We start from the raw sequence: 144179 nt of genomic DNA, 5'->3' as shown, positions 1-144179 counted from the left end.
GACTAGCATATCGATTAGTTTGGCGACAAATTGTGGACGATGTCTTCATGAACACACATATTAAACCTTGCAACATGGAAGTGTGGAGACTCCAAAATCTCATTTATAGCTCCCAACCAATGAGCCCATGCCTTGCAAAGCAAGCTTAGCGCTTCCCGCGCTTTCACTTCCACCTTGTTGGAATTGATCCTAAGTGTCACCACCCGTTATCTTTTTCCTCACTTGTCATAGCAATACAACCCCAACATACAAATAGCACATGCTTGTGCAAGTTTCAAAGAGCAACATCCCCTCCCATTTGTTAAGATGCGGTAGTGTCCTCCACTCTTTCTTGATTGCATACCTTGCCTTCCCTCCTCAGCGCTTTCTTGTCAGAGAAACAATGGGAAGCCATCAATGATGCAACCAAAGGATCAAGGGTCGATTAATTTTTTATGAGCACCCTTGCTTTCAAATTTGGATATTTTACATATTTTGGGGTAATTTATTCCTTTTATAAGGCAACTCACATTTTTACACTTTCAAACCAATGTATTCCAGATACACAATGCTTTAGTGTAGCACAACAATTTCTCCCAAGACCCCCCCCATAATGATATCATCATGAGTCTATTTACCAGTGTCAACTTTCTCTCTCGCCATAATGATATCATCACAAATGGTATCATCAATGAGTCTATTTATCTATGTTACCCTTCTCTCTCACACACACATACACCTAAGTCTCCCACTCCCCTTCAACAACGGCAGCTTGTAGACAACAATGATAGCATTACAAAATATCTTTTTTATGTGTGTGTGTGTGTGTGGTCCTCCTTCCCCCACCCATTTGGAGCTTAAAGAAGACCTCAAAAGAGAAGAGATCTTAGTTGCCAAGGCTTTTCTAATGTGGGACCAGGGATTTTTGGGCAAGAAAATAGACTCCCTTGATAAAAATATGTTCAAGATTTTCAAGAGAACAAACATCTAAGATTTCATCCCCTTTGTGCAGAACCAAAATGGGAGATTTTCAAATCTCACAAGGAAAATATAGAGGTTTCCAAGGCTTACCATGCTAACATATTCTCTTGTCCCCTTAAAAGAGGGGTTGGTTCAGTTACTGCAAGAGCTACTATAGCCAAAATTGGTAAAAAGATGGTTCAACCATCCATGGCTAAACAAATGGACCAACCTCCAGAGGGGGAGAACCATGGATGCTTTGAAGCCTGGTAAATCTCCTAGATTGGATGGTTTGCCAAGTGAATTCTAACAGCAATACAAAGGCTTCCTCATCCCCTTACCTTCTGCTAGTATGGCAAGAAGCCTTGGCAGTATGAGCTCTACCCTCCCGTGTTAATACAGGAGTTATCAAACTAATTCACAAAAGGCAGTCAACGAGGACCTAGATAACTGGAGACCAATCACTTGTTTGACTTTTGTGTATAAGACGGACCTATCTAAAAGAATCAATCCCATCATGCAAACCATCATCTTGCCCAAGCAAAAAGGATTTATGAAGGGTAGATACATACCATTATTACTCTGTGGGAGGCCTTTGAGCATGCAGAGGAGTCTGAGCAGAGCTTTATTTTCTTTAAATTGAATTTGACAAGTCTTATGATAGAATTGAGTGGGACTTTGTCGTTCAATCTCTGTTTGATATTGGTTTTGGTAAAAGATTTATAAAGTTCATCCATATTTGGGAATGCTTTTGCCAAAATTGCCGTTAATGGAGAGCTCACTGAATCTACTCCTTTATTGAGATCAATCAGACAGGGATGCCTAATTGCTCCATTGCTTTATGAAGTATGTTTACTTGCCTTGGGATGGTTAGTTAAAGAGGCATTTTCTACAGGCAAAATTCAAGGAATAACAATTCTTGGGGCTAGTAAACAGTTATGCTTGCAACAATTTGCTAATGATACAAATGCTCTCATGCACAATTATTTGAAGTCAATTGAAACCTTTTGGTCATGCCTTAAAACCTTCTATGGTTCCATTGGGTCAGTAATTAATCCTAGTAGAATAGGTTTCAAAGCCTCTTCTGGTAATGTCCCCACTATAGTCCCTGGTTCAGGATATACTCAGATTGAGGATGGACATATCTTTAGATTGTTAGGGGGGGATACCAATGGGCTTCAAAGTAACTCTCAAATAGAGATGGGAGTGGGTCCTCAACAAGTTCATACAAAGGATGTTCAAATGGAAAAACTACCACTCTTCCTTGTCCAATAGAGCTATTGTCTTAAATCATTACTTAATGCCCTCTCTAATATATTTTTTGTCTTGTTGGTATCCAACCAAATACCAAATTCAAAAAGCATATGCTTTGTCTAGATCCTTCTTGTGGCGGGGTAACTTCGAACACCACAAGACCCCAAAAGTTTCTTGGGGTATATGGTGTCTCCCTAAAGACAAGCGAGGATTGGGCCTTCTCAATCTCCAAAACATTTCCACTAAGCTCGCAAGAAAGTGGATTCTCAAATCCTTGGACTCTGAGAATTTTGGGCACTTCTTCTAAAAAGACACCTGAGTAGATTTTAATTCAAGCAATATAAAGCTTGGGCTAATTGTGTCCTCAGAGACATTGTGTTGTCTCCCATCAAATTTTTACCTTATGGCTCCAGGCTTGTGTGAAGCTTTTGGAACTCTTGGCAAGAGATAAAGGAGATGTGGAAACTTGACTGCTCTTTTTTTTTTCTAACTTGAACTGCTTTATGCAAGATTCACCTTGGTTTGGAAATTTTGCAAGTAGGAAAAATCTCCCTCTGTGTAGAAAAGCTCACAAGTGTTATAAAACTAGAATCACTCGTGGGGGGGGAGGGGAGGGGAGGGGGGGGGGGAGCAGTTAATGGTTTCTTTATTAAAGAGGAGACTCTTGTTCAGGCTCAATTAATCTATCTAAGAAAGAAGCAGCTTGGTGTGTTGTTAGGCTAGAAGATGTCCTAGCTCATTTTTACCCCCTCCACGAGGGGATTTGCACAAAGCACAGGCTAACAAGATTTTTCCATAATGATATCATCGGGAGTCTATTTACCTATGTCAACTTTCTCTCTCCCCATAATAATATCATCATGAGTCCATTTACCTATGTCATCCTTCTCTCTCGCACACACATACACCTAAGTCTCCCACTCCCCTTTGACAATGAAAACTTGTAGGCAACAATGATAATATTACAAAATATTTTTCTATGTGTGTGTATGTGTGTGTGTGTGTGGTCCTCCTTTCCCTACCCTTTTGGAGCTTAAACAAGATCTCAGAAGAGAAGAGTTCTTGGTTGCCAAGGCTTCTCTAAACTAAGACCAGGGATTTTTGAGCAGGAAAAATAGACTCCCCTGATAAAAATATGTATTAAATTCTCAAGAGAACAAAAATTAATTTTCATCCCCTTTATGAAGAACCAAAATGGGGAGATTGTCAAATATCAAACGGAAAATATGGAGGTTGCCAAGTCTTAATATGCTGACATATTCTCTTGTCTCCCTAAAAGAGGGGTTGCTTCAGTTACCGCAAGAGCTACTATAGCCAAAATTAGGAAAAAAATGGTTCAACCATCTATGGCTAAAAAAATGAACCAACCTCTCATAGAGGGGGAACTGGGAAGAACCATTGATGCTTTGAAGCCTGACAAATCTCTTGGATTGGATGGTCTGCCAAATGAATTCTACCAGCAATACAAATACTTCCTCATCCCCTCACCTTCTGCTAGTATGGCAGGAAGCCTTGGCAGTATGAGCTCTACCATCCTCTGTTAATACATGAGTTATAATACTAATTCACAAAATGGGGGTCAAGGATGACTTAGGTAACTAAGGACCAATCACTTTCTTGACTTTTGTGTATAAGGTGGCCCTAGCTAAAAGAATCAATCCCATCATGCACAACATCATCTTGCTCAAGCAAAAAGGATTCATAAAGGAAAGATACATATTGGATGCCATTCTTACTCTGCGGGAGGCCTTTGAGCATGCATAGGAGTTTGAGAATAGCTATATTTTCTTTAAATTGAGATAAAATTGAGTGGGACTTTGTCTTTCAATCTCTTCTTGATATTGGTTTTGGTAAAAGGTTTATAAAGTTCATCGAAATACTATTTGGTAATGCTTTTGCCAAGATTGAAGTTAATGGAGATCTCGCTGAATCTATCCTTTATTGAGATCAATTAGACAAGGATACCCAATTGCTCCATTTCTTTATGAAGTATGTTACGATGCCTTAGGATGGTTACTTAAAGAGGCATTGTCTACAGGCAGAATTCAAGGAATAACAATTCTTGGGGATAGTAAACAACTATGCTTGCAACAATTTGTTGATGATACAAATGCTCTCATGCACAATGATCTACAGTCAATTAAAACCTTTTGGTCATGCCTTAACACCTTTTGTGATGCCAACGGGTCAATAATTAATCATAGTAAAACATGTCCTCTTCTGGTAATATCCCCACTATAGTCCCTGGTTTAGGATATACTCAGATTGAGGATGGACATATCTTTAGATTGTAGGGGAGGATACCAATGGACTTCAAAGTGATTCTCAAATAGAGATGGGAGTGGGTCCTCAACAAGCTCACACAAAGGATGTCCACATGGAAAAACTACCACTCTTTCTTGTCCAGTAGAGCTATTGTGTTAAATCATTACTTAATGCCCTCTCTAATATATTTTCTGTCTTTTTGGTATCCAACCAATTACCAAATGCAAAGAGCATATGCTTTGTTCAGATCCTTCTTGTGGGGGGGTAACTTGGAACACCACAAGACCCAAAAATTTTCTTGGGGTATATGATGTCTCCCTTAAGACAAGGGGGGATTGGGCCTTCTCAATCTCCAAAATATATCCACTAAGCTGGCAAGAAATTGGATTCTCAAATCCTTGGACTCTAAATAATTTTGGGCACTTCTTCTGAAAGGACACCTGTGCTGATTTAGATTCAAGCAATACAGAGCTTGGGCTAATTGTATCCTCAGAGATATTGTGTTGTCTCCCATCAGATTCTTACCTTATGGCTCTACGCTTGTGTGCAACTCTTTTGGAACTGTTGGCAAGAGATAAAGGAGATGTGGAAACTTGACTGTTCTTTTTTTTTTTCTAACCTAAACTGCTTTATGCAAGATTCACCTTGGTTTGGACATTATGCAAGTAGGAAAAATCTCCCTTTGTCTAGAGAAGCTCCCGATTGTTATAAAGTTGGAATCTACTCTTGTGTTGTTTTTTTCTTTTTTCTTTTTTTTTTTTCTTTTTTTTTTTGGGGGGGGGGGGGGGGGGGGGGGGATGGTTTCTTTATTCAAGAGGAGACTCTTGTTCATGCTCAATTTAAGATATCTAAGAAAGAAGCAGCTTGGTGCCTTGTTGGGCTACAATATGTCCTAGCTCATTTTCACCCCATCCACGAGGGGATCTGCACAAAGCAGGCATATAGGATTTTTAGATAGATATATCATCAATTTAAAGCCTAAGGTTGGAGTTGAGGATAGTAATAAGAAAAGTCTCGACAATAAATGGAAACAATAGTGAAGTTGCAAGCGTTGGACTTATAGATTTTTATATATTTGGGCATATCTCATAGCAATCAAACACAACACACTTCTTCGGTACTGCATCGGGGGGTCCTGTGTGCCAGCAATGTAAGGTCTCGGCCACTCTTCGAAAGGGGATTCCCATGTAATGGAATACATATCATGCCATTTTGGTCATAAACAAGTTACTATTTTTGGCATTTTTTCCAGCTTTGATAAGCCAATGTTAAATATATTATTGTAAGATTTTCAAAAATAAAATCTTTACTTGTTTATCATTTTGTCCAAAAATAGAAAGTTTTGAGGTGCTTACACCCACCTAGACGCGACCGTCTCATCTAAATCTATCCCGTCCTGAATTTCCATAAAAATAGTTGTTTGTCTCGAAAACTACTAAATATAGCAGGTGTGTGCATCGACACCTTAGTATGTCATCCTCAAGCTCGTCTTTTAATAGCAAGTTTCAGAATTGAATTCTGACAAGCTAAGCTCACTTTAGACAATTAAATTTCATCCTAATGTCAATAAATTAAATCCTAAGCCTAAGGTATGCATATGTATGCATGTGCATGAGCATGTATGTGCATGTGTATGTGTATGTATGACCATAAATGACCCATGGCCATAGCCCATCTCTTATGGTATGTTGACCCTAAGCATGGGTAAGTACATGAGGTGTATCACTCAATTGGGTAAAAGGGGACACCTCCAGTGTTAAGTGAGAGGCTTGTGACACCTCTAATCCTTCATTTGGCAAGAGGGGGCAAGCAAGGGAGGTATGGGCATGCCTTGGACCTCAAGCAACCTCCAAACCCTTATATAAAGGCCACTCACACTCAATTTTAGACACACTTGAACACACTTGGGAGAAGGGAGCTCTGCTACTGTGGCAATTAACTTGGTGGCTTCTACATTAAAGCTTTGAGAGATCAATACCTCCAAAGCACATTGGGTAATGTAAATCTATTGTTTAATCAAGCTATTATCAATCTCTTCTCTCAATTGGAATCCTTTCCAATTGCTTCCATACATTATCATTCAATTGGAATCCTTTCCAATTGCTATCATATTGCCATTCAATTGGAATCCTTTCCAATTGTTACTCTACTATCAAATGCTATACTCTTATTTAACTATCCTCAATTGGGATTCAACAATCATTATATCTATTTTATGGTAATTTCTCTACATTACAAAGTAATGAAGGTCTCACCGCTCGATTACATAATTGATTGTGTTGACTGCATGCACAATTCTTCATCAATGTAACCTAAATATTTGCATGAATTAGCTAAGCATATTCAAGAATTGTCCAACTAAAATGACGGATTGTTCTTGCAAGTATATATAAGTGATTCATCATGAGATTAGTGCATAAATGGATGGTGTGAATGAGTATTGTCTATTAGACCTTACATCAAATTTCTTGCCTACTATAAGCATAAATCATTGGAATAGAAGTGTAAGAATAGATGAAATTAACATTCTATCAACCTTATTATCAAATTGGTTTTTGCACAATTATTTCTTACACATTTTCAAGTTAGTTAGAGACAAGATGGCCCCAAAAAGGACCCGTGTTAGCGAGACTCACAATGATGAGGCTGGCACTAGCCCAAAAGCTGATAAAGGAAAAAGAATTGCCTTGGAGAATGTGCCACTAAACTCGCCAGGCAATGGTCCTACATTAGACAAGTTTGGAATTAATTTTGTTAAGTATTTGCATTCATTGCATAGACGATAGAGTAGAAAAAAGGAAAACAATCTCTATGGATCATAAAACCATCACAAATTACGGCATATGTTTTATATAATTTTCTTTGAAGAGTGAAAGATTGTTTGGAAAGTAATCTATTTGCTCATAGGACAGAAATGTTTGCCTAGTAGAAGAACTTCTTCATTCAAAATCCTATACCGATATAGTCAAAACTCCCTTTGATATCCAGGGAGGAGAGCTTAGCGGAGTGAATGCTAAAGCAGTGCATATGGTTGCACACATCTTGTGGGTTGGTGCCCTGAATGCAAGATAGTACTTGCGGGTTGTTGCCCAGATTACAAGTTAGTCACTGCGGGTTGGTGCCCAGATTGTAGGACAATTTAGTTGTATGGGAAACTAAAGACACCGGGAGCAATAAACTCTCGCCCAGAGGAGTGAACTCTTGGGGTTGGGATATTTTAATGAAGAAGGATCGTGTAAGGTCTCTGACCCGATCACAAGAGCACCCTTGTACCACGAAATGAATACAATAGAATAAGTTACTATTTTTAGCAGTTTTCCAGATTCTGTCAGTACCATGATGTTTAGAATGTTATAAAGCTTCAAAATGTGAATTAAAATAATTTTTGTGAAGAATTTCTAAAAATAGTAAGTTTTTGGTCACCCGAACCGCCCAGTCTCGACCGTCTCGAAAATCTGCACCCGTACCCCGAATTTGAAAAAAAATGCATTTTCAGACCCCGGGGGGGCTGCTAAATATGGCAGGTACTCAGACCCGTACGTCTTAGTTAGAGTTTAGTATAGCAATTTACGGCATCAAAATCCGACTCGTATAGCCCGTTTTAGCCTAAAACCAATTTTTCACAAAATTGTCCGGGAAGCATCGGGGGCCCGAGGCTGTGTGGGAACAGGTCCCAGCCCACTCCAGACCTGCTTTAGCAGCTAGGGGGCGCCCTCTTGCTTTGTGGGAGTCTTGGGGAACCTGTCAAGCCTGCAACTCAGTGTGAGAGTCAGTTTACTGAGCCAACTGGACACTTGGTGGGTAGGCAACTGGACTTGCCATGCAAGGACTGAGTGCTCATCCAAATGCATTTAGCAACACAAATCGATTTTCAGCCTGTAGGAGCCTATTTAAAGGCCTACACACACACACACACACACACACACACATATATGCTCACACACACACATTGCATACTCACACACCTACACACTGGGAAGGTGCTGCCGGCACACACACAGCTTTTGAAGGAGAAGCAAGGAGGGAGGTGCTGCCGAATTTCCCATTTCGAGGATTCATTGCATCAGAAATTTAAGAGGATTCTCAGCCCCTAATCACGATAATTATGGTTTAATTACTGCTCTTCTTAATCTCATCATTACCCACTCATAATTCTTGTCTACTATGCCTACTTTTAGCTATAATTCTCCATAGCTGCTCTCTAAGTTTTCATAGCTATACTTCATTACATAATTATCATTCATTTAGTTAATTTATTCAGTCATTCATCATCCTTAATCAAGGATTAATGCATGATTAGGAAAGATTCTCTCTCTAGGCGGTATAGTCAATAAATTGTCAGCTAGTAATAGTGTAGATTTGTCAGAATTCAATCTTTCACTACTCAATAGATTTGTAATTAAATTATACTTAATCTTCTCCCTCATTTAGATGCGATTAAGGCTGAAAATTAATCCGTCATTAGTCCAATAAGAAGAAGGTTTTTCCATCACACATGCCTGCGGTCACTCTGCACCTTCATATTGCTCTAGGAAAATGAATGAGCTTGCTTACTTCATATCTTTCGTGAATCAATTAGAAAAACTCTGAATTTCTTAATCTTCTAAGCCAAGTAATTAACCTTAGAGTCGTTTCCCATAGGGTGGATACAAAATTACCCTTAAAAATTGCTAGGGCAAAAAGGGAAAAATCTAACATCGTGCATAAGGAGGAGTCTTTAATAAATCTAATCTGCCGATTGGTTTGTCATGTTACTCTCGGACCTTAGCTCTTTTTTTTTCAAGTCTATCATTTAAGTAGTGAGAAAAATGGCCCCGGTTAAGAGAACTCGCTTCGGTGGAGCCCACGACTGCGAGGCGGGAACAAGCAATGTCAACGGAAAAGGAAAGGCTCCCATGGACGAGCAAATACCGGCCATCTCATGGGCTATTGACGAAGAAATGGATGAGGTAGGTCCCAATTTCTATTCAAGTTGTTTAATTAACATTGCATACGATTAGTTAGGAATGAACATATCCCCGAACATGTTGGAGAAATCCGACAGAAACCTCGGCATTGAATGCATAGTACATTTAAGTATAAAGTAGGAAAGAAATGATTGATGGGTATGCTGTTTGCAAGAGGAAAGAATGTTTGCTAGGGAAAATTTAGCTCGACATGTTCATTTTATTTCCAATGTTGAATCAGTCCTGACCCCCTACTGATCACAGGGGGCAGAGTTCCTCGTTAGGACTCTTGAATCCACGACTTTCTTTTTATGCGGTGGATACCCATGACTTGCTTTCTATGCGGTGGGAACCCACGTCTTGCTTTCTATGCTGTGAGAGTGTCCATGACGTGCTTTTTATGCGGTGGACATACCTAGTTGTATGGGCAGCTAGGCGACAACGGGAGGAGTGAACTCTCGCTGGGGAGGGGATGTTGTACCTCCAGAACATTGGAACTTTTATGAATAAGTTTGAGTAGAATTTTTACTAGAATTCTGTCTTGGTGTTGTTTGCAATACTGGTTGAAGGGCTGTTTTAACGAACCATGTGATTCGGAATTAAACAAGGAATATCTATGTTGAACAACCTTTGTGGTAGCAATTAGGTCACACGAGGAAGTGTGAGTGTGGGGGTGGAAAGTGGGGGCTTGGCTCGGGTTGCCAATGCCTACGAGATGGGTGGTCCCGATTGGTCGGGAACTCTCTGTCCTCATAGTGCTTACTCGATATTAGTATTACTCATTGCCCCTAGAGCGGCGAATCCTCGAGAGTACGTGCCTCTGAAACATGGGGAAAAAGGCACTCGGGGTTTCTCTCCTCTCGGAAGGTGGGTCTTAGGATCGCTAGATAGTTAAGTACGCTTCCCCTGCAAGGTGGAGCTAGATCTCGTTGCTAGTAGGCTCGAACTCGACTCACTTTGTGATGAGAGATCGTCCGCTAGTTGAACCCTGAACCATTTTGTTTGCTCCGCTATAGATCTAGTGGCCACCAGGTTTACCATCAGATCCGTTGTTTGATACGACGGGGTGGGGACCTCACACCTGGTATCAGAGCCTAGGTTAGGCTGAGAAAATAAAGTCGTATTGTTTGAGCATTTAAAAGGAACTGAAAGTATATAGGTAGTTGATCCGAATTCCTTGCATTGGTGTTGCAGGAAGACCCCGTGCTCGAATATCGGAAGTTCCAAGTGTTTGAGCTTATTTATGAGCAAGCTCGAAGATCCCCTGTTTACCAGTTCAGGCAAGATGTCATGGAGATAGTGTTGAAGGCTTATACGCCACACTCCACTCGCATTGACAAAGGATGGGAACTTGATTGGACATTTCCAGGAGGGGTTTACTACATCAATGCTCGGAAGCTAGGGTGCCTGGCTACCGACTTGAAGAATATACGTTGGGGAGAAGAGTTGAGAGTGATAGAGATATTCTACTTGGTGCCCACACGATTGGACCAGACTATTTCGGGCAACTCCAACCAAACCATCAACGACTGGCTCTTGGAGAAGGTCACCAACGTGATTCCAGCAAACCGAGTCAAAACCTTTGGATTACTGAAAGCGGAACTCCGGCCCGATATCTTAGTTTATTATCCCCTCAAGAATGTGTATAAGAACTATTACACGAATGAAGTAGTGCATCATGTCAGTACCATTTCCTAGACGTATGTTATACGCAATCCATAAAGCCATGTAATAAGAGGTCATCAGTCATTCTAAACCTTGAGGAGTTTCGATTGTAATAAATTTCCACCAATAAAGTGCTTTTTGTCTCTGAATCTCTGTCTCTTGATAAAGTGGAATTTTGAATTTTATTAAAGTCTCGTGTCTATCTTGAAATTCAAGTAATGGTATCAAGAATTTCGTATAACCCATGTAGGTACCGCCTGTTGCTCTGTACTCGGCAGCGCAAGAGAAGAAGCTTCTCCTCAAACAAGCCCAACCTCCGATCTTTAAGGGCGAGGGGGCAAATGTGGAGAGAGATGCGGAAGTATGGATGGAAGCCATGGATGATTACTTTGAAGCTGCGGGAACCCAACCCGTAAATCAGACCATGCTTGCGATGTTCCGCTTGACTGGCGATGCCAAGATATGGTGGAAGCAACATTGCAGAGACCTGGACATTAAAGGATCTTCCCAATCTTGGGAAGACATCAAAGCTACGATAATGGGACGTTATTTACCACATGCCTATAAGACCTTGAGAATGAATGAATTCTTTTCACTTCGGCAGCTGAATTCAACTGTCAAAGAATACTATGCAAAGTTTGTCACTCTTCGGAGATATGCTCCTAAGATGACCTTGGAACAACAGGTGGCAAGGTTCTGTCAAGGACTAATCGATCCCTTGAACACTCGGCTGGAGGCTCTCAGGCCGTCAACACTACAGGATGCCTTGTTGAGGGCTAAACCTCTAGCTCTCGAAGTACAAAAGGCTAATCAGAATAGGAGGAATCATTGGGCAAAGAGGGCAAGGAACACTGCTTGGGACAACAGACCAGCCAACCAAACCTATAACTAGCGCCCTATTGTGGCAAGGATGGGTGGTCTCGATTAGTCGAGAATTCTCCTCTCCCTCTTGTAAAAGAGAAAATTAGAGACTCATTGTGCCAAGAATTCCAATTGTACGTGCCTCTGAAAGTTATGGGAAAAAAGGCAATTGGGGTTTCTCTCTCCCGGAAGGTGAGAATTAGGAACGTCATAGTATTGTAACAATTCATGCTTTCCCTGCGAGACAGGGCTAGGAATCCTTTTTAATGGTTCGGACTCAAGTTACTCGGTGACGAGAGCCTGTCCATTAGAATCTTGTGTATATTGACTATGTTTTCTCAATCGAATAGGGCCTAGCGACTTGTCAAGTGCCCTCATGTTGCCAAGAGGTTATGGTATCTGGGAGGGGACCTCACAAGCAAAGACCTCAAGCTAAATATTTTTTATGGGATATCAAGATGTAGGAAGGATGCTGAAGACATCCCCCACCGCTTCTTCTCATGCAAAGACAAAAAAATAATTCTTTCTAAAGTGCAAAAGTGTGGTTTTCTATACAACTTGAAGCCTATCGAGGCCAAAGATCTACTGTGGGGAAATTGTAAAGGGTTTGATGTCTCTCGTTGGAACATATGGAGGGGAATAATCTTATGGTTCACTTGGCTCTCCAAGAACATTTTGTTTACAGTCATTATTCAGTTCTTCTTATGGAGTTAATGTGGTCCTCAGAAGCACTTTGTCGGAAAATCCAATACCCAGCTGATTCAACCATGTATATCATCCCTATAGTGCAAAAAAGTCTCAAATGGTCTCAATGGAAGAAAAAGATCCCCTTGTACTACTCAGCAGAATAAGAGATATGTTGTATTTGCTATAACTTCTTTTGTTGGGGAGACCTTCCCCCTACCTGTGGGTTCATGTAACTTTTTTTTTCTTACCTTCACTAATTCAAATTTTTACCTTCTTCACAAGGAAAAAAACTCATGGGAAACACTTGAAATCTATAATAAACAATATCAAGGCGTAAAATTTTGTCACACCTGCAAAAGATTGCAATATCCTTATCTACGTAGCAACAGATATCCACCTTGTGAACCACAAACAAATCGAAAAGTAAATCCCAAAAAATGTGTCCCCAATACCCATTGAGGGGTCAAGGCAAAAAAGTTAAGGAAGTATAAAAGTGATCTACTTTCACCAGCATTTTCTTTTACAATCCCATTGAAATATTATAAACAAACGAAGTTTCAGGCTTCCTCTACTTGCTTTACTTTTACTACTAATTCCATTACTTTTACTACTCGCTCTACTCCAATTCCATCTACTCTCCATTTCAATTCCCCTACTTGCTTTACTTTTACTACTCCCACTACTCCAATTCCATTACTTTTACTACTCGCTCTACTCCAATTCCATCTACTCTCCATTTCAAAGATCACTTTCCATTACTCACATTTGAACCAGTCACTTTAAATGTGCAAGGATCAAGCTAAACGACTAGGCTATAAGCCTCGAATGGTGTGTAGGGTGGCCTTATTCATATAAAGAAAACACCAACCCCCCCACCCCCAAACCCAACCCAACCCAACCCAAAAGGAAAAAAAAACTTTTCATTCAAAGTTACCCCACCAACTTTTTGTTTTGTTTTGATTTGGGTAAACTCATAATTTGTGAGTGAATTGTCTAAAGTACAACATGTAATTACAAAACAACCTCAAGATCGGGCCAAGCCTTGAGGTGCTGAAGATTACAAGTCGGATTTCTAACGCCTCTCATCGAGGCTTATCTTCATCGGCTTAACAAGGTAGGTGAATTGTAATCCTAGACCAGTCTTCCGAGTCTTGCTTATGTCCAAGCGTATAGATCACCACTCTGCTTTCTTGTATAATCTTTGAGAAGCTTTGCCACATTCACACAGTGATTCCTTGCCTGCAATATATGATGGAAGAAGAAGTACCTGACAGCTTGAGTGCAGAAGAGAAGAACAAGACTTCCCACCTTCTTGCGACCAAGGACTCTTACTTGCTCTACCTCGTTTGATCATGCCCAATCTCCCCACATGTTGCCGGCCCGCCAAGAAACTGTTTGGTTTCGAGCTTAGGACCGGGCGTGAGAAGTGAATTGCCCGACGTAAGCCAACCCACCTCGCGGAGATCGGTGTCACTCTTGCAAGAGCATACATTTCAAAAAGAGGTGCCATGCCCTTCACGCTCAACTGGCACGTGACGGACCTGCTCTGACTTTGTCCCTGACACTGGCTCTCCTCCTGTTTTGCCTCTTGTCTAGTACACGTCATCGTCCCACCCTTGCGCCTCGCCATGCTTACCTTTGAAACCCACACCCCCCCCCCCCCCCCCCCCCACACAACTTAACTTCTCAAATCAATAAAGGAAAAGTTTTCCTTTTCCTTTTCTCTTTCTCTTAGCCCAAGGGATCTTTCAAGATTCCTATTAAAAAGACATGGGTACACCCCTAGTTGCTACGTGTTCCATCCATTGACCTTGGATCAATTTCTTGAGAGAAAGTGCATAATTATTTTGGATTTTCCTATCAAGCATTTAATATGCAACTTTTTGACAGTGTATGCCAATCGTCAACTTCTCCTTGACAATGCATGCAAATAGTCAACTTGTACGCCCAAATCAGGAGAGAGAGAGAGAGAGAGAGAGAGAGAGAGAGAGAGAGACTTCTTGCCTTATCCAAAAGCATTCACCATGCAGTTGCACACACGATGCACTCTGAGAATGAAGTAAATGAGTGGAGAAATATGTGTGTATGCGCGCGCATGTTGTTGAGAGATGTTCCTAGATTCCTAGAGCCACTAGTAAGTAAAATGAGCCTATGCTTCCCCCCCCCCTCTCTCTCTCTCTCTCTCTCTCGTAGAGCTTCTAGCAATGATGTTGAGTTGTGCGATGTGTGAGGGCCTGCCTATACTTTGAGCTTGTCTACTATTGTACATATCTTTAAGTCAAGAGGCCCTATGGAGATTGGGAATTACCGCACTATCATGATTGGGCATGGTTGTACGCATCCATTCTTGAGCAGAAAGCTCAGTAGATGGGTAGAAAAGGAGGGTATAGACACAGCCAAGCAAGCAGAATTCAAGAGAGGTTTTTCTACTCTTGACCACATCCTGACACTCAGAGCCATTATTGAGGAGGGCAGATCACATGGGATACATATCTACTAGAGATTTGTGGACTTTGGCAAATCATTTGACACAGTACCTAGAGCTAGATTGATACGCAAACTATAAGAGGTGGGAGTAGCCACATAGCTGATTTGGGAGATCATGGCATTATACAAGTTGTCACAAATGGGTGACGTGGCATGGCCTTGGACACAACATACCCAAATCCGCAGGCTGACATGGCTAATGATACAAATTTCTGAAAATCATGCCGCGAATTGGGCCGACATGTGGTAGTTGTACGAATTCACTTTTTATGACACTGGCTGTACGGAATTCCCTGAAAAAGCGCTGGTTGAATTTACATGGGCTGATTTTGGCAGCTTTTGAGCCCATTGCTTTATTTTTAGAAGCCTAAGGGCTTTTGATTTTTGGGGCTCTGCTTTTGGGCATCCCTTGTAACTTATAAATAAGTGGGAAGGGCCCTCACTCCTCAAAGCATCTGGACGCAAAGTCTGATAGTGAGAACCCTCCCACTCTCTTGTACTTTGAACACAGATTGATCCAAAAAGAAATACCCAAAGGGGCACCAGTCTTTGGGGCCAATATCCCTAGGCACTGTCGGGCCGTGTCAAATCAATTATGAATTGTGAACTGTTTTGAGTGAATCTCTGTTGTGTCGCGGTAGAATCTTGACTTGGAGTGTCCAAGTTTGGAATTCCCGATAATATGATACTGATTTGTACTTGACTTGTTTAAGTGTAGGAACTAATAAAATGATTGCAGAATTTTGGTCTAACAAATCTCTATAGACATGATTGCAATAAGGATTAGTTAATCGGCCATTTGAGAGGTCCCGATTGGATCTAGATGCGATTGCTAAATACGTTTTTGATTAATCATGCTCTGAGATTGGAATGATTTTTTAATGTGATTTGTCATGTGATGTCCTGTGATGTGGCTGTCAATTGGTACATGTGCTAGTAGATGTGTTGTTCCTAGTGCGTCGGTACTAACAATCAGTGTCTACTAAGACAGTTTATGGCCTCTGTCTGTTTTCAAAGCGTAATTGAGGGCGATTACAATGCTTTAAAGAAGGGGGTATGTCACAAATGAGTGACATCGCATGGCCCTGGACACAACAGACCCGGACCTACTTTGACATGGCTAATGGTACGGATTTCCAAAAATCACACCGCAAATTGCATTGACACGTGGCAGCTATACGGATCCGCTTTTTACGGCGCTGGCTATACGGAATTCCTTGAAAAAGTGCTGGCTGAATTTGCATGGGCTGATTTTGGCAAATTTTGAGCCCATTACTTTATTTCTAGAAGCCTAAGGGCTTTTGATTTTTGGGGGTTTGCTTTTGGGCATCCCGTATAAGTTATAAATAAGTGGGCAGGGCCCTCACTCCTTAGAGCATCTGGACGTAGATTCTGAGAGTGAGAACCCTCCCACTCTCTTGTACATTGAACACATATTAATACAGAAAAGAAATATCAAAAGGGGCACCAGTCTTTGGGGCCCTTATCTCTAGGCACGAAATTCCACCGCGCCGTGTCGAATCAATTGTGAATTGTGAACTGTTTTGAGTGAATCTATGTTGTGTCGCGGTAGAATCTTGACTTGGAGTGTCCAAGTTACAAGTTGATGTTGGGACATGTACGCACTTTAGAGCGGCTATCTACATCAGTTCACTCCACTATTCGGGTGAAGCAGGGTTGCCTGCTCTCTCCTACTCTATTTGGTATCTATGTGGATGAGGTTTCTTACTATATTGACAGAGATGGTGATATAGGTGCACAATTGGCAGGGACATGGATTCCACTACTGCTATATGTTGATGATATTGTGGTGATCTTCGTCTCTTTGGAGGGGATGCATCGTCACTTGGATGCTTTGCATAGGTTTTACCATGAAAGTGGTTTGTCTGTCAACCTCGATAAAAACAAGGTTATGGTGTTTAACACCACCCCATAGTGGATCAGAAGATCACTACTCGCATTTACATACATCCATGAGAAAATGGAGTATACAGATTCTTACACTTACCTAGGGGTGGTGTTTAGTGGACCCATATTTTCACTGAGGAGAGCAGCAGAGACTAGACTGACCAAAGCCTATGCAGCATTGGGTGGATTGGAGAGGATGTGTTCACACGTTCAGTTTCAAGAGCCTCAGTTGAAGCTCTAGCTCTTTGACACTTTGGTGGATTCCACATTGCTCTATGGAGCTCATATATGGGGCCATCATTGGACCATCATGGGAGGTTGGGTCGCACTGATGGATGGAGAGACTTGGAGAAGCCTCTGGTCTCTATGATCTTGTTGTGGCTTATGAGAGCCAAGGCTTCAATAGCACATGACATTATGCGAGCAGAGCTAGCTGCCCCCTCACTAGTGGTTGAGGCGCTCACCAGATCAGTATCCTTTATACACCACCTATGGACCTTCCCATAGACAAATATGCCCGCCTAACACTTGAGTCCTCTTGACGGTTAGTTATGTAGGGAGATACATCATGATGCTACGGAGAGATGACTTCATGGTTTCAGGCACATGGTTCATCATGGATACTCACTAGATGCACCCTCTCTGACTCTGACACGGTCCAAGATCACCATGCTCATTTTCCAGGACCTGACTCAATTAAACACCAGGAGAACTTGGATATAGCTTGCACATGAGCTAGGCACGAAGATGGATTTCTACAGAGAGCATCTTCTCCAACTTATGGAGGATGGCTTTGTGACGAGACCCAAATACATGGAAACCCACTTGACTCCTGGGATATGATGTACTATCATCCAGATACGCACATCTTCACACCAGCTTTGGGTCAAGATTGGGAGATACAACGGAGTGCCAGCAAAGGCAAGGACATGCCCCTTATGCCACATGGAGCTTGAGACAGAGTTGCACTACACATGCCACTACCCAGTCTACTATGAGATACGAGGTCCCTTCCACTACCTGTTCAGAGAGGGATTTGGACCACTCTCTAGAGTCATGGGGTACGAAGACCAAAGATGCGTGGGATTATTTTTGCTCCAGCTTCAAAGACATAGAGAGAGCCTCATGAGAGGAGAGGCTAGCTAGTCCCAGAGATGCTCACAAACATCTTTAGAGCAGACATTGAACAGCTGCAAGAGCTACTACCATAGCACATCCCACGTTCTCCTCACACTAGAGGCACATTGATTGATCGAGCAACCGAGCATGGGAGATCCAAACACCCACGACTGCGAGGACTACACAACATCGATGGAGGTTGCATCAGGATTTGGATCACTTTGGCCCGACATGCATGATGCCCAATCAGACTACTGACCATGGAGGAGATTGGTGAGATGTATCAATGACCAATAATGGATCTCTTGTGATTTAGCCCTTTTTGAGGATACAGCCACATTGTTTTTTCCTGACAGGATTCTATAGTAGTACCCCCCCTTTTTTTTTCAGCACCCTTTTTATTTTTGTTATTTAGACCTTGTATTAGATTCACCACATTGTAACTTTCTGGTATCATAGGTTAGTTTGGCCTTTTGAAGTGTTAATATAACATTTCATTTCTCTCTCTCTCTCTCTCTCTCTCTCTCTCTCTCTCTCTCTCTCTCTCTCTCTCTCTCTCTCTCTCTCTCTCTCTCAAAACATGTGCTTGTATGGCCAATTTTTGATGCCTCCTCGTTGGCAAAATGCAGTAGCTCCTAGTTGCAATATTCAAATCATTTCTATCACACACACAATGCCTCTTATCCGGTTCAGGGAGTTGGAAAGATTGTGCTTACTGCTGCAAATGGTAGTTCTTTCATAGTTGTTGTTTTCTCTTTAGAGAATTAGATATTAACTTCATTATATTACTAAAAATCTTATACTCATACTTTATAGAGAGAGAAGAAAAAAGACTCTATTTCTTCGTGTAACTTGAATGCATAATCAAGGAAAAAGATGTGAGCATTTCATGAGAGCATTTCTTTTGGAGAAATTATATTGTCTCTTTTGGAGAATAAGGTTAGTTCCAAAAATTCCAATACTTAATTGCCTTTGATTTATAGTATTCATCTCTATTAAGTAATTTAGGTAAGAGAGTAAGAGTAACGTGAAAGCCAATATTTTTTTTTGGACGGGGTTTAAGGTTTAAGTATGGGTATTAGTCACCATTCATCATGCATACTATTTAGATAAATACGATCTCCAATCACCCATGGAAAAAGTGACTGCTTTCTACTCTCTCTAAGCCATATCAACTTGGTACTCTAAAGAACTTGAAATAACGGGTGGTTAGTAACATCATTAGTTAGCAACAAATAATATTTTTTTATTCTTTTAAGTAAAATGAAAGCTTATTTATGGAAACATGAGAGCTTAAGAATGAATTAACTTAGAATGAAAAGTAACCCAATTTTTAAGATGTGCAATAGCATGAAGAGGAAAAAAAAACTTTACCTTGGTGTATGTATAGTAGAGTCTTCTCCTTGCTTTGGGGATTATTGAAGAAGCTTGGTGACATAGTCCCCTCCTTTCTTCTTCACCTTCACTTGAAGATCACAAATTGTGTTACTTGGAATGAAAGAATGGAATGAGACAAGGGAGATTCAAGCTATGGAAAGCTTGAGGGTTAAGAGAAAGGAGAGCTAGACTTGTAAGGCAAAAAAAAAAAAATCCAAAGCATTTTTTTTTGTTAAACATTGGTAAAGCAAGCACCATCTCCAACTCTTTATTAAACCGACTTATCGGTGGCATGCATAGAGAACTCTCCTATGTAAACTATGCTCTTGTCATGGTCACAACCAAATGGCAACACAGATTCCTTCTATCCATTGTTCTTCAATTTAGATGTCAATTTCTCTATACCAAAGCAGATACATGATATCAATTAATAGAGCATTTTCATAGCATTAGGTATCAATTACATGACAAAATGGCTGAATTATCAAAGTTTTTCTCCTTTTTCAAATCGGTGGATATCGGTCCAAGCATCAACTTAGCCCTTCCAAATAGATCTTGATTGCAGTCCTCTACCATACATGCGCCATACATTTTGCACGTCTACAAATCACATCATGTGGTAAACATATGGTAAAAGAATCAAGGGTCCATGCATCAAATGGAGACCCACATCCAATACAACTTCTACACATTTGAACTTGCATTAGAGTGCCATGCTCTACATGGACACCTAAGACTCCACACATTAAACTTGCATTGGAGTGCCACTAGAGCATACTTGACAAGGGTTAAAAATTATTGATAGTATGATTCCATATCTCTAGTGCCTTGAGTACAATCAAGAAACTCATTCATGTGGTCTGAATGATATATGGTGTTTTGATGGTTCTTCTTTAGCTATGTTTCAAGATAATCCTAAGTTGTTGTATCTGGGTTGATGTTGTTCTCATTACAATGGTCTTTCCACCAATGCTTGGCATCTTTTTTTACTTGAATTTGAAAATAGTGGCTTTGTTCTTTGCAAATGAATGAGCCAAATCAAAGTAATCATCCATACACTCAATCCAATTCTCAAGAACTTTTTCGACATCTTTGCCTTTTTTCCTAAAGTTCTCAAGTTTGAGACTTTTGAAGCATAGCATTAATTTCCACAATTAATGATCGTTGATTGAGGTGCAATTAGGACATTGGCATTTGCAACCACTCCATTTCCTCTAGAAGGCATGATTACTACTGCACCATATCAAGTCAAGATCACTCTTAGTCCAAAACATCCTAGTCCATCTTAAAATTTCAAATAAATCTATCAATTTAAAGTGTGAGATGAAAGGAAGAAAGAGAATAACAATAATAAATCAATTCCTATATTACAATTTTTTTGTGTTGAAAAATCCTTTATGACATTGCCTTCCAAAGGCCATCAATATTCTTTAATAGTCTTAAGGTAATACACTCGATAATAGCCACTATGGCATCCTTCAAGCACTAGATCATAGTTACCTACTCTAGACGTATTTTCTTTGGATTATTCCATTTGTCTCTTCAAAATGAAGGTGCAAACATATCCTCTGCTACATGCAAATCATATCATTCTTGTGTGAGTGAGCGGTTAGTCACAGGCATTTGCAAGTTGCTGTGGATTGTAGCATTCCGAAAGTTGAAATAATCAATAAAATAAGGATAATTCTTTGAAATTCATCCAATGTTTATCACCCATCTGTGGTGTATACTTACAAGGTCGGATAAGCATTAGGGTCTATTATATCCATTGAATAGAATCTTCACATTGTGTGGGTTGTGCATAGTAGACCTTTCAAATAGGTCAAAGAATAATTTCCAAGGCACTAGACTAAAGGAATGTATGACATTATCTATACATTCCATCTCCACTCATTAAACATAATAATGTGAAAACACCCTGATGCCATCACTAAAGCAAGTACAACTATCGATAAGTTTGTGGGCGTCAATGTACAATAACCAATTGGTTTTCCCATTTTGGATTGTACCTATTCAATACTCCCCACAAGTGTAGCTATGTGCTCAGGTGGTGTGAACTCTAGGTTCCCTACAACATAATGGTACCATGCTTTGAAAGCATTCAGAACTGTACAATATGTGGACACTAGCTTGTTCCTCTCTGCTCCGTTCAGTATGGTTGTAATGAGACATTGCACCTTGACTCCCATCTGTAGACTTTCTTCAACTATCAATCGTGAGAGTATGGTAAGTATTGTCCGTTGTTTCAAGTGGCCTTGCAACATCGTGTGTGTGGTCTGTTGTCATGTGTCCACACTCCTCACTACTAGGTTTTTGCACATTCTTGATGGAGAACAATGAGCACCAATATTTGATTCTAGAGCCGATGAGGTTTTTGTAGATGGGGATGGTTTTAACTCTAATGATGGCATGCTTAAAGAGAGCCATTGTTGTGTGAGCCTTGGACAATTTACAATAGAGGAGTACCATTTTGGTCTTTGTGTCAAGAGGATAAATTCTTTATAGGTATGACATGGTTGAGGTTCTCTGATTCTATGAAATGTCTCATGGCCTATTTGATTTGAGACCGTTCATCTTGGTGTGGTGTCACATTGAAAGACTACCTCCTTGTTTTGCAGGTCACTGCTTGGAATATTCATGCAAGAGAGTCACACAATCATGGATTGCTTTGCTAGTTGTGGTGCTTTGCATCCATGTGCATGCCATTGTGAAGATACTACATCAACCTTTACATGGAAGCATCAAATTTTTTGGGAGCATATTGTGCCTTAACAATGCCTTCTTGAGGGGCTTGAGATGACACTCTTCTTTGGTAAGGTGTCATAGTCCATGTGGATAACAAGTTGATGGAACCATTAATCACATCCTTTTCAACCATTGGTGTGCCATTGATGTTAGGATTTGTGCCTAAGCCCACACCATGGATCTCTCCCCTTACTCTACCTTGTCTAGATTCAATGTATTTGCCTACTAGACTTGCCTACTACTTTAAGTTGATGCTTGCATTGACTCCACATGCTACACACACCCTCTCTCTCACACACAAACACACACACACACACACACACACACACACATACACATGGAGAGGTATGCATGACCAAGAGGATATTTGGGCTGATCTTGATGCCTACTATCACTTATGATGTCATCCAAAGCTTTCCCTAGAAGCCTATATAATGGCTCACTATGTACTAGCACTCTAGTTCAATAATTAATCCAATTTGTGTCTATTCTCCTTGTGATTTGAGTCTCCTTATTGTGCTTAGTGTGGCTTCACATGATACCCTCACCATCATCATGAATGCAAGCCTAACTTATCCACCCTAGTTTATGTACTCATCATGTGGTATTAGAGCTTAAAAGCTAGTTGCATTTCAATTTAGCACTAGATTCTATTAATTTTGCATTTGCATTAATCTCCCTAAGCTAGGCCATTCCATGTTTCTCTCTTGCTTGGATGGTCTCCATTCATAATTGCTTGCATTTAGGTCTTCATAGTAAAAGATTGGATTGTTTATGTGGTGTACGTGAACATTGTTGTAATGAAATATGGTTATAACATTGGCTGTAGCGGAACTTGAAATAACAATAGTGAGCATTTCCTTCAAGAGAATTCTTGAAGAGCATTTGAAGAGTAAATGATTAAAGGTAGCAAGATGAATATTACACCTAATTATCATGGCATGAGCAATACTTGTAGCAGAGAGAGAGAGAAAGGATTAGAGAAATTGACAACACTTGAGGACCGGATTTATGTGGAGACAGTCCCCCCTCCAAAAGGCTTTTGTATTATAGATTCTCCCATAAAGAGAGACTTGGTACAATACAAGCTTGTGTTCCTTGAGACCCCGTTGGTGCAATGAAGATGCTAGACTTCATAAACCAAAATTATGCCCTTACTTAACTTGCAAAAGCATTAACATATCTCCGGCCTCAATCCCAAGACCTCAAACACCTTCAAAGGTGAAGAGATCTTGGAGGGATTGAGGGAAGGGAGGAGGAAGAAGAAGTAACATACGAGAAAGAAATAGTCTCTTCACTTGTATTATTCTTGTAGCTTAGCATAGCATAGTAGCATAGTAATGGAGATGAAGAAGATGGCAAGCTTTTGCTTTGGAGCTTGGAACTTGGTTGGATTTGCATTCCATAGCCAAGAGGCGTTGTTGTAGGCTCTCAACTTCTCAACAAGCTTGGAGAAAGAGATGAAATTCTTACTTCACACAATGAAAGTGAGTGTTAGTGTGTGTGAGGGTGTATATCTTGCAAAAACACCCCCTCCTTGCTTTGGTCAACCCCTCCTTGCGGATGACTAGTCCATTTGGCGCTTGAGAGCCTAAGCTGTCGCAAGCATGTCTGCACATTAGTCCTATCAATCTTCCATAGTAGAGTGACAAGCTCTACTTGGTGTTTGGGAGACATCGTCTCCACAAACTTGATCTAAGCATGCATACTGCTTCATTTTTTTTGTGCACAATAAAGAAAAAGAGAGTCTTATAAGACAAAAAAAAAACTTTGTTCATTTTTAACGTTTGTACATTTGCTTACTCTAGGGAAGCTTTGTAAGCATTGACAAGGTTTAGATTATCCTTTAATTGTATGCCTTGCATCCATCTAGCTTCTTCAAAAGGATAATTCTTAAACTTAATAAGATATCGTCGGCAGATAGTCTTACCGCCTCTTAGTACCTTGTCTTCATGTCGGAGAATGGACTCGGGTTGTCATAAAATCTAATATCTAACTAACCCAAATGATTTTCTCATATTAAATTGATCACTTAATGTGGGAGAATAAACGGGAACAAGTGTTAAGATATAGGTATGTGCTTATAGATCTATCTCAACACGGGGCCAATGGTAAAGGGGCCCAAAAGGGAGATGGTCTATCAAAGAGCAAGGCTAACCAATGGAGCATAAGACCTTAGGGTTAGCTTCATTGAAGACCTCCAATAAATGTGTGTAAAAGTCCTTTGACCTTAAGTAAGCTAGGGCTAAGCTTGAGGTGGGAACCCGGCCCAAGCTCGAGGTGCTTGTCATGCTTGAGGTGTTTTTCATACTTGAGGTGCTTGATTAAGATGCTTGAGGTACTTGACTAGCTCCATGCTTGAGGTGCTTGACTTGCTGCATGATTAAAGTACTTGAGGTGCCTTGAGAAGCTTGCCTGAGATGCTTGTGGGAACACCCCCTAGTTCAAGTGCTTTGTCATGCTTGATGAGTAAGGTGCTTGATCACCTAAAGTCAAAATCATTCCTACAAGAGGGGGGGCGAGCCCTTTTCCTAGGAGCTAGAGAGAGAACACCCACTCACACACACAAGGGAAGCCCCAACTTGAAGAGGCAGCAAGGACACATGTCAGGCCCCTACCCATGTTACCTTCATGTGTTGCTTGAAGCCTATTGGCTAAGCTTCAAAGGGGTCCAATGATAAATTACTCGAATTATCTAATTGATTTTTCATTTATCAAGTCCTCTCTCTCAAAGGGGAAAGGGGGACACTTGTCCCAAGGCTACCCATGTTGCTTGTAATGGCTCTTGCTTGTGATTGGCTAGGCCTGGAAGGGTCCAATGAGCTTCAGGCATGAGCTACAAGGGGGGGTCGACCCAAGCAAGCTAGGGGGGTGCCTAGGGGGTATACTCACCCACACACACTCACAATCACTCTCATTGTGTGCTATGCAAAGTGCAAGAGCTCCCTCTCCAAGCAAGTAGAGGTTGAGAGCCTACACCAACACTCTTGGCGATGGAGTGCAAATCCAACCAAGAGCCATGCTTCAATGCTTAAGCTTGCCATCTCCTTCTTCTTCATTACTATGCTATTATGTATGCTAGCAACAAGAGTATGATAAGTGAGGAACTAATTCTTTCTCCTACGAAATGTTTCTTCTTCCTCTTCCCTACCCTCATTCCCTGCTAGCTCTCTCCACCTTCGAAGGTGTTTGAGGTCTTGGGACTGAGGCTTGGGATAGTTAAAGCTTTCTTCAAGTTTATGTTATGTTTGTGGTGCATGAAGCCTTCCATCTTCATGGCATCACCTAGGTCACAAGGAACACAAAGACTGTATTGTAACAAGTCTCTCTTTATGGGAGAAATCATAATACAAATGCCTATTGGAGGGGGGACCGGCTCCACATAAATCCGGTCCTCAATTGTTGTCATGTTCTCTAAACTCTCTCTCTTGCAAAAGTATTGTCTATGCCAAGTTAACTAATTGCTATGATTATGTTGCTATCTTCAATTATGTCTACCGCTATGCTCACAAAATCATTTCTTGAAAGTACTCTCATTAAATTCCGCTATTCTCAAATTGAATAGGCAAATTCCATTACATTGGTATCAGAGCATTTGGTTTCTCTTTTCTTGCTTAAGAAGAGAGGTCCTTAAGTAGCCTATAAATGGTTGATGTTGTTAATTATAATAGAGTAAGTGGAACTGGGATCTAATACCGGTTTTGTTAAGCCCACTATGTGGGGGATGGTGCACACCTCGGGAGCTTTGGACTTAATAATGGAGTCTTTTTAGACTTGCCTACGGCTTTACCATTATTGAGCCATAAGAAGTCCGAAAGGAGCTAGCCCTTGGCAACTCTGCTATGTTAGACCTACTCCTCTACTCTCTATAATTAACCACTTTGAGCCGTGGGTGTAGATACTTAAGAGCCGATTTTCAAAGGCTAAGAGGAGTGGCAACTAAGGTTTTGAATTGCCAAAGCATACACTAAGTACATACATAAAATTTTGTTAACATGGCTGACAATAATCAAGAGAGTGGAATGAACATTGATAGCTTTGACTTTGCACATGAAGGTGCTAATGATGATGCTCCCATGTTTGTGAATTATCTTGTGACTAGGTTGCAACAGGCTATGGGCAACCCTACCTTGCAAGCCGAAGTTACTCAACAACTTCGTGCCTATGGAATTTCCCTTCCTCTCCAAGAGGAGAGAGAGCTTAGGAGGCCTCTTGAAGAGACCCCCAAAAGAAGACTCTCTCCCATTCGAGAGGAGGAATCCAAAGAGAAAGAAAGCAATGAAAGTCTAAGTTCTTCTGAAGATGTGGCTCCACGAAGAAGGCGGTCTAGACGATCGCCTACTCCTCCCAAGAGGAAAAGAGCAACCCATAGTCCTTCTCCTCATCACTCTCAAAGGCAAGAGAGGAAACAAAGGAAGAAAAGGGCTAGGAAGAGGTCACCCTCTTCTCCTTCTTCTTCACCTTCCTTCTCTTCCGATGAAAGTTATGGATATTCTCCTAGAGAATACAAGAGGGGAGGGCATCGCAAACCATTTCCTGCATGGCGAAGGTCACAAAAGCTAAAGAAGTTCAAGGAGAGAGGAAAGAGTATCTCTTTTCTCACCTACGATGGCACCTTTGGTGCTACCGACAAAGTGTTGGCCTTCATCCAGCAATTTGATGCGGCCTTTGGGGACGAGGGCTTCACAGAGTCCTCCAAGCTACGCCATGTAGCTATGCACTTCCAAAAATCAGCTCGTCAATGGTGGGCTAGCCTTCGTGGCAATGGAGAAGCCCCAAAGACATGGAAAACTCTACGAGTTTCCATCATGAAGCAATTTCTTCCAAGCGATACTAAAGATAAAGTTCTTACCGAATGGCGCGGCTTGAAGCTCCTCTCTCATGAGTCTATCAACAAGTATGTAGATAAGTTTTGGGATTTACATCTCAAAGCTACTGTCTTTCAAAAGATAGACTTTGCCGAGCAAAGACAACAATTCTGTGCGGGATTACCTGAAGAGATGGCCGAATATATCAACTCTCAACGGCCCGGTACTATTACCGAAGTAATCCACCACACCATGGTTGCTTCACGCATCAATTTCCACCAAGGGGCTAGACGTAATGTCAATCCCATGGAAAACAAAGATAAAAATGATGCAAAGGGGAAATCCAATGCTCAAAATAATTCCCAAGGCACTTCCAACAACAACAACAACAATCGGTCCAAGGAGAAGGGAGTTTACAAAGGTAAAAACAAACTCTCTCCTGAAGAGCTTGAAGCTTTTCGCAAGGACCATAAGTGTTTCAAGTGTGGGGAGCAAGGACATGGCTATCGTTCTTTCCCCAAGAAGAATACTCGCAATGAGACTCCTAGGGCTTCCACCATCGAAGCTCCAAAAGAGGATGCTCATTGCAAAGGATCATCACTCTCCTATGCTTGGGGAATGGCTAAGCTTCAAAGGGGTCCAATGATAAATTACTTGAATTATCTAATTGATTTTTCATTTATCAAGTCCTCTCTCTCAAAGGGGAAAGGGGGACACTTGTCCCAAGGCTACCCATGTTGCTTGTAATGGCTCTTGCTTGTGATTGGCTAGGCCTGGAAGGGTCCAATGAGCTTCAGGCATGAGCTACAAGGGGGGGTCGACCCAAGCAAGCTAGGGGGGTGCCTAGGGGGTATACTCACCCACACACACTCACAATCACTCTCATTGTGTGCTATGCAAAGTGCAAGAGCTCCCTCTCCAAGCAAGTAGAGGTTGAGAGCCTACACCAACACTCTTGGCGATGGAGTGAAAATCCAACCAAGAGCCATGCTTCAATGCTTAAGCTTGCCATCTCCTTCTTCTTCAATACTATGCAAGAGCTCCCTCTCCAAGCAAGTAGAGGTTGAGAGCCTACACCAACACTCTTGGCGATGGAGTGAAAATCCAACCAAGAGCCATGCTTCAATGCTTAAGCTTGCCATCTCCTTCTTCTTCATTACTATGCTATTATGTATGCTAGCAACAAGAGTATGATAAGTGAGGAACTAATTCTTTCTCCTACGAAATGTTTCTTCTTCCTCTTCCCTACCCTCATTCCCTGCTAGCTCTCTCCACCTTCGAAGGTGTTTGAGGTCTTGGGACTGAGGCTTGGGATAGTTAAATCTTTCTTCAAGTTTATGTTATGTTTGTGGTGCATGAAGCCTTCCATCTTCATGGCATCACCTAGGTCACAAGGAACACAAAGACTGTATTGTAACAAGTCTCTCTTTATGGGAGAAATCATAATACAAATGCCTATTGGAGGGGGGACCGGCTCCACATAAATCCGGTCCTCAATTGTTGTCATGTTCTCTAAACTCTCTCTCTTGCAAAAGTATTGTCTATGCCAAGTTAACTAATTGCTATGATTATGTTGCTATCTTCAATTATGTCTACCGCTATGCTCACAAAATCATTTCTTGAAAGTACTCTCATTAAATTCCGCTATTCTCAAATTGAATAGGCAAATTCCATTACACGGGTTGCAGCACCTCTTCTTGGCCCTCGATCTCCGGTGGGTCTCCAATAGTAGGTTCTTGAGGTGGCTCTCCTTTGTAAAGCTTTAATAGGCTCACATGAAAAGCATTGTGTATGAGCCAATGGCTGGGAAACTTGAGTTGATAGGCCATCTCATTGATTGGCCTAAGAATCTGAAAGGGACCATAGTACCTTTTTGCAAACTTGGCATAGTACTTTTGGTGTTCCGTAGGATTCTTGCATGTCGTGTGCCTTCCTCGAGCCTTGGGAAATTTTAATAAGACCCAGACATTTTCTTTAAAGGCCTCGGCACTTCTGTGCTTGTCAGCAATAGCCTTTTGCTTTTGCTGTGAGATAGAGATAGCATCCTTAATCTTTTGGAAAGATTCTTGTAGGTTTCTGCTATACTCATTTGCAACAAAGATCTTCCCGTGTACCTTAAGTAGCAAGGGACTTTTTGATCTTCCCTCTATTACCTCAAAAGGTGCTTTTCCCGTGGAAGTATGTATAGTGTTATTGTAGGCATACTCCACTAAGGGTAAGTACTTCTCCCATTGGGATCTTTCATCTACTTCCATTACATAGGCTTTTAGTAGATCAAGAATTGTTAGGTTAGCTATTTCACTTTGGCTAGGTGATAGGTCGAAGAGAAATTTAGCCTTGTTCCTAAATTCTCAAAGAGACCCTTCCAAAAATTACTGGTCATTCTAGGATCTCTATCCGACACTATGGACATTGGCAAGCCATGGTACTTGAAGATTTGTGAAATGAAGAGGGTTGCCATTTAATGGGATTTGATAGTCTTTTTGACAGGTATAAAATGAATGCGTGAAGCTCATTGGCTCATGTCAAGCCTAGCCAATCACAAGCCTAGGTCATTTCAAGAAATAGGGGTAGCCTTTGGACAAGTGTCCTCCTTTCCCATTTGAGAGAGAGGACTTGAATAATGCTTAAAAAATTAATTAAACAAACTAAATTCTCATTGGACCCCTTAAGACGCCAACCAATAGGCTTTAGGCACCTTATGAGGGCAACATGGGGAGGAGCTTGACATGTGTCCTTGTTGCCTCATTTGTCTTGGGCTTGCCTTGAGTGTAATTTCGGCGCCACATTATCGGCGTCACTGGCGGGCGTCGGTGTATGTGTGTGTATGCATGGAGGGAGATATAAAGTTTTTAAAATTTTTCATTTTCAAATTTCCGACGCCTATTCCGGCACCTGTTCCGACGTCAGCGCACATGCACTTTCCAATGCTTGCTCCGACGCCTATTGCAATGCCTAAGCCAACTTCCATACCGACGGCACCTGCAAAAAACAAAACCGCGGGCTTTCTCTGTGCATTTCTCTTCTTCTTGCGCGTTTTCTCAAGCTCTCTTCTTCCTCATCTCTCACAGATCTGGTGCGAAACAAGCTGTCGAAAGTGTGTGTGTGTGTGTGTGTGTGTGTGTGTGTGTATGTGTGTGTGTGTGTGTGTGTGTGCGTGTGCGCGTGTGCGCGTGTGTGTGTGTGTGTGTGTGTGTGTGTGTGTGTGTGTGTGTGTGTGTCTCTCTCATGCTCCTACTTGTAGGGATCGCCCCCCCTTGTGTAGGGATCTATGTTGACTTTGGCACATCTCACCCCTTAAGCACCTTAGTCATGAAGCTCCTCAAGCTCCTAAGGCATAAAGCATAAAGCATGACAAGCACCTCAAGCACCTTAGTCATCAAGCGTGACAAGCACCTCAAGCATAAAGCATAAAGCATGACAAGCACCTCAAGCACCTTAGTCATAAAGCATGACAAGCACCTCAAGCACCTTAGTCATCAAGTGTGACAAGCACCTCAAGCACCTTAGTCAGCTTAAGCACGACAAGCACCTCAAGCACATGCTTAACTTGTCTAAGGTCTAAAATACCCTAAGGTCCTAGGTCTAAGGACTTTTAACACTAACCTTTGGAGGTCTTTAATGAAGCTAACCCTAAGGTATTTTAAGCTCCATTATCTTGTCAATTCTCTTTGATAGACCATCTCCCTTTTGGACCCGTTTCCTTCTCTCCCTTTGGTCCCATGATGAGCTAGATCTAAAAGCACATTTCTATATTCTAACTCTTGTTCCCATTTATTTTCACACATTAAATGATCAGTTCAAATATGAGAAAATCATTTGGGTAGTTAGATATTAGATTTTATGAGATTACCTCTCTCTTGAAATCATAGTCGTCCTTGATTATGAGGTAGAGAAGATAAAGCCTTAGTCATTTTTCCTAGCGGGTAAAGGATCCCTTTTTAACCTACAATGCCATTCCAAAATGTATGACTAATCCATTTGGTGCTTGGGAGACTTAGCTGCCACAAGCATGTCTGCTCTTTAGTCCATATCATACTTTCCAAAGTAGAGTGACAAATTTGACTTGGTGTTTGGGAGACGTCGTCATCACAAACATGATTCTAAGCATGCATACTACTCAAATTTATGCACAATAAAAAGAGAGATCTAATCTTGTAAGACAAAAACATTGATCATTTAAAAGAAACATTTACATTTGCTTACTCTAGTGTAGCATTGTAAGCGTTGACAAGGTTCATACTATACTTAAGTTGTTTTCCTTGCATCCATCTAGCATCTTCAAAAGGATATTTTTTTATTTAATAAGATATCGTTGGATAATCTTACCATGCCATAGTACCTTTTCCTCATGTCGAAAGATAGCTTTGTGTTTTAGAACCTCTTCTTGATCTTCAATCTCTGGGGGGTCTTCAATAATTGGTTCAGTTGGTGGCTCTCCTTTGCAAGGCTTTAGTAGGCTCACATGAGAAGCATTGTGTATGAGCCAATGGTTGGGCAACTTGAGTTGATAGGCCATCTCATTTATTGGTTTTAAGACTTGAAAAGGACCATAGTATCTTTTTGCTAATTTAGCATAATACTTTTGGTGGCCTGTAGGATTTTTGCTCGTAGTTTGCCTTAATCGAGCCTCAGGAAACTTAAGTAAGACCCAATCATTTTCTTTGAACATTAAGCCCCTTTTGTGCTTGTTAGCATCATTTTTTTGCTTCTATTGGGAGATGGATTATAGCCTCCTTAATCTTTTGGAAAGATTCTTGTACGTCTTGGCTATACTCATCAACAGCAGCGAAGATTTCCCATGTACCTTAAGTAGCAAGGGACTTTTAGGTCTTCCCTCAATGATTTCAAAAGGTGCCTTTCCTGTAGTAGTATGGATAGTGTTATTGTATGCATACTTTACAAGTGGTAGATACTTCTCCCATTGTGAGCATTGATCTACTTCTGTTACATTAGTCTATATTAGTAGTCAAGAATCGTAAGGTTAGCTATCTCACTTTGGCCATCCGTTTGTGGGTGATAGGCCGAAGAGAAATTCAACCTTGGACCTAGATTTTCAAAGAAACCTTTCCAGAAATACTGGTCATTCTAGGATCTCTATCTGACATGATGGATGTTGGCAACCCATGGTGTTTGAAAATTTGGGATACGAAGAGGGTTGCCATTTAGTGTGCCTTAATGGTCTTTTTGACAGGAATAAAGTGCGCTTGCTTGCTAAACCTGTCGATTATTGTCCATATTCCCGTATTCCCATGGAGAGAGTTAGGTAATCCAAAGATAAAATCCATGGATATACTCTCCCATGGAGAATTAGGAATTGGCAATGGCTGGAGTAATCCAGGTTGCTTCCCTCTATCATACTTTGTCTTTTGGCATACCACACATTTTGAAACATACTCTTGTATGTCCACTTTCATGGTGGACCAATATAAATATGTCTCTACTCCTCGAAGAGTAGGTTGAATCCCTCTATGCCCCGCATAGGGAGGAGCATGGGATTCATACATCACTTTCTCACCAAGGGAGTGAGTAACACATAGTCCGTTGCCATGGAGAAGATAACCATCCTGCAAGGTGAATGGTTCCTCTTTCTTCCCTAAGGCAAGGGCTGACATTATGTCCTTAAAATCAAAGTCATAGCATACTCATCTGTCATGGAAGATAGATCATTGTGAGTTGCTATAGACACCACATTTGCCCTTGCTTGAGCACCTTCATGTGCAAAATCAAAGTTGTCAATATTCATTCTACTCTCTTTATTATTGTTAGCTATGCTAACTAAACCTATGTATATGCTACTTTGTGCTTTAGTACCCTCAAAAACCTTAGTTGCTAGCTCTCAAGAAGCCACACCCGTGGTTTAGAGGCTATTGATTGCAAAGAGTAGTGGAGAGGGTCTAACATTGCTTGATTGATTATGGTTCCTGTTGAGCTTGCTAGTATCTCAATAATGGTTAATAAGCCGAAGGCAAGCCCCGAAAGACTCCTTTATCAAGTCTATAGTTCCCAATGTGTACCTTGAACTAAGTTCTTTTCAACCAGGTTAATAGATCCATGTCCCACTTACCCTCTTGCAATGAACATGTCCAACCTTTCATGGAAAACTTAAGGACCTCTCTTCTTGTAATAGAGGCTTGTTGTCTCTTGAAAGCTCCATTGGCAATTACAGTATCTCCCATCTCAAATGTTTGAATGCCTAGCTTAGTGGCCAACTCCGTTGATATGAAGTTGTGAAAAGAGCTAGGGTCAAAAAGGATGAAGTCATCATGCTCCCTCACCTTTCCCCAAGCATAGGGAAGGGATGACCCTTTGCAATGAGCATCCTCTTTTGGAGCTTTGTCCGTGGAAGCTCTAGGAGTCTCATTTCGTGCATTTCTTTTGGGACAATAACGATAACCATGCCCTTGCTCCCCACACTTGAAACATTTATGATCCTTTTGAAAAGCCTCTAGCTCTTCGGGAGAGTTTATTTTTACCTTTGTAAACTCCCTTCTCCTTGGTCTTGTTGTTCTTGTTGTTGTTGTTGGAGCTACCTTGGGAAGAGTTTTGAGCATTGTTCTTCCCTCTTGAATCATTTCGGTGTTTTTTTTTCCATGGGCTTGGCATTCCTTTTAGTCCCTTGTTGGAAATTAATGCAAGAAGCAACCATAGTGTGGTGGATGACTGCGATGATAGTGCTAAGCCATTGTGAGTTGACATACTTGGCCACTTCTTCAGGTAATCCCGCACAAAATTGTTGCTTTTTCTTGCTAAAGTTTATCTTTTGAAAGACTATAGCTTTGAGATGTAAATCCCAAAACTTGTCCACATATTTTTGGATAGACTCGTTGGAGAGTAGCTTCAAACTCCGCCATTCGGTGAGCACTTTATCTTTGGTTTCGCTTGCAAGGAATTGTTGCATGATGGAAACCCGTAAAGTTTTCCATGTCTTTGGAGCTTTCCCATTGCCACGAAGGCTAGACACCATTGTCGAGCAGATTTTTGAAAGTGCATAGCTACATAACTTAGCTTGGAGGACTTTGTGATGCCCTCATCTCCAAAGGCTGCATCAAATTACTAGATGAAGGACAAAAATTTGTATGTAGCACCAAAGGTGCCATCATAGGTGAGAAAAGAGATACTCTTTTCTCCCTCTTTGAACTCCTTAAGCTTGTAGGACCTTTTCCAAGCAGCATAGGATTTGCGATGTCCTCTCCTCTTGTATTCTCTAGGAGAATAACCATTGCTTTCATCGGAAGAGGAGGAAGATAACGAAGAACGAGAAGAGGGTTGTAAGGCAGGGTTGCCCATAGCTTGTTGCAACCTAGTAACAAGATAGTTCACAAACATTGAGGCATCATCAGTAGCAACTTCATCTGCAAAATCAAAGTTGTCAATATTCATTCTACTCTCTTTATTATTGTCAGCAACCATGCTAATTAAACTTATGTATATGCTACTTTGTGCTTTGGTACCCTCAAAAACCTTAGTTGCTACTCTTCTTTACCTTTGAAAATTAGCTCTCAAGAAGCCATGCCTGTGGTTTAGAGATTGTTGATTGCAAAGAGTAGTGGAGAGGGTCTAGCATTGATTGGTTTCATGTTGAGCTTGCTAGTAGCTCAATAATGATTAAGCCGAAGACAAGCCCCGAAAGACTCCATCATTAAGTCTATAGTTCCCAATGGTGTACCTCAAACTAAATCCTGTTGAACCAAGTTGATAGATCCCTGTCCCACTTACCCTCTTGCAATGAACATGTCCAACATTTCATGGACAACTTACGGACCTCTCTTCTTAAGCAAGAAAAGAGAAACCAATAGCTATGATACCAATGTAATGGAATATGTCTATAACATTGACTGTTTTGCAGAAATTGAAATAACAATAGTGAGCGTTTCCTTTAAGAGAATTCTTAAAGAGCATAACAAGAGTAAATGATTAAAGGTAGCAAGATGTACAACTAATTATCTTGGCATGAACAATACTTGTAATAGAGAGAGAGAGAGAGAGAGAGAGAGAGAGAGAGAGAGAGAGAGAGAGAGAGAGAGAGAGAGAGAGAAAGGATTAGAGAAATTGACAACAATTGAGGACCGGACTTATGTGGAGTTGGTCCCCCCTCCAAACACCTTTTGTATTATAGATTCTCCCAATAAAGAGGGACTTGGTACAATACAAGTTTGTGTTCCTTGAATCCTCGTTGGTGTAATGAAGATGGTAGAATTCATACACCAAAATTATGCCCTTAATTAACTTGCAAAATCATTAACATGACCTCAAACATCTTCAAAGGAGAAGAGAGCTAGCACGGAGTGAGGGAAGGGAAGAGGAAGAAGAAGTAACATACGAGAAAGATATAGTCTCCTCACTTGTATTACTCTTGTAGCTTAGCATAGCATAGTATCATAGTAATGGAGATGAAGAAGATGACAAGCTTTTGCTGGCTCTTGGTTGGATTTGCATTCGAGGGTGTATATCTTGCAAGCACACCCCTCCTTGCTTGGGTCGACCCCTCCTTCTTGTAGCTCATGCTTGAAGCTCATTGGCTCATGTCAAGCCTAGCCAATCACAAGCCTAGGTCATTTCAAGCAATAGAGGTAGCCTTTGGACAAGTGTCTTCCTTTCCCTTTGCTTTGACTATCTATTTGTGGGTGATAGGCTGAAGAGAAATTCAACCTTGGACCTAGATTTTCAAAGATACCTTTCCATTACTGGTCATTCTAGGATCTCTATCTCACACGATGGATGCAATCCATGGTGTTTGAAAATCTAGGATATGAAGAGGGTTGCCATTTGGTGTGCCTTTTTGACAGGAAGAAAGTGTGCTTGCTTGCTGAACTTGTCAACTATTGTCCATATTCCCGTATTCCCATGGATAGAGTTAGATAATCCAAAGATAAAATCCATGGATATACTCTCCCATGGAGAATTAGGGATTGGCAATGGCTGGAGTTATCTAGGTTTCTTCCCTCTATAATACTTTGTGTTTTGGTATACCACACATTTTGAAACATACTATTGTATGTCCACTTTCATGGTGGGCCAATAAAAATATGTCTCTACTCCTCAAAGAGTAGGTCGAATCCCTCTATGCCCCGCATAGGGAGGAGCATGGGATTCATACATTACTTTCTCACAAAGGGAGTGAGTAACACATAACCTGTTTCCATGGAGAAGAAAATCATCCTGCAAGGTGAATGGATCCTCTTTCCTCCCTAAGGCAAAGACTGATATTATGTTTTTAAAATCAGGGTCACTAGAATACACTTCTATCATGGAAGATAGATCATTGTGAGTTTCTATGGACACCGCATTTGCCCTTGGTCATCCTGATAGTGCATCGGCCCCTTGATTATGCTTACCAACATTATGAAAATTTAATTGCAAAAGAAAAGTTGCCCACCTCATTTGTTTGTCGGAAAGCTTGGTTTGCGTCATGAAGTACTTGAGACTTTGGTGGTCCGTTTGTAAGATGAATGGAGTTCCCAAAAGATAGTGCTTCCATGTGTCTAGGGCATGTAGAATAGCTAGTATCTCTTTCTCATATATGCCCAACACTCGGTCATCAGTACGTTGTCCAATGTGTAACGATTGTGAAGATGTATGCTCTCCAATGTGCAACGATTGTGAGGATTGGTTCTTCCTACTCAAAAAACTACAACTTTTCACATTATTACAATTTTACCTTTATAAGAGAAGTGAGCACCAACTATCTTCAAATCAACAATAGCGATTGAAACATCACAAAAGACTAGCTGGCAATAAGATGCATGCTCTTCAACTTTTAATTATTGTCACACACACACACACACACACACACACACACACACACGAGTGTGAAGGCCTTGCAAGTTAGAGACTATGCAGAAGTGAGTGCTCTTCTGCTTATGTGGATACCACACATTGGTGAGCTTTTCACGTAAGCAAAATGATACGCAAACATATATCATTTTCACGTAAGTGAAAATGATACACAAAAATGATTTAGGACGGACTTCATATGGCCAACCTGAAAAGTAGGGCATGAAGCATGTTGATAGGTTTTGATCTCCTACTAGCATGGTTAGAGCCCATTGTCAATGCACTTGGCTTAATTGAGAAAGTTTTACATCATTACTCTAAAGCTTTTGAGTGTGAACCTTTTCCCCTGCTTTCTCGTATATTTTTTGTGATAAGTTCTTGCTCATGAAAAATAAAGTTAGCCTATTACTTTCAAAGATTTGTTCTTCCCCTACATACACTATTCCCCTCCTACCCATCCCCCCCCCCCCCCCCCCCCCCCCCCCCGCGGCTCCTTCCCCTCTACAACGTCTTAGAAAACGTGTAAGCAGTTCACCTCCTTCCCTTACCTTTCTTGGCCTATCAAACACCTGCACACACGAATTACTCCTCCCCCCCCCACCCGCCCCTCAAATATAGCACGAAGTAATCCTCCTCCACCTCAAAAAACCCTGCTAGGAGCGTACTACTCCTCCCTTGTCTCAAAAAGACTTGAAGGGGCTCATCCCCAGCTCGCACAACAATGTTGTGAATGAGTGTCGATGAAAAGTAGGATTCAAAGGGGTTGGGAGGTAGGCGAGAGAGCAAATGTGTGTGTGTGTGTGTGTGTGTGTGTGTGTGTGTGTGTGTGTGTGTGTGTGTGTGTGTGAGAGAGAGAGAGAGAGAGAGAGAGAGTCGTATGCAACCTATCTAATAGAGCAAGGGAGAGTGGGGAGAGAGAGAGAGAGAGACCACAAGAGTTGCAAGAGACACGCATGGGAATCTTGAGAGATTCGTCTTGAATTGGGTGGTCCTATCGACCTTAGTCCCTCGTGATAAAAGTGGAAACAACAGGTAATTTTTGCACGTTCGCTTGAAGAAACATCTATAGCCAGTGCCAAAAGGTGTTTGATTGATGTGGGGGGTGAATTTTTTTTAATTTTATTTTTTACCATAAGCGCGAGAAAATTTATATTAGAAGAGCAAAAAGTTTACAAATTGACAGTGATCAGGAGGACTACATCCGGCTTAAACCAGTTCAAAGACATAGACCCACATGACCCAGTACAAAGACATGTATATACAATGACCCAAGATTTCCACCACATATCACATTCCATCTAACTTATCAATTTCCGCCTGAAGCCGTTCCATGAAGTAGCGCCCTTCATTGATCCTATCTTCAAGGTGAGTAATTTCAATGTCAAGCTCGTTCTCCCAGTCATCCTGAGCCAATGTCTTGTCCCCCAAAGTACTACCACCAACTCCCCAAGACTGGACTCGGTCATAGAAGTGTTTGGAGTCTTTCAGGATTTCCTTCTTGGTCCGATAGAGTGTAATTTGATCATGATATATCTTCATATCCTGCACATTAAGAGAAGAGAATTGTTTTCATTCTAGGTGTCTGGTAAGCAACCTCAAATAGTTTACAGCTTCTTAGATGCCAAATCAGCCACAAGAACTTATTCCAAAACACGGATAGAACTCCTACATAGTCCCCCAAAAGAAGTTGTTTCCAGGAGGGTGAGAAGCCAAGAGTTCGGGTCAAAGGGGCCAGAATATTTTTGTTACAGGGACAGGCCAAAAATAAGTGGCCTATGTCCTCGAGGAACCTATTACATCTGTAGCATATCCCAAGACTAAGATTGGCTTTGAGAGCTCTCTTCCCTGTCCATAGAGCCTTATGAAGAATTAGCCAAAGCAGCACTGACTTTTTAGGCTCTATTGAGGGTGCCCAAATGTGAGTGAACTTGAACTCCCACTATTTTCAAGAGTATCCAACTCGCCACCTTCTGTTTAACGTGCCCGGGATAGCATCAGCCACCCTATTATGGTCGCAAACTGGATTTTTGTAGTTTATACTGACCTGCCCAAACAAATGCTTGAATGTCAAGGGGAAGGGCATCTTGAAGGGTCCATGATAAAATAATTAGGAACACACGAGTCCTTGATCTGATGAGCTGAACATCCCAAGGTTTAATTCTGAATAATTTGAGGGCCAGTTGGAGATCATCCATCCAGTTTCTAGTAACAGGATCCCATAACTGGGACCACGTTTTGAGGCCCTTTTTATGGAGGATCAGTGCTCTCCTGGCAGCAGAAGAGGGTAGAGGGGGGATATCCAAGCATGGCCACCAAATGGAATCAATAGGTGGAACAGAGTATTTGTGCTTTGAGATGGTATTCAAACGTATGCCGGTCCTATGTCTGTTCCAAGCTTGGATAATCGACCTTAAGTGATCTAAACCAGCACAGGTAATGGGTTTATTCCCAAAAAACAACACTGTAGTAGGCAGATGGGACCAGCTAGATCCATCAATCTGAACATGTCCAATTTTTTGAACAAAAATCTAGCCCATTCCTCTGTTGGTTGGAGGAGAGCAGAGATCACCAGTTTGATGGCCATTTTATCTGCTATATAGTTGAGATTTTGGATACCTAATCCACCTTTCTCTCTAGGGAGAGTGCATATATCCCATGAGACCTTAGAAATGTTCTTAGCAAACGGGTCTCCTACCCATAAGAAGTTCCTACAAATTTGGGTGATCCTCATTAAATGGCACTCAGCTGGTCTCCAAAAACCCCAAAAAAAAAGAACAATAGCATTCATAAAATTCTCCCTACTAGGGAGTGTTGGAATCCTATCCACCGATTGAGTTTCGACTGGATTTTTTCACACACCCAATCCCATCTGGTTTTGAGCATGACCATTGGAATCCCAAGAAGACTGAAAATTTCTCCTTCTTTGAGAACTTTACATCAGGCCCGAGCCACCCAATCTGGGGGAGAGGACGAGGAGAAGATCCCTGTCTTATTGTGGTTGACTTGAGAACCTGAGGCTAGGCAGAAGATATGCATAACTGACTAGAACTCAACAAGAGTAGATTCCTCACTGGAAAGAAGAGCACTAGTGTCATCAGCGAATTGAGCAAGACATTGCTGCTCCTCAGAGCCGCCCGAGATGGTTATGCCTTTGATGAGCCCCTTAGACATTCTGTCTTTTACTAGGCAATTGAGAGAGTCAATTGCAATGGTGAATAAGAGAGGAGCCAGGGGACGTCCCTGTCTCATCGATCTGGAAAGGTCGAACACATCAGACAGAGAGCCATTTAGAGATAATCTTGCACGTGCATTGCCCATTAGAGTTTGAAGAAATAGGACCATTCTGACAGCAAATCCCATTGCTTCCATGCATCTCAGAATGAAAGACCATTCATCCTATCATAGGCTTTATCAAAATCTATCTTGAGAAAAACAAATTCCTGACCAGATTTAGTAGCATGGTCAAAACCTTCTCATAAAGAAATTACTACCTCGACCAATTCCTGACCTTTTATAAACCCTTTCTATTCCTTTGAAATCCATTTCAAGAGAAATATGCACATCCGATTAGCTACTTCCTTGGCAAATATCTTATAAGTTGTGTTCAGCATTGTCAAAGGATGCCAGTTTGACAGGTTGTCCTTTACTCCTCTCTTATGGAGCAGCTTAATCACTCTCGTGTTGATGGAGCAAGGAATAGCTTTATGAGTTAGGGATTCCTCCCAAACTCAAAGAAGAAAAGGAGCCAAGATCTCTTTGAACTGCTGATAAAATTCAGAAGGAAGCCCATCCAGCCCGGGAGTTTTGTTAGGCTTGAGATTTTCTATAGCTTGGAGGATGTCTGAAATGGAAAGAGGAGAATCAGAATCCAAAGCTTCCGATTCGGGAATGACTTTGGTCCTGCATGCAAGGGTGTTGATACGAGCTTCATTTGCTTCTAGAGAAAGGGTCTCAGGAGGACTAAATAGAGAAGCGAAGTGAGCCCTCACATATTCTAGATTTTGCTCATCTGACTCAATAGGACATGGCCCTTTGAAAAGGGGAATTCGGTCTCTGGCATTCTTTTTGCGGAGAGATTTGAACATCTCCTTTGAAGGCGTGTCCACTTAACCTGCCCACCAATGTTTGAAGAAGACATTAGAATGCATGTGGATGATCTCTTCCTGGTGGTTTATTTGTCTTCAAAGAGAAGAGATCTGATCTTGGATAGATGAAGAGGGGGGGGAGGCCTCCAAGATGGCCAGTTCATCATAGATTTTGTCCCTACGTTTCTTGCGAATTGCTATGACTTCCTTTCTGAAACGGATGAGGTGAGATTGGGTGTACTTTACTGCCTTCCTCCAAGCTCTAGTTGGAGAACGGTAGTCTTGGAAAGCTTGTGACCAGATGCTTTTGATGGATTCCTGGACTGTGTGGAGTTTGAACAGGGAAGGATCGGTGTGAAAGCAGTTGTTTTTGAGTTTAGAACTTTTATCATCCATGGTGACCATGATAGGATAGTGATTTGAGATGCAAGTATTGTATCTAGGTTTGGCTTTAACTCTGGAGAAGGAGTTCACAATAGAGACATCTAGGTAGCACCTGTCAAGCCTGGCTTTCCTTGCTAGATTACCCTTGCCATAGTTTTTCCAGGTGAACTCTCCTATCATCCCAGCATCCCACAACTGATTACCTGCTGGCTAGGTGAGCAGATTCAGAGCTTCTGACTGGAGGGTCAAACTGTGCTTGAGGGCTAGGTGCAGGGGGGCTGGGGGAGCTTTGAGAGGGAAGGCTCTCACAAAGTGGCCTCGTTTGCCACACAAGAAACAAGTGTTTGGCAGATACTTGTAGTCAATGGGCTCGTCAATGACTTCACCATCATCAATTCTGATTTCGATTGAGGGAGGAAGTTGGTCTGGTTGGGAGATGTCCATCTCCATTAGAACCAGAGGGTGTCAGGCTGGGTTATAAAAGTCTTGTCTTGGGCAGCCTCCCCAAGACTTTACCAAGCTGACTTGCAATTGACCTGCAATCGGGCCCAAATGGCAATATAGGTGCAGAGGGAGATTAGTAAACTCCACCTAGACAAGGTAGTTCCTGGATGCAAAGACCTCACGGTTGAACTTTTTATTCGATCGAAACAGACAAAGCGGGGAATTTCTTATTACCCACCACTGACCGTAGCTCAAGGCTTGGAACGCCATTTTCAGCTCTCAAAAAACAAATAGAAAGTGGTTCTTGGGGAGACACTAGATGATTCGACTTCTAGACCCCTAGACGTCCATTGGTGCTTCACCCAGGCCTTGAGAATGTTGACGGCCCCTTGATTATGCTTACAACAATATGAAAATTGAATTGCAAGAGAAAATTTGCCCACCTCATTTGTTTGTCGGAAGCTTGGTTTGCGTCATGAAGTATTTGAGACTTTGGTGGTCCGTTTGTAAGATGAATGGAGTTCCCAAAAGATAGTGCTTCCATGTGTCTAGGACATGTAGAACAGCTAGTAGCTCTTTCTCATATATGCCCAACACTCGTTCATCGGTATGTTGTCCAACGTGTAACGATTGTGAAGATGTATGCTCTCCAACGTGCAACCAAGAAGTATGCTCTCCAACATGCAACGATTGTGAAGATTGGTTCTTCCTAATCAAAAAACTACAACTTTCACATTATTACAATTTCACCTTTATAAGAGAAGTGAGCACCAACTATCTTCAAATCAACGATAGCGATTGAAACATCATGAAAGACTAGCTGGCAATAAGATGCATGCTCTTCAACTTTTAATTATTGTCACACACACACACACACAAGTGTGAAGGCCTTGCAAGTTAGAGAGTATGCAAAAGTGAGTGCTCTTCCGCTTATGTGGATACCGCACATTGGTGAGCTTTTCATGTAAGCAAAATTATACGCAAAAAATGTATCATTTTCACGTAAGCGAAAATGATACACAAAAATGATTTAGGATGGACTTCATATGGCCAACCTGAAAAGTAGGGCATGAAGCATGTTGATAGGGTTTGATCTCCTACTAGCATGGTTAGAGCCCATTGTCAATGCACTCGGTTTATTTGGGAAAGTTTTACATCATTACTCTAAAGCTTTTGAGTGCGAGCCTTTTCCCCTGCTTTCTCGTATATTTTTTGTGATAAGTTCTTGCTCGTGAAAAATAAAGTCAGCCTATTACTTTCAAAGATTTGTTCTTCCCCTACACACGCTATCCCCCTCCTACCCATCGCCCCCCCCCCCCCCCCCGGCCCCCTCCCTCCCCCGCCTCCCTTCCCCTCTACAACGTCTTAGAAAACGTGCAAGCAGTTCACCTCCTTCCCTTGCCTTTCTTGGCCTATCAAACACCTGCACACAGGAATTGCTCCTCCACCCCGTCAAATATAGCGCGAACTACTCCTCCTCCCCTCCTCCTCCACCTCTGCCAGGAGCGTACTACTCCTCCCTTGTCTCAAAAAGACTTGAAGGGGCTCATCCCGAGTACGCACAACAATGTTGCGAATGGGTGGGAGGTAGGCGAGAGAGCAAATGTGTGTGTGTGTGTGTGAGAGAGAGAGAGAGAGAGAGACAGAAGAGAGAGAGAGTCGTATGCAACCTATCTGATAGAGCAAGGGAGAGTGGGGGGAGAGAGAGAGAGAGAGAGAGATCACAGAAGTTGCAAGAGACATGCATGGGAATCTTGAGAGATTCGCCTTGAATTGAGTGGTCCTATTGACCATACTTAAAGCCCCTCGTGATAAAAGTGGAAACAACAGGTAATTTTTGCACGTTCGCTTGAAGAAACATCTATAGCCAGTGCCAAAAGGCGTTTGATGGATGTGAACCACCATCCAGTCACCCGGTTGATTGCTCTCCTTCATCACTGGGTTATGGTGGGGCACACGAGCAGATTCTGAGGGCCCCCTACAGGCGGGGACTATGGGGGAGCCCTCTTAATCTTGTTGCTAAATACAAATCCTTACCGTTAGTCTTTGTTTCTTTTGAAAAAAACACACAATCGCTAGCAAGGGAAGCGTCGTTCCTTAGGGTACTGGCGTGCAGGGTTATGGCAACGCTGACAAAAGGCATGTCGTATCGAAGGCAGGGCTCGTCAGGGCTCATCTGGGCAGAGAATATGGTGGTGTCAGAGGACGGCGTGTTTGCCATGTCGAGGCAGCCACTCAAAGAGGCGGGGTTCCTGAGGTGTGACTCACATTCGAGGACCGCTCCGGTGATGAATCGTAGCAAGAGCGTAGGCAGTGGCGCCCCCAGCACCCTGCCAGCACCATCTCATCACAAGCCCAACTTCCGTGTCGTTAAGTGGCTCAAGAAAGCCATTACGAAGATTGGAAAGTAGCTCTTTTGGGTCATGTTTCACAAATTTCATCCATACATCATTGTTATCTACATTATAGGGATTGTCATTACCGCTTTCAGTGTTTCTGGATCACTTTTCACAGCGGAATGACGATCTAGATCTGTATAGTAGTTGTGAAAGCTCGTACCTTATGGCTCCCAATTCAGTTGAGTCCTCCTCATCTTCGTTTTATGAACAAATCTACTTGAGACACAATTGGAGCAACATTAAGGCATTTAATCACTTGATTGTGATGTCATGGCAGCTTTTGCGTGTTCGCTCAAGATTGTATTTTCTTGTCTGTGACAAAAACAGCTTTGTCAGTATATATTTCTGCCACTGTCAATCTTAATTATATCATTCAGGTGGTAGTAGATAAGAGGCGGGTGAGCTTTTTAGAATTTAACTCGTCTGCATTTCGGTTGTGAGGAGTTGTAGCATGTGAAAACCTTTGTTGCAACGGAAGGAGCTCAGTGTCCACTTTATGTCATGCCCTCGTGCTTTCAAATCAAGTAGTGTCTGTTAAGTTTAGTTTCAGGCTACATAGGTGCTGTTTGAAGGACAACCTGTGAGCATGGTTCCTGGTCCCTCTTTTTCTGCACTGCCATCAGCATTTTGGATGATAGATCACTTCTTTGTTTATGCTTAGATATTTCTGCAGTACATCAGATGACACATGCAGACCAAAGCAGAGTGCAGCGGCATCAGTTTGGTTATAGCTTTGTATCCTTGTTGAGGATAAATTGCTGGTCACAAGTGCAGATGGAAATGCAAGTGTTGGCCATTCTGATGGCTAATGACTCCTCTTTGTAGGCTCTTTCGATTTATATGTCAGGCTGTTCTTGCAGACCATTCATGTATGAATGTCTTGTAATCCGATGTCAATGAAAGATTTGATTCAGGTGGAGTGAAAAACGTTGTATGCAACATCTTGGTTTTGATCCCCTTGCTTAAGCTTAAGTCCTTGTGAGGAGTATCACTTTTGGTCTACACTATGAGACATTGCTTTCTTGTGGGTGATGAGTCTCTCACTCCATCATGAATGAATTGTTTGTGCTTCTGCAGCTATCTCGCTCAACCATCCACCATGTCTCGAACAAACAGGGAAAAATATGGAACAAATGCCGAACTTCGAGCTCGGATGCATGTGTTGATGTTGAGGGGATCATGTTGCATGCAGGTTCCATACTTGTGTGATTAGTGTTTGTCTCAATACAGCATTGTAATATATTATCCAATGCTTGCATACATGTATGCATGACTGCTTTGGAAAATCTGAAAGGAACAAATATTTCTCATGTAATTTGTTTTCCATGTGCGCCATTTACTTGAATGCTTGGTTACTTTTTGAGGTCCCACTGAAGGTGGTAGTTTGGCAGACAAGCTTGTTTTCAAGGTTATTATGAAGCGTAGATTATGAGAAAGGTTATGATGAAGCGAAGATTAATTTGTCTGGCAGGTTCATTTTATTTATGACTTTCTTTCTGGACAGTTAAAAGTGATAATCATAACTGATTACAGGAAAGGGGATAGTTCTGAAGTTAACTTTCTTATTGTTGATTTGATATACATTTGCTTTGTTGGCTCGACCTTTTATGGGAAAGGCTCTTGACCGTGACAAAGACTCAAATCACTGATTTTGTGAATGAAGTTTTGGCATTCATATCCGATGAACCTCAGTCTCTCCCACGTGGGCATTGATTGTGAGTGTTGTGGACCTCGATGTGAAAATTACAAAGCTTAGGGTTTAAAAGTAGTTGTGGAATCCTTCTCTGTGAAAAAATTTCATTTGATTGCTTGGCCATTTAACATGTGAAGGCTCTTCGGTATCCTGTGAAAACCAATTGAACTTAATTGGTTTCCTCTCCTTGAACCTTTCTGCTTTGCTAGTCTTATATGCATTTGTATTGTTCTGTAATTTTCTCTGTAGTTGTTTTGCAACAAGTTGTGTTTCTTTTCATCTATGAGTACAGGAATTTCTGACCTTCTTTGGGGTAGGAGTGTGGGTTGTCATGAATGAACTTGCACTTTGTTTTCAAATATTAATCAGGCAGGTTCCTATCATCAGTGCATGCAGATATTATGTGCACAGTCGAATGCTTTGTGCCAGGTTGTGATCAGACTATGGTCAAGTCACGTCGTTTTGCTATCTACTATTTTCCATTAGTGCTAGGGTTCAACATGCTTTCAATTGATATTTCCTGAGCATTGCAAAACACAGTGTATGTTGTGACTCGCTTATATTGTGAACAGTAGCTAGAATCTGACACATTCTATTCAAACAGATTCTAGATGTCGGGAGTCATTACAAGCATCAATAGTTGTCTTGCAACTTCCTATTGCACCAATGATTACTGTTGGAGCACATGCACATATATGAAGTCTCTGGTGGAAGAGTAGCATATACATTTTCAAATAGAATGGTGTATCAAGAGTTGCCTTTCACAAAAAGCATCTGTCATGATAGCTTAAGCCTTGAAAAGCGATGTTGAAAGGCAGTCAATTGTCTTGGATTCATGCAATGAGCAACCAGGGCATGCACGGTTTGCCAACTAGTGCTTTTGAGCATACTGTGCTTCCTAATGCTAAGTCACCATGACACAATTCTCTCTCTTCCTTTCTTTTCTTAGTGTACCAAGGAAGCCTACTTGGCATACAAAGCAAGTTTGACAGCTTGAAGGTCACTAATTCTTAAGGAATAACTTACAAGTCAAAAGCCCCGAAAGGACTGAATGAATTGACTCACCAGAAATTTATGCTGCACAGATTTGGTACATACAAGAGCCAATGGTTTTTTGACTCTATTGAGAAAACGATTAATATACACATTCTTTGTAATATATACCTCTCCATGTAACACAGATAGTGAAGATGTGAGTGATGAATGAAATGAAATCCATGTATAACGCTATTGACATCGAAATGACCCGCAGAACCAAAAGCTGTAACCATCAGAAGAATGATACAATCCTCTGGAAACACAAACACACAACGCTTTGAATAATCTAGATTTAAACTGACAAGGACCAAAGGCTAATGAGGACAAGAATGTCAGTGGGATGGGGTACAATAATAATGGCAAGGGAACTAAATGAAAAATGTAACTGGAGGGCACACTACAGAAACATACTGATACACTTGAGCGGATACAAAGTAGACAGGGCTGCATGGGTGGCTGTGGTGTCGTATCAATCCCCCCCATATTGAAGAACCAAAGGGAGGCCCCTCAAGCAGTCTCAAGCAAGAAATGTCCAGAATCCCCATCAATGATGTCCTCTGTGATGAATGGCACCTTGTCATGGCATCTCAGTTGGTTTAACTAGTCAACCAGATTACCTCAAACAAGAGTATCAGAAAGAAGCCTGTCATTTGTGTGTGTGTGTGTGTGTGTGTGTGTGTGTGAGAGAGAGAGAGAGAGAGAGAGAGAGAGAGAGGTCAAAGAGGAAATCACTTGTAAGCCCTAAAGATGCACAAGAACTGCCAATCCATTCCTCCAAGCTAATCTAAAAATTGATCCATACTCATCCATGCATAGTTCATTTGAAGTCTTGCACTCTTAACAATCATCTGCAAATATGCAAAAGGTGTTAAGCCTTCCCATTAAACAACTTCCTCAACTCATATTTTACCTATACGAAACAGGTTATCAGACAAAATCACAGACAACATTGTCCTTTAGGAACTACGCCTTTGTTGGGAGAAACAGAATGGCAATTAGATTAAAATTAAAATTCTCATTTACAAAAAAAAAAATCCTCAGATCTCCAGTAGACAGGAAAAAGGTAAATGTACATTTTTTGGGCTGACCCTAAAAGTGTCGTGAAGAAGAGAAAATGACTACAATTGCCTTTTATATACATAGAAGTAAAAAGGGTTTAAAGCCCCTGTAGAGTTACAACACAGCATCTTGTTTTGAAGAAAAAGGTCTAAAGAGCTTCTTTATCCATCTACAATCCTGTGATAAAAACCTCAAGGTTTCATCATTAGTTCTTTTTGAATCTGTCAACATACCCCTGCAACAAGACAGAAATGCAGATTCATGAAAACAGAGAGCAAAGGAACGTCAAAGAGAACCAGATGAAGAGGTGAAGTGCGATGAACCTGCACAAGCTTGGAGATTTTGGCCTGTGACTGTGTCATGTACTGGTCAACATTTTCTTGCGACTTTGGAATCTGATGAGTTTGTAGACTGCCAATAACCTTGTCGACCACTTTCTTCACAATGGACTTAAAGGCCTCCTTGCTCATGATACCTTCCTTCCAGGCAGGCCTTAAAATCTCCTTGACATAGTCTGCCAGAGCCGACTTTAAAAGCCTCAATCCGTGATATTCTTTAGAATGCTTTTCTGTTGCTTCTACTGCACCTACATCTCCTGTAGATCTTACTTCGTCTGATGGGCCGCCACCTGGACTATTTCTTTGATCTTCCTTGGAAATTTCTTCCTTTTGAGCATGCTCACCAATGCCAGGTTTCCTTTTGTGAGGATCTCCTGTTAAAGAAGCCTCTATTAGCAGGCAAAATCCGTGAACTTTCATTAACAGAAGAGCTAAATGCCACCACCAGCAGTTACAGATACAATCATCATTAAAATCCATATTTTGATCTGAAGATGCACCCATTTTTTGAAACTACAAAAATATGCTAATATATCAGGCTTAAAGTCTTGTGCACACGTCTTCCTAATAGAAAAGTACATATTAATGTTTGAATACAGGCACTGCAAACTAACTCATCCATATCATACCTTTTGCTTCCTGAGAAAGAGATTGTAGCCTGCACAAATCTTCATGAGGCATCCCTTTCTTCATGATACTCCCTTCGATAATTGATTCAGCTTTCCTCTTTGGAGGGGCAGTCGATAAAGGGGCCTTCACATCACCTTTTAAATGCAAAAGTTGAAAATGGCCATGACTACTTGCTCAGAAGTCTTAAAAGTAAAATGATAAGCCAACACATGCACCTAACTTTACCTTTCTCCCTCTGACTTGGTGGGCAGTCTGGCTTGCATAATGAGTGGTCAAAAAGTGCAGGTTCAGTTTTTTGAACTGCACCTGCATTTGCTTCTAATCTCTTCTTCTCGATGGCTCCTGATGTCGATAGGGGCTTCGCCTCGTCTGCTATACCCAAGACTTGAGTTAGAATCACCTATCACTAATAAGCTGAACTATGATGGAGCAAATGTCTTCATGAGATCACACAAAATAATGCAAATAGCTATATAGAAACTTTCCAAAACCAAGGGAAAATTGGCCTTGGAAATGTATTGGATGTAATGCAAGAATTAAAAAGTTGCAAAACAGACTGCTATTGCATGTATTGAGCAGACTCGTTCATAGTCAAAGAAGCGAAAGAGTAACAAGTACCTTGCTCCCCCTCGATTAAGATAAGGCCAGCGTTTCGCATGTGGGAGTAAGGATAAAAGATACTGCCACATAGCTAAAGAGAATCTCTCAATGGAAACAATTAAAATTTGGCTTTAAAAATTTTTGGTTTAAGATTTATCACGTTCATATCTAGTGCAGGATATGAACGTAGAATTCAAAGCAAGTATTGCACATCGGACTCAATCTTAGGCAAAGAATGAAAGAAGGAAATTGTTTTGTCTGGCAGGAAAAATTAACATAAAAATTTTGAATGCATAAACTTGGTTGTGACTAAAGCCATCGTGTTTATAAACCCATGTGGGCTTCCGATACTGGTCTTGGAGTTATGTAAATGAGGCATGATACCTCCCAATTGCCATGATTTAACCTCTTGAGAGCGATATCTGAGGTGGATGTAGATATAGACCGCTAACATGGTCCACCTGGCACGAGGCAGGAATGGTCGACCACACGCACATATGAAAGCCTGCAACTTTAACGTTTGACTTGGGAAACTGTTGTTGGCCTTTTGTAATCAATGTTCACTATGACTATATCGCTTGCTTTGATGTTCTTACAGGTCAACCTTACGACTTATCGCATGCTGTATGTAAGGTTCAGCAATGTCTAGGACAATCATCTCAAGCCATTCACAAGATTTTGCCATGGACAATCAAAAGCTTTACTCTTTCAAAGAGAAGTTAGTTATTTTAGTCATTGATAGCCAATGCTATATCCACCAAGACATCCACGGTAACCTACCTTCATCAATGCCAATTAGTTCGTGTACAACTTGGTAAAAATATCCCCCTATCCCCCCCCCCCCCCAAAAAAAAAAAAAAAACACACACACACACTGGCGCAACATGCATGGCAAGAGGACACTTAGTAGATGGGCGACCCTCAGACTGGCAACACATGCAAGGCCACGATCCCTGTCTGAATCTAGATCCACCGGTACTGCCTTGCCCTTATTTAACCTGTTAACATCCTGAGATTGTTGCCCATTTGTTGATGAGTTTGACCAGATGGGGTCTGGTCTGTTTGTTGCTGGGTCTTGTCTGCAAACTGGCTACCCGTTCCCTTAGCCCCTTGTGTATTGCCTATCTGTTGTCCGCCTGTGGCTGATCCAGGGCTCGAAGAGGTGGAGGAGGTTGGTCATCATCATCATCCCTCCAATCAGCTGTCCCATCTGTCACATGATGGGCACCACGTGCCAATAGAAAAGAACAGACTGAACTGAAAAAGATAGACGACACGGGGAGTGGCGAAATTCCACCCTAGAGAGCATTGGCCCCAAACCTTGGCGCCCCTTTTGGTATTTTTTTATACTACTTGAACTCAATACAATGCCGGTACTCCACCCTCTGCACCTTCGTACTGAAGCATGCCAGAGAATGAGCCCTTGGCTCATATTTAAAGGCTCTTGGCCATAAAAAGCAATTACATGAAAATCTTTCAAACTCAAAAGCAACTGGCCCAAAAGCAGGTGCTCAAAAGCTACAGCGCAAAAGCAGGAACTCGTACAGCTCTGCCACATCAGCAGCCAGCGTAAAACACGGGAAATCCGTACAATCTACCACGTCAGCAAGCCAACGCAAAATGTGGAATTCCATGTAGGATGCCACGTCATCAGTTTCTACGTTTTTTTTTGGTGTGTGTGTTTGTGGGGTGCTTTCCTTTAGGCCCCATCGGACAGGAACCTTAAGTTGGTTGGATCTTCTTTTGCTGCTTCTGTTGCTTCTCTTAGGGTCTAGGCCCCGCGGCAGGGATCTGCAAGTCAGTTCCGTTCTTCAGCAGCTTGACACATCATCAATTTGTGACATTCCCCCTTCTTGAAAGAAAGTAGTCGTCCTCCATTACAGCATATCTGCAAAACAACTCAAGTTAGCTCAAAAATTTCAGAGGGACAATCCGGAGTCTCATTCCAGATCGGAACTCTTGTATCTTGGGTCATTGACTTCCCAAAAGTATCTTATCCAAAAAGGAATATTCAATGGTTGGCACATCACAATGCAAACATGCTCACATATGCATGTTACAAGACACGACAAACAGCCCCGCTGAGCACTCCCCCGAGACAAACGGTCTGCGGTAGAAGCTACTCAACAACTATCTCATCACTCCCCCCGCAAATAACCTAAAAAGGTCCGGGCCATGAGTTCAAAGGACTGGTACAACCAAACGCTCCCCAGACCACAGCCTGCGCCGCTTGGAGGTTCAAGCATACAACCAAACGCTCCCCAGACATCCCATCTACGTCGTTCGGAGGTTTTTGAGCATACAACGAAACACTCCCCAGACATCCCGTCTGCATCGTTCCGAGGTTCAGACAATGCCAAAACAGCATTTCTCACTACTACTCCTGGGAGTAAATCACCAATCAATGAAACCAGTATTAAAACCATTGGTTCAAATCGGCACCAGGAAAGGCTCAAAACAAATACCATCCATTTAAAACAAACTCCAAACATGATCACCAAACAAGTTCTCAAACAAAATTCAAACTTAAAAAGCAATCTCGACATCAGCAGAGCTCGAAAAGTCGACTGACTTTCCATCCTGAAGTCTGCACCAAAAATTAGGGTTAGATTCCTTCCATAAGGTCGTAGCCGACCACAACATAGTCGACCAACTCTTGGACAGATGGTGTTCCTCTGGCGGGGATGGTAGTCCCAAGACATAGCAATCACACTGGACCTCCAAGGTTATCAACAGGAGACACCTGCTAAGAGACGTCTAAAGACTGCAAGTTGTAATTTGCTAGGGTTTCCGCAGCAAGCATTTCAGGATACCCCACTCTACCAGAAGCTGCGATCTGAAGGAAGATGTCTAAAGATATATAGCTTCCGGTAAAAATTTGCTTGAAAGCTTGCCATGTCCTTAGAGTGTACGGCTTGGTAGCTATAAATATCGACCACTGCATGGCACTGCCTCTGAGAAAAATAGCGGCTTGAAAAATATCCTTGATCCTTCTCTTGCAAGTGATCTTTATGGCTTATACCCTGTAAGACATGAGCGATGAAAACGGGAGTGCGCCCGCTGATACGCAATGAGGTAAGGGTGGGAGTGGCTAGTAGGTCCGCGGTCGGAGCAAGAAGATAAATAAAATTCCAGTAGCCTTCAAAAGCGCCGTTTTGCTTTGTTTGCTCTTTTGGGACCGGTATGCTTTCAGAAAAGCACACGCCTGAAGCTCTAATACCTCTGTCACAAGACGGGCACCACGTGCTAATAGAAAAGAAGAGACTGAACTTAAAGAGATAGACAACACGGGGAGTGACAAAGTTCCATCCCAGAGAGCATTGGCCCCAAACCTTTGCGCCCCTTTTGGTATTTCTTGAACTCAATACAATGCCAGTCTCCACCCTTTGCACCATCGTACTGAAGCATGCCAAAGAATGAGCCCTTGGCTCATATTTATAAGCCCTTTGCCATAAAAAGCAGTTACATGAAAATCTTTCAAACTCAAAAGCAACTGGCCCAAAAGCAGGTGCTCAAAAGCTGTCAGCGCAAAAGCAAAAATCCATACAGCTCTGCCACGTTAGCAACCAGCGTAAAACATGGAAATCCGTACAATCTGCCACATCAGCAAGCCAATGCAAAATGTGGAATTCCGTGCAAGATGCCACATCATCACCTTCTACATTTTTTCTTTGTAATGTGTGTGTGTGTGTGTGTGTGTGTGTGTGTGTGTGTGTGTGTGGGCTGCTTTACTTTAGGCCCCATCAAATGGGAACCTTAAGTTCGTTGGATTTTCTTCCGTTGCTTCTCTTAGGGTTTAGGCCCCGCGGCCGGGATCTACAAGTTAGCTCCGTTCTTTAGTGGCTTGACGCGTCAACAATTTGTGACACCATCTCCATCCTCCTTGTCTTGCTCCTCATCACCCACATTATGCGTGAGGTGTTGCATCAAAGCCTTACAAGGTGGAAAGGTACATAAGGTACGGTACGTGTTCGGTACGTACTGTACGTAGTACCGAATGGATTGAGTGGTAAGGTACGTAAAAATTCGTAAGGTTTTTTTCGAAAACGTCAAAAACCTACAATACGGTCCGTACTTGATAATAAATTCATAAGTATCACTTCTAAGATATTAGCTCACTGTTCTACTATCCAAGGCTGTCATAAATAGACAATCCAAGGCGAGTCATGACCACTTTCTCGACATTCAATATTCACAAACAAATACAATTCAAAGCTTCAGTTCTCTCTCAAATATACTTCAACAAACTTCAAACTTCAAACTACAGAGAACTTCATATTCATCATGATTTGCACACTGTATAGTATTCGACAAACGAGACTTGAAACTTGAGAGGCAATACAATTCATAAAGTACTGAAATGACACAGAATCATAGATGGTAGACCGTAATCTCATCAAAATACCAAGATGAATCATGATAGAATCATCATGACTGTGTATACACGCGTGTCTCTTGATCTGTATCCTCATCTACATCTTGAGAACAACGAGCCCTTTTCCTGCTAGTGTCCTTTTCTTGCTGTGTCCCTGTATCTGACAAATCTGTAAACAATGCATCCTGCAAGGCATCCTGTGTTGCCTAATTTGCTTTCTTACCCTTGGACGAGGGAAGACCCCCTCCCGGGAAGTGCTCCAACCTCAAAGCATCCTTTATCGCTAGCGGAATAAGCTTGCACCCTCCGCACTGGCCAGTAGTGCCGATGCCAGTAAGGTGCCTCAACACACGCGTCACCGTACTTGTCTTCTGTTTTCCACAATATTTGCAGGCCCAAGTACGTGTTCCTGATCCTGCTTGCCCTCCTGTATTTACCACCGCAATGACAGTGGTGTGTGCGCTCCAGACTAGGTTGGGTTTGCGAGGCATGGTGTACCTATAGATTGGTGAACAAAAACATTGATGCTATCGCGAGAAACACACAAGGTATGCGCGAGGGAGACGGGAGAGACTCGCGAGGACGAGCACTTACCTTTACCGCGCACAAGGTTGCTCTGCAGGTGAGTTTGCAGAGCTCTGTTTGCAATAAACAGGCGCCCAAACTCACTCTGTCTCAATAACCAGGCGGCCAAACCCCCAAAACAGAGGCGAAATTAAATCCAAAAACGCGAAGGGGAAGGTACGGTGCCGTACTGTACGGACGTACGGTACCGTACGGATTCGTACGTATCTACCTTGAAGCCTTATTCACTAAGGCAACTATAAACTCCTCTGTTTTCTCTTCCAAGTCTGACATGATGGAACCTACCAAATTCTATAGATCTTCATTATTCGATGTCAAATTCTCGTCCTAATCTGAGATGTCCACTAAAGATATACTTATCCAGCACAGATTGCTTAAGAGTGTTGTGCAGTGCCTTCAAACTGCTCAAAGTAGCTGTTTTCTGATTGATCACAACCCTTTGAGCATTATTAGCACTTGTGAGTTGGATTTTTAGTTTATCTTCTTTCGTTGTGTTTGCATAATTTGTTCATCTTTTTCTTGTTGAATCTGCATTTTAAGCACAACATCTTTGAGGTACAAAGTTTCCCGTGTATTCTTCAGCTTTGCAATTCAGTTTCCAGATGGCTTAGGTCCGAGTGCGAGATGGAGCCTTGGGCTTCCATCATTTGTCCGATTGCGTTCGCTTTTGCGTTCCACCCTGTCTGAATGGTGGAGACACAACATCTGTGATGATTTTCCTATCAGTCTAATCAATCTCGTATGTTATTACAGGAGTCTGGTATGGTACTGGTAACTTCCCAGATGTATTGATAATCAGATTTCCAACCACAGGCTTCTTCTAGAGAGTCTGTAGCCTGTCCAGCATTGTATGCCTAATAGAAGAGCTTACTACTATGGCCCTCTCAAATGTACTGGCCTGACCATGGTGCTTTCCTATTTCTAGTGAGCTTTCTAGGGGTGAACCTGGCAGGCCTGGCTTGTGGAATATCTTGAATTCAAACTCCATCTGATTAGTCTACCCTAAATTATCACGTTGTTAATAAGAAATAGGAGAGTCTGATGATCGACATAGAGTGGAATAGTTTGCCCAGTAAGTAGTGCCTGAATTTAGTTGCGCTAAAGACCATTCCCAAAGCTTCTCTTTCCATTGTTAAGTATCCCTGTTCAGCTGTATTGAACCGGCGATTGGCGAAGTAGACTAGGTAGTCTGTCTTCCCATCAGGTTGGGCTAAGTCGCCATTCTAGACGCACCTACATGTACATGAAAAATTACCTCCCAGTCTGGTTGACGAAGGATTTGCTTACTATTGATCGCCTCCTTCAAGCATTGAAAACTTGCCTCACATTCAGGGGTCCATATGAACTTCAGGCTGTGACAAACTTGGACACCCCAAGTCAAGATTCTACCATGACATAGCACAAATTCACTTCAAAACAATTCACAATTCATAATTAGGTCGACACAACCCGGCGTAGTTCCGTGCCTAAAAATATTGGCCCCAAAGACTAGCGCCCCTTTCGGTATTTCTTTTTGTATCAATCTGTGTTCAAAGTACAAGAGAGTGGGTAGGTGCTCACTCTCAAACTCTACGTCCCAGATGCTCTGAGAAGTGAGGCCTAGCCCACTTATTTATTGGTACAAGGGATGCCCAAAAGCAGAGCTGCCACAAACTGTTGACGTGTCAAAGCCCTAAAGAATGGAGCCGACTTGCAGATGCCGGCCGAGGGGCCTAAACCCTAAGAAGAACAAGTAACAAAAGCAACAGTCCTACCAACTTATGGGGACCCCGTCCGATGGGGCCCCAAGTGACATAAAGGATTAAAATAAAGCAGGACCCACAGCTGATGACGTGGCAGTTTCCGAAAATTGTGCTGACATGATGACGTGGCAGGCTGTACGGATTTTTGCGTTTTGTGATGGTTGATGATGTGGCAGCTGTACGGATTTCCGTAAATTACGCTGGCAGCTTTTTGCATTGCTTTTGGACTAGGAGCTTATGAGTTTGAAGACTTTTTACTGTAAACTGCTTTTGGGGCCTAGGGTCTTTAAATATGAGGTTAGGGCTCATTCTTTGGCATGCTTCCTAGAGAAGGTGCAGAGTCTGGAGTACCGGCTTGTACTGTGTTGATGCAATATGAAGAAATACTGAAAGGGGCGCCAAGGTTTGGGGCCAATACTCTCTGGGGTGAATTCCGCCACTCCGTGTTGCGTTCGTCTCTCTCTCTCAGTTCAGTTTCTATTGAAGTGCTAAAAGTCTGTTCAGTCTGTTCTTTTCTATTGGCACGTGGTGCCCGTCTTGTGACAGTGGTATTAGAGCATCAGGCGTGTGCTTTTCTAAAAGCATACCGGTCCTACAAAAGAGCAGACAGAGCTATTGGAATATTTTTGTTCGAGGTATCTTTTGCCCTCCAACCCGGGCTTATTAGCCACTTCCACCCTTACTTCATCGCACATCGGGCGCGCTCCCGTCTTCATCATTGTGTCTTACAGGGCATAAGCCATAAAGAACCGAAGACTTGGAATTCAAGGATTCGGCAATATATTTGCAGTTTCTACTCAACGAGCTTCACGACGTTCTTTCGCGGCATCCTCAGCAGAATCTTCCAATGCTGCAAAGTTTTCAACAATTTTTGCACTACATGTTACCCCCTCTGATGCCTCAGGTGGTACCTCCTCCTCCGGCAACAGAAAGTATGAGAGCTTCCAACCGGCAACCTTCTCAGCCATCTGTTCCGATCGGGGGAGTCTTCAGGAATATGGTGCACCCATCTGACCCTGATCCAGTGCAACCGCCTTTACCACCGCCATTGCCCCCACCTCCACCACCACCGCACCAGGCTACAATGGTTGGAGCCCATATGGATACCCTTATTATCCATAACCAAGATATGCGCCTAACGAACCCAAAGATTTCAAAGATGGCGGCACGACAGTCAAATTTTTCACTTTTTTCCGGGGTGAAAGATCGCAAGAAAGCATTGCAATTCCTACAACAATTCAACAACATCTATGCTTTGGGGAACTCTACAGAAGAATCCAAGATTTCTCGAGCAGCGGGATTTCTTAAAGATAATGCTATGCAATGGTGGAGTTCAATCGCGACACAACCGCATGCTCCAAGGACCTGGCAAGCTTTCAAGACAATTTTTGCACGTAGTTACATGACTTCTATGTTTGAAGTCTGGATTTTGGCAGAGTGGGGCAACTTGAAAATGCTTGCCACTGAAACCATGGACGAATATAACCAAAGGTTTCTCCACGTGTACCTTCCAGTTTCCTTCTTTAGATCTGTTCCCTTGGAGGCCCAATGCGAGCGATACACCATTGGACTACCATCACCATTGCAAGAATACTGTCTATCCAAGCAAGTCTCTACCATGCAAGAACTACCGCGGTCGGCTACAAACTGATGAAGGGAAATCTAGAGTTTACCACAGAAGAATCTCCGGCCACTAACCACAACTCTCGGCAAGAACGAAGAAATTCTCGAGAGTCGTGAAAATCAATCGCAAAGGTCTCGTTTGACGCCTCAACAACGAGACACCCTACTACAAGAAGGCCGATGCTTTGGATACTTTCAAACAGGGCATAATCATTCTAATTGTCCCAAACGCACTGATAGACAAGAGAAGCCGGCGCCCGCACCAACGGTCGACAGAACCCCAGCGCCACCTCCTGCTAAGAGAGCTAGACCCGCTATTGGACTAGTTCCTGATATTTATGGCATACGCCTTGAGAGTACAAATGAATTGTGTCAAGCATATGGCAAAGTCAATGGCTTCAAAGCCCTTATTTTCTTTGATCCCAGAGCTACAAAGAACTTCATCCATCCAGAATTTCTAAAGCAGATACACTTTGATTATGATGCAGAGGGTGGAGAAATTAAAGCTGAGCTAGCCACGGGGCAAACTCAGAAAGTAAACCGCTCATTGGTGCTCTTCCAATGACTATTCAAGATTATCATGGAAAAGCTGATTTCCACATCATGGAGTTCGGCAACTACGACATTCTCTTGGGCACGCCTTGGCACGACAAGAATGATGCGACTCTCCAGGTTCGGAACCGAACCATCAGCGTGATGCAGAAGGACAAGCCAGTCGTCCTCAAAGTTCGGTCGTCCGAACAAAACCTCAAATGAACTCTATCTATTTGTTTTTCTTTATAGCTAGAAAGTATTGTTTGAAAATTTGTGTAAAACTTGTTTGAAATGGAAAGTATTTGTTTTGAACTTGTTTGAAATGGAAAGTATTTGTTTTGAACTTGTTTTGGTGCCGATTTGAAATGTTTGACTCTGGTTTTAATACTGGTTTCAATGATTGGTGATTTTACTCCCGGGTGGTGTACTCAGAAATGTTGTTTAGCTATTGTTTGAACCTCCGAACAACGCAGACGGGATGTCTGGGGAGCGTTTGGTTGTATGTTTGTAAAATAATTGTTGTTGTGACTCCCGAACTGGACTTGGATAGTTATGCGGGAGGAGTATTAAGAAGTCTGAGCAGTGGTTACTCTCAGCACCTCCAAACGACGCAGGCTGCGGTCTCGGGGGCGTTTGGTTGTAAAAGGCCTCTATATCTCCCGGCCCGGACCTTTTTAGGTTATGCGGGAGGAGTGATGAGGGAGTCGTTGAATATCTCCCGGCCCGGACCTTGTTAGGTTATGCGGGAGGAGTGTTCATCGGCAGCTTTATGTTTCTATGTCTTGTAACATGCATATGTGAGCATTTGTGTTGCATTGTGATGTGCCAACCACTATTCCTAATTGGATGAGATTGCCTAGGTATGTAATATTAGTTCATCAAGACACCCGTGGAAGATCAGTACGGTCTGGGTGTGATGGCTAATTTTACTACGCCGGAATATCAAGAGTTCCGATCTGGACGAAAGGAGAAGCTAACTCCTTAACAAAAAGAGAAAATTGATTGACCCTCGGAAATTTTTGAGCTAACTTGAGTTGTTTTGCAGATATGCTGTAATCGCGAACGATTACTCTCTTTCAAGAAGGGGAGATGTCACAAACTCCTGACGTGTCAAAGCCCTAAAGAATGGAGCCGACTTGCAGATGCCTTTTTAGGGCACTTCGCGGAGACGTGCCCATGTTCTTGATGTGCCTTTTTAGGGCACTTCGCGGAGACGTGCCCATGTTCCCCGCATCCGAAACACTTCCCCTCTTTGATGTAGTTGGCCCTCTCTCGAAGAGTGAGCCGGGGTCGTGAATCCTTGTCTTTCTTTTCTTGGGAACTCTCTCTTTCTACTTTATTATTAGAAGTCTGTTGGGTTCTCTGAGTCAAGATCTCATCAGTGGGGTGAGTAAGATTGCCTGAATGTATGGCAAAACCCCGTTTAGCATGACCCATCAATTCTTGAATAGAATTTGTCTTTTGTTCCACGCAGTAGTCTTGGATATCTGTAGGAAGTCCGCAGCAAAACCGCTCAATCTGTTCTTTAAATGAGACCTTCTTAAATGAAGAGGCTGGTAGAAAAGAGCTCCAAAATCTCTTGCAATAGGCGTCCAGAGAATCTCCCTTGGTCATCCGAAGATGATTCCAAGCAGTTCGTATATCTCGTTCGTACTCCCGAGTCAGCCAAGAAGAAATAAAAAGCCTTGAATTTCAACCATTTAACCGGAGCTTCCTTTCTTAGTAGAAGGGCGGACCACCATGTTAAAGCATTTCCATTGAAAAAAGATGTAGCCCTCCGAATCTTAGAGTGCCCTGAGTAATGCCGTCCAGAGAAAGCTATGTCAAACTGCTGTATGAAGGCCAAAGCCCTCGGAGCATCTCGAAATCCAGAAAAAGAGTCAAACTTAATTGACTATCCACCTTCTTTGAATTCTCTTACTTTCTTGCTTTTATCTTTGAGGAAGTCATATTGGTTGACTTTATAAAAATGCCTCTTCTTTGCATAAAACATGAGATGGTCGGAGTCCGAACTGTCTAAGGAGGAGTCCTCTGTAGAACTGTCAGAAATTGGGCGAAATTTAGGCTTCTTTGCCTTTTTCTTGCCCATTCTGAAGCTTTGCTTTTTGCTTCGCTTTTGGCCTTTTCTGTCTTCTTCGCTCAAGTCAGAAGAGCTAGCAAAACTGGCAAAAGAAGAAGAAGAACTGGGTAGTCCTTCAAATCGTACACGCTTCTTTTGCTTTCTCGCCGATGCAAAGGAAGATTGACGACCCAAATAACCCGGGAAGTCAGTTCTTTTCGTATGCTTTTTATCGTTCTTTTCGGCTTTATTGTTTGCGTCCTAAAGCCGGCTCATCTATGTCTGAACCACCTCTTGTAAATCTTGCTCTGTAAACATCCTCGGAGAAGGAGGTTTCTTGAGTGCCGGTTTGATAGGTGGCTCTCTGGCCTTTTGCCATTGGGTGTGCACTTTTGCGAGGGATTGCTGAGTCAAAAAGTTTGCAAATTCTGGATCCTTCGCAATTTTAATCATCTGCTTTGTTGCCTCGTCAACCAATTGTCGACGTTCCATCTCTTCAATCTCAGACTGAGTAGGCCGAAGTGGGCCATACTCTTTTGATTGCTCATGAGAATCTTCTCCGTGATCTCCTCCAGCATTCACAAATGCAAAAGAAGTCGACTGAATTCTGTTGGAATCCATAAGTGTCGTGAGAAAAGGATCGGATTTTCCGGTAGAAGAAAAATCGATCGGGCTCTGATACCACTCTAACAAACTTGGACACCCCAAGTCAAGATTCTACCGCGACACAGCACAGATTCACTTCAAAACAGTTCACAATTCACAATTAGGTCGACACGGCCCGGCGTAGTTCCGTGCCTAGAGATATTGGCCCCAAAGATTGGCGCCCCTTCCGGTATTTCTTTTTGTATTAATCTGTGTTCAAAGTACAAGAGAGTGGGTAGGTGCTCACTCTAAGACTTTGCGTCCAGATGCTCTAAGAAGTGAGGCCTAGCCCACTTATTTATTGGTACAAGGGATGCCCAAAAGCAGAGCCGCAAAAGCATTAACTTCAAAAGCTTTTAACTCAAAAGCAATTATCCCAAAAGCTGCCACCAAAAATCAGCCAGCGTAATTTGCGGAGATCCATACACTGCCACGTCAGCATGTCAGCGCGTTTTGCGCCGCAAAATCCGGAGGTCCGTACAGTTGGCCACGTTAGCTTGCCAACGCATTACGCGAGGGTTCCGTACAATCTGCCACGTGTCACTGTCCAAGGGCCAACCACGTCATCAGTTTGTGACACACGCCCTTCTGGGTCAGTTCATACAGTAGGAGGTATGTACCTAAGGAAAAAGCTGAGTTCAGACGCATTCGGCATTCGGACTTGTTGCACACACCACACTTTGTCTTCGGCCATTTCAATGTCATTTCTAGAGACAATATGACCTAGAAGTTGACCCTTCCAAACCATAAACAAGTCACTTAAAGGGGTTCAGTCTCAAACACCATTTCCAGAAATAGGAAATGTATATCTTCCATTACAAAGATTGTAAAGTCATCGTCCACAAAAATAGCTAGAAATTTGTGTAAGAACTCACTGAATATTTTCATCATGCAACGTTGAAAGGTAGCTGGAGCATTGCACAATCCGAATGGCATCACTAGGTACATCAATGCTTCCCATTCAATGATGAAGACTGTCTTCTCGTGCGAGTCTTAGCTGATTATAACTGTTGTAGCCATCCATGAAGCTATACATTTCATGGCCCGCTATTTCATCCAGCATCATATCCGTGAATGGGAGTGGAAATGGGTTTTTTTATTGTCTAAGCATTCAACTTCCAATAGTCCCATTCTTGTTTGGCACAACCAATATTGGAAATAATCAATCATTGCTCGCTACCTCTATGATGAATCTTGCTTCCACAAGGTTGTCAATCTCCTCTTTGACCTTCTTGGCATAGTTACGATTCATTGTCTATCGTTGGAGCCTTACTCGTCTTGCATATAGCTTGAGTGGTATCCTATGCTGACGATCTCTAAATCTACGCCTTTCAAGTCTGTGTTCCCAAGCAAACACATCCTTGTACTTTTGAAACAATTGCTTGGCTTTTTCCTTAATCTCCGGTTTCAGATGTTTGTTGATTTTGACCATTCTAGGATTCTCCTCTGAACCGAGATTCCATTCTTCGAGTTCTTGGTCATCTAGCAATTACCAATTCAGTCCAACTCCTTTCCTTTTTGCCAATGACTCAGCCTCCTTGTTAGTTTGAATTTCTGAAGCGCATTCATTGAATAAATTCCTTAATTCAGCTAACCTTGCTTCCATGTCTATCATTTCAATGCTTTGATCAGGATTCTGTGCATTGGTCTACCCTTCACCCGCCTCTGATATGGAGTTCTCCGTTTTCTGTTCTGATTTCAATTGGTGTTCTGCCATCTGTCATGGATGCTTGAGAGTCAGTCGCTTATGACATCACCTGCATCATCGCTGATGTCATCGCCTACATCATTGTCTATGTCAACGTCTGCATCATCGCTTGTCATTGCCTGCATCATCGCCTATGTCCTCGCCTACATCATCGTCTGCATCGTCACTAGAAGACTCTAGAAGAGTCTAGAACGATCTAGAAGGTTCTAAAAGTATCAAGGAGATTCTAGAAGATTCTGGAAGAATCTAGAAGTTTCTGGAAAGCTCTAGAAAGTTGAAGAAGGTTCTAGAAGTACTAGAAGGATCAAGAAGGTACTAGAAGGATCAAGAAGGTTCTAGAAGATTCTAACCTCCTCGAGAAGAACCTAGAAAGTTCTAACCTCCTCAAGTAACCTCCTCAAGCACTAGTATAAATAGGGGTCTTGGGCCACAAGCCCCTCAGTCTTGCCAGCACCAGTTGTGAGGCTTCTATGAGGAAAGCCCTCTTCTAGTTCTTGTCTTATGTTCAAGCCTTGTCTTGTACTCGAGTCATGTAATCCAAGTCTTGTATCAAGCTCTCTTAATAAAGTATTAAGTGTTGTAATCAAGATTAAGCTTATCATCAAGTCCCAAGTTCTTGCAACCAAGCCTTGTCTTGTACTAGAGTTGTCACGAGGGCGTGGCAATTGCTAACTTGAGTTGTTGGTTTCTTTCCGATGATTTTTGTTTAATTTTTGGGACCCTCTTTTTGAAGTTGCAAATGGCTGGACATTGTATGGCCAGTGTGAAACGGCGGACGGCCGAGAGTTTCACCCGCCGTTGGGAAGGGCAGGTCACCACGAGTTGGTCGGGCCAATCGACATTGGAATCCCAGCAGTAAAAGGGTGTCTAGGCTCAGTTCAAAGTCATTTAGGCCCCTCGCTACACTTATAAGTCAATGGGTACTAGGGAGTTAACTCAAAAGAGGCAAACTGGACACATGGCGGCTCCAGATGCATCTGCCAGAAGCATCAACAAGAGGGGGCGCCCATTTCAAGAGGGGGATGATTTGACTTGAGAAGTGTGCTACAGTGTGTATGAGTAGTGGGTGCAACTGATCACAGCTTTAATGGAAAGCTTGCCTTCTCCCTTGCTCTATATAGCGCGACGATTTGCTTTCACGCATCTCTCTCTCCCCTTTGCAAATATGGTAATGCCCCACTAGTTGGGCTTCTCAGATGACCATGTACAGTTCTGGGGGTTTTATGCGCGTTTATGCAAAGTGGATGGAGGAGGAGGATGAGACCGGCCCGTGGGGCGGTAGGCTTTGGCTTTCACCCGAAATTCTTTACTTTAGACACACACAGAGAGAATGTGCGAAGGTAACCTGTGACGGGAATTAACACTTAAGTACACACACGGCTCGGAAGCTAGAATGCCCCGAGTCGACGCCAACAACCTGTAGGCCCCAAAATTGGCGCCCCTTCCGGTATTTCTTTATTCTTTGAGAGGGTAAATTACAAAGTAGAGTCTTGGGAATCCTTAACCTGTATCCCGCTAGATACTACCTGATTTGGCCAAATTTTGGCAACATAACAGCCCCAAAACTTGCGCGAAACCAATTCCCTTGCTAGAACTCACTTCCACTGGCGTATACCCTCTGATTCCTGCCCAAAAACAGTAAATTCAGCACGCTGTATTTACTGGTTTTTGCCCTGTTTTCAGCCCCAAATAGTCACACAGCTGTCCTCTGTCAATGGGGCACGATTCCCAAGGGTTCTGGCGTCCGTATGGCTGAAAAACAGTCAATTCACAGCGCTGATTTCGCACTTGTACGGTGAGGTTATGACCCTCACTGGTGCTTGCTTTGGAGTAGCAGTTAGCTACCCCTGTTTCTGCTCAAGGAGGCTCTTGCCTCAGCACAAAAGCATGAACCCACACAGCTGTACATCAGTCAAATGAGGGGCTCTCTTATGGGGCATCACATAATTGCACGTAGGGGAGAGAGAGAGTAGTGTGTAGAGTGCAAGGCATCACTCCTAGCACCACATTGTACATGCGAGGGAAATAAAGCACTCCATAGCTCTTAACCTGTGACAAAAACCAAATGAGGCCTCTTTCCAGCTTAAAATTCAACGCCTAATTTTTTGAATGAGGCAAGTGTATGAAAATTTGCCACTTGGCGCGATTACAAGCTTTTGCCCGTTTCGGGGTTTCCGCCTAAAAATCTCCCGATTGGTTGCCCAATTGACTTCGTCGTAGAGTTGTAAAGTGTTCCCCTAGTCATACCGAAGGTAATGACGCTAACATATTTCACGGCCCAAAATAGCTGTTCCCTAAATTTTAGGAAATGATTCCGTTGGGCTCCCACTGGTCATCTGACCATCTATCCTCATTGGGACCGCATCCAAAAGTGCAATGTGGCCCAATTGTCGGATACTTTCTGTTGGTAGTCCCACCTTGACTTTATGCCTTTATTGAGTTGACTTCCTAGTATCCACCAACTTGCTAAGTGCGATGGGGGGACCTACATGATCTTGCTCTGAGTCTAGACATCCTCTTACTTTACGAATTCCAGTGCCGACCACTTCCCATCTGCGGGTGAAACTACCGTTCACATTGGCCATACATTGTCCAACCGTTTGCTACTTCAAAAAGAGGGTCTCAAAAATAAAACAAAAATCATTGGAAAGAAACCAACTACTAAGGTTAGCAGTTGCCACGTCCTCATGACATAGTTAACAGCTGCCACGTTCTCGTGACATACCCCCCTCTTGAAATCGCAAACGTCCTCGATTGCATACCATAAATACACGCCACTGATGATCTTGTGCTATCAACACTCTTTTATCATCGCATGTATCGGCAAGAAAGGTCGTATACATAGATACAAATGGCTTAATGAGACCTTCATACTTTTGTCATTTCCATCTATTACACTGAATTCATATGTACATTTGATGTGCTAGCTCTATCATTACCCCTCCTTTGCACACGTTGGGTTGGGGCATAGGTAGGTTGTAACCTAAAGGTTTCAAGGTAAAGCTGCAATACATTTGGTGACTCTGACAGTTCATGCTCTTCCATCCACTTTGCATCCATAGACGGATAGTTCTTGAACTTCACCAAATAACGTCTTGCAACCTATCCTTTAACTTTTCTGTCCTTATGTGCGAAGACTTGCTCAGGTACTAGGATCTCATCAAGTTCCTCAACTTCTGGCAGATCCTCATCTGGTATATCTTCTGGCACATCACCCACGAAGGATCTTAGAAGACTCACGTGAAACGCATTATGAATCTTCCACACATCAGGCAATTTCAGCTTGTAAGCCACATCGCTGATCTTGTCAAGCACTTGAAAAGGCCCATAGTAACGCATACTGAGCTTAGGAAACAGCCGTTCCTTGCCCTTCATTTTCTTTAACCTTGTCTTTTCGAACCTTAACAGAACCCAATCACCAGGTGATAACAGCAATTCACGACGGTGAGGATCGGCAGCCTTTTTCTGCTTTGCCTGAGTCTTCTCCAAGGCAACTTTAATTTTCTTATATATTTCATCCATGTTTTCAACGTATCGATCTGCCTCAAAGATCTTGTCCTTTGTATGCAAAAAGGGAGGAACCTTTTTGCCGCCTTCAACAATCTCAAAAGGTGCTCTGCCAGTAGACGAATGTATTGTATTATTGTACGCATATTCAAGCATAAGCAAATACTATTCCCACTTGCCCTTATTATCTGACGCATAGCATTTCAGTAGATCTAAGACAGTAGAATTAGCCTCTTCTCATTGACCATCAGTTTGTGGATGAAACGAAGACGAGAACTTGAGCGTAGTGCCCATGTTCTCAAACAATCCTCTCCAAAACAAACTGGTCATGCGAGGATCACGATCACTGATAATCGATTGTGGCATACCATGGTACTTAAACACATTGTACATAAACAAGCATGCCATCTGATCAGATTTTATCTTCTTCATGACAGGGATAAAATGGGCCTACTTGCTGAACCTGCAGATTATGATCCAAATATCATCATTCCCTATTGGCGTTCTTGGAAGATAAAAGATAAAGTCCATAGCAATGCTTTCCCATGGCTTATCCGGATTCGGCAGTGGTTGTAACAACCTTGGTGCCTTTTGTCTGTCAAATTTGACCTTTTGACAAATTAAGAATGCTCGCACAAAGGCATCCATATCTCTCCTCAAGGTAGGCCAATAGAAGAACGTCATTGATGGTTAGATGACCAATGGGAGCCCAACGGAAGCATCTCCTAAAATTTAGGGAACTACTATTTTGGGCCATGGAATCTGTTTGCATCATTACCTTCGGTATGACCAAGGGAACACTTTATTACTCTGCTGCAAAGTCAACCGATGCACCAGCTGAGAGATTTTAAAGCAGAAAGCCTAATGCGGGAAAATTGCATGCATGAGTGCCAAGTGGCACTTTTTGGCCAATTTACCAAGTTTGGGAGAACAGAACTCGTAACTTACTTTTTGGAGCAATTTTGGAGACTCATGAATGTGATTTTCAGCCATCTCTCTCCATTTTTTAGCTTCCCATGACTTTATCTAGGTCCGAGGGGCTCATTTTCAGCATTGGAAGGCATCAGATGCGTGTTTACAAGGCTGTTTTGCTGCGTTTTCAGCGATACGCAGGTTTTGGCAACCATGGAAATCTTCCCCGTTTGCATCTATTTGTTCACAGATGCATTACAGGTCAAGGGCAGAAGAGGAGGCGCTCGATTTATGATGGGGGGATGCTTCATTGAGAACCTGTCACATGTTAAGAGCTATGGAGAGCTTTTCTTTCCCTCCCATGTATAGTGTGGTGCTAGGAGTGATGCCTTGCACACTACACACTGCTCTCTCTCTCTCTCTCCCCTATGTGCAGTTATGTGATGCCCCACAAGAGGGCTCTTCATTTGATTGATGTACAGCTGTGTGGGTTCATGCTTTTGTGTTGAGGCCAGAGCCTCCTTGAGCAGGAACAGGGGTAGCTAGCTGCTACTCCAAAGTAGGCACCGGTGAGGGTCATAACCTCACCGTATAGGTGCAAATTCAGCGTTGTGTATGCGCAAGAAATTGACTGTTTTTCAGCCATACGGACGCCAGAACCTTTGGGAATCATGCCCCACTGGCAGAGGACAGCTAGGGGGCTGTTTGGGGCTGAAAACAAGGCAAAAACCAGTAAATACAGCGAGCTGAATTTACTGTTTTGGGGCAAGAATTAGAGGGATTACGCCAGTGCAAGTGAGATCCAGCAGGGGAATTGATTTCGCGCAAGTTTTGGGGCTGTTATGCTACCGAAATTTGGTCAAATCAGGTAGTATCTAGTGTGATACAGGTAAAGGATTCCCAAGACCTTACTTTGTAATTTTCCCTCTCAAAGAATAAAGAAATACCGAAAGGGGCGCCGATTTTGGGGCCTACAGGTTGTCGGCGTCTGCTTGGGGCATTCTAGCTTCCGAGCGGTGTGTGTACTTAAGTGTTAATTCCCGTCGTAGGTTTCCTTTGCACGTTTTCTCTGTAGGTGTCTAAAGTAAAGAAGTTCAGGTGAAAGCCAAAGCCTACCGCCCTACGGGCCGGTTTCAAGGTTCCGTTTCCGGGACATCGATCACTTTTTTCTCAAAGAGTGAGCCTCGGTTGTTTGGGCAAAGACACAGAGTATAGGAACATGGAATTACACTATGACTGACAGGATGAATGACACCAAGGAAGAGGGTTTCTCTTCACACGACAGACAAGAAATTCCGCATGTTCGCTCTACCAAAAAGTGGTCAAATTAGGGCTGATTTTCTGCTGCATTTTTAGGGTTTGCAAGTATGAACCAAGATGAGATAGGGAGAGGTCTCACGGTGGTAGATTGGCCACTAGATCTCCTGCGACATTAATGTGGGTTTGCCAGGTGACACGCTGCTTGCCGATTCTTTGAGGCGATTGCTTGGATTCTATGACGCATTGGTAAATCATCTTGAAATTTGAGCTTACCTGGCCGTGGGTGGTACGTCAGTGTTGTGGAATTATGCTCGTTTGCAGAGGCAAGAGCCTCTTGCACAGGTAAAAAGTTAAGGGACAGGTTGCAAGATGCTATGTGGTGAAGATCAAGAACTATCCACGTATGGACGCAAAGTAGATGGAAGAGAATGAACTGTCACAGTCACTAAATGTATTACAACTTTACCTTGAAGCCTTTGGGTTACAGCCTACGTATGCCCCAACCCAATGTCTGCAAAGGAGGGGTAATGATAGAGCTAGCACATCAAATGTACTCATGGATTCAGTGCAACAACAATGTACAGTTTGACAAAAGTATGAAGGTCTCATTAAGTCATTTGTACATATGTTTTGACAGTCTTTCTTGCGGATACATGCGATGATAAAAGGGTGCTTATCACACAAGATCATCTATGGCATGTATTTATGGTATGCAATCGAGGACGTTTGCGATTTCAGAGGGGGGTATGTCACGAGGACGTGGCAACTGCTAAGCTTAGTTGTTGGTTTCTTTCCAATGATTTTTGTTTAATTTTTGCGACCCTCTTTTTGAAGTTGCAAATGGTCGGACATTGTATGGCCAATGTGAACGGTAGTTTCACCCGCAGACGGGATGTTGGTCGGCACTGGAACTCGTAAAGTAAAAGGATGTCTAGGCTCAGTTAAAGATCATGTAGGTCCCCCCGTCGCACTTAGCAAGTTGGTGGATAATAGGAAGTGAACTCAATAAAGGCATAATGTCAAGATGGGGTCACCAAAGAAAAGTACCCGACAACTCGGTTACATTGCACTTTTGGATGCGGTCCCAGTGGGCATTGATGGTCAAGCCCAACGGAAGCATCTCTTAAAATTTAGGGAACTGCTATTTTAGGCATAATGCCAAGATGGGGTCACCAAAGGAAAGTACCCGACAGCTCGGTTACATTGCACTTTTGGATGCGGTCCCAGTGGTCATTCATGGTCAGATGACCAATGGAAGCCCAACAGAAGCATCTCCTAAAATTTAGGAAACTGCTATTTTGGGCCATGAAATCTGTTCGCGTCATTACCTTCAGTATGACCAGGGGAACACTTTATTACTCTGCTGTAAAGTCAACTGATGCACCAGTTGAGAGATTTTTAAACAGAAAGCCCATTGCGGGGAAATTGCATGCATGACTGCCAAGTGGCACTTTTTGGCTAATTTACCAAGTTTGGGAGAACAGAACTCGTAACTTACTTTTTGGAGCCGTTTTCAGCGATACGCAGGTTTTGGCAGCCATGGAAATCTTCCCCGTTTGCATTTATTTGTTCACAGATGCATTACAGGTCAAGGGCAGAAGAGGGGGCGCTCGATTTATGATGGGGGGTATGTCACGAGGACGTGGCAGTTATTAGCCATGTCACAGAGATGTGGCAACTGCTAACCTTGGTTGTTGGTTTCTTTCCAATGGGGTTTATTTTATTTGTTTAAGACCCTCTTCTTGAAGTAGCAAACGGTCGGACATTGTATGGCCAATGTGAACAGTAGATTCACCCGCAGACGGGAAGTGGTCGGCACTGGAATTCGTATGGTAAGAGGATGTCTAGGCTCAGAGCAAGATCATATAGGTCCCCCCGTCGCACTTAGCAAGTTGGTGGATACTAGGAAGTGAACTCAATTAAGGCGTAAAGTCAAGGTGGGACTTCCAACAAAAAGTATCCGACAGTTGGGCCACATTGCATTTTTGGATGCGGTCCCAATGAGGATAGATGGTCAGAAGACCAGTGGGAGCCCAACGGAAGCATCTCCTAAAATTTAGGGAACTGCTATTTTGGGCCACGAAATGTGTTCACGTCATTACCTTCGGTATGACTAGGGGAACACTTTACAACTCTGCCGCGAAGTCAATTGACGCACCAGTTGAGATATTTTTAGCAGGGAAAGCCCAAACTCGGAAACTGGGCGACGTGTCAGCTTGTGAGCGATTCTGCCACTCTGGGAGGCAAAAACGAGCTGCATATCAACAAAGGGGGCGCCATTTTCAGCCACAGGCGGATTGCAACAGGTACAGAAGCTATGGAATGCTTACCTTGCCCTCTATGCACAGTATGGTGACGGGAGTGATGCCCCGCACGCTACATACTGCTCTCTTTCTCCCCTACGTGCAGTTATGTGATGCCCCACAAGAGGGCTACTCATTTGACTGATGTACAGTTGTGTGGGTTCATGCTTTTGTGCTGAGGCAAGAGCCTCCTTGAGCAGGAACAGGGGTAGCTAACTGCTGCTCCAAAGCAGGCACTGGTGAGGGTCATAACCTCACCGTACAGGTGCAAAATCAGCGCTGTGTATGCGCTGTAATTTGACTGTTTTTCAGCCATACGGACGCCAGGATCATTGGGAATCGTGCCCCACTGGCAAAGGACAGTTAGGGGACTGTTTGGGGCTGAAAACAGGGCAAAAACCAGTAAATACAGCGTGCTGAATTTACTGTTTTTGGACAGGAATCAGAGGGTATACGACAGTGCAAGCGAGTTCCAGCAGGGGAATTGGTTTCGCGCAAGTTTTGGGGCTGTTATGCTGCCGAAATTTGGCCAAATCAAATGGTATCTAGGTGGATACACGTGAAGGATTCCCAGGACCTTACCTTGTAATTTACCCTCCTAAAGAATAAAGAAATACCGAAAGGGGCGCCAATTTTGGGGCCTACAGGTTGTCGGCGTCTGCTCGGAGCATTCTAGCTTCCGAGCCGTGTGTGTATTCAAGTGTTAACTCCCGTCGCAGGTTCTCTTTGCAAAGTGCTCTGTGTGTGTGTTTAAAGTAAAGAATTTCGGGTGAAAGCCAACGCCTACCGCCCTACGGGCCGGTTTCATGGTTCCATTGCCGGGATATCAATCACTTTTTCCTCAAAGAGTGAGCCTGGATTGTTCAGGGTAAAGACACACAGTGCAAGAACGCGGGGATTACACTATGGCCGACAAGGGAAAGGGAATTATGGAAGAGGGTTCCTCTCCAAAGGACAGGCAGGAGATTCCTATGGTTTTTGAGATTGGCGAGAGCTCACGGCCACGTCAGTCTGTACCTCCTGTCAACGTGAATGTCCCTCCAGTAGTACAGGGCTTTATGACAGGGCAACTTGAGGATGATGCGTTTAAGACTCAGTTAGTTGCCGCAGTGAATGTCTTTTCGCAGCTGGTGCAGAATCCGAGGTTTATGGAATTCTTGCAAGCGCCACCAGTGCAACAGCAAAATAGGCAACCTACGCCGCGTACGGAGCTTGTTGAAGCTCAAGCCCAGGTACTTCATGAGGCGCAGGAGGAAAGGGAACACTCGCATGTTGCGGAGTCGGGGGCTCCAAAGCAGGTTCCTCCCGTGCTTGAACAGGTGGCTAGAACGCCTATTCCACAGGTTATGCCAGTTCAGCCCGCCACCTTTCAGAGCCAGCATGCTGTCTTGAATGGAAAGGGAGCTGGATACCAGGCTATGCACTCAGTTTTTCCACCACCCACGGTACATCCTGGGTATTTCGGGGGTGGATCGGTGTTCCAAAGTATGGCTGGTTATGCGTCTGGAAGTCAGCCGTACCTGCCAGGAACAGTGTTCGGGGGTATGCAAGGCATCATACCAAACCCCATGTATGGTACTATCGGCATGCAGCAAGGTTTCCACGGCAACCAGGGCCAGTTTGGGGTGCCACAGGGTCATTTTGGCATGGCTGGTTTTTCTGGACAGCAGCCAGATATCGCACCTCTGACGCAAAATGTGAATGGCCAACACGTGCCGATCATGCCTAGTACAGTGCCCATGTTGCAGACCATCCCGTATGACAACTTGGGGGCACTAGAGAAGCCGAAGGCTTACAAAGAAGGTGGTGCAGCGGTAAAGTTCAGTACCTTCAGTGGTTTCGAGGATAAGACAAAGGCACTCACTTTCCTCCAGCAGTTTGATACAGCTTATGCGGGAGGGAATTTTATAGAGGCCTCGAAGGTCAGGAAAGCTGCCACTTTCTTAAAGGACAATGCGCTTACATGGTGGACGACATTGTTAATGCAAGGACAGGCACCCGCCACTTGGGTTTACTTCAAGCAAATGTTTGCATCTGCTTGGCTATCAAATGAATTTGAAGCCGATGTCCTGACAGATTGGCACCAGCTTACGGCAGCTTCGTGCAAGAGCTTGCTGGAATACAATAGGAGGTTTTGTAAAGCGTTACTCTCAGTGACCTCCTACAGATTTGTGCCACTGACAGAGCAGATAGAGAAGTATTGTTGTGGGCTGCCTAAAGGGCTTCGTGATTACTGTACAAAGAACAGAGTGGCTACCCTTACTCAGCTTATGGAAGTTGCGAACACTGGTCTTGCCCTGTTGAAAGGAGAGGACAGTGGATTTCCGAGCAGTGATAAAGGAGGGCAGCAGAAGAAAAATTCAGCGAAGAAGCCCTTTGTGAAAACGGCTCCTGATGCGTCACAGGGGTCTGAACAGGCCACCAAAGACAAGGATTCAGCTGGGACTTCTGGAGCGCAGGCAAAGAAACAGAAAAGGAAGCCTTTTGTGCGCAAGTCGCTCGAGGAAAAGAAGGTCCTAATGGCTGAGAACAAATGCTTTATATGCGAGCAGCCTGGTCACTTTTCTATCAATTGTCCACAAAGGAAAAGGCCAGCTGACTCAGAGGATAAAGAAGACCAGAAAGGCAAGAAGCCTAAACCCACGGCAGGTTTAGTGCCAGACATGGTGGGTGACATGCCCAGCACAGATGCCAGTGAGTTATGCAGGGCATGGGGTAAAGTTAGGGATCAGACGGCACTCATCTTCTTTGATCCAGGTGCCAAAGCCAACTTTATCTCACCAGAGTTAGCTATGAAGCTCGGCATCAAAGCTGAAGAGATGGGGTACACAGCAGAAGCAAGGTTGGCATGTCCTGGCCACTCAGAGTGTGTTACTCCCATCATTGGAAAACTACGTCTGCATATTCAGTCGTATGTGGACACTGAAGAGTTCTACATCATGCCGCTGGAAGGTTGTGACGCCTTGTTGGGGATCCCGTGGATGTTCCGAGTGCATGGAGTCTTGGATGCCTACAACAAAAAGATCACTGTACAGCATAGGGGCAAAACTCACATCTTGGATGTAAAGCTTAAAGGAGAGTCAGTCCCTATTGTATCTGCTTCTGCTATCACTTCTGTAATAAAGAATCATCTTTCTGTGTACTTGATTTTTGCACGTGATGTCTCAGATAGGGATCAGTCAAATTTATCTGTGTTAGATAAATAAAGGTCAGCATTTTTGCAAAAGTTTAGTGACTGTTTTTCTGATTCATTACCGTCGCAATTACCGCCAGAGAGACCTGAGGACCATCGGATAGATTTGGTGCCAGGGTGTAGCCCACCAAATAGACCTCCCTACAGGGTTAATGCGGCACAGCAGAAAGAGATTATGGGCCAGGTTGAGGAGTTATTAGAGAAGGGGCTGATTCAGCCTAGTTCTTCACCTTTTTGCTCCCCAGTGCTCCTAGTGCAGAAGAAGGACGGCTCATGGCGCATGTGTATTGATTACCGTGCGTTGAATAAGAATACCATCAAGAATAGGTTTCCTATTCCTCGCATTGATGATATTCTCGATCGTTTAGAGGGTGCTGCAATTTTCAGCAGGATAGACCTGAAGAGTGGATACCATCAGATTCGTATAAGCCCAGAGGATGTGCACAAGACTGCGTTTAGAACGACATTTGGTCTTTATGAGTTTCTAGTGATGCCGTTTGGGCTAACAAATGCTCCTGCCACGTTCAACAGAATGATGGACCGGATTTTCCGCTCGCATCAACAGTTTGTTGGAACATTCTTCGATGACATGATTGTGTATTCGAAGAATGAAGAGGAGCATAGGCGTCACTTGACCATTGTGTTCGAAGAGCTGCGCAGTCACAGGTTACTTGTCAATCCTAAGAAAAGTGAATTCTTCCTTGAAGAGATCCACTTTCTGGGCCACATAGTCTCAAAGGATGGTGTAAGAATGGATCCCGCAAAGGTGGAAGCTATCAAGACATGGCCAGACTTGAAGACTGTGCACGATGTCAGAAGCTTCTTGGGATTGTGTTCCTACTATAGAAGGTTTATCAGAAATTTTGCAGAGATAGCATCACCTCTTCACGCATTGCAAAAGAAAGAGGTCACTTTCAGATGGACCCAAAAAGAGATTTCAGCTTTTAGTCTCTTAAAGGAAAAGTTGACTTCAGATCCAGTTATTGTTTTGCCAGATCTCAGGAAGTCATTTGTGGTCCAATGTGACGCGTGTGGCAGTAGCATCGGAGCAGTGCTAATGCAAGATGGACGGGTAGTAGCCTATGAAAGCCGAATTTTGCAAGGGCCAGAGAGGACTATGCAAGTCTATGAGAAAGAGCTCTTGGCCGTGATTCATGCGCTTTCTAGCTGGAAGCACTACCTCTTAGGTGCTGATTTTGTTGTCCAAACAGATCATCAGACCTTGCGATACTTCTTGACACAGTCAAAGTTATCCGAAAAGCATATGCGATGGGCAAACATTCTTTCCATGTTCCACTTCCAGATTATGCATGTGGAAGGCAAGAAGAATGTTGTGGCTGATGCGTTATCAAGAAAGCCACAAATTTCAGCTGTGTCAATTCCTTATCATCATGAGTTAGATGACATGAAGGAACAGTACACTGCTGATGAAGATTTTGCAAGGATCTTTGAACAGTTACAAGAGGGGCAACATCACGAGCACTACCTCCTCAGAGACGGTTTTATGATGATGCATGGCAGACTTTGTGTCACTACGCCACTGCGACATAAGGTCATGGAAGAGAGTCATGTCCCACCGTATGCAGGGCATCGTGGCATTGATGCAACAGTTAAAGCGGTAGAGACGTTCTTCTATTGGCCTACCTTGAGGAGAGATGTGGATGCCTTTGTGCGAGCATGCATAGTTTGCCAAAAGGTCAAGTTTGACAGGCAAAAGGCACCAGGGTTGTTACAACCACTGCCGATTCCGGATAAGCCATGGGAAAGCATTGCTATGGATTTTATCTTTGATCTTCCAAGGACGCCAACAGGGAATGATGGTATATGGACCATTATCTGCAGGTTCAGCAAGCAGGCCCATTTTATTCCTGTCAGGAAGAAGATAAAATCTGATCAGATGGCACGCTTGTTCATGTACAATGTGTTTAAGTACCATGGTATGCCACAATCGATTATCAGTGATCGTGATCCTCGCATGACCAGTTTGTTCTGGAGAAGATTGTTTGAGAACATGGGTACTACGCTCAAGTTCTCGTCTTCGTTTCATCCACAAACTGATGGACAGTCAGAAGAGGCTAATTCTACTATCTTAGATCTGCTGAAATGCTATGTGTCAGATAATGAAGGCAAGTGGGAACAGTATTTGCCTATGCTTGAGTATGCGTACAATAATACGGTGCATTCGTCTACTGGCAAAGCACCTTTTGAGATTGTTGAAGGCGGCAAAAAGGTTCCTCCCATTTTGCATACAAAGGACAAGATCTTTGAGGCAGATCGATATGTTGAGAACATGGATGAGATGTATAAGAAGATTAAAGTTGCCTTAGAGAAGACTCAGGCAAAACAGAAAAAGGCTGCTGATCGTCACCGTCGTGAATTGCTACTATCACCTGGTGATTGGGTTCTCTTAAGGTTCGAAAAGGCAAGGTTAAAGAAGATGAAGGGCAAGGAATGGCTGTTTCCTAAGCTCAGCATGCGTTACTATGGGCCTTTTCAAGTGCTTGACAAGATCAACGATGTGGCTTACAGGCTGAAATTGCCTGATGCATGGAAGATTCATAATGCGTTTCACGTGAGTCTTCTAAGACCCTTCGTGGGTGATGTGCCAGAAGATATGCCAGTTGAGGATCACCCAGAAGTTGAGGAACTTGATGAGATCCTGGTACCTGAGCAAGTTTTGGCACATAAGGACAGAAAAGTTAAAGGACAAGTTGCAAGACGCTATTTGGTGAAGTTCAAGAACTATCCGCCTATGGATGCAAAGTGGATGGAAGAGCATGAACTGTCAGAGTCACCAAATGTATTGCAGCTTTACCTTGAAGCCTTTGGGTTACAGCCTACTTATGCCCCAACCCAACGTGTGCAAAGGAGGGGTAATGATAGAGCTAGTACATCGAATGTACATATGAATTCAGTGCCATAGATAGAAATGGCAAAAGTATGAAGGCCTCATTAAGTCATTTGTATCTATGTATGTTACGACCTTTCTTGCCGATACATGCGATGATAAAAGAGTGTTGATAGCACAAGATCATCAGTGGCGTGTATTTATGGTATGCAATCGAGGACGTTTGCGATTTCAAGAGGGGGGTATGTCACGAGGACGTGGCAGTTATTAACCATGTCACAGAGATGTGGCAACTGCTAACCTTGGTTGTTGGTTTCTTTCCAATGGGGTTTATTTTATTTGTTTAAGACCCTCTTCTTGAAGTAGCAAACGGTCGGACATTGTATGGCCAATGTGAACAGTAGATTCACCCGCAGACGGGAAGTGGTCGGCACTGGAATTCGTATGGTAAGAGGATGTCTAGGCTCAGAGCAAGATCATATAGGTCCCCCCGTCGCACTTAGCAAGTTGGTGGATACTAGGAAGTGAACTCAATTAAGGCGTAAAGTCAAGGTGGGACTTCCAACAAAAAGTATCCGACAGTTGGGCCACATTGCATTTTTGGATGCGGTCCCAATGAGGATAGATGGTCAGAAGACCAGTGGGAGCCCAACGGAAGCATCTCCTAAAATTTAGGGAACTGCTATTTTGGGCCACGAAATGTGTTCACGTCATTACCTTCGGTATGACTAGGGGAACACTTTACAACTCTGCCGCGAAGTCAATTGACGCACCAGTTGAGATATTTTTAGCAGGGAAAGCCCAAACTCGGAAATTGGGCGACGTGTCAGCTTGTGAGCGATTCTGCCACTCTGGGAGGCAAAAACGAGCTGCATATCAACAAAGGGGGCGCCATTTTCAGCCACAGGCGGATTGCAACAGGTACAGAAGCTATGGAATGCTTACCTTGCCCTCTATGCACAGTATGGTGACGGGAGTGATGCCCCGCACGCTACATACTGCTCTCTTTCTCCCCTACGTGCAGTTATGTGATGCCCCACAAGAGGGCTACTCATTTGACTGATGTACAGTTGTGTGGGTTCATGCTTTTGTGCTGAGGCAAGAGCCTCCTTGAGCAGGAACAGGGGTAGCTAACTGCTGCTCCAAAGCAGGCACTGGTGAGGGTCATAACCTCACCGTACAGGTGCAAAATCAGCGCTGTGTATGCGCTGTAATTTGACTGTTTTTCAGCCATACGGACGCCAGGATCATTGGGAATCGTGCCCCACTGGCAAAGGACAGTTAGGGGACTGTTTGGGGCTGAAAACAGGGCAAAAACCAGTAAATACAGCGTGCTGAATTTACTGTTTTTGGACAGGAATCAGAGGGTATACGACAGTGCAAGCGAGTTCCAGCAGGGGAATTGGTTTCGCGCAAGTTTTGGGACTGTTATGCTGCCGAAATTTGGCCAAATCAAATGGTATCTAGGTGGATACACGTGAAGGATTCCCAGGACCTTACCTTGTAATTTACCCTCCTAAAGAATAAAGAAATACCGAAAGGGGCGCCAATTTTGGGGCCTACAGGTTGTCGGCGTCTGCTCGGAGCATTCTAGCTTCCGAGCCGTGTGTGTATTCAAGTGTTAACTCCCGTCGCAGGTTCTCTTTGCAAAGTGCTCTGTGTGTGTGTTTAAAGTAAAGAATTTCGGGTGAAAGCCAACGCCTACCGCCCTACGGGCCGGTTTCAGGGATGCTTCATTGAAAACCTGTCACATGTTAAGAGCTATGGAGTGCTTTTCTTTCCCTCCCATGTACAGTGTGGTGCTAGGAGTGATGCCTTGCACACTACACATTGCTCTCTCTCTCCCTTACGTGCAGTTATGTAATGCCCCACAAGAGGGCTCTTCATTTGACTGATGTACAGCTGTGTGGGTTCATGCTTTTGTGCTGACGCAAGAGCCTCCTTGAGCAGGAACATCGGTAGCTAGCTGCTACTCCAAAGTAGGCACCGGTGAGGGTCATAACCTCACCGTACAGGTGCAAATTCAGCGCTGTGTATGTGCAGGAAATTGACTGTTTTTCAGCCATACGGACGCCAGAACCTTTGGGAATCATGCCCCACTGGCAGAGGACAGCTAGGGGACTGTTTGGGGCTGAAAACAGGGCAAAAACCAGTAAATACAGCGAGCTGAATTTACTGTTTTGGGGCTGGAATTAGAGGGATTACGCCAGTGCAAGTGAGATCCAGTAGGGGAATTGATTTCGCGCAAGTTTTGGGGCTGTTATGCTACCGAAATTTGGTCAAATCAGGTAGTATCTAGTGTGATAAAGGTAAAGGATTCCCAGGACCTTACTTTGTAATTTTCCCTCTCAAAGAATGAAGAAATACCGAAAGTGGTGCCAATTTTGGGGCCTACAGGTTGTCGGCGTCTACTTGGGGCATTCTAGCTTCCGAGCGGTGCGTGTACTTTAAGTGTTAATTCCCGTCGTAGGTTTTCTTTTCTTTGTGTGTGTCTAAAGTAAAGAATTTCGAGTCAAAGCCAAAGCCTACCACCCTACGGGCCGGTTTCAAGGTCCTGTTGCCGGGACATCAATCACTTTTTTCTCAAAGAGTGAGCCTCGGTTGTTTGGGTAAAGACACAAAGTATAAGAACATGGAATTACACTATGACTGACAGGATGAATGACACCAAGGAAGAGGGTTTCTCTTCACAGGACAGACAGGAAATTTCGCATGTTCGCCCTGCCAAAAAGTGGTCAAATTAGGGCTGATTTTCTCCTGCGTTTTTAGGGTTTGCAAGTATGAACCAAGATGAGATAGGGAGACGTCTCACGATGGTAGATTGGCCACTAGATCTGTTGCAAGAGTCATGTGGGTCTGCCAGGTGACATGCTGCTTGCCGATTCTCTGAGGCGATTGCTTGGATTCTATGACGTCAAGATGGGGTCACCAAAGAAAAGTACCCGACAGCTCGGTTACATTGCACTTTTGGATGCGGTCCCAGTGGGCATTGATGGTCAGATGACTAATGGGAGCCCAATGGAAGCATCTCCTAAAATTTAGGAAACTGCTATTTTAGGCATAATGTCAAGATGGGGTCACCAAAGGAAAGTACCCGACAGCTCGGTTACATTGCACTTTTGGAATATTCCTGATATTCACAACACCGACCGACACGTCAACAAAAAAAAAAAGCATGGAGGCATTGCCACGTCAATATCAAGATTATAATGATATTTTTTAGAAGAAGAATGTAGACCTCTTATCGGAGCATCAACCCTATGATTGTGCTATAGAGCTTCAGGAGGGAACCCAGCCCCCTTTTGGCCCAATATACAAGCTATCTCAAGATGAATTGGCAGAATTACGAAAAAATATTGATAAGAACCTTGCTAAGGGGTTCATACGGCATTCGAAGTCCCTAGCAGGAGCTCCAATACTCTTTGTAAAAAAGAAGGACGGAACTCTTCGGATGTGCGTGGATTATAGGGGCCTCAACAAGATCACTGTCAAGAATCGCTATCCCCTTCCCTTGATCCCAGAGCTTCTTGAGCACCTCGGCAAGGCAAGAATATTCACAAAAATAGACCTTCATGGTGCTTACAACCTAGTCAGGATCAAAGAAGGTGATGAATGGAAGACGGCCTTTCGCACAAGGTATGGCCACTTTGAATATACTATCATGCCATTTGGTCTCACAAATGCCCCGACAGTTTTTCAACATTTAATGAACGAGATCTTTCCGGAGTATTTGGATTATTTTTGGTAATATACTTTGATGATATCTTGATATTTTCCAAGGATCAAGAAGAGCATGAGCACCATGTACGGTTAGTGCTTGAAAAGCTTCGTGCATCAGGGTTATATGCAAAGTTGGAGAAGTGTTCTTTTCATCAATTTAAGGTGAAATTCCTCGGTTATGTTATCTCTGAAAAGGGAATCTCCATGGATCCAACGAAGGTTCAAACCATCCTTGATTGGGAGACACCCACCTCGGTAAGAGATATCCAATGTTTCCTCGGATTTGCAAATTTCTATCGTATCTTTCTTTATCCAAGTATCAATACTCCAAGGTGGTTACAGCACTCACAAGGTTGACAGACCATAATAAGTTTGTTTGGGACTCAGAGGCCGCGGAAGCTTTTCAGACTCTCAAGCAAGCTTTCACGACTGCACCCATTCTAATTCATGCAGATCCTACAAATCCTTTCATCCTAGAAACAGACCCTTCAGATTTTTCCCTGGCGCTATTCTATCCCAAGTAGATGAGGATGGTTGAGGCTTTTCATTCCCGCAAGTTCTCAGCTGCAGAAATCAATTATGAAATCCATGACAAAGAGCTCTTAGCAATCTCATCGACTCCTTCGAAACCTGGCGTCACCTACTTGAAGAAGCTCCTCATAAGATCGTTGTCTATACAGATCACAAGAATTTGGAATACTTCATGGCATCCCGCGTCTTGAATCGTCGCCAAGCCAGGTGAAGTGGTATCCTATCAAGGTTTGATTTCCTTATCTCTTATAGGCCTAGCTGTCAACAAGGTAAGCCAGGTGCCTTATCAAGAAGATCCTACCTTGCACCTAGAGAAGGCGACGCAGCGTTTGATCAACAAGAGTCTCTGATTTTGAAACCTGAGCAGCTTAAGCTAAACGCCACCATAAGCCAAACTCTTGAAGATTCTACTTTTCTTTCTAAGGTGAAGAAGCAAATTGCCAAGGACCCACTTACCCAGAATATTAGACAACAACTACAAGGACAAGGGGTTAATGAGGACTTTCAAGAAATTGATGGACTAATTTACAATAAGGGTCTTCTCTATATTCAGCCACGACCAACACGCTTGGAGGTACTTCAGCAGAGACATGATCTTCCATCAACAGGGCATTTTGGGGTTAATAAAACAATTGAGCTTCTATCCCGTGACTTTTGGTGGCCTCAAATGTGGAAGCTTGTCAAGGAGTATGTAGGCACACTTGTGACACTTGCAATAGATCAAAGGCCCCTAGTCATCGTCCTCATGGGTTACTCTATCCCTTGCCCATTCCAAGTGTCACGAGGACGTGGCAATTGCTAACTTGAGTTGTTGGTTTCTTTTCGATGATTTTTGTTTAATTTTTGGGACCCTCTTTTTGAAGTTGCAAATGGCCGGACATTGTATGGCCAGTGTAAAACGGCCGATGGCCGAGAGTTTCACCCGCAGTCGGGAAGGGTAGGTCACCACGAGTTGGTCGGGCCAATCGGCACTGGAGTCCGAGTAGTAAAAGGGAGTCTAGGCTCTATTCAAAGTAATTGAGGCCCCTCTTTGTGACACTTATAGGTTGGTTTAGTCTCAAAGTCAACTTCGCCACTGTGATTGACCTTGTAGTAGCACCCATGCATTAGGGAAAGTTTGAGGTCTATTTTTTTCCCTACAAGAAATAGTAGATAGAGAAAATGCTTTTAATTTTTGAAAACCTAAACAAAAAATTAAAAGACCCGAAAGCTCTACCTTTTCATTAGCTACACAAGATGTCACTTTGGTACTAGGGAATTAACTCAAGAGAGGCATAAGGGACACATGGCAGCTCCAAGCGAATTTGCCAATCTCATCCCAGCTGGGGGCACCCAATTTGAAAGTGGAGACTGATTTTTGTTCATCGGGGTGCTACTGTGTGTGTGAGTAGTGGGTGTAGGTGATCACAGCTTTAATGGAAAGCTTGCCTTCTCCCTTGCTCTATGTAGTGCGACGATCTCACTCATCTCTCTCTCCCCTTTGCACATATGGTAATGCCCCACTAGTTGGGCTTCTCCGATGACCATGTACAGTTCCGGGGGTTTTATGCGCGTTTGCCAAGGCAAGAGCCTTCTGTACAGGAACCGGATTAGCTAACTGCTAATCCCCTTCAGGTACGCACAGTTCCATCGCGAAGGAATGCGAAAACGAAGAGTTTTCTTGCGTGAAAACTCGTCCGATTTGAAAGGGAACTGTCCCATTGCGTGCGGGAGCACCTGAGACACGTATAGGCGTGCTCACTCTGTTCGAAACGGTCCAAAACAGAGAATTACAGCCTGCTATGTTTTTCTGCAGGTTTAGGGTTTTGCACCTGGACTGCAGGGAATCGCTAGGGGAGCCTCGGAAAGGCCTTGGGATGCGTGTACAGGGCAGTAGGCACCTAACAGTAGCAAAACAGAAAATTACAGCATGCTGAAATTGACCTACAGCTCACTGGAAAGCTTCCATACCGCAAGTGAAAGTGTCCTTGACGGGTACTTTTGACCTTCAGGGAAATTTGCGCCTTTATGCTGGCGAAATTGAGTCAAAAACTTGCAATTACAGCCATGGACAGGTTTGGACAGCTTGGTGAGGGTTAGGTGGAAGCGTTCGGATCGTTTATTTGCTAGAGGAGCCTCGGGAAAGCATTGGGTGCTTGTACACGACAATTTAGAGAGAGTTCCCGCGAGGAATCTCGTCTAATTCAAGGGGCAAGTGACACTACAGGTGCGAGAGCTCGAGGACTACCCAGAAAAGTGAGTGCACGCGGATCGGAGCGCAAAACAGAGAATTCAATGAGCTGCAATTTCTCACCAGGTTTTGCAAAGAGCTCTAAAGTGCGTCGAAAGTCCATGTTTGCTTGGGATTTTTTCCGTGGAGACTTCTACTGTGGTTATGTTGCCGAAATCGGGTTGGAGTAGAGGAATTTCAGTCCGATAAAAGTGGGACAGCTTGTAGAAGTTTATAGGTTTTTCTCAAGTATAATAAGAATAAAGAAATACCGAAAGGGACGCCAGTCTTTGGGGCCAACAGGGTGTCATTGTCTGCTTGGTAGCGCTCTAGCTGCCAGGCCGTGGATTGTCTTGAAGTGTTGAGTTCCAATCAGAGGCTTATTCACGAAGTTCCTTTGTGTCCTAAAGTCTAAAGTAAAGTAAAGAATTCGGGTGAAAAGCCAAATTCCACCGCCCTACGGGCCAGTTTCACCAAGCAAGCCATGGTCATCCATCTCCATGGATTTCATTGTAGAGCTACCCTTGTCACAAGGATTTGACTCCATCTTAGTGGTCGTGGATCAATTTACAAAGATGGCACACTTCATTCCAACCACTAAAACAATCATTGGACAAGGTACGGCCAAACTCTTTCTACAACATATCTATCGTTATCACGGATTACCGGATGACATAGTTTCTGATCGAGGCTCACAATTCATCTCTAGCTTCTGGAAAGGCTTATTCAAACTACTCGGATACAAATCAACCTCTCCTCAACCAATCACCCACAAAGTGATGGACAAACAGAGAGAGTGAAACAAATTTTGGAACTGTATCTCCGTTGTGCAATCAATTATCACGAGGATAATTGGATCGAGCTCCTACCCCTAGTAGCAGAACTCTGCTACAATAACACTTTTCATGCCTCCACCCATCACACTCCATTCTTTGCTAATTATGGTCAACATCCCAAAAAGGATCTCCACACGCACCATCAGGTCAAGAATCCAGCTGTTGTTAATCTTGCACAATAGTTGTCTGCAATTCACAACGAACTTACAATTCATATCAAAGAAGCTCGATCCACGTATAAGGAAAGTGCAGATCTACATCGCATGCAGCATCCAAAATACAAAGAGGGGGATAAAGTGTGGCTCCTTCGGCGTGATCTGCGTTCATCTCGTCCCAGTCAACAGCTAGATTATCAAAGGCTTGGCAGGTTTAAGATTATCCGTCAAGTCAATCCAGTCACCTATTGACTTCAGTTGCCCTAAATCCATCCGGTCTTTCATGTCTCAATCCTAGAACCTTGTCACACATTTAACATTCCAGGAAGAGCCCTACAACCACACCCTCCGGTTTAGATTCAAGGACATGACGAATATGAGGTCGAGAAAGTCCTAGATTCTCAAGTTTCGCCTGGCAAGTTACAGTAATTGGTGCATTGGAAAGGCTATGATGTCAATGAACGAACCTAGGAACCAGCACACAATCTTCAGCATGCACCTCTCAAAGTCCAAGAGTTCCATCAACAACATCCATGGAAGCCCCATTCAAGGAACACCACCGCTTCGTGGAACTCGTCGCTAAAGGAGGGGGTAATGTCATGGATGCTTGAGAGTCAGCCGCTTATGACATCACCTGCATCATTGCTGATATCATCACGTACATCATCGACTGTGTCATCGCCTGCATCATCGCCTATGTCATCGCTTACATCATCGCTTGTGTCATCGCCTGCATCATTGCAAGCATCGTCACTAGAAGACTCTAGAAGAATCTAGAAGATTCTAAAAGTATCAAGGAGATTCTGAAGTTTCTAGATGCTTGGAGAAGATTCTGGAAGAATCTAGAAGTTTTTGGAAAGCTCTAGAAAGTTGAAGAAGGATCTAGAAGGTTCTAGAAGAACTAGCAGAATCAAGAAGAACTAGAAGATTCTAACCTCCTCGAGAAGAACCTAGAAAGTTCTAACCTCCTCAAGTAACCTCCTCAAGCACGAGTATAAATAGGGGTCTTGGGCCACAAACCCCTCAATCTTGCCAACACCAGTTGTGAGGCTCCTATGAGGAAAGCCCTCTTCTATTTCTTGTCTTATGTTCAAGTCTTGTCCTTGCAATCAAGCCTTGTCTTGTACTCGAGTCATGTAATTCAAGTCTTGTATCAAGCTCTCTCTATAAAGTATTAAGTCTTGTGATCAAGATTAAGCTTATCATCAAGTTCCAAGTTCTTGCAACCAAGCTTTGTCTTGTACTCGAGTCATGTAATCCAAGCCTTGTATCTACTATCAAGCTCTCTTAATAAAGTATTAAGTCTTGTAATCAAGATTAAGCTTATCATCAAGTCCCAAGTTCTTGTACATTGTGAGCTCCTCCTCTTGCTCTCCTCTAGCTCTATACGTGCTCATAACACCATCCAGAGTTATCTGCCTCTCGCCTAGATTGGATTCAGTAAAATTTTCTAGATATTATTGCCTTTGTCTTTCAGCTCGATCTATCCCTAAGTATTTGTGGAATGCATTCTCTTTGTGGTATTGTCTTGTGGGGATGGTCAGTGGGCATGCATGTTTGCTTGAAATGTGAGAAAGGATGTGAATTTGATAGTGACAAAATTTAGTGGATCAAGACAATCCGGATAGAGATCAACGCGGTTTGGATGTGACTGCTACATAAGTTACAACGATCATGATTTGTATATGAGATCTTGACGGAGATAATGATGTAAATGTGATGTGATTGATCACTGACTGGCATCTTTATGCAAGTACTAAATGGGTGCATTCTAGTGCTTAGGTACATAGAGTCAATGTCTATTGAGCTAGTTTTCGAGCTTTGTCTATTTTGCAAGCATAATCGAGAGCCATTAACTCTTCTTTCAAGAGGGGTATATGTCACAAATTGTGATGACGTGGTTGCTGGCACAACCCCTATGGGGCCTAGAGAGCTAAAGAACTCAACATTGGACAATATGGATCGCAAAAACAAAGCTCTAAAGTGTTGACGTGGCTGAAAATTCCCAAAACTTGCGAAAGTGCTGGCGTGGCAGGCTGCCCACGATTTGCACTGATAGGGTGACATGGCAACAGTACTGGCAAGAAGGTTTAAGCGCCAACTTTTGGGGAGCAAGTGCTTTTAGAATCTGATGCTTTACAGGGGCTCTACTTTTAGACCCCTTGTGATGTTTATAAGTCAGCCCATGGCTTCATTCTCAAACACAGAAGCTGTGAGAGCTTGTGTAGAGGACCCTTGGGAGTTGTACTTGGTGAACGAGTAATAAAGAAAGAAATACCGAAAGGGGTGCCAGTCTTTGGGGATAGTGCATCTGGAAGTGGAACTCCATCGCTTCGTGTCGACTCTCTCTCTCTCTCTCTCTCTCTCTCTCTCTCTCTCTCTCTCTCTCTCTCTCTCCTCTTCTTCTCGGGTGTGTGTGTGGTGTGTGTGTGTGTGTGTGTGTGTGTGTGTGTGTGTGTGTGTGTGCGCGCGTGCTAATAGGAAGAGGAAAATGGTATAACCTTTCTATCACCCAAGTGTTTTAGATTGGTTATGCTATTTCCCTCTTGAATAACAGGTCTTGAGTTCAACTCTCCACGTCGGATAGATCTTTAAGGTCTCTTGGGATAGTTTCCTACGACGTTAAACTTCTCTTCTCCTCCTCCTCCTCTCTCTCTCTCTCTCTCTCTCTCTCTCTCTCTCTCTCTCTCTCTCTCTCTCTCTCTCTCTCTCTCTCTCTCTCTCTCTCTCTCTCTATTCAGGTTCAATTATTGCAGTTTTTGTTCATGAGTTGCTATTGATTTCTCGCTTGGGGTGTCCAAGCCTATTGCAATGTCTACCCAACTAGTTTCGGGCCTTTGTTTGTTTTGCAGGCATAATCGAGGGCAACTACTCTTCTTTCAAAGGGGGTATGTCACAAATTGTGATGATGTTCACGACCCCTCTCTCTCTCTCTCTATTCAACTTCAGTTATTGCAGTTTTTGTTTGTGTGTTGCTATTGATTTCTCGCTTGGAGTGTCCAAACCTGTGTCTACTGAGCTAGTTTCTAGCCTTTGTCAATTTTGCAAGCGTAATCGAGGGCAACTACTCTTCTTTCAAGAGGAAGGTATGTCACAAATTGGGATGACCTGGCACAACCCCTAGGGGGCCTATAGAGCTAAAGAACTCAGCCTTGGACAATTTCGATCGCAAAAAGAAAACTCTAAAGTGCTGACGTGGCTGAAAATTCCCAAAACTTGCAAAAGTGCTGATGTGGCAGGCTGGCCCGCGATTTGCGCTGATAGGATGACGTGGTAGCAGTGCCCTAATTTTGTGCAAGAAGGTTTTAACATCAGCTTTTGGGGAACAAGGGGTTTTTTTATGCTTTTCAAGGGCTCTACTTTTAGACCCCTTGTAATGTTTATAAGTGAGCATTCTCAAACACAAAAAGCGTGAGAGCTTGTGTAGAGAAGGACCCTTGGGAGTTGTACTTGGTGAATGAGCAATATAGAAAGAAATACCGAAACGGGTGCTAGTCTTTGGGGCTAGTGCGGAACTCTGCCGCTTCGTGTCGACTCTTCTATTTTCTCTTTTTCTATTCAAGTTCAATTATTGCAGTTTATGTTCGTGTGTTGCTATTGATTTCTCTCTTGGAGTGTCCAAGCCTATTACACTCCCTTCGCGTGTGCATGGGACCCCCAAGGGGTTTAATAATTGAGACCCAAACAAACTAGAGCCTAGCGTTTTTTTTTTTTTTTTTTTTTTAGCGTTGCTCTTTGTAGCATTCATTGATCGAGCCAGAAAGCGCAGAGAGAAAGGGAGAGAGAAAATCGCTGCAGAGGGGATTGTTGGGCTGAAAACCTTGTGCACACACCTCCATTGATTGCTTATGTTGTGCATGTCACGTGCACATCTAACCCTATGTGCATGTGGACAAGCTGTGACTCCTATTTCTAGGGTTTAGGACAGCCTAGGAAGTGTTTTGGCACCTTGTAAGGCTGTACGCAGGACGTGCATGTCCAAGCACTTTAGAGTAGCTGCATACCCTCTAATTGCACGAGCACAACCAGTGTCTGCTAGGTGTAGGCACTAGGGAATGTTCCCATACAGAACCATTAGTACCAAGCCTAGGTAATAGCTGCATATGAAGCATCTCTTATTGATAAGTTTTTACTTATTAATCATTGGAAATCTTTTTCTCAAGACGTGGGAGGCTCAATCTGATATTGGTCGACCTAGGCTTTATTACTGGTCCACTCATATCCAGTACCTACAGCACAAGCACCCACTAGTGTTTTTCAGCATCCCTATAGCCTAGCATTATTGGAAGCACACTCTCATCAGCTGTAGCAAACTTGGATACTCCAAGTCAAGAATCAATCACGACAGCACCAAATAACCACTTCAAAACAATTCACAGATCACAATAGATTTGCATTGGCCCGGTGAAGTTCCGTGCCTAGAGATAATGGCCCCAAAGACTGGCGCCCCTTTCGGTATTTCTTTATGTATTAAATCAATGTCAAAGTACAAGAGAGCGGTTAGGGTTTCACTCTCAGACTCTGCGTCCAAATGCTCTCCAGAGTGAGCCCTAAACCACTATTTAAAGATTACAAGGGATGCCCAAAAAGCAGAGCCCCAAAAGCTTTCAGTTCAAAAGCAAAGTGTTCTCTCTCTATCTCACACAAACCCTCTCTTGAGTTTGTAAAAATAAAGCAATCAGTTCTCTCTCAAGCTTAAAAATTGCGTAGCCAATAAAACAGCCAAATTGCGTCACTGGGCTGCAAAATTCAGCTTTCTATCAGTACAGTGACACGTCAGCATGCCAACGCAATTTCCACTAATTTTGCCCTGCTGCCTAGGGTTAGGGTTAGGGTTTAGGACAGGTTTTAAGGTTAGCTTTAGGGTTAGGGTTTTGGGCAGATTTTAGGGTTTGCAGGTTTTAGGGTTTTCAGCAGCAATCAGGCCTAGGGTTTCCCGTATGCTCTCGGGCAGACACGTCATGTAAGGTGCAGCGGAATGAATGTTGCATTTTGTCAAGATTAGTGATCTTTATTGCTCAAGGTTCCTTTTAGTTCTTAGGGAAGGAGAGAGCCTTCCGTCTTCTAGAGTGTTGTGATCACGAACAAAGTGAGTGGATATTGTGCGTGCAAGTGAATGAGACTGAGAGAAGGAGAGAGAAGAGATACGACACCCGAGAATTTGTAAAACCCTCCTCCGAAGGCCCCACTCTCGTCGGCGAGAGTGGTCTACTTTGATTGCACAAAGGTGTACAATGCGTATGCAATGGACTGATGCAATGGACTATGCCGATGACAACGACGGTGGTGGCGACGACGACTTGATGGCTGAAATCTGAGATCTTCTAATCGCTGAATTTCGGGACTGTTTCGGTGGCTGGAAATGATTGTTTTGGCTGCGTTTTTATGGCTGATATTGGGGGAACATCTGCAACCAACTTGGGGGCTGATCTGCTTCTGTGTCTAAGGCTGAAACTGTGTGTATCTGCGGTGGTTAGGGGCTGAAACCAAAACGCTGACCTGCTGGCTTTTTCTTGCCAAAAACGCTGGGCTATATGCTAGAAAAACGCTGATCTGCAGCAGTCCCTAGCGTTAGTAAAAACGCTGAGTTGGGGCAGATCTTTGGTGAGTAAAACGCTAAAGAAGGGGCTGATCTGCAGGGGGAACAAGTGCCAGAAGGGGAACTTGATGGCGAAGGGAATCTGCTGGGAATGGGAACTTGCCCGGCGAGGATGGGATCCAAAAACGCTGGGGGTGCTGGGGGGTACTGCTGAGAAGTTGCCTGTTGAGCGGGAAGCTCCTGCTGCCTCTTCTGCCAGAAAGTGCTAACTTGGGTTTGCTTATATATTAACTTAGCAAAATTGCCCTACCTACTTTTGTTGGAAAGTCACTTAAAAATAATAAGTGAAAATAACCAAAAATAGGAAAATAGGCTAAATGCACTGGAAAATTCCCCTGACTGAATCTGATGGATCCTGAAGGTAATACTGATGATCATGATGTGTGCAACCGGAGGATATGCATCTATGCTAAGTGACTGGGCATGCACGGTCTACGAATAGACTCACAAAAGTGCCAGATCATTGCTAATCTAAACTGACCTGACTGACGAGAACCCTGCTATGGTGTAGCTTGTCCACGGACACATAGGGTTGGGATGTGTCACGTGACATCCCCTCCTTTTCAAAGTGAGGTACTGGTACCGAACTGTATGGCGTCGAGGGAGATCGCCAATAGCATCCGGAATCCTGGAAGGGACTCTTCGCCGGCTCACTCTGATGTGTGGGTCGTAGGGTACTTGAACTTCGTAAAGATCTGCAACGCTTGCTTCTTTGGGCCGCGCCAAAAGCGACAAAAAGTCTTCTGTGGCTCCTTCGATGCTTCAACTTCGTCTAGAATCCTGCTTCTTCCGTCTTCAAGAATCTCCATGGCTGAAAATTCCTGAAACCATCTCCAACACAAAACCATGAACATACCCATTCCATGTAAAGTGAAGGAAAAAAATATTGTCTTCTCTAAAGACTGTGCATACAATGTAGATGAACAAATCGACGGAGTGACAACCCGTTCATCAAACGCATGCAAACAATGAGGTCGAATCTTTTCTGTTTGATCGAAATCAATCAACTGTGGCAAATCACAATGGAAATGCCCATGCTTGGTGCTCATACAATCATGTGCTCTTTCGGAAACTGTGTCATGCCAAGGAAGAGGCATGGAATGCGACTTCCTTACATACAAACTTGTCAGCTTTTCATGAACAATCCGCATACATTCGTGCTCATCCATGAGAGAAACGTGCTCAACATACAATATGTCATGCCTAGGAAAAGGGATCACATAACGATGTTGACTAAAATACAGGAAACCGTCACGAATGAAACACTCGAACAATGCGTGCGTATCAATCATGCGAACACACAATACTTCCTGTGAGGGTTCTTTGGACCAAGGCTTGAGAGCCAAAATCGCTTCTTCGGGATCTATCGAATCGTCTTGTGAGGAATCTGTGGACCTCGACTCGAAAGCCAAGATCGATTCTTGGTGATTGATCGAATCTACAACGAGGTTAGCTTCCCTAGAAAAAGCATCAACTAACACATCATCCTTGTGAACAATCACCTCATCTTCGTGTAATTCATCATGCTTGTCTTTTTCATCCAAATCATCATGCCAATCATTATCCATCAAATCATCATGCTTCTCATAATCATGCAAATTCTGTGTGTCATGCTGTGGAGACAAAGAGACTGAGAGTCTCCTCCTTCCGAATCCTTCCAATCTTGTCTTGCATATTAGCAATGAGAGATGGAGAATGAACAATGTCCACTCCATGAAAGACAGTAGGAGAATCGCTTTTGGCATTGAGAGTTAAAGTGTTAGCCTCCCAATCAACGAGAGGGTTTAGTTCACGAAACCATTTCATGCCTAAAATCATATCACATCCTGAGAGCGGAGAAACAACAAATCTTCTAGTGAAGGCAGTCTGTTGAATTGCAAACAACACATCAAGGCACTCCTCCGTGATGAGAGCGTCCATACCGGCACGAAAGCCAGAGACCTCGATAGGAGATCTCGGACTAACTTCAAGGCGGGCTCTCTCAACAAGAGAGGAACTGATCACATCATGCATACTACCTGGGTCAAACAATATGACAAAACGGTGCCCCGATGTACGACCATAACATTTAATAAGAGAATCATCAATGGGAGGGTCCTGAGAGACTTTGGGCACAATCGTGTGATCATTCATTGCATTGACAGATGTAGTGGGTGCTGTGGGTTCTTTAGATTCATTCGATTCAAGCTTAGGACATGTTCTTTTTATGTGACCCCTAATGTGACAATGAAAACAACGACCTTCCTTAGAATAAGTGCTTTGTTCTTCCGACGTGATATATCCTCCTACAATTCCTTGTGCTACCTTTTCATCTGGAGTAAGCTTAGGTTTAGCAGTTGTGTTAGCCTTACCCTTAGATTCATTGGAAGAATTCTTTGATGAGAGACTGTTGGAAGATTGGTTAGAAGAGTGATCATTCTTACCATTCTTACCGTTCTGAGGGTTCTGAGAAGTCTGCGAGGTACTTGTGGAAGTATTGGTCTCCTTAGGCTTTCCCTTGTTGTGCTTCATCTCCTCTGCGAGAGCAATCGCTACCGCCTTGTTGAGATCGACTGGATCGAATACCTCGACATCGTACTTGATATACTCGTCCAATCCAAAGAGAAAAGCCTCTTTGCGCTCATCATCCGACATGCGTAATTGGATACCTAGCTGCAAAAAAACGATTAGAAAAAGACATAACCGGCATACCATTTTGCTTGAGAGCGTGCCAATCGTCCTTCAATCGTGCGAGGTACTGAGGTGGCATAAACCGCACCTTGAGCTTGTCTTGGAAATCAGCCCAACTAAAAGAGAGGGGCATGAAATCGTCGGCTGCCTCTGTGCGCAGCTAGCTGTGCCTCTTGCCATGCGTGGTACCAATTGATGGCATCACCGGCAAGGTACATAGCTGCCGTCAAAACTTTGCTATTTCCTATCTTCTTAGTTGTCGCAAAATAAGCATTAAATTGATGCAACCAAGAATGAATAGCTGTAGCATCCATCTTACCATCATACTTACTGAAAGTCAACTTTTCTGTACTGGATGGTTGGAATCCGCGTCGTGGCTTGCGCCACTTAACGAACTTCCATGATTTGGGTGGTTCGGTCTTCGAGGCTAGGACTTAGGCAATAAATTCTTGATTGCGAAGCTCCCTTTGAGCTTCACGCTCGGCGTCCTTTTCTGCTTTTCGTTCATTTCCTTCATCGCGCTCGCGTTCAAGAGCAAGTCGATTTTCTTCTTGTTGTGCGGCAAGTCTTGCGTTTCTTTCATCGCGCTCACGCTCATGAGCAAGGCGACTTGCTTCTTGTCTATCCATCATGGCCATCATCTGCTTGACCATTTCCTCCATAGGGTATGTCACCAGCGTGTGACTACTATCTATTCTTTTTGTTGATTTCTTTCTTATTATTTATTTACTTTCACTTTTTGGAAACACCCCTCTGGAAATCTAACTGCCCTGCATTGCATAGCTAGTGTGGAACTGTCCAGAGGGAGTCCAAGCCTGAGGGCAAGAGAGCACTAAGGTTGCACAAGGACTATGGTTAGACAAAGTGGGGTCATTGACTAGCCAAAGTGGAATCCTTTGCTACAGAGGCTACATTTCAGTTCTGGGTGTGGCTACAGTATACAAAGGGGGTCAGATGACCTAGAAAGATACAATGGCAGCATCTCCTAAAATTTAGGGAACTGCTATTTTGGGACCTAAAAATGTGTCCGCGTCATTATCTCCGGAATGACAAGGGGAACATTTTATTACTCTGCCGTGAAGTCAACCGGGCAACCGGTCGGGAGATTTTTAGGCGGCAACCCCGAAACGGGAAATAGCTTGTAAATGTGCCAAGTGGCACATTTCTGTGCACTTTCCTCATGCAACAAGAAGTGGCGCTGAATTTATAGCTGGGAAGCTCATTTTGCAAGTTCCTGTCACAGGTTAAGAGCTATGGAGTGCTTCCTTTCCCTCTTATGTACAGTGTGGTTCCAGGAGTGATGCCCTGCACGCTACGCACTGCCCTCTCTCTCCTCTATGGCAGTATGTTATGCCCCTCTAGTGGGCTTTTCAATTGACAAATGTACAGTTGTGTGGGTTCATGCGCGATTGCCGAGGCAAGAGCCTCTTGCACAGGTACTGGATTAGCTAGCGGCTAATCCCCCGTAGGTACAGGTGAATTCGGAGAGGTTTCACGTCAGAAATCTCGTCCGATTCAAAGGGCAAGTAGCCCTACAGTGCGGGAGCTCGAGGGCTTGCTACGGATGCGACCGGCACGCGAAACGGAGCCTGAAACAGTAAATTACATCCTGCTGTGTATTTTTGCAGGTTTAGGGTTTTGGCCCTAAATGGACCCTAATACCCCCAGGAGGTTCGGGGACGCGAGGGGACCGCTGTATAGGTGATTTGGAGCATTTTCGGGGCTGAAAACAGAGAATTCAGCGTGCTGCAGATTCTCGCCAGGTTTTGCAAAGTGCCCGTATGCGTCGGGAAAGTCATTCAATACGTGGGAATACTGACTATGAAGGGTCCTAGTACAGTTATGCTGCCGAAATCGGGCCGGAACAATTGAAATTCAGCCAAGCTTGTGCGGGGCAGCTTGTAGGGAACCACAACGTTTATTCCCTCTTTTAAACAATAAAGAAATACCGAAAGGGGCGCCTAAGTTAGGGGCCAATCTGGTGTCAATCTTCTCATACAGGTGCATTCTAGCAGCCTGTATCCCTTTTCCCCTTTGTTGTGTCTTGAAAGTACAGGTAAAGTGGGCGACAAATTAAATGGGTGAAAGCAAATAAGTTTAAGTCTAAGGTCTACCGCCCTTTTTGAAAGTACAGGCTGCCTTTCCCCTTTGTTGATTTATCTAACTGCCCTGCACTGCGTAGCTAGTGTGGAACTGTCCAGAGGGAGTCCAGGCCTGAGGGCAAGAGAGCACTAAGGTTGGACAAGGACTACGGTTAGCCAAAGTGGGGTCATTGACTAGTCAAAGTGGAATCCTTTGCTACAGAGGCTACATTTCAGTTCTGGGTGTGGCTGTAGTGTACAAAGGGGGTCAGATGACCTAGAAAGATGCAATGGCAGCATCTCCTAAAATTTAGGGAACTGCTATTTTGGGACCTGAAAATGTGTCCGCGTCATTACCTCCGGAATGACAAGGGGAACATTTTATCACTCTGCCGTGAAGTCAACCGGGCAACCGATCGGGAGATTTTTAGGCGGCAACCTCGAAACGGGAAATAGCCTGTAAATGTGCCAAGTGGCACATTTCTGTGCACTTTCCTCATTCAGGAAGAAGTGGCGCTGATTTTAGGAGAAGGGAGGCTCATTTTCAGTTTTTGTCACAGGTTGAGAGCTATGGAGTGCTTCCTTTCCCTCTTATGTACAGTGCGGTGCCAGGAGTGATGTCCTGCACGCTACGCACTGCCCTCTCTCCTCTATGGCAGTATGTTATGCCCCTCTAGTAGGCTTTTCAATTGACCAATGTACAGTTGTGTGGGTTCATGCGCAATTGCCGAGGCAAGAGCCTCTTGCACAGCTACTGGATTAGCTAGCGGCTAATCCCCCGAAGGTACAGGTGACTTCGGAGAGGTTTCACGTCAGAAATCTCGTCCGATTCAAAGGGCAAGTAGCCCTACAGTGCGGGAACTCGAGGGCTTGCTACAGATGCGACCGGCACACGAAACAGAACCCGAAACAGTAAATTACATCCTGCTGTGTATTTTTGCATGTGTAGGGTTTTGGCCCTAAACGGACCCTGATACCCCCAGGAGGTTCGGGGACGCGAGGGGACCGCTGTACAAGTGATCTGGCGCATTTTCGGGGCTGAAAACAGAGAATTCAGCGTGCTGCAGATTCTCGCCAGGTTTTGCAAAGTGCCCGTATGCGTCGGGAAAGTCATTCAATGCGTGGGAATACTGACTGTGAAGGGTCCTCGTACAGTTATGCTGCCGAAATCGGGCCGGAACAGTTGAAATTCAGCCAAGCTTGTGCGGGGCAGCTTGTAGGGAACCACAACGTTTATTCCCTCTTTTAAACAATAAAGAAATACCGAAAGGGGCGCCTAAGTTAGGGGCCAATCTGGTGTCGGTCTTCTCATACAGGTGCATTCTAGCAGCCTGTATCCCTTTCCCCTTTGTTGTGTCTTGAAAGTACAGGTAAAGTGGGCGACAAATTAAATGGGTGAAAGCAAATAAGGTTTAAGTCTAAGGTCTACCGCCCTTTTTGAAAGTACATGCCGGTTTCAGTTTGGTGCACTTGGTGGCGTAGATGGCGAAGGGGGAAGGTTGAAGAAATCGTCTCCGGGTGGGGACGAGTCTTCGTCGCCTCTCTCATGCTCATCACATGTATGCGAAGTATCCATTCCGCTTCGGGTGACGACCATGCACTATGATCTTGGGGTCTTAAGCTCGCGAGGAACTTGGGTTCTTGAGGGTCTTGAGGTTCTTGAGGTCCTTGATTCGTGAGAATCTTGGGTTCTTGAGGTTCTTGAGTCGTGAGGGTCTTGGGTTCTTGGGGTTCTTGAGGTTTTCTTTCGCTTGCAAATCGCGTTGGAGAAGGATCTTCTCTTCACCCGAGTTCTACCCTTTTCTGTGGGCGCACCCCTTGGCGGCCTTGCGCTCACACCAAGGTTGCTTTTTCCCACCTCACGTCGATTGGCCGGCCGCTAAGTGCACGGTCCGCTCTCAATGAGTGAAAAGAGACACAAGGGAAGGCTGGACAAGCCCTTCTTTCTTGGGATTCCTGTCACTCTCCAGCAAAATACGATTAGGAATCGACACGCCCAAGCGAACTTCGGGTTCGTGCGACCGCAACAAGCAAAAAATTTCTTGTGGTTCTTGTGGTTCTTTCCTTGAGTAATGCAGAACACTTCCAAAGCTCTGATACCAATGTAAGGTGCAGCGGAATGAATGTTGCATTTTGTCAAGATTAGTGATCTTTATTGCTCAAGGTTCCTTTTAGTTCTTAGGGAAGGAGAGAGCCTTCCGTCTTGTAGAGTGTTGTGATCACGAACAAAGTGAGTGGATATTGTGCGTGCAAGTGAATGAGACTGAGAGAAGGAGAGAGAAGAGATACGACACCTGAGAATTTGTAAAACCCTCCTCCGAAGGCCCCACTCTCGTCGGCGAGAGTGGTCTACTTTGATTGCACAAAGGTGTACAATGCGTATGCAATGGACTATGCCGATGACAACGACGGTGGTGACGACGACGACTTGATGGCTGAAATCTGAGATCTTCTAATCGCTGAATTTCGGGACTGTTTCGGTGGCTGGAAATGACTGTTTTGGCTGCATTTTTATGGCTGATATTGGGGGAACATCTGCAACCAACTTGGGGGCTGATCTGCTTCTGTGTCTAAGGCTGAAACTGTGTGTATCTGCGGTGGTTAGGGGCTGAAACCAAAAACGCTGACCTGCTGGCTTTTTCTTGCCAAAAACGCTGGGCTATATGCTAGAAAAACGCTGATCTGCAGCAGTCCCTAGCGTTAGTAAAAACGCTGAGTTGGGGCAGATCTTTGGTGAGTAAAACGCTAAAGAAGGGGCTGATCTGCAGGGGGAACAAGTGCCAGAAGGGGGAACTTGATGGCGAAGGGAATCTGCTGGGAATGGGAACTTGCCCGGCGAGGATGGGATCCAAAAACGTTGGGGGTGCTGGGGGGTACTGCTGAGAAGTTGCCTGTTGAGCGGGAAGCTCCTGCTGCCTCTTCTGCCAGAAAGTGCTAACTTGGGTTTGCTTATATATTAACTTAGCAAAATTGCCCTACCTACTTTTGTTGGAAAGTCACTTAAAAATAATAAGTGAAAATAACCAAAAATAAGAAAATAGGCTAAATGCACTGGAAAATTCCCCTGACTGAATCTGATGGATCCTGAAGGGAATACTGATGATCATGCTGTGTGCAACCGAAGGATATGCATCTATGCTAAGTGACTGGGCATGCACGGTCTACGAAAAGACTCACAAAAGTGCCAGATCATTGCTAATCTAAACTGACTTGACTGACGAGAACCCTGCTATGGTGTAGCTTGTCCACGAACACATAGGGTTGGGATGTGTCACGTGACACATCATCACTTTGTGACATACCCCCTTCTTGAAAGCATTGTAATCGCCCTCAAGTACGCCTGCAAAACAGACAGAAGCCATAAACCGTCTTAGCAGACACTGACTGTTAGTACCTACGTACTAGGAACACACATCTAGCACATGTACCAAATCGACAGTCACATCACACAACATCACAGGACATCACTAGACATCACATGACATTCAACATTCATTCGGATCTTAGACCATGATTTATCGGCAATGTAGCTAGCAATCGCATCTAGATCCAATCGGGATCTCATCGATGTCCGATTGACTAAACCCTATTGCAACCATGTCTATTCGAGATCAATCAAACCAAAATGCTGCAGTCATTTCGTCTATCACTTCCTGCACTTAAAAGAAGTCAAGAACAAATCAATATCATAATCTGGAATTCCATTTCATAAAGTCATACAGCAGAATATTGTCAGCTTTCAGTATCCCTGAAGCTCCAAGAGACATCAGTGACTCTAGTATCTAAATCAAGGCATCTGTTAACAAAGGAGCGGAGTGGCTCCCCTCTTGTGCATCCCTGTGCACCAAATCTCCGGCCAAGCTGAATTTATGGGTTCCATTTGAAGTAGACTATGCTTAACCAAAAGCATCGAGGTAAAGTTTCACAATCTGAGAAGTATCTACTAGGTCCTCCTCCTCCATCCACTTCGCATCCAATGAGGATAGTTCTTGAACTTAACCAAGAACCGCCTTCAGACTTTACGTTTATTCTTCGTATCCTTATGTGCCACAATCTGTTCATGAACAAGGATCTCCTCGTTTTCTTCCACTTCGGGTTGCTCATCAGGCTCCCCATCATCAGACACATCACCCTTAAAAGGTTTCAAGAGACTCACATGAAATGCATTGTGAATTCTCCAAGTATCTGGCAGTTTCAGTCGGAAGGAGACATCATTTATCTTTTCAGTGATTTGGAAAGGTCTGTAGTATCGCATACTAAGTGTCAGAAGGCGGGCACCATGTGCCAATAGAAAAGGACAGACTGAACAGACTTTTAGCACTTCAATAACAAGTGAACTGAGAGAGAGAGAGAGAGACGACACGCGGCACGGAGTGGCGGAATTCCACCCAAGAGAGTATTGGCCCCAAACCTTGGCGCCCCTTTCGGTATTTCTTTATATTACTGCTGATTCGCAAAGTACAACAGCCGGGGAGCACCTCCTCTGCAATCTGCGCGCTAAAAATTGTCAGAGAGGGCCCCCAAGGCTCATATTTAAAGGCCCAAAGCCTAAAAGCATCAAATATGAAAAGCTGACCCCAAAAAATCACTTTCCTAAAATTTCGGGATTTCCCTAAAAATCTGCCGCGAATTCCGGAACGTTCGTACAGGTGCCACATCATCATATTTTGATGTGCAAAGTCTTTTGAGCGTGTTCTGCTTTATTTTTAATGCCTTTATGTCACTTGAGGCCCCATCGGACGGGGTCCCAATAAGTTGGTAAGACTTCTTCTTCTGTTACTTGTGGGTTTCTAGAATTAGGGTTTGCAGTTAGGGTTTTTGGCAGAAATTAGGGTTAGGGTTTCTGCTCTCGGACAGCCACGTCATCTGTAAGTTGGCTCCATTCTTTAGGCTTTGACACGTCAACAATTTGTTACATCTCCCCTTCTTGAAAGGGAGTAATCGTCCGCGATTACAGCATATCTGCAAAACAACTCAAGTTAGCTCAAAAATTTCCGAGGGAGAATCAATGTGCTCTTTTTATTAAGGAGTTAGCTTCTCCTTTCGGCTGTTTTGATCAAGGAGTTAGCTTCTCCTTTCGTCCAGATCGGAACTCTTAATATTCTAGCGTAGTAAAATTAGTCATCACACCCAGACCGTACTGATCTTCCACGGGTGTCTTGATGCACTAAAATTACATACCCAGGCAATCTCATCCAATTAGGAATATTCAGTAATTGACACATCACAATGCAACACAAATGCTCACATATGCATGTTACAAGACACAAACAAACAGCGCCGCTGAGCACTCCTCCGAGACAAACGGTCTGCGGTATAAAGCTACTCAACAACTACCTCGTCACTCCCCCCGCAAATAACCTAAAAAGGTCTAGGCCATGAGCTCAGAGGACTGTACAACCAAACGCTCCCCAGACCGCAGTCTATGTCGCTCGGAGGTTCAAGCATACAACCAAACGCTCTCCAAGCATCGGTCTGCGTCGTTCGGAGGTTTTCTAGCTACAACGAAATGCTCCCCAAGCATCCGCCTGCGCCGTTCCGAGGTTTTCAAACAAACAATGAAACGCTCCCCAGGCATCGGCCTGCGTCGTTCCGAGGTTCAAACAATACCAAAACAATATTTCTCACTTCTCCACCCGGGACCAATCATTGAAACCAGTTTCAAACAAGAGTCAAACAATTCAAATCGGCACCAAAACAGGTCCAAAACAAATACCATCCATTTCAAACAAATTCCAAACAGGATCACCAAACAAGATCAAACAGAACTCAAACTTTAAAAGCAATCTCGACATCAGTCGAGCTCGAAAAGTCGACTGACTTTCCATCCTCAAACCTGCATCAAAAATTAGGGCTAGGTTTCTTCCATAGGGTCGTGGCCGAGCACGGCATGGTCCATCAGCTCTTGGACAAACAGTGTTTTCGTTGGTGGCGATGGTAGTCCCAAGATATATCAGTCACATCGGACCTCCAAGGTCATCAGTTCATGAAGAGACATCTACTGAGAGATGTCGAGAAATTTCAAGTTATAAACTATTAGGGTTTCCATGGCAAGCATTTCAGGATACCCCACTTTGCCATAAGTTGCACTCCGAAGGAAGATGTCAGAAACCATATAACTTAGGGCAAATTATTATTTTTTTCCTTGAAAGCTTGCCAAGTACTTGGAGTATGCTGCTTGGTAGCTGTAGACATCAATATCTGCATGGCATTGCTTCTGAGAAAAACAATGACTTGAAACAAATCTGGATCCTTCTCTTGCAAGTGATCTTAATTGGCTTATGCCCTGTAAGACATGAGCGGTGAAGACGGGAGCGTGCCCAATGCGCAATGAAGTATGGGTGGGAGTGGCTAATAAGTCCGGTAAAATTCCTATAGCTCTGTCTGCTCTTTTGTAGGACCAGTATGCTTTCAGAAAAGCACACGCCCGATGCTCTGATACCACTATCATAAGGTAGGCACCACATGCCAATAGAAAAGAACAAACTGAATAGACTTTTAGCACTTCAATAATAAGTGAACAGAGAGAGAGAGAGAGAGGGACGACACGCGGCCCGGAGTGGCGGAATTCCACCCCAGAGAGTATTGGCCCCAAACCTTGGTGCCCCTTTCGGTATTTCTTTATATTACTGCTGATTCGCAAAGTACAACAGCCGAGGAGCACCTGCTCTGCAATCTGCGCGCTAAAAAGTGCCAAAGAGGGCCCCCAATGCTCATATTTAAAGGCCCAAAGCCTAAAAGCATCAAATATGAAAAGCTGACCCCAAAAAATCACTTTCCTAAAATTACGGGATTTCCCTAAAAATCCGCCGCGAATTCCAGAACGTTCGTACAGGTGCCACATCATCATATTTTGATGTGCAAAGTCTCTTGAGCGTGTTCTGCTTTATTTTTAATGCCTTTATGTCACTTGGGGCCCCATCGAACGAGGTCCCCATAAGTTGGTAGGACTTCTTCTTCTGTTACTTGTTCTTCTTAGGGTTTCTAGAATTAGGGTTTGCAGGTTTTAGGGTTAGGGTTTCCAAAATTAGGGTTTGCAGTTAGGGTTTTTGGTAGAAATTAGGGTTAGGGTTTCTGCTCTCGGACAGCCACATCATCTGTAAGTTGGCTCCATTCTTTAGGCTTTGACACGTCAACAATTTGTTACACTAAGCTTTGGAAAAAGCCTCTCCTTTCCCTTTTTCTTTCTTAGGCGTGCCTTCTCAAAACGTAAGAGCACCCAATCATCCTCCTTCAATTCCAAGTCGTGACGATGGCGATCTGCTGCCTTGTTCTATCGTTCTTGAGACTTTTGCAAAGTCTCGCGAATCTTGGCAAAAGCCGTATCTAAGTCTCGCGTATATTCATCCGCTTCAAAAATCTTATCTTTCGTGCTTAGGAAGGGTGGAACCTTCGCAGCACCTTCAACAATCTCAAATGGCGCCTTCCCCGTCGAAGAGTGTATCGTGTTGTTGTAGGCAAATTACACCAAAGGTAGGTACTTTTCCCATTGAGTCTTCTGATCCGAGATATAAGACTTCAATAAATCTAGAACCACTGAATTTGCAATCTCAAATTGCCCATCAATCTGCGGGTGGAACGATGGCGAGAACTGCAACCGCGTGCCAATGTTCTCCCAAATTGCCTTCCAAAACAAACTCGTAAATTTGGGGTCTCTGTCAGAAACAATCGTCTCAGGCATGCCATGTAATCTGAAGATCTGGGCCACAAACAATCTCGCTAAGTCATCCGGCTTAATTTTTTTCTTCACTGGAATGAAATGAGCCTGTTTGCTAAATCTATCAATAACAGTCCAGCTACCATCGTGACCACTATGTGTTCTCGAGAGATCAAAAAAGAAATCCATTGCAATATTTTCCCAGGGGCGGGTGGGTATGGGTAAAGGCTGCAACAATCCCTGTGCCTTATGCTTGTCAAACTTGACCTTCTGGCATACTAAGCAACTGCGCACAAACTCTTCCACATCCTTTTTGAGTCTCGGCCAAAAGAAATATCTCTCTACCCCTTTTCATGGTGGTAGCAATGCCGCGGTGACCCGTAAAAGGTGGACAGTGGCATTCAATCATAACCTTTTCCCTAAACGGCTGTGTAACGCACAACATGGTTTTTCTCATCAAGTAGCCTTCCCGAATGGAGTATCCTTCTACTGTCTCCCCATCCCGTATCCGTGTGAAAATATCTGCAAAATCTGTATTTGTGGCATACTGGTCGACCATATCCTCGAAGCTCCTATGATGTATCGCGGAAATAGCCAGAACCAACGGCTTTCGAGACAAAGCATCTGCCACCACATTCTTCTGTCCCTGCACATGGACAATCTGGAAGTGAAACTGTGACAAGATGTTCGCCCACCGCATCTGCTTTTCCGAAAGCTGCTTCTGTGACAAGAAGTAGCCCAAACTCTGATGGTCTGTAAAGACAGTAAAATCCGCTCCGAGTAGGTAATGCCGCCACTGAGTAAAAGCATGGATAACCGCCAAAAGCTCTTTCTCGTAAATCTATGCTGTCATTTCCGGCCTAGAGAACAATCGGCTCTCGTAAGCAATGACATGGCATTCTTGCATTAAGACCGCACCCAGATTACGACCACAAGCATCACAATATACTTCAAATGACTTCTGCAAGTCCGGCAAAGTCAAAACTGGTCCCGTAGTCAATTTCTCTTTCAATGTCTCAAAGGCAGTCACCTCTGTGGGTCCCCACGAGAAAGGGACTCCTTTCTGTGTCAAGATATGCAAAGGGGAAGCAACCTCTGCAAACTTTCGAATGAACCGCCTGTAGTACGAACACAGTCCCAAGAAGCTTCTAACTTCATGGACATTCTTCAAATCGGGCCAATCACGTATAGTCTCTATCTTGGCCGGATCCATTTGCACTCCTGCTCTGCTGAGACAATGTGTCCCAAAAAGTGTATCTCTGGTAGAAAAAAATCACTTCACTAACTTGTGATCTCGTAATGCCTGGAAGACTTGAAGCAGATGATCTCTGTGTTCTGCCTCATTCCTGGAGAAAACAATGATGTCGTCAAAGAAAGTGCCAACAAATAGCCTGTACTCTCAAAAAATCTTATCCATCATCCGGTTAAATGTCGCAGGAGCATTGGTTAAGCCAAAAGGCATCACCAAAAACTCAAATAACCCAAAAGTCGTCCAAAAAGCTGTCTTGTAGACGTCTCCTAGCGCGATCCTGATCTGATGATATCCAATCTTCAGATCAATCCTGCTGAAGCACGAGGATCCCTGTAACCTGTCGAGTATATCATCGATCCTAGGGATCGAAAATCTGTTCTTGATGGTGATTTTGTTGAGAGCTCTATAATCGATGCACATTCTCCAAGATCCGTCTTTCTTCAAAACCAAACACTGGAAAGCAATACCGTGAAGTACTAGGTTGGACAAGACCCTTTTCCAAGAGATCTCACTTGGTTCATAATCTCTTCATTCTGTGCTCGGCTCACACGATAAGGTGGCCGGTTCGGTGGTGTGCTTCCAAGTATCAGATCAATGGTATGATCTTCGGGACGAGCAGGTAGTAACTCGCCTAGTAGGCCTTCTGAGAAGCAATCGGCGTGAGAGTGGAGAAAATCTTGGCGTTCTTTATCAAGTTTAGACATGTTTGTCCTATCCTTATCGCTCAATTCTTTCATAAAGATCAAGTAAACAAACAGACTGGATTTCATTAATTGAGAAATGGCCAAAGCCGATACAATACGGCCAGACTCGCCCTTCAGTTTAATATCAAGTACAATGGTTCTGCCCTTCTCTGTAGTCAAAGTCGCTTTCCTCGTTTGATAATCGACCACGGAGTTGTTCTTGTGGTACCAGGGAATCCCTAAGAGAACATCACAACCCTCCAAAAGCATTATGAAGAAGTCCTCATGCCCCAAATACCCCTAACAATGCAACCAAGTTTGCCAATGACAGGTGTAATGGCTACGTCCCTGCCGGATGCCGCTAGAACTGCCTCCGCAAGTGGTCCCATCCGATCGAGAGTGATCTCGAGCCGTGCCGCCAATTCCGATGAAATGAAGTTGGCCTTGGCTCCTCCATCAAAGAAGATCAGGGCCTCTTGATCTTTCACTTTGCCTCAAGCTCGGTAAAGTTCTGTACTCTCGTCCATGGTGTTGGGATCGGTACCCACACAATCCGGAACCAGTCCTGTTTTCATCTTGCCTTTTCGTCCACGTTTCTCAGTTGCTCTCGAACTCTCAGGCCTGTCGTCGTCCTTATCATTCTGTTCTTTCTGTGCCTTTTTAGGGCACTTCGCGGAGATATGTCCATGTTCCCCGCATCCAAAGCACTTCCCCTCCTTGATGAAGCGAGCTCGCTCCTGAGGAGTAAGCTTGGGTCATGCATCCTTCTTCTCTGGGTTGCTCTTTTTCTTTCTACTTTCATTCCCAGAAGTCTGTTCGGCTCGTTGTGTCATGGCCTCATCTGTGGGGTAGGTCAGACTGCCAGAGTGAATGGCAAAGCCCCGCTTCGCATGACTCATCAACTCCTGAATAGAAGCTGACTTCTGTTCCAAGCAATGATCTCGGATCTCTGTAGGTAGACCCAAGGTGAACCGCTCAATCTGTTCTCTGAACGAGATCTTCTTGAATGAAGAGGCGGGTAGAAAAGAGCTCCACAATCTCTCATAGTAAGCATTTATTGTATCTTTCTTGGTCATCCGAAGATGGTTCCAAGCAGCTCGTATATCGCGTTCATACTCTTGCGTCAACCAAGAAGAAATAAAAAGCTTCTTAAATTTCAGCCATTTAACTGGCGCAGTCTTGTTTAAAAGAACCGTGGACCACCAAGTGTGAGCATTCCCCTTAAAGTAAGAGGCAGCTCTCCGAATCTTGGAGTGCTCTGAGTAGCGTCCTCCCGTGAAAGCGATGTCAAACTGCTGTATAAAAGACAAAGCCTTCGAAGCATTTGAGTATCCTGAAAAAGTATCAAATTTGATCGAGTGTCCACCTTCCTTAAACTCTCGGACTTTCTTGCTTTTATCTTCCAGAAAATCATACTGGTTGGCTTTATAAAAATTCTTCTTGTTCGCATAAAAGTTTCCATCATCGGAGTAAGAACTCTCTGTAGACGAGTCCTCAGTAGAACTGTCAGTCACTGGGCGAGATTTAGACTTCTTTGCCTTTTTCTTGCCCTTTCTGAAGCGTTGTTTCTTGCTTCACTTTTTGCCTTTTCTGTCTTCTTCGCTCGAATCTGAAGAGCTAGAAGAACCGTCAGAAGAAGAAGAACTGGGTACTCATTCAAAATGAACACGCTTCTTCTGTTTCTTTGCTTTGTCAAATGTCGACTAACGACCCAAATAACCCCGCAAGTCAATGCCTTTCTTCTGCTTTTTGCCGTGCTTTTTGGCTTTCTTTTGCGCGTGAAAAAGCTGAGCAATCCGTGCATCAACCACCTCTTCTAATTACTTCTCTGAATATTTCTTGTGAGCAGAAGGTGTCTTGAGAGTGGGTTTCGGGGGTGGTGTTGTGGTTTTCTGCCACTACTCGTGCACTTCCTGAAAAGAAGTCTCGCTCATATATTTTGCAAATTTTGGGTCCTTGGCAAAATTGAGCATCATCTTTATTGCATCGCCGATCAATTGACGACGCTCCATCTCTCGTCGCTCCGCCTGAGTAGGCCAAGGCGGGCCATACTCTGCCGGAATCTTCGTTGTGATCCCTGCCTGTATCTCCAGATACAGAGAAAGTCGACTAATCCTTGCGTAAAGCCATAGGTGCTACGGAAAAAAAAATTGGGAATCAAATTTCCCGATACCACTGTAACAGACTTGGACACTCCAAGTCAAGAATCAATCACGACAGCACCAAATAACCACTTCAAAACAATTCACAGATCACAATAGATTTGCACTGGCCTGGCGGAGTTCCGTGCCTAGAGATATTGGCCCCAAAGACTGGCGCCTCTTTCGGTATTTCTTTATGTATTAAATCAATGTCAAAAGTACAAGAGAGCGGTTAGGGTTTCACTCTCAGACTCTGCATCCAGATGCTCTTCAAAGTGAGCCCTAAACCACTTATTTAAAAATTACAAGGGATGCCCAAAAAGCAGAGCCTCAAAAGCTTCCAGTTCAAAAGCAAAGTGTTCTCTCTCTATCTAACACAAACCCTCTCTTGAGTTTGTAAAAATAAAGCAATCAGTTCTCTCTCACAAGCTTAAAAATTGCGTAGCCAATAAAGCAGCCAAATTGCGTCGCTGGGCTGCAAAATTCAGCTTTTTATCCGTACGGTGACACATCAGCATGCCAACGCAATTTCCGGTAATTCTGCCCTGCTGCCTAGGGTTAGGATTAGGGTTTAGGACAGGTTTTAGGGTTAGGGTTAGGGTTAGGGTTAGGGTTAGGGTTTTTGGCAGATTTTAAGGTTTGCAGGTTTTAGGGTTAGGGTTTGCAGAATTAGGGTTTTCAACAGCAGTCAAGCCTAGGGTTTCCCACATGCTCTCGGGAAGACACGTCATCACTTTGTGACATCAGCCCTAGCACTACCATCTCCCATCAAGTACCAGCATTTTCAGAATAGCCAGCAGATCAGCCATCGATTTCAGTTTTCAGCCCATTCTCAACATCGACCATGCCAGATCAGCCCATAGACTCGTCGAGTTTGCAGATTCCCGTCAACATCCCTAGCATTTGCATTTTCAGCCCTTAGCCTCACAGATCCAAGCATTTACCGCTAAATCCCATCAGCATCTCAGCATCTAGATCCATTTTATCAACATTTGTGCAATCTAAAGCAAATACCCCACTAGCAATAGAGAGGGAGACCCTTGGACGGGGGTTTGGGACCCCATCCGATGTTAGTCTTCTTTGTCTCCACTCACAATATCTCTCTCTTCTCTCTCTAGTCTTTTCCACACCTATCTCATTAAGTAAAAGGAACCTTGAGTATACACTAAGCACTCATCCTGAGCATTCACCATCAATCACTTCTGCTACACATTACAGCACAATCCACTCTTCTTTCTTGATCACTACCTCCCCCACGTAGCCTTGTTTCAGCCGTCGTGCGGGAGTCCCCACCATCGGATCTCGCGCTCACTCTTCTTCTTGCGTCAACACTCCCACGGTCACCAAATCAAAAGCTCTGATACTGTGTCAAAGAAGAGATGCAAAAGCATAGATAGAGATAGAGAGAGAATACACTAGAGAGAGGGAGAGATTCACCGACTTTGCAATGAATTGGATGGTTATTACCATGGGGGCGGGGGTCCTTATATGCCTCTCAATTGAATTGCCCGACCCAATTCTCATGTCAAATAAGTAAACATACCTAAAAAGACAATAAATCAACCGGATCACACTGAGCATTCACTTGAGATGCATTGTCACAAACTACTGACGTGCCAAGCCATTGAAGAACGAAGCCAACCTGCAGATCATAGCCGAGGGGCCTAAACCCTCGAAGAAGCAGCAGCAGAAGTTTTACCAACTTGCAAAGTCTTGTCGAGAGGCCTATTTTTACAAAAATGTTCCCACCAACTTATGGAACCCCGTCTGATGGGGCCCAAGTGACTAAAGGCATTAAAATAAAGCACCCAAGAAACTAGCATGGAAAATTGATGAAGTGGCACCTGCTGTACAGATCCCCGCAAAACGCGCTTACTCACTGACGTGGCAACGTGTACGGATTTCTGTGTTTTGCATTGACATGTGCTGACGTGGCAAGTGTACGGATTCCCTAAAAACGCGCTAGCAGCTTTTTGACTAGTTGCTTTTGGGTTTGAATGCTTTTCATGTAGACTACTTTTAGAGGGTAAGGGCCATTAGATATGAACATGGGCTCTCACTCTGATGTAGAGCAGAGGCATGGAAATGTACTAAGTTGAAGCAATATAAAGAAATACCGAAAGGGGCGCCAAGGTTTGGGGCCAGTGCTCTCTTGGGGTGGAACTCCGCCGCCACTCGTCTCGTGCCGTGCATCTCTTTCTGTTCAATTGTTATTTGAAGTGCTTAAAGTTGCTCAGTCTGTTCTTTTCCGTTGGTATGTGGTGCACATTCCCGTGACATGCATAACTTTAACACAAACTAGAGTGAGGTATGCTTTTTGCTAGCAATCTCTGATTTTAGCCTTTAGGAGCCTCTTCTCGCTTTTGTTTAATCTTTAGATGCTACTTCTACTAGTGCCATGTCACTGCTGCCATACCATCCACGCAACACCATGTTAGCGGCATCAACCCCATTGATAACAAGTCATCGGCACAACCACATCAATACCTCAACAGTTGTGCAAATCATCATTTGCCACATCATCAGCTCCTTGCAGTTAACACTCCATGTTCCACTTCTAATCACTCTATGCAGTTTAGTACCACAATGGACATCATTAATTTGGTCTCCCAAATGTTGATTCTTTGGTCTATTAAACCATTTATCTTCATTCCATGTTTGTTCAACTCACTTTAAAACATCTTGCAATTTCTCTACCATCTCTTGCCAAGGATAATTTGCAAATTTTCTCACCAAGTGTCTTCCTCGACCTACTTTGGATTATCTTCTTCAACACGTTAAATTCAAACCGCACACAAAGAGGTGGGTGTTGGAGATAAGAACCATCACAAGCTGGTAGCACTAATATCGCATTGCATGACTGTATTTCAGCCTCGTAAATAAAATTTTAGCCTTCATTAGGTCTACAGTCCTATTTGGCCTCCATTAAAGTCTCGCATGCTTTGCATTGACAAGTAGAAAGGGTAGAGAAATAGACATTGAGATTGAGTGGTGACACAATCCATGTAAGGAAGTAGGGGAATGGTGATTAGAGTGGTATTTATGTCCTTCACTCTTGTGTCAAAGAGAGGACTTGCCATAGCTAGTCCTTGGTTCATAACCTTGAATTGAAAGTGATATCCATGAGTGCTATGCTACTTGTGTGGCAACCCTCCATTTGCTTTTAACAGTGTTGCCAAGGAATGGTGCCTTTGGACTAGAAAATTTTGAGTTATTAGCTCCTTACAAAGTCCCTCGTATGCACCAATCTCAATAGCATAATCATATGTGATGAGAGTATTAATTAGGACAATGCTTCTATGTATAATTAATTAGCCTTAGGGAGTAGTGAATGTAGCCAGACATGTTGGGTGAAGAGTTAAATTAGGGTTATGCGAGAAACATTGAGCATCTCCTTGCACCCCCCCCCCCCCCCCCCCCCCCCCCCAACGCGCACATAGGAATATAGACCTACTTTTTGTCCACGGAGCCTCTCTGGATATGGCTTCGTGTTTTGTGCTCAGGTCGCATAAGTGCCCCTTGCCCTCATTTTTATCAGATCCATGTTAACTTCTGTTATTACATACTAGTGTTATTCTCCCCTCCCTCCCCCCGACCTCCCCCCCCCCCAATTCCCCTCTTTGTGATTGTCACCATATCTTGTGCTCCTCATCTCTCATTCAGTTTCTGCCATAGCTCTTAAGATGCCTAGCATGAGCCTAGCCACGACAAAGCTTAACAAAAATGGATAGCGGATCTCAACCACAAGGAGGGTAGTTGACAACCCCGAGAGAGAGAGAAAGAGAGAGAGAGAGAGAGAGAGAGAGAGAGAGAGAGAGAGGAGATTCAATTTGAATGTTGCTGTCAAGTCTCTTTTTGTAGTCAAAGACACCCCTATTCCTGGCTACATTGCGGTATATTAAGTACTATCAGCTAATATTAGGCCGCTCCTGCATATAAAGAATTACCATGCAGATCATTTTACCAAAGTTTACATACGTTCGAAGTTGCATGTAATGGCATGCTCTCCAGTTTCATATCTCAAACACGTGCTTGGGATATAAACAGCACCTGCTCAAGCACCTAGCGCAGGTGCTGTTCATTCAAAAATTAAAGGAAGAATAAGAGCTAAGTGGGAACTAATTTGCAAAAGCATCCTACCCAGCAACAAAGCCCCTACGGTGATACACGTACTACGTACAAAAACCACTTTGTTGAAAAGCTTATGCACAATCATGTCACGGGAAGTCCACGTACAAGACCCTTCTGTGATGAATGTGCTTGAGGGAAAGCTGCATTCCTCACAACCTCCAAATCTGTGCATACGGTAAGTACACACGTCTCCTCTCAAGGCCTCTGCCTTCAAAACGTATACAAAGGTTTCTGACATTAAATAAATCTGCTTCCTTGTGAAATCTCGCTGCAGTATCAAGTCTCTTCATTGAGTTTCTGATGTCTATGGTGGTGTCACGGAATAACTTGCTCCAAAGCCCCTGCACTGCACCTATATATGGTCCGAACGTGACACACACATTCAGGAAAACATCAAGGAAAACAAGTTAAGGATAGCAGCAGGAGTTGGAATATTATTTTTGTGTCAAATTAAGTTCGTCACTTCAACATTGGATGTGCCCTATGCGACCATAACTATCCTTCGTTGGAAATAAAGAAACCTTACCAAACAATCATTCGCCATGAAAAATGAACGGCCATAGACAGCCAAAAAGTGCATTCCAAATACGCAATCAGACAAGGAACTCACTGAGAGAGTGTGTCTCCGAGGAGGGGGCTTTTGAGGGTGTCCTAGCCTCATCAACCATGGCACAGATCTTAAGCTGGAGATCATCAGAACCATCAGTAGCAAAAAGCCGCTGCTCCAGGCGCTGCTTTTTCCACTGGTAGAATGCATGAGAGCGTGCTGCCTCAGAGCCAGGCGGACCGTCACCCAACAAGAATCCAAACTTAGGGTCGCCTGCTGTATTGACGCGAGCCAACTGCTCGAATTGGGCGCCTGTCTTCGCCACAAAGGCGGCCAAAACCTCGATATTCCTCACCACCTCCGCGTCTGCAGGCAACGGCGGGGGCGACTGGCTTGCCATGGCAAGCTTCGCTCTCATGAGTACTAAAGGTTGATTCTAGTCCAAAGCGACAACCAGTCCGCCCGCCATACGGGCTGGGTAATTGTTCCAGGGCGAGGGCATTACCGTCACAGTTGGGGGTCGGAAGGCAGCAAATCATGACCGTCTATCTGCTCGCCATAAGCCTCCTCCAATCACCTGCAGCCGCTCAGAGCATGGAATCGAGGCCACATCAGCATGCGGAACGTAGTCTTTTGTCTGCTGACTTGTCCACCTCCAATGTGTGGCCTCCCTTCCCCCCATCACGACGGCCGGGAATGGCCACTCCACGACCATTCCCTACCCCAAGAAGCTATCACGCACTACTTGATGCAAGGGGAGATCACATTGGGGTCACTTCTTATGGGATCACAATAAGTTCACTTGCAATGTAATATGGGATTAGAAGATTGACATCAGATCCTACAGCGTCCCCTCTCTCAAATTTCCAATCCCATCTAGCACTTGAGGTGTCATAAGGCAAGCAATGTGCACAAAATGGATTTTTCTTTTATCCTAATCAATGGATTCACCAAAAAAAAAAAGGGGAGCTTATTCAAAGCAAACTATATACATCTATCCCTTTTTTACTTTGGTTAGCCTATCACTTTTTGTCAATTTTAAAGAGAAATCCAAAAGTCCAAAATTTGGCCATGCAATTAGGTGAAGTCTAGAAATTATGTTGTAAAAGGTGATAGGAAACACTCACATATTCTATGGTTAAAACTCTAAAGCCTAATTAATATCTAGGTGTGCAAAGACCCTTAAGCATGAATAAGCCAAGAGGTTTTTTTCTATACCCATAGACTTTTTTACTATTGGCATAGGTCGTATATGATCTGCATCTCTTCTACCTTAAATCGCTCTACCTACTCCTAGATTTCTATAGGATGCCTTCACCTCTACTTTCTCGTTGGAGCAACACGCTAGATTAAATCTAGTTGGTCTTTCAATATAGGGTGTGACCACCCACTGGGAGCTCTTACATAAAGCCACTTTTCCTTTTGTATCTTGAGTTACACATTAATATATAAGATTTATTTAACTTGGCTGTATATCTCTCTCCTAGTTAATAGGAGTGTGTCTTTTGGTTAATTTTATGTTAAAGTAGTGATGCTTAATTATGGTCTAGCTACGACATGAATATTGCATTGCTACCCTAGCTAACATAGGTACCCAATCCAACAATTGGTATCAGAGGAGGAGAATCAAGAATCTAATGGGTATGGTTAGTATATTACTCAATCTTCATCAATGGCATTTCTTCAACACTTGCAAAATCGAAATTAAAAAAAAAAGATTGAGATGACTTGTGCCCTACACCAAGTTTAAGAGCTAAAGCATAAGATTTGGAGCTTCAATACTCCATGCAACACCAAAATAATGGGTAATCTATTGTTTTCTATCACCGATCTCGGGTAATTAGGACTACAATTCATTCAGACTGCAAATTACAAGCTCAATAATGCAATCAAAGTAAATTGATCTTTAATTGCCACATGGGTGAGTGCTAATTCAAGCTTAAAGGCAAGGTGATAAGGAGGGAGGTGTGTTTATCAAATTCAACAGCTTCAGCTCGCATGGCAACTTCCATCAAGGAGGCAATGCAAACAATCAAAATGCGGCTGATCTTTAATCAACACCTCTACAAGCACACAACATAAGGTTTGTCCAGCAAAGCCATTATTGCCCCATATCATCATCAACGGGAGAGATAGACTCTCGAGGCGCTTTTGCAAAGGACCACTTTCAACAAATTCCAACCGTACGGATGGCCCATCCATGCATGAGTGATTCCCCAAACACACTAACATTGTCGTTTCAACCATCATTTAAAATTTCATCGAGACTCTTGAGAAGGATTGTTTTCATTGCTTAACTCCATCTCCATGATCCTGTCACCCTATTCAAGCAATACACCCTAAGAAGCCCTTTTTCTTTTAAAATCATATATTGCATTTAGCACACACTTTTGTAATTGAGTAGACATTGCCCTTGACGTAGTCAACAAGTAAGACTATCTCACAGGCCAACTCTAATGAGTGAAAGCACAACTGCATCAAGCACTCTCACAATCGAGACTTGACTGCCAATCAATTGTGAGGAGGAGGTAACCTCCCAAGCAACTATTTTGAAAGTTTCACCTACCTGTGGCCCAAGAATTTATAAGACAACCAGAAAAAGAACATGCCCAGCTTATAAGACATGGTTTGTAGAGCCCACAAAGCCAAAATGCATTTTAATATACAAAGATTAACATTGAATCTCTGGTAAGATTGTCCTAAGAAATGGCTTCAAAGGAAGGCACCAATTTTTTTTGTGGTAACAATTTTCACACCTAGTAGACTAGGATAGACTAGGATCAAATTCCACCTAATGAAGAAAGGGCTATGGAAAGTTATTCAGAGAAAGGGGAAAGGAGGACACATGTCACAAGGCTATCAATTATGCTTCTTATTTGTTATTGGCTAAGCCCTGCAGGAACCAATAGGATGCCAGTAAGAGCAAAAGGTAAGAGGGGTCGACCAAGTAGAGAGAGAGTTGGCATTTTTAGTCTAACTCACTTTGCTACACACACACACACAACTCATGTGTTGAGCAAGAACTCCATCTCCTTGTCCAAGCATGGATAAGTAGAGGCCTACACCAACAACTCTTGGCTATGAAATGCAAATCCAACCAAGAACCAAGCTTCAATGGCATGCTCATCTCCTTTAGCATGCTAATTACTAAGCTAATCTATGCTATTAGAGTGATTATGTGAGGAGAATACTTCTTTCTCGTAAGATACGTCTTCTTCCTCTCAATCTTTCCTCATTCCCTGCTAGCTCTCACCATTTTTGAAGGTGTATGAGGTCTTGGGACTGAGGCTAGGGACACTAGGTGTGTTTTTCAAGCATAATTTGGCGTATGAAGCTTCCATCTTCATTTCACCAACGAGTTTTGTCAAGGAACGCAAAGATTGTATTGTACAACTGTCTCCTTTGATGGGAGAAGTTATAATACAAAGCCTTTTTGGAGGGGGGACCGGCTCCATGTAAATCCGATCCTCAATTGTTGTCAATTGTTCTATTTCTCTCTCTTTTCAAGTATAGTCTATGCCAAACTAGCTAGGTGTAAATTGCTATGTTACTTTCTCAAACTAAGTACTCTCTCTATGCTCATTAGGAACTTGTTCTTAATGAAATGCTCACTATGTTATCATTTTCCACTACACACAAGTTACTAGTGTATTAAATGTTACAGTCTACTAGCACAATTAGCTAGCATCAATAATCAAGAGTATCTCTAACCCTCAACAAATACTCGAGTTTGCTTACAACATTGGCAAATTTACCATCACTGAAGCTAGAAGAAATAGAAGCCTTGTTACTTGAAGAAGAAAAATGACTTACCAAGAAGACAAAGACTATCATTAATAGTGCTTTGTACTCAAGCGCTAAGAGACGAGAGTAAAAAGGTAAGAACTGCAGCAAAAGTCACCCCCTGCAAAGAACAACAAAAAGTCATAGCCTAACATCCCTCAATCAGCACAAAATGCACTTTTTGTGGTAAACTCAACCACACCGAGGAAAAATGCTTCCAAAATCAGAAGATTAAAGCCCTCCTTGTCGAGCAACAACAAGAAGAATAAGCATAAAAACATGAACAAGCAACGGTCGAAGATGACCCTCCTTCAATCGATGAAGATTGGGCATTATAAAAGTAACACCAACAAATTGGTTCATGTGTATGAATGTCTGATATCTTCCTTATCACCCGTTTGAATCTTGAAAACTTGAAAACTTTGTCATTGTTGTATTTTTTGGTATCGAGAACCATCCAAAGATGTATCCATAGAGAACCTTGGATGTTGTATCCTTGCCAACAGTAAGCCTCGTATGATTTCTCGAATATGAGAGTGAAGGGGGGATTGATAGGAAACACTCAAATATTCTATGACTAAAAAACCCTAGATCCTAGCTAATATTTATGTGTGCACATTCCCCTAACCTAAGCCAGGAGGTTTTTTTCCTATACCCAGAGGCTTTTTGACTCTTGGCATAGGTCATATATAATGTGCATCTCTTCTACCTTGAATCACTCTACCTACTCCTAGCCTTCACTACTTCTTTTCCATTGGAGCAACACACCAAATTAGACCTAGTTGGTCCCTTGATATAGGGTGTGACCACCCCGCCAAGAGACCTTATATAACGACCATTTTTCCTTTTGTAACTTGAGTTAGACCTTAATATATAATATTTATTTTACTTGGTCGTGTAGCTATCTCCTAGTTAATAGGTGTGTGTCTTTTGGTTAATCGTGTGTTAAAGTAATGTTGCTTGATTATGGTCTAGCTACATTATGCGTATTGCCTTGCTACCCTAGCTAACATAACTACCCGATCTAACAAAAGGAACACAAACATGCAAGCAGAGACTAATACCATTAGAAATAGTTGTGGTGCAGCAACAAACACACGACGGATCTACTTCCTATGCCCCCAAACTCCTTTGCCCTATCTCCCTTGTGTAGAGCTTGCCCAAACCTTCCCTTGGAATGGCAGTTTGGAGAGAACCTACATTCTTTTATTTCTTTAAATCCAAATGATTTAGGGAGGCAAAAAAGCCCAAGAAGTTTGACCCACGTACATACAATATGCACTAGGAGCTTGGTGAAATCCTTCTTTAAATTCTTTAAATCAAAATAGTTTAGGAAGGCAAAAAATCCCAAGAATTTTGACCCATGTATATACACTATCTACAATAGGAGCTTGATGAAATCCTTCATGGAAGTTCATATTTACGCAACGTACTAATCCCCCTACTTTGGGACCAAAAGAGTTGTGAGCAAAACAAAAGGGCAAAAAATAAGCTATTTACAATTGCTAAATCTAATCTACGATTTTGACACTTGAAACCTGGAGAGCCTACATGCTATGCTTAAACAAGTCCTTAAGTCAACCAACGTGGAGCTGGATTTGTAGGCAAGTGAGGGAAAAAGCAACCTTTCATTGCAGATAATAAAGGTCCAATCATGGGAAAAAAGTTCGTATAAAGTCGATGGGCAATAGAGGACCACAAAGGGCTCTACAACAACATACATGATAACATGCTTTTTTTTGCGATGTTGGAAGAAGAGATCTCCACAAGACATTTCTAATTGTTCAAGAGGGTGGTTTTTATAGATTATGAGCTATGAAAGTGAACAATTGAATGATAGTTTGAAAAGTAGTTGAAAAGCAGTTTGACGGTTGGGAAATGATTCAAGAAGTTCAAAAGCCTGCGATGGGTATTTTGACATTCCCTTCCTCTCCTAAAATAGTGGTCTCAACCACTAAATCTAAGATTGGGGATAGTGGCCTTGAGGATGTGGTGAAGAAGTGGAACCTAGTCCTATGGAAGGTGAGAACGCTTTTGAGATGGTGCCAACACAACAGAGTGCAACTGCATGTTTTGATGAAGTGCACCCTAGAGTGGAATGATCAAGGAATTATGAATTTGGCCCAAATTTTGAGAAAACTTCAAGCCACCGAGTAGTGTTTATGTTAGGCTCATTTTGGGCTTAGTCATAGTATTTCCTACTCAGGAAACTCTCTTACTTAGAAGTCATGTGGAAATTTACTCCCTTGGAAAACAAATCCGTTTTGGTTGTTAGTATTCTGTTCTTGGTATCGATGTAACAAAATGTTGCCTACTTAAGAGGCCTTGTAGTTCTTGTTTTGGTATTTGCAATGGAAGATACATTTCATGTCTATCATGCTTACCGTGTCTTTGCAAGTTTGTGTGCTATTTCTTTGATCTTATACTATGCCTTGTCACTCAGTTCTACATGTGTCATTAATGCTTAGTAATTAGACCTATTTGTGAGCCCAGAAACACATTGCTCACAAATAATTTTCCATGTGATTTCTACCAATGCTATTGAATTGGTTTGTTACAATTGAGGAAAATTGCTTTTTAACCATGGGATGTGCTAAGAAAATGAATTTGGAAATTGGTGTTCGTTTACTTTGTGGAATATTGATGATATTGTTATCTTCTTATTGTGATGTTTAGTGCTTACTAGATCAACCTGACAAATTAATATAGGACAGGTGATGGTTTGCAAGTTTTGAGTACCGAGTGTCACAAACTTAGATGGAAAATTTAGATTCTTACCCCTTAATACTATAAGGAACACTTACTCTTTTATTATAAACAATATCTATGTACGATTGAGTCCTATTTATAAGCCCAAAGTGAAATGTAGCTATTTTGAGCTATCTTTACCTATAAACAAATACATGTGGGAGGAATATGCTCACTTTTATATTGGGAGAGATTTATCTATCCATGATTGAGTCCTATTCGTAAACCCTATATTGGAATCTAGTTCATACTTGTGTTTCTCTCTCTACTTCGCCTCTCCGTCTCCTATCATGCAAACATCCATAACACTCCGATCTAAAAGGTGCGCATGTCCACATGTAGTACTCTCTCACTCTATCCTTGTCTTCACCCATGTCGCTTGATGGACAATGTGTAGTGCTTTGCTCATTATTCTTGAATGTGTTTTGCAAAACCATCACGCATCTAGTTGTTGCATTTGCATTTGAAGAGAAGACATCACTTTGCATCATGAACATGTTTAAACATGTTAATGTCTTGTGTAATACAATTAAATGACTTTGGGATGGAAACCTAGTTAATTGCATTTGAAGAGAAGCTATAACATTGCATCCTTAAAAAACTGGATAAATACGAGAGTGTGCAAGTAAAAAAAGCTTTTAGGTCATCTCCCCAACTTGCTTGAGTATTTTGAATGGGCCACAACATCTAGGAGATAACTTAGGCATAGGACTAGTTTTCAAACTTTTGGAATGCTTTGGAAGACGTAAGAATACCTTTGGGATGAAAACCTAGTTAATTGCATTTGAAGAGAAGCTGTAACATTGCATCCTTAAAAAATTGGATAAATACGAGAGTGTGCAAGTAAAAAAAGCTTTTAGGTCATCTCCCCAACTTGCTTGAGTATTTTGAATGGGCCACAACATCTAGGAGATAACTTAGGCATAGGACTAGTTTTCAAACTTTTGGAATGCTTTGGAAGGCATAAGGATACATCTTCACCACAATATATTTTGAATGGGCTACAATATCTAGGAGATAACTTAGGCATAAGGACTAGTTTTCAAACTTTTGGAATTATTTGGAAGACGTAAGAATACCTCTTCACCTTCCGTGAAAGTGACTTGCCAACATTTTTAATCATCATACTTTTTGTATTTGTCCTATGCTTGTCCAAATGTCAGGGCAACGGTAGAACCAAGGGGGCACGGCCCTAGGCTAGGCATGCAAGGTTGAAGGGACTCCTAAAGATAGGCTAGGAGTCTATTAAAGTGGAAAGATTGGGTGGAGAATAGCATGCATAGTTCCCTTTGGTCTTTCATTGCCAAGGCTATAGCTACTCTCCTTCCTCAAGGCGAGAGAGAGAGAAATCATTGAGCTCTAGAACCAATGAAAGACCACAGGAAATTGTGCTTGCTATTCTCCACCCAACTTCTTCAAAATATGGCCTACAAACTTTCTAGGAGATAACTTAGATGTAAGACCAATTTTCAAATTGTCATAAAATCTAATATCTAACCAATCCAAATGATTTTCTCATATTAAACTGATCACTTAATGTGGGAGAATAAACGGGAACAAGGTTTAAGATATAGACATGTGCTTATAGATCTATCTCGACAAGGGGGCCAATGGTAAAGGGGCCCCAAATGAGAGATGATCTATCAAAGAGCAAGGCTAACCAATGGAGCATAAAACCTTAGGGTTAGCTTCATTGAAGACCTCCAATAGTGTAAAAGTCTTTTGACCTTAGGTAAGCTAGGGCTGAGCTTGAGGTGGGAACCGCCCAAGCTTAAGGTGCTTGAGGTGCTTGATGAATAAGGTGCTTGAGATGCCTAAGGTGCTTGATGATTGAGATGCTTGGGGTGCTTGACATGCTTGAGATGCTAGGGCTGTACTTGAGGTGAGAACCCAGCCCAAGCTTGAAGTGCTTAAGGGCCAAGCTTGTGGTGGGAACTGGGCCTAGGCTTGAGTCCTTGAGGTATCAAAAGTCGAATATCTAATCCCTACAAGGAGGGGGCAATCCCTACATGTGGGGGGATGAGAGAGAACACACACACACTCACACAAGGAATGCCTAGTATAAAGAAAGCAAAGGGGACACTTGTCAAGTTCCTCCTTATGTTGCCCTCATGGTGTGCCTGAAGCCTATTGGTTGGCATCCACGGGGTCCAATGATAATTTAGGAGATTTAATTTATTGATTTTGCTTTTATCAAGTCCTCTCTCTCAAAGGGGAAAGGGGGACACTTGTCCCAAGGCTACCCTTGTTGCTTGGTATGACTCCTGCTTATGATTGGCTAGGCCTGGAGGGGTCCAATGAGCTTCAAGCATGAGCTAGCAAGAAGAGTTATGATAAGTGAGGAACTAATTCTTTCTCCTATGACATGTTTCTTCTTCCTCTTCCCTACCCTCATTCCCTGCTAGCTCTCTCCACCTTCGAAGGCGTTTGAGGTCTTGGGATTGAGGCTTGGGATAGTTAAAGCTTTCTTCAAAGTTTATGTTATGCTTGTGATGCATGAAGCTTTCCATCTTCATTGCATCACCTAGGTCACAAGGAACACAAAGATTGTATTGTAACAAGTCTCCTAATGGGAGAAATCATAATACAAATGTGGGGACCGGCTCCACATAAATCCTATCCTCAACTGTTGTCATGTTCTCTAAATTCTCTCTCTTGCAAAAGTATTGCTCATGCCAAGTTAACTAATTGCTATGATTATGTTGCTATCTTCAATTATGTTCACCCGCTATGCTCACAAAGTAATTTCTCAAAAGTACTCTCATTAATTTCCACTACTCTCAATTTAATAGGCCAATTCCATTACATTGATATCCAAGCATTTGGTTTCTCTTTTCTTGATTAAGAAGAGAGGTCCTTAAGTGCCTATAAATGGTTGATGTTGTTAATTATATTAGGGTAAGTGGTAGGGTAAGTGGAACTGGGATCTATTATTGGTTTTGTTGAGCCCGCTATGTGGGATATGGTGCATACTTGGGGAGCTTTGGACTTAATAATGGAGTCTTTTTAGACTTGCCTATGGCTTTACCATTATTGAGCCATAAGAAGTCCAAAAGGAGCTAGCCCTCGGTAACTCTGCTATGTTAGACCTACTCCACTACTCTCTATAATTAACCACTTTGAGCCGTGGGTGTAGATACTTAAGAGCCAAGAGGAGTGGCAACTAAGGTTTTGAATTGCCAAAGCATACACTAAGTACGTAAACAAATTTTGTTAACATGGCTGACAATAACCAAGAGAGTATAATGAACATTGATAGTTTTGATTTTGCACATGAAGGTGCTAATGATGATGCCCCCATTTTTGTGAATTATCTCGTCACTAGGTTTGCAGCAAGCTATGGGCAACCCTGCTTTGCAAGCCGAAGTTACTCAACAACTTTGTGCTTATGGGATTTCCCTTCCTCTCCAAGAGGAGAGAGAGCTTAGGAGGCCTCTTGAAGAGACCCCCAAAAGAAGACTCTCTCCCATTCGAGAGGAGGAATCCAAAGAGCAAGAAAGCAATGAAACATTAAGTTCCTCTGAAGATGTGGCTCCACGAAGATGGCGGTCTAAACGATCGCCCACTCCTCCAAGAGGAAAAGATCAACACACTGTCCTTCTCCTCATCACTTTGAAAGGGAAGAGAGGAAACAAAGGAAGAAAAGGTCTAGAAAGAGTTCACCCTCTTCTCCTTCTTCTTCACCTTCCTCTTCTTCCGATGAAAGCTATGGCTATTCTCCTAGAGAATACAAAAGGGGAGGACAGCACAAATCATACCCTGCATGGCGAAGGTCTCAAAAGCTAAAGAAGTTCAAGGAGGGAGGAAAGAGTATCTCTTTTCTCACCTATGATGGCACCTTTGGTGCTACCGACAAAGTGTTGGCCTTCATCCAACAATTTGATGCAGCCTTTGGAGACGAGGGCTTTACGGAGTCCTCCAAGCTACGCCCTGTAGCTATGCACTTTCAAAAATTAGCTTGTCAATGGTGAGCTAGCCTTTGTGGCAACGTCGAAGTCCCAAAGACATGGAAAACTCTACGAGTTTCCATCATGAAGCAATTCCTTGTAAGCAATGCAAAGGACAAAGTGCTTACCAAATGGTGCAGCTTGAAGCTTCTCTCTCATGAGTCTATCCACAAGTATGTAGACAAGTTTTGGGATTTACATCTCAAGGCTCCTGTCTTTCAAAAGATAGACTTTGCCGGCTATCGTTGTTGCCCCAAGAAGAATGCTCGCAATGAGACTCCTAGGGCTTCCACCATCGAAGCTCCAAAAGAGGATGTTCATTGCAAAGGATCATCACTTTCCTCTGCTTGGGGAAAGGTAAGAGAGCATGATGCCTTCATCTTGTTTGACCCGGGCTCTAGTCACAACTTCATATCAACGGAGTTGGCCACCAAGTTGGGCATTCAAGCTTTTGAGATGGGAGATATGGTAATGGCTGACACAGCTTTCAAAGGACAACAAGCCTCTGTTACTTCCTTGATTGGGAAGTTGAGGCTTCATGTCCAAATCTATGTCGACAAAGAAGACTTTTTCATCTCTCCTCTCCAACATGAGGATGCTATCCTAGGGGCGCCATGGTTTGATCGCATGCCTGCCAATATGAAGTTCCCTGAAAGGAGAATCTACTTCACCTACAGGGGGAAGAACATGTATATAGATGCTAGTGAGTGTGGGTGCACTAGTCCACTTGTGAATCCTCCCGCTTTTGATAAGTCAATGAAGAGCTCAGTTTCTGCGTACATGATTTTTGTCAAAGAGTCTCTAAAAGATCCTAATGTTTCATCAAATGTAAATGGTAGGAATCAAGAAGAGTTAGACTTGTCTAATTTTCTAAAAGGATTCCAGATGTCTTCATCGATGATATCCCTATGGAATTACCTCCAAAACGAGGGGATGATGACCATCACATTGAGCTCCTTCCAGGAAGCTCACCGCCTAACAAGCCTCCTTATCGAGTCTCACAAGCTCAACAAGAGGAGATCATGAGGCAAGTACAAGAATTTGTGGACAAAGAAATGGTGAGGCCTAGTTCCTCTCCCTTTTGTTCTCCAGTCCTTTTAGTGCAAAAGAAAGATGGTACATACCGTATGTGTGTGGACTATCGAGCACTAAACCATATCACTATCAAAAACAGATTTCCCGTGCCTCGAGTAGAAGATCTATTTGATAAGCTACAAGGCTCTACCTACTTCAGTAGGATTGACCTTAAAAGTGCTACCATCAAATAAGGATAGTGGATGAAGATATCCTAAAGACCGCGTTTCGCACAACGTTTGGTCTTTATGAATATCTAGTCATTCCTTTTGGCTTGACTAATGCACCAGCTACGTTCAATCGTCTAATGGAGAAAACTTTTAGAGCTTATTGTAAATTCAATGGAGTGTTCTTTGATGATATCATCATCTACTCCAAGTCTTTGGAGGAACATAAGCAACATCTCCAAGTGATTTTTCAAGCGTTGAGGGAGAATAAGCTTTTTCTCAACCAAAAGAAAAGTGAATATTTCCTTGAAGAATTCAATACTTAGGTCATATTATCTCTCAAGATGGCATCCGTATGGATCCATCAAAGTTAGAGGTAATAAAAGCATTGCCTAATCCCAGGAATCTGCATGAGCTAAGAAGCTTTATTGGTATGTGCACATAATATAGACACTTCATAGCAAAATTCTCTCAAATAGCAAGACCACTACATGACTTGACTAAGAAGAACGTTAAGTATGTGTGTACTGCTAAGGAGCAAAATGCTTTTGATAAGCTCAAGGAGAATCTTACCTCGCAACCAGTCCTCGTGCTTCGGGATCTCTCAAAGCCATTTGAGGTCCAATGTGATGCTTGTGGTCATTGCCTTGGAGCAGTTTTGCTTCAAGAAGGGCATGCCATAGCATATGAGAGCCGAAGGCTCAATACGGATGAACGAGTCATGGGCATTTATGAAAAAGAGCTTTTAGCTGTTCTACATGCGCTAGACACATGGAGGCACTACCTATTGGGGACTCCATTTATCCTACGAACCGACCACCAAAGTCTCAAGTATTTCATGACGCAAACGAAGCTTTCCGACAAACAAATGAGGTGGGAAAATTTTCTTTTGCAATTTAGTTTCCATATTGCTCACGTTGCTGGTAAGCACAATCAAGTGGTTGATGCACTTTCACTACGACCAAAAGTTAATGCGGTGTCTATAGCTACTCACAATGATCTATCCTCTATGATAGATGAGTATGGTACTGACCCTGACTTTAGAGACATAATGTTAGCCCTTGCTTTGGGGAAGAAAGAAGAACCATTCACCTTGCAGGATGGTTATCTTCTCCACGGCAATAGGCTATGTGTTACCCATTCCCTTCGTGAGAAAGTTATGTATGATACCATGCTCCTCCCTATGCGGGGCATAGAGGTATTCAACCTACTCTTCGAGGAGTAGAGACGTATTTCTGTTGGCCTACCATGAAAGTGGACATACAAGAGTATGTTTCAAAATGTGTATATGCCAAAAGACCAAGTATGATAGAGGGAAGCAACATGGATTACTCCATCCATTGCCTATCCCAAATTCACCATGGGAGAGTATATCCATGGATTTCATCTTTGGATCACCCAAGTCTATCCATGGGAATACAGGAATATGGACAATAATTGACAGGTTTAGCAAGCAAGCACACTTTATTCCTGTCAAAAAGACTATTAAGGCACACCAAATGGAAACTCTCTTCATAACTTAGATTTTCAAACACCATGGATTACCCACATCCATTGTGTCGGATAGAGATCCTAGAATGACCAGTAATTTTTGGAAAGGTCTCTTTGAAAATCTAGGAACAAGATTGAATTTCTCTTAGGCCTATCACCCATAGACGGATGGCCAAAGTGAGATAGCCAATCTTACAATACTTGATATACTAAAGACTTATGTTACAGAAGTAGATCAACGCTCACAATGGAAAAAGTACTTACCACTTGTAGAGTATGCCTACAATAATACCATACATACTTCTATGGGAAAAGCACCTTTTGAGATCATTGAGGGAAGACCTAAAAGTCCCTTGCTACTCAAAGTACATGGGAAGATCTTCGCCGCCAATGAGTATAGCCGTGACCTACAAGAATCTTTTCAAAATATTAAGGAGGCTATATCCATCTCTCAACAAAGGCAAAAAGATACTGCTAACAAGCACAGAAGGGCCTTAACATTCAAAGAAATGATTGGGTCTTTGTTGGCGGATACGCCACGACGGACGTCAGCACAACGAGAACTCACCTAACAAGATTTGTCAGCTAAGGACGAAGCTCGACCCGCAGGCGCGTGGAAGCAAGCATAGGGTGTCAATCTACACTCGACCGACTCTCGACTACTTCCTACAGAGGTCTCTACCCAATGTCTAAGCTAAAGCCTTCAGGAGTGCATAAGAGGAGATTTCCTACAACGCTTTCAAGAGCCAAATACCCATCAAACGTTCTCGAAACACCACAGAACTTGAAGGAGACCCTATTAACACCAATAGGTCGCTCTCCCTAAGGTCCATGAACCAAAATCCCAACCCTAAACACTTGGTGCAAAATCACATAGGATGTCTGGTCGAAATTTGCAAGTCGTCGTTCCCGAAAACTAAACTGCGTAATGTGTAGCTCTACTCTATGCGAATGCGTGGATATGCTGAAATGCGAAAACAGACAACGTATGCTCATCGAATCACCAGATGTAGCTCGTGGGTTGAGTTCGCAAAACCAGACCGTACACTCGCAATGTAGGTATTGGCGCGTAGCTCTCGTCGGGGGCAGCACGCTGCACTTCTCCGCACTTGATTCCGACCACCGATGCACGCGTAGCATCAAGATAAAACTCTCACTCTCTCTCGTACATAGTATGCTCACTCACAGAGACAGAACTCTTTTAAAAATGACAAAGGTTTTTTTCATTAAGGTCAAAAGTGGTATAAATACCTTACAATCTCAAACCCTAATGTTCCAATTTAACCATCTACTCAATCTAAATGTCAAAAATGGGATACAATCTGGAAGCTTTGGCAAGCTCTACTATTTACAAAGGTGAAATGTCGGGTTTTCTCAATTAAAGAATAATTACAAAAAATAATATTCTGCCGAGCAATCATTCTCTGTAGGGTGTGTCCAGCTGCTAACACTTCCCCCCTCCTAGTTCATGTCGTCCCCGACATGGCAGTAGAGCTGCTTCTTCAGTGTAAGCTTTTGCGCATCTTTAAAAGGGACTCATATCGCGCATGTTGAGCCAGTAGTGTCGGGCCGAATATATCTGTGTTGATGGTGAAGAAGCCAGTATATAAGGCTTCTTCAAAGGCCTGGAGGTGATAAGAAGGCAAAAACATAATTCTCTGATACAGTGCATGTATCACCTCGTGAGAAGGTTGAGCAGACAGATCGTAGGCACATCTGTATGTATCTTGGAAGAAAAAGATACTGTCTGTCGCCTGGCCAGGTTTGAAGGTTTCGAAGACTGCCAGAAGGGTTTTACATATTTTTCTCAGCATGATGCAAGATAGGTCAGGCAAGCTAGTGAACAATTTGATGGTGCCCGTTAGGGTTTTCACCATGTATTGCTCACTCATTCTCTCACTTGCCTTCAAGCCTGGCAGCTTCGGGTAATTGAGCCAAGTGGGTTGGCTTCTCTGCAACAGTTCTTGGGCTTTCCATGTCCTCATCCTTGGTAGAGTGCAGAACTGAGGTTGTCTATGATCACTTTAGGTGCCTCTACCAGATGGATTAAATATTGCGGATATTTTGTGAGCCATGCCTTTCTCCACCTGGGTTGAGAATCCACTATCAGCTTGACCCCTTCAGGTTTGGAGATATTTGCTTTGTACAATGGCACTGTTGGCTCCTCTTTTATCCGTTTGTTGATTGTAGCAGCTTCATACTTTAGCAGAGGATATGGGAGAGAAGGCTGTAGCCATTCACGCCGAAGGATACTGGCATCTATCTTCTGAATAGTCATTGATTTAAACACTCTCTGCTCCCACTCCAATGCTTCTTTGGCTGTGTCTCTTAATTCCGCTTCTATGGCCTTCTGCAGCTTTCTTCTTCTTCTTGTGTCAGATCCTAGGGCTCTTGTGAGGGTCCCACCAGGATGTCCTCTTGCATGGTGGTGTCCACTGGATCTGACACATTCTCTATGTTGATTCCTTCCATTGTTGTTGGCCCGGTGCTAAACTGTTGCTTTTTCGTTTGTTGCTGGCCTCTCAGCTCATCTATCTGCTGTTGAAATGCCCTCTTTGCTTCTTTCGCTTGATCTCCCATGTTCACTAGGAGGTCGTTCAAATCGGCATTGATTTTCTCCGCCTCCTCGAGCTTTCTCTTGATGTCTTCGTTTTCTGCTTGCCATCTCTGAAAATCCTCATCCATCTTTCTTTTTACAGCTTCTAGCTCATTTTTCATGGCCTGGTTCTCTTCTTCCAAGCGGTTTTGCATTACCAGAGATCCCTCGACCAGCATCAACCTTTGCCTCTTCTCCAGTGTTAACTCCTTTTGGAGTTCCTTCATTTGTTCTTCATACAAATCAGTCTCTGAAGTCGTGCCAGTCGAGCTAGCAGCTCGGACTTTGGCCGGAGATGCTCTTAGCCTTTGGATGGTCTGATCTTTTACTTTAATCTGGTCTTTTAGCTCTATTGCCTCATCCTGGCTTGCCTCGTGTTCTATCTCTACCTTTTCCTTGGCATTCTTCAGTGTTTCCACCTCTTTGGACTCTTCAGCAAGTTGTAGAGTCAGGTTGTCCCTTTCTCTCTCTGCATCTGTCAATGACTTGCTGATTTTCTTGTATTCTTCCTCTGCTCTTTGGAGTTTGTGTTCGGTTGCCTGATTCTGTCGTTCCATTTCCTGGCATCTTTGTAATGTCATGTCCAGATTGGCTTGCAGCTCTATTTATTTCTCTATATTCTCTTGGCCCTGTTTCTGCAGTAAGTGCACTTCAGCCTTGATATGCACTTCGTTTGTTTTGAGAGTATCAATCTCACTCTCAGTGGCCATTGATCTTGCTCTGAGCCCGGTTAGCTTTTGCATTACCACATCCCAATCATTGGTAGGTGGCTGTAGGTCCACTGTATCGGTGGCCATCTCTTTCAATTCTACTAACCGAAGGCTCTGCATCCGTTCCTTGGGCCTTGTGCTTGTGAACTCAAAGGCTACCATAGCTGCCTCTTCTCGAGAGTAATCTGCAGCTAGTAGATCAAGAAATATTCTAAAATTCCTTTCTTCTGGATCTAGCTTCTCCTCTTTTGGTTCAGCTTCTTCTTTTTGCTCTTCCTCTTTGGTCTTCTCTTGCTTCTTGTTCATCAGGTCTGTCCAGCTCCTCTTTTTGTTGGGTTTGTGGAGGGCTAAGAGGAGGTGGTGATGGGGATGGGATGGATTCCCTGCTTGATGGTGGAGTTGCTAGCTTCTTCTTGAAATCTCGATCTGCCTTGGTTTTTCTCTCTCTTTCTTGGCCTTCCTGCTCTTCAAGTAGCTGCCCTCTTACTTCATCCACTTCTTCTTCTGTAAATGGGATATTCGGGATATTTTTGGTCATAGCATCTAGGATCTCAAAGTTTTTGATGTAGTCTTTGAACCTATCCCGGTGAACCCTTCGAGATGATCCTGACATGGCTTCCAGGGATGGCTTCCACAACTCGCTTAGATCTCCCTTGAGTGCTCTTTCGGCTCTGAAGCTTTCCATTAGCCTTTCTAGCCGCGCCGCTTTTTGTGACTTGGTCTCTTTGATTGGCACCTGTAGACTTTCTTTCTTTCCTTTCTTCAACTCTGGCGGCTCTTCTAGCACGGTCTCTAACCGGCGCTTCAATCGTGTGGCTACTCTGGGTGCCCTAGGAGGTTCTTCTTCTTTATCTTCTTTTAGCTTTAGCCAATCATTTTGTGAGGGAGGTTTAGGCCAGTTTCCTTTGGCATGCAGTGCTCCATAGACCACTTTTGTTATCAGCTCACCAGGTACAATATAGGTGGGATTTCTGTTCCCCATCTTCACCAGGTTGTCATGGATGTAAGGAGCATAATTGATCACTTTTGGTTTGCTCTTCTGCATTGCCCAGGTGAAGGTGGTAGCAATGGCTCCAGGTGGCATCCTGTACTTTTGTGGCCAATTTGTACACATGTGGAAGTATTGATTGTAGAGCTGGCTCATGATAGCCACTTTTGGGTTTGCAATATCTTCAAAAGTATAATTGTTTTTCTTTTCCGAGTAGACTTTGACTTCATCTCTCCTCTTTGTCACACTATCTCCTTTGTTTGAGATGTCAAGTGCGAGTGCCACCACCCTCTCTATGATGACAATCATGGTATCTGGCTTGCCTTGTAGATCGATGACTCGGGCCACTCCATCTTCTTTGATTGTAGTTACAAATTCCCACACTCTTTTGATGTCAATCCCCGCTGGCAAAGCTTCAAAGTAGTTGTGTAGATCCAGCTTTTCCAGGTAATCTTGCTTTTGACAAATTCATTGAGCTCCCGTGGTATCATGGGTAGCTCCACTGCATTTTCTTCAGGATCTTTGAATATGCTTTGGTAGATTCTCAAATCATTGGACTCTAACAAATCATCATGAATCCATGTGCTTGTGGGCTTTAGAGTTCCTTCTCGGATCACAAACGGCTCCACTTCTTCTAAGTAGTCTTTTATTGTCATCCTCTTCTTCTTTGCAGGTGATTTTGCGGCTGCCATGGATCCTGTTGCACTCAGTAGTCCAAAGTTAGTGTTTTTTTCATATTAGCTGATAAACTGAGTTCTAACTATCCAAATGACTTGAAAAATTGAAAATAAAACTTAAAAGGAACTAGGGAAACTCTGCCTTTGCCCACAATAGCTTTCTGGCTAAAAATTATCATTTAGACATCCTACGCGTAGGATGTCTACCTTGCATGTTTTTGGGGAAACTTGGTAGGCTGGTGGCCCTTGACCTGTGCAACATGGCTATGTGATTGGAATTGGGTTTGGGCATCAAAAAGTGCAATTTTGGGCAGATTCAGGCTTTAGGCTCACAAATTGGGTAGGATGTCCTCAACAGGGGGAAAATGATACTCAAATGGGTTGAAATTTGATATACAGGCTTCTTGCACCATGTTAATGGCTCCCATGAGGTCAGATACTGCACAGTAGGTCAAAATCACAGTGTAGACATCTTACGCGTAGGATGTCTTTTTCATCAAAATTACTTGAAGTTGGTTATGGGGGTAGCTCTTGGCATGTGGAACATGGCCCTGCTCTTGGATTTTGATTTGGACAAGAATTGGCGTTGGTAAGAGCATGTGTAGTGTTTTTAGGCTCAAAAAGTGCATCTTGGAGGTGTTGGGGACCAAATGTGATGAGAATGACTTGAAACTTGATATATGAGTCTATGAAGGTGTTATAAAGAGATCTAGAACTCAAAAATGTCAACCGGAGGTCAAATTGGTCATTTAGACATCCTACGCGTAGGATGTCTATTTCATCATTTTTCACATCTGACCCCACAGATAGCTTGGCAATGTGTTCATGAGTATATTGTGCAAGTTTCATGTGATTTGGATTAGTTTTGGTAGGTCTATGACCCATTATTGCCTCTATGCTCTGACTTTGCGTTTTTTGATGCATATGAGGTCAATTTTTGTCCAAATGTGATGAAACTTGGTGGCTAGCATGTACAGGCTATTTAGAAGTTGTGTGTGATAAGAGATGTTGAGTTTGATGCCCAAATTTGGCCTTGAGACATCCTACGCGTAGGATGTCTCCTGATGAAATTTATAAGGGAGGTGCTACTGGTGTCTGCTCTGAGTCCCCCTGAGTCCCTTTTAAGCTCTATCTCAACAAAAAAGTCAAATAGATAGAAAGAAACTCCTTGTGTAGATTTCAGAGGCTCTGAGCGTTTTCTGACTTTTGGAGTGCTTTTCGGCGATGAAATTTCTTGATGTTGGTCTCCATAGCTTCACGGTCCCTTGGTGATCCTTGCCATATGGTTTTTGTTGACTTTGGCTTCACCGAGGCTCCGTTTGGCAATTTGTCACTCTGGAAGCGCTCGTGGTTGCGTTTACATGTCGTCGATGACTTGTGATGGTCTACCACCATAGGACTTGGTTGTTGATAGTCTAGGAAAGCCGCTCATGAAGTTTGGTGGCAAACGGACATGCGGTTTGGCCGCGAGAGCTATTTGACGCTTTGTGTGTCTGATGCCATTTCTGAAGCTTAGTGCCGCTTCGGGTTGCCTTATGGCCATGTGGGCTATATAGACTTGTCGAGCATGTCGAGATGCTCCTACCTATGAGTTTTGGTAGCATTTGGGCGCCTTTCCACGTATTTACCATTTGGTGGCCTCTTGCAGGGCTCTAGAAGTTAGGGTTTTTCTCGATGGTTTTCTACCTCTTTTGGGCATTCAAGAGTGGTCTCCTATACTAGGGTAAGCCGCTGATGAAGCCTCATTTCTTTTGGGTTAGCCGTTAGGTGGTCACTTCTACTTGTAGGTCTCTACTGCTCGCTTCCTGTGTGAACCGTACGCTAGTTTTCGCGACAAAACATCAAGCATACGCGAAAAGCTCAAGGTGGTGAGCCTACCTCTCATGTCACAAGCCTGTCGGGTGGTCGTGCACGTCGTAGAAGCCGCTAGAAGTCCCGTTCGCTCTAGGTGGCAAGAGCTCTCTCTCAAAAGGCAATAGTAGAAATGAGCTTAAAATGAAGCGAAATTTTTTTATAATGGGGGTCCCCGAACCACTTTCCATGAAATTTGACACGTGCTCCCAACTTCTAGCGAGATGCGGTTTAGGCTCAAAAATTTCTTGATTTGGACTCCATTTGCCCAGTTTCCGAGAAATTTGACGTTTCGGTCAAATCCGGCCAAAACACGCTTTCCGCTCCATTCACATAATTGCCCCCATTGTACCATAGGTTGTTCTATAGTCACTAAATATCCCAATATTTTTTGTTTTTCATTACGATTGTTTTTCACCTGCTTTTTGTATTTTTGAAGTTTTTTTGCCGATAATTAGTAAAATTAAAAAGAAAATAGCAAATTAAACCCAAAAAATGCCCAAAAATCATAATAACTCAAAAAAATCACCGCAAAACACTATATACACTCACATGCAATTTTTATGGCCGAATTTCTCTGTTTTACCAATATTTTGCCCGAAAAATGGCTATTTTTATCTATATACACACACCTAGGGGCTTGATTTGGCGTTTGGTCCCATATACTTGTCTATTCATGCTGTATAAGGGCATATGTACTTGGGTTAGTCCAAAAAATTTCGCAATCAAATGACAACCCTTTAAAATAGTCGAAAAACATGGCCTTTTTTGCTCTTTTTTTTTCATTGGGTCCGCATTTGAGAATGCCTCCCCCCCTCCTAGCCGTAGTCCTCCTGGACGACAAGGTATCACCTCGGTGTATGTGCCATGCATGGGTTAAAAATTGTGCTAATGCTCGCCCCTGTAATGTGGTCCTATATGATGCATACTCGGTCAATGCATGGAAAAATCAATGCTATGCAAGAGGAGGGTATAAGCAAGATGCTTATTGGCATTCGCCGTCGAGGTTTCCTGTTTGTTGTTGATTTGGTCGACAAAAATTATTTGCAAGTAAAAGTTGTAACTCTACCGCTCTCTGTTTGATCGTCTTTCCTGCAAAAGTCGCTTGGTTTGCCGCTACAGTCGATATGGCCATGGTTGTCTCCTTGGAGAGAATTGTCGTGGCGGACTTGGCCATAGTCTTTGTCTTTTTGGCTTTCCATTTGTAGCTTTGCTTTGGAGGTTTTTGTAGGTTTATTGCTACTTCCACGGTTGTCATTGTTTTGCTGCTGATTGGCACCCACATAGATCGGTTTGCCGGTTTCATATGTAGTGTGTGTCTGCCTTCCGATGTTGCTTGTACTGAAGGGAGTTCCTGTTGCTTTGGTTTCAGGATCCAAATGCGAGTCGCATTTAAGTTGTTGCTGAGCATTTTCTTTGGGATCCATATCCGTTTTATTCCCTTGGTTTTTGGTTGAACTTTATGCTTCTGTTGACTTCTTCTGTTGTATTGTGGTTTGTTTGCCATGTCATCTCTATCCTTCCGCACCCATACTTGTTTTTCATCTCTGCCATGTCATCTCTATCCTTCCGCACCCATACTTGTTTTTCACGGGTTGCTAACCTTGATCTTTGCACTGTGGTCTGTGTTGTTTTATATTTGTAGTGAACATGGTTGGCAGTTCCCTGTTTGTTCGCCATGTTGTTCTTTAGTGGCACCCATCCTTTTGGCTCTTTATCCAGTGATTGTGTTGCTACCATCTGGTTCTTCTAGGGTTGCTGAGAAAAGGCTACCACCTGTTGTTCTTGTGCATGTTGAATTTTGACTGCATCCGTATTCCAATCTATCTGCACATTATACTCTTTTTGCCAAGGTTGTCCCAACAACATGGGGTGTTGTGTGCTTTCATCCTCAACCACGTAAAATTTTTGTGGGTAAATATATTGATGTAGCTGTATGTGCAATATGGTCCAACCCAATGTTTTCAGCGAATGTGATGTACTACTTTCAAGCACTTGTGGAGTAGGATGTAGTTGACCTGTGGGCTTGAGCTGTTTGTATAATTTGTAAGAGATCAAATTTGCTTGAGCTCCAGGATCAAGCAATGCCATTGATTCAACTTGATTGCTACCCACTTTGACTGCAATTATTGGCTCCACTGTGTCTTCATCAAAATTTGTTAGTCGAATAGCATTTATTCGCAACGGTAATCCACATAGTTGTTGTCGTAGAAGCCGTCTTTTTGCAATGTGTTCTTTTGCTTCTGCTTGGACCTCTTCTCGTACCCTTTGTTTCTCTTTCATCCTTTGTTTTTCTTGATGGATTTGTTGAAGCATATCCTGTGTTAGTGGTAAATGATATTTTTTTAATCGACACCCACTAATCCAATTTGGCATTTCTTCACCTACTAATGTAGCAAGCTTGACAGCTCCACTTTGTGATAAGTCACTAATCACAAAGGGTCCCATCCCTCGCTTTTTAAGTTTCTTGGCATGTTGCTTCAAGGTATAAACAAGTACATAATCACCTGTTTTGAACTCTTTCGTGCGCACATGCTTGTCAAAAAAATCTTTTTGTCTTCTCTTTTTAGCATAGATCGAAGCTACAGCTCTCAATCAAAGTTTATCTAGCCTTTCACTCTTGAAGAGAGCTCATGCCCTGTCCATTCTAAGCGTTTCGCTACTCGTAGAGTTGGAATTAAAAACTCTATGGGTAATATAGCGTTTAGACCAAACACCATGTTGTACGGTGTTGTTCCTATTGATGTTTTGTAAGCTACCCTGTATGCCCATAGTGTTGAGTGTAACTGTTGATCCCAGTCTATCCTTGACTTTGATACAATTTTAGTCAGAACAGTGCACAGTGTTTTATTTGTGGCCTCAGCTTGTCCATTTGCCTATGGATGATATGGAGCAGATTTTCTATGTATGACCATGAATTCCTCTAGTAGATATTCAATGACTTCATTAAGAAAATGCGTTCCTCGATCACTGACAATTTCTATTGGTAATCCGTATCGTACAAAGACATTCTCATACAAAAATTGTGCAGTGGTTCTTGCGTCTACTTTTTGTGTTGCCTTGGCTTCCGCCCATTTTGTGAGATAGTCCGTAGCCACAATGATATATTGGGTATGGGTATGATATGCAAGGGGTGAAATAGGCCCCACAAAATCAATGCCCCATTTTGCAAATTCCCTTGCTCCCATCATTGGCCGTAGTGGCATCTCATCTCTCTTTATTGGCACTTTGGTGCGCTGACATGCGTCACAACGCTTTACAAACTCCTCAGTATCCATATGCAATGTAGGCCACCATATTCTTGCGGTTAAGACAGTTTTTGTTGTCTTATCGCCAGAAAAATGGCTCCACTTATTCCCCCATGTGCGTGTTCTAGAATCAGTAGGTATTCACTTTCACTTGCACAAATTCTAAGTTGATTGTCCTTTCCTCGCTTATAGAGTTGGTTCCCAATTAAATTATAGTCGCGAGCCTCCAGCTCTATAGCCCTTTTCCGTGCTTTTGTTATGTTTTCAGCGAATGTCCTTGTGGTTAAGAAATCAATGATATATTGACTCCATGCAGGTGCAATATTTACCTGAAACAATGTCGCGTGATCCACTGGTCGTTTGGCACTACATATAGTACAATTGTTAACATAAGCATGTGTGTCAGCATACATAATTAGCCAATAAACCCCTAATTGTTTCAGTCTCTGGTGTGTTTTCATTGTTGAACAATGAAATGCACAATCCTGGACGTGTGCTTCTTCAAGATAACACTCAAACTCCTCCGGATTTATACATAATCGTAGAATTTGGTCCGATCGTAGATGATACAGTCGTCCTGCAATCAACTGGAAGTTTTTTATTTGTCGAATTGTTTGTTGTTTGGATCTGTCTTCCGTGTTATCAAATCTACCTCCAAAGGAAAGAATACTACCAATTTCTTGAGACCATTTGGGTATCATTTCAATATTGAAAAGATAAGCATAAGGTATGTTATCATCTACTCCTTCAAGAGCTTCCCCGTTTTGCAGCCTTGAAAGATGATCCGCTCGTAGATGAGTTTTACCCTTTTTGACCACCACTGTGAAATCAAACTCTAGTAATATAATAAACCAGCGTACAATTCTCCCAGTATTGCATGGTTTATTTACCAGATACAAAAGAGCTTGATGATCTGTGAAGAACACAAATTTGTTTGCGAGCAAATAATGCCGAAATTTCTTTACAGCATAAATCATTCCTAACCCCTCTCTTTCAGTGGTTGTGTAGTTCTTTTCTGTTCTATTTAGATGTCGGCTTGTATAACAAACTGGGAAATCCATTGTTCCGTCTCCAGGTTGAGCCAGAATACTCCCAATTGCATATGCAGATGCATCAATGTGAACATGGAATATCTTTTCCCAATCTGGTGCTTTAAGTACAGGTGCTGATACAAGGCTTTCCTTTAGCTTTTGGAATGAAGTTTCACACTCCTCAGTCTAGTCGAAACTGACTAATAAGCGATACAGAGGTTGTGCAATGACTGCATACATATATATGAATCTTCGATAATATCCGCAGTGTCCCATGAAGGATTGTACTTGTTTGGCATTAGTAGGCCTGGGCAGGTCTACTATGACTTTGATTTTGTCTAGGCCAGTGGCTATGCCATTTCTTGAGACAATATGTCCTAAGATGCGGCCTTGCCTAACCATAAAAATGCACTTTTCCGGGTTAAGACAGATTCGATATGTTCTGCACTTCTCAAATACCTTTTGTAAATGGTCAATATGTTCTTCTCGTAGAAGAGAGTGGACACAAAGATCATCCATATATATTTCTAAGAATATTCTCAGGTATTCTTTGAACGCATGAGTCATTAATCTTTGAAAGGTAGCTGGGGCATTGGTTAAGCCAAAAGGCATTAACTCTATACGCATATATTCCCCATTCTGTGGCAAACACTGTTTTGTGTTTATCCTCTATTGCAATTGCCAGCTGATTATACCCTGAAAACCTATCTAGAAAGGAATAAGCCCGTTTCCCAGCCACCCTCTCAAGTACATGTTCTGTGATCGGCAAGGGATAATTATCCCTTATGATGGATGCATTTACTTTTTTGAGGTTCACACACACACACACGCAACTTTCTGTTCTTTTTGGGGACAACCACAATGGGTGACACCCAATTTGTATGTTCGATTTCATAGATGAATTCAACATCCATCAGCTTGTCAATCTCCTCTTTGATTCGTTTGACAAATATGTCATTATATGTGTAAGGATGCTGTTTGCTAGGTTTGACATCTGATTTCAAAGGAATTGTATGTTGGCATATCGATGGATCAACTCCTTTGAGGTCTTTGTAGGACCATGCAAACACATCTTTATACTTCTTGAGAAGTTGTGTTAGCAGTTCTTCTTCTTCAGGCTCTAAATTAGTTAGGAGTTCTTCTTCTTCAGGCTCTAAATTAGTAGCGAGGTCTATCCGTTTTGCATTTTCCGGCCCATCGTAAGATTCCTCGTTTATTCTTTCCCTGATTGGTGGTGTCATTATGATTTTTCTGTCCTGGATGGTGAATTTTCGATAGTGGGATGGTACATTCATGTTTCCTTTTCTGACTTCTCCTTACCATCACTTTCTCCCTCAGTCGTCCATACCTCTTGGAATGACCGTTTTAGTTCTTGGTATTTCTTTTTACGCTCCAATTTGGTCCACTATGGGTCTTTTGTTTTTTCTTGTTTTGATTTTTGAGATTTTTTTGATTTTGTTTCTGTTTTAGTCTTCCGTACTTGTTTTATTTCCTCTTGCGTTCCTTCCCTTCGAACTTTTGAGAATCTTCCTGATATTTGGTCTTTTACACAATCCTCTGCTTTGACAAGCATTAGAGAGTGAGTTTTATCTTTTATCCTGGGCATAGGGTTCTCTCTCATTTTGTTTTCTGTTCGTTTTTTCCTATAGCGTTCCTGGCGTCTAGGGTGCTGATTGGTAAAATCATAAAACTTGATATTCGCTGTTTTCTCCCCACGCTCGCTTGAGCTGTCCGAACACTCGTTATCTGCATCGTTATTTACCTCTAGATGCTCAGAGGAGTTATAAAACTCTTCTTGTTATGGTGGTTCTACAATCTCATCTCCTCATGGTATAAAGATTACCATGTAATAGGGTAGCACATCATAGCCGTCCTTATCGCAAAATTTTGTCGTTGGGCTATCTGTAATGGTACAGACATCCAATGTTGCTAGTGTGTTTCCATTCCAGAGGTTCTAAGGCATCTTCGGGAAAAGGTTCCGGAATATAATCCTTGTCCTCAATAGCTCTTTCTAAGACGCATTCCTCTCTTTTTAAGCTCCCACAATGTGAAGCTCCGCACATCCATAGCTCTTTTTTTTGCCCCAACCATGCTGGGAGTTCGAACCCTGCCAATGTAGATGAATCAAACTCTTCCAATGGTGTCTAGTTCACATCTTTGTAACTATGGTTTTTTAGGTGTATTTTGGTTGTAGTCTCACCATGTCTGAGGTATATGTGGTCGTAACCCCAATCCTGGACCATCTTTAATTGTCTCATGAATGGTCTTCCCAAGATGATTTCGTAATTGTTCTTTTTGTCAAAATCGACTATTGCAAACGTATGCTCATACTTGATTCCGCACGAGGTGAAAATTACTTTTTCTAAAAGTCCTAGAGGCTTTTCCATGAACCCATCTGCCAATTGCAATTTCATCTGGTAGCTCTCAAAGCTGATTTTCCCCATTTTTTCTAGATTTCCTTGGTGGCGATAGCGACTCCTGCTCCACTGTCAAGAATAGCTTTGGAAACTACTCCTGAAAATTCTAATGGTAGCGTGGTGTTTCCATCTTCTACCTCACAATATTCTCCAACCTTGTTTAATGGTACCGGCCTAGTGTTTAGTTGAGGCTTGTCCAATTCTCTGATCCCTTCTTGAAGCTTTGAGGTGGGGTCTTTTACTCCAAATTTTTCTAAGCATTTGCGTACGGTGGTCCACATGTTTGGCCTTAGCCTTAGGAGTTGGCTAATGTGATTGTGCATGCCACCGTGGTGGACAATAAGTCAATCAACCCTTGTGAATCCATCACTCTGTTAGAAGAAAGTCTTTGAGATGGGATTGCTCTCACCTCAGACTTGGCTTCATATTCCCCTAGGTAAGAGGGTAGAGTTTTTAGCGAGTCTGGTTGGCTGTGCCCCAAACTAATTGATCCTTGGTCTCTTGTGAATGCATATCAAAGTTCATTTGTCATCTTACCTCAAATTCTTCAATAGGAGGTAAGATCTCATTTTTCTCTTTCCTCGTGCTATTCATGTGGTAACTCACCCTGCTAGCTTTGTTGGCATCACAGATTTGCTTCCACAGGTCATCTAGACCGTTACAATCCTTACCCATTTCTACCAATGTTTTAGGCTGAAAATCATCAATTGTCTCATCTGTTGTATTTGGCACTATGATAGGCTCTCCCCTAGACTCAGAGGTAGTCGTGAGTCTCTCCTTCGTGTCTATTTGTTTCTCTAAAGTTGGTTTGATAGGCGTTGGAGCTGGTACTTCGTGCCAACTTGCAGGTTTACCAAGCGGGTTTTCTATCAAAGATTGGGCTCTTTCAATCATCTTTCGACACATTTACAACCTCTATTTTTCTATCTCTGCATATGGATAAGTCATCCATCTTTGCTCTTGGGTTTGGCTGTTTTTGAGTCTGGCTTCGTAAGCTTTTAAAAGTGTGTCTAACTGCTCATTTACCTTTTCTGCCAACACTGATCCTCCTGATCCTGCACTTTTGGGTTCTGCTATTTCCTTGGATGCTATGGTTGCCGTAATGTGTGAGCTTAGACTAGCTAGATCCTGTAACCGCTCTAATCTATCCTTTGTGTGTTTTAATTCCTCAAATAGAGCCATTTGCTCTCGTTCTCTCCTGGCTTTCATATGCACCTTTCTAGCTTTTCAAGTGCTTCTCTGATTTTTCATTTTTGAACTTGGGACATTGGTTTTTGGTTCTTCAATTATGGGTTCATTCTTCATTCTTTGAACTTGGGCTCGTGTCACTGCCTGAATAGGTATTACTGTCTCGTTTTCTGACCCTCCACTGGAAGGCACTATTTCCAACATGTTCAAGGTAGTTTTTGCTCCTTTGCTCGGGTTCTTAGGGCAATCACGAATCAAATGAGTAATTCCACACTCGGTGCAATATGCGTTGACTCTAATGATTTCATCATGAGGACAGTCTCTTAGCCAATGGTCTCCACCACACTTGTAGCAGGGTCCCTTAGGCTGTTGAGGTGCTCCTTGAGCTCCTCTTTGTTGGTATGAATGTCTCTGCCCGCCCATGTCTCCGTTGGCTATGAACAACAATGTTCGTTCATACAAACTATATCTTTCTTCTCCTGCTGTCTGTGCAGCTGTTGGTGGTCTTGCACTTCCTATCATGCTCCATGGTTCTGGCGTTGGGGATTCTTCCGGTGGATAATAGACAGGATTTACAGCATATCCATTGGAATCTTCGTAATATGCATGCATAGGCACCAAAGCCTTCTCTTCTGGTTCCGTTACTGTTGGTGTGTATCTTATGCCGATTGGTCATAATCCTTGTAGGGGTGGTTGCTGCCCCAACACTGGTTGTGGTCTTTCTACACCTACAGGTCCTGGTAGGTTGCTTGCTTGATACCTAGGCATCGGTGGAAGTTGAGGAGATGCTACCTGAGCCTGAGGAGCATAAGGTCGTTCTCTCACATATCCCTTGTTATAATAACATTCCTCCGTCACATGGTTTGTCCATTTTTGTTCAATAGCACACCACTTTGGCTGTTTAGCCTGAGGTTTGATATACATGTTAATCTTTTTTAGCACTTCCTCTACAAGCTGCTCCTGGCTTACAGCTACTTCTCCTTTCGGTGCTGTCTTAGCGGACTTGCTTCCACTTTGTGGTGAGGATGAATCGTCGTCAAGATCCTTGAATTCACCCTCCTTGTAGACCACACAATTTTCTACAAGGTAAAGAGCCTCCTTAGTTAACTCGTTTAATGTCGTGCTCCTCTTCATATGTAAGTCCTTCTGGAGATCTACATTCCTTAGTCTTTGAATAAATATAAGCATAAGTCTGGACTGAGTTGACAGTTCTTCCACATGGCAGAACTTAACATATCTTTTTAGTCGTAGGGCTACCTTTCGCACAGATTCCCCTTCTTTCTGTTTGACAATATTATGAGCTATTCCCCTTTGCAAGAATTCCTCAATAAACTTGTCAAACACCTCCTCCATAGACTCAAAGTCTCTACGCTCCATAGAGTCGAACCAAGTAGTAGCATCCTCCTTTAGGGTTAGTCCAAACCCTGCAAATTGGGTAGGGAACTCTAACACCTCTTCAACTCTAATTACACACACAAAGGCTGCTACATGATCCCTAGGATCTTTGTTTTCCGTGTATTTCTTGTTTACCCATTTTTGCACTTGAGAAGGTCTAATTCTACGATGGTCTACAAATCTCATCATTGGTTCTCCTCGTCCCAATCGATATACCTCCTCTAGCCTTCGGTAGTGGGTGGGTTCCTCTCCCAGTGGTGCTCCTAAGCCATAATTACTGACGGTTTTTGCAAGAGATGGTTCATCTCTTCGAACTCGTTCTATGGGTTGTCTTCCAGGCTCTGTTGACCCTTGAGTTTTTGGCTTACTCTCGCCTTGATACCGTGAATAGAGTGGTGGTTCTTGTAAACCCCTTAGCCCTCGTGTGACTGGATAACCATCTCGATTTCGGTCTTGTTCTAATGTTGCACTCTATTGAAGCCATGCCTGCAATGATGGCTGAGTTGCTGGTTGGTGTTGGTAGTTGAATGTCTGTTGTCTATTAGAATGTGAGGTAATGTCGTACTCTTCTGAAATTGGATTTGTCGACTTACTAGGGGTGTAGGTGATCCTTGGCACTTCTTCGGGGGCATATGTTGATGTTTCTGGAACTATTGCCTTTTCTACCTCTCTGGGAGAATACGTTTGTATTCTGGCCCGTACCTATCGACAAAAACAATATCCTTCCCCATAGCAATTTCATAAGAGAATAAGTAAAGAACCTTGTCTTTGCTTAATTCGTTTGGGTAGGGTTCTTTGCATCGAAGTTAAGAGACTATTCCCTCGCTCTCATGCTTGTAAATCCCCACATTCTCATTATAGGTTGAGACCCTGGTTGTTTTCTTATCATACATAAAAAGAGCTCCTGGTCGATCAATGTTTGGAGGCGGTTCTTGAGTTTCTGAAACCATTTTTCCTTTCGCCACGTTATCTCCATATCTCTTGTAATACTCAGAGTTACTAACTATCAGATAGTGGTTCCCCTTTTCGTCTCGGAATCTATCTCCATCATCATAGACTCGAATTATTTCTAGTCTCTGAGCAGGTCTTTCTTCAATACAAATACACTTGCATCCTCGATAGTAGTCAGAAAAAACTAGGGCTCCCCTCGACTTTGTTCCTTCTAAGAAGATTATAGTGAACTTGGAATCGTTCAAAGGATTTAGGGAGGTGATTCCTCCTAGCATTGGTCCTTCATCGGAGAAACCTCCTGGCTGTTGACTACCCATCATGAAGAAGGACTTATCTGATGAAGTGTCAGTATCACTACCCTCCTCAATGATCGATGCTAGTGGACACTAAGCTACCCTGATCACCTACCACCTTTTGATCTCTAAGAATGTGTCTTCCTGATCTTAAATTCATCAAACTTAGCAATGCAATTTAACACAAATCCAACCACTCACCTGGCAAAGGATCAATTTTCGCACAACTTCTTGCTTTGCCGGCTGAATATACCTGTACACAAGCGTTTAATTTTGGCAATCGAATCAAAGCATTTAACCGCTAGAGGTGGTCTTAGTAATGATTGGTATAACTAGAGGGTTAACCCCAACCACGACTGTATTTTATACACTTATGATGTTCTGGATTAGGTATGCTAATCTGGAACTGTACTTCTCTTGGATGTTGGTCAATTTACATGGAAAGTCTTAATTCCGTTTTTGCTCCATCAAAAGGTCAAACAAGGTCCAATTTCACTTCTGAAAGAAGTTTTGGAACTCTTAAGTTAATTGGAACATCACTCTATGTCCTCAGTCAGTTTTTCACTTCACTAAGCCCTAGTAGACATCCTACGCGTAGGATGTCTCCTGCTTTGTTTTGCCTGGTTTTTGCACAATAGATTCCCCTTGATATTCCGAGTCCACATCTATTTTTACTTTTTGATTTGGACACCTACAAGCTGGTCAATTGATCAGAAATATGTTCCAGTAGCCTGATGTTGGTCTGACCAGTCAAATCAACTCCAATTTGGACCAAAATTGACTAGGAGGCTTGCCTCAGGCTATACAACACCCTACTATGCCTACAGTCAATTTCTGTCTTCAATTTCATGCATTAGATATTCTATGCATAACATGTCTAACTACTCAAAATGGCTTCAAATGCAAAGCACAGACTCCTCTTAAGGTGATGATCACTTTGGTATGCTCAAAGTTGGGTTTGGAGTGCTAAATCACACAGAACACATCCTACGCGTAGGATGTCTATATGGTCTGTTTGACCCCAAACTTGAGCCACAGCTTCCCCTTGATGTCAGCAAGTCAGTGCTATGCAAAGATTTTGGTTTGGATTTCAAAAGACCCCAATTTTAGCTGTTCTAGCCTTTTTCAGCCAAAAATGCTAAAGTCTGTTTAAAACCCAATTTTCTCACCCAATTGAGATGAAATCTTTCTCAGGCACTCAATAAATCATGCAGATCATGCTCATGCAGCTATCCTATGGTTTTGGTCTTAAAATAATGCCTTGGTACAATTTGGGTAGGATGTCTGGCAATTTCTGTCTATCTGGCCTTATCCTGTCAAGATATGGTTAAACTTCCACTTTCCAGGTGAAAATAGGGTAAAACCTACCTTCTAAACACACTGGTCAACTCAAAATTTCAAAGTTTCCACCAGATCACCCTGTAGACATCCTATGCGTAGGATGTCTCCTGGCTTAAAATTTAATTTTTTCATGACAGAAGTACTCTTGATGCTCTCCAGCTTTATTAAAAACACTCACAGAAACTTTTGAACTTCACTTCAGCTTTTAAACACTCTTTTTCATCTTTTACAACCTTGTGATGAACCTAACAGTAAGTATAACATGCATGAAGTACTCCAGATCATAAATCATGATGTCCTACTTACCCTACTCCTACTCCTCATGTGAGATGGTGATATTGGTGTCTTGGTTGCTTCCTGGCCTCTCCGGACAGCCTCTACCACTCCAACTCCTACTCTCTACACCACAACTCAACTAATACCTAAAACTATCTAAGTCTACCTAAGCCGAAGGATCTAGGCCAGACACTCGCTCCCTAGACTCCTCCTAAGACCTAGAGAGTCCTCCACCCTCTGATCCTATCTACATGTAAAACGAGACTCTGGCAAGCCAGAGAATCCCTATCCTCAAGGACTAGTCTCGGTCACCTACCTAGGGTATTTGTCCCCGGCAACGGCGCCAATGTTGGCGGATACGCCACGACGGACGTTAGCACAGCGAGAACTCACCTAACAAGATTTGTCAGCTAAGGACGAAGCTCGAACCGCAGGCGCGTGGAAGCAAGCATAGGGTGTCAACCTACACTCGACCGACTCTCGACTAGTTCCTACAGGGGTCTCTACCCAATGTCTAAGCTACAGCCTTCAGGATTGCATAAGAGGAGATTTCCTACAATGCTTTCAAGAGCCAAATACCCATCAAACGTTCTCGAAACGCCATAGAACTTGAAGGAGACCCTATTAACACCAATAGGTCACTCTCCCTAAGGTCCATGAACCAAAATCCCAACCCTAAACACCTGGTGCAAAATCACGTAGAATGTCTGGTCGAAATTTGCAGGTCATCGTTTTCGAAAACTAAAGTGCCTAATGTGTAGCTCTACTCAATGCAAACGCGTGGATATGCTGAAATGCAAAAACAGACAACGTATGCTCACCGAATCACCAGAGATAGCTCGTGGGTCGAGTTCGCAAAACCAGACCGTACACCCGCAATGTAGGTATTGGCGTGTAGCTCTCGTCGGGGGCAACACGCTGCACTTCTCCGCACTTGATTCCGACCACCGGTGTGCGCATAGCGTCAGGATAAAACTCTCACTCTCTCTCGTA

The 144179-nt window shown here is 43.1% G+C and overlaps 2 protein-coding genes and 1 pseudogene across 4 annotated transcripts; all 3 read right to left on the bottom strand.

Annotated features, from left to right (window-relative positions):
• Positions 1–37420: 37420 nt before the first annotated feature.
• LOC147428727 (uncharacterized) lies at positions 37421–37936 on the bottom strand (annotated as a pseudogene).
• Positions 37937–43094: 5158 nt separating this feature from the next.
• LOC147428726 (uncharacterized) lies at positions 43095–43875 on the bottom strand. Its single transcript, XM_086496937.1, has one exon. The coding sequence runs from the start codon at positions 43684–43686 to the stop codon at positions 43204–43206; it is 483 nt and encodes a 160-aa protein (XP_086353063.1). The 5' UTR covers positions 43687–43875; the 3' UTR covers positions 43095–43203.
• Positions 43876–47851: 3976 nt separating this feature from the next.
• Positions 47852–111689, bottom strand: LOC147428725 (uncharacterized). 3 transcript variants are annotated; one of them, XM_086497679.1, is made up of 6 exons: positions 111078–111372; positions 49527–49599; positions 49134–49277; positions 48908–49042; positions 48264–48652; positions 47852–48175 (listed from the first exon to the last, which is right to left on the bottom strand). In XM_086497679.1, exons 1-6 carry the CDS (start codon positions 111222–111224, stop codon positions 48146–48148), a joined length of 918 nt encoding a protein of 305 aa, XP_086353805.1. In that variant the 5' UTR covers positions 111225–111372; the 3' UTR covers positions 47852–48145. The 3 variants fall into 3 exon arrangements, with proteins under 3 accessions (XP_086353805.1, XP_086353803.1, XP_086353804.1); XM_086497677.1 differs by lacking the exon at positions 49527–49599 and having other exon boundaries at positions 49134–49280; positions 111078–111689; XM_086497678.1 differs by lacking the exon at positions 49527–49599 and having other exon boundaries at positions 111078–111686.
• Positions 111690–144179: the final 32490 nt, after the last annotated feature.

Source organism: Adiantum capillus-veneris, chromosome 23, assembly GCF_014529385.1.
Source record: "Adiantum capillus-veneris isolate H3 chromosome 23, ASM1452938v2, whole genome shotgun sequence".
Taxonomy (NCBI): Eukaryota; Viridiplantae; Streptophyta; class Polypodiopsida; order Polypodiales; family Pteridaceae; genus Adiantum; species Adiantum capillus-veneris.
Note: the sequence above shows the minus strand (reverse complement) of the source record. Positions and strands in the feature narration are given on the sequence as shown.

Bases quoted from the DNA above. Each gene is read 5' to 3' on its own strand.
- LOC147428726 (XM_086496937.1), bottom strand. From the start codon at position 43,686: ATGAAGGAGAGCAATCAACCGGGTGACTGGATGGTGGTTCACATCCAT.
- LOC147428725 (XM_086497677.1), bottom strand. From the start codon at position 111,432: ATGAGAGCGAAGCTTGCCATGGCAAGCCAGTCGCCCCCGCCGTTGCCT. The intron at 49,043-49,133 runs GTAAAGTTAGGT...TGCATTTAAAAG, and splicing joins ACCAAGTCAGAGGGAGAAAG to GTGATGTGAAGGCCCCTTTA. The intron at 48,653-48,907 runs GTATGATATGGA...CTTCTTTAACAG, and splicing joins TCTTTCTCAGGAAGCAAAAG to GAGATCCTCACAAAAGGAAA.